We start from the raw sequence: 127,718 nt of genomic DNA on the forward strand, positions 1-127,718 counted from the left end.
AACTAAAGGCTGAGCAAGTGCAGAATGGTGGTAGAATGTGCATTTGGACATTTAAAGGCACGCTGGCGCAGTTTACTGACTCGCTTAGACCTCAGCAAAACCAATATTCCCACTGTTATTACTGCTTGCTGTGTGCTCCACAATATCTGTGAGAGTAAGGGGGAAACGTTTATGACGGGGTGGGAGGTTGAGGCAAATCGCCTGGCTGCTGGTTACGCGCAGCCAGACACCAGGGCGGTTAGAAGAGCACAGGAGGGCGCGGTACGCATCAGAGAAGCTTTGAAAACCAGTTTCATGACTGGCCAGGCTACGGTGTGAAAGTTCTCTTTGTTTCTCCTTGATGAAACCCCCGCCCCTTGGTTCACTCTACTTCCCTGCAAGCTAACCACCCTCCCCTCCTTCCTTTAATCATTGCTTGCAGAGGCAATAAAGTCATTGTTGCTTCACATTCATGCATTCTTTATTCATTCATCACACAAATAGGGGGATGACTACCAAGGTAGCCCAGGAGGGGTGGTGGAGGAGGGAAGGAAAATGCCACACAGCACTTTAAAAGTTTACAACTTTAAAATTTATTGAATGCCAGCCTTCTTTTTTTTGGGCAATCTTCTGTGGTGGAGTGGCTGGTTGGCCGGTGGCCCCCCACCGCGTTCTTGGGCGTGGAGGCTATGGAACTTGAGGAGGAGGGCGGTTGGTTACACAGGGGCTGTAGTGGCAGTCTGTGCTCCAGCTGCCTTTGCTGCAGTTCAACCATACACTGGAGCATACTGGTTTGGTCCTCCAGCAGCCTCAGCATTGAATCCTGCCTCCTCTCATCACGCTGCCGCCTCATTTGAGCTTCAGCCCTGTCTTCAGCCCGCCACTTACTCTCTTCAGCCTGCCACTTACTCTCTTCAGCCCGCCACCTCTCCTCCCGGTCATTTTGTGCTTTCCTGCACTCTGACACTATTTGCCTCCACGCATTCGTCTGTGCTCTGCCAGTGTGGGAGGACAGCATCGGCTCAGAGAACATTTCATCACGAGTGCGTTTTTTTTTCTTTCTAATCTTCACTAGCCTCTGGGAAGGAGAAGATCCTGTGATCATTGAAACACATGCAGCTGGTGGAGAAAAAAAAAAGGGACAGCGGTATTTAAAAAGACACATTTTATAAAACAGTGGCTACAGTCTTTCAGGGTAAACCTTGCTGTTAACATTACATACATAGCACATGTGCTTTCGTTACAAGGTCGCATTTTGCCTCCCCCCACCGCGTGGCTACCAGCGGGGAACATTTCTGTTCAGCCGCAGGCAAACAGCCCAGCAGGAACAGGCTCCTCTGAATGTCCCCTGAAGAAAAGCACCCTATTTCAACCAGGAGACCATGAATGATATCTCACTCTCCTGAGGATAACACAGAGAGATAAAGAACGGATGTTGTTTGAACGCCAGCAAACATACACTGCAATGCTTTGTTGTACAATTATTCCCGAGTACGTGTTACTGGCCTGGAGTGGTAAAGTGTCCTACCATGAAGGACGCAATAAGGCTGCCCGCCCCAGAAACCTTTTGCAAAGGCTTTGGGAGTACATCCAGGAGAGCCGGGAATGCCAGGGCAAATTAATCCTTTCACATGCTTGCTTTTAAACCGTGTATAATATTTTAAAAGGTACACTCACCGGAGGTCCCTTCTCCGCCTGCCGGGTCCAGGAGGCAGCCTTCGGTGTGTTCGGGGGGTACTGGCTCCAGGTCCAGGGTGGGAAACAGTTCCTGGCTGTCGGGAAAACCGGTTTCTCCGCTTGCTTGCTGTGAGCTATCTTCTTCGTCCCCAAAACCTGCTTCCGTGTTGCCTCCATCTCCATTGAAGGAGTCAAACAACACGGCTGGGGTAGTGGTGGCTGAACCCCCTAAAATGGCATGCAGCTCATCATAGAAGCGGCATGTTTGGGGCTCTGACCCGGAGCGGCCGTTCGCCCCTCTGGTTTTCTGGTAGGCTTGCCTCAGCTCCTTAAGTTTCACACGGCACTGCTTCGGATCCCTGTTATGGCCTCTGTCCTTCATGCCCTGGGAGATCTTGACAAAGGTTTTGGCATTTTGAAAACTCGAACGGAGTTTTGAGAGCACGGATTCCTCTCCCCACACAGCGATCAGATCCCGTACCTCCCGTTCAGTCCATGCTGGAGCTCTTTTGCGATTCTGGGACTCCATCACGGTCACCTCTGCTGATGAGCTCTGCATGGTCATCTGCACCTTGCCACGCTGGCCAAACAGGAAATGAGTTCAAAAGTTCACAGTTCTTTTCCTGTCTACCTGGCCAGTGCATCTGAGTTGAGAGTGCTGGCCAGAGCGGTCACAATGGAGCACTCTGGGATAGCTCCCGGAGGCCAATACCATCAAATTGTGTCCACAGTACCCCAAATTCGACCCGGCAAGGCCGATTTAAGCGCTAATCCACTTGTCGGGGTGGAGTAAGGAAATCGATTTTAAGAGCCCTTGAAGTTGAACTAAAGGGCTTCATCATGTGGACGGGTGCAGGTTTACATCAATTTAACGCTGCTAAATTCGACCTAAAGTCCTAGTGTACACCAGGGCTACGGTGCCACAAGTACTCCTTTTCTTTTTGATGATAAAACTTCCTACTTTCCATTCGTGATTACCAGAGCTTGCACTAGCTGCATTTGAACAACAGATGGCACCAAATCATTTCAGGAAATCAGCCAGAGATGTAATAGGTATAGTCTAGGTTTGTTTGTTACAAAACGTAGCATCACGCAGGAAAAACAAAATGCAGCTATGCAAGCTAAAGGAAGGAAGAGTCCCCCTGGAAATAGTCTGTGTTCAGGAGCCTAGAATTTCATCTTTAGCAGGGTCTGTTTGTGCTAGGAATTACCTCATTTATCTGCTCAAAGTCTGACACCGTATACCTGGTTTCACACACTTTTTTTTTTTTTTTTTTTTTTTTTTTTTTGGCCAAACCACAGGCTGTTGTTGGTCAATGAGGCAAGCTTTGGAGCCGACAGAGAGCTCTTCTGAAAAAGCTTGTCTCTCTCTCACCAACAGAAGTTTGGTCCAATAAAAAACATTACCTCACCCACCATGTCTCAAAAAATCACAAGAACTGGTTTAAACACTACAAGCATTTCTCTGTAACTATGAGGGGTAGGAACTTACTTTTCTCTTAAATGAAAGCTGAGATTCTGAGGTAATCACATGACGCCAAGAACTGTGACTTTAAAGGGCAGGAGGAAACCCCCCAAATATGGTGAGTCTCAGAATAAACTAGGGGAGCTGAAGCCACTGTTTACTTTTCCAGAAAAGGCTCCCCTGCGCTCACACACAAACACTGCTGCTTCATCGTTCTCCTTCACAAGGCAATTTCCATGCCCCTCTCACCAGCCTGCCTTGGAGCTCGGCAGCCCGAGCCAGCGTCGAACTATTCGCAGCCCAAGTGCAAGGCAAGGCGGTTTGTCATCTACCCCAGGAAGGATTTTTTCCCCAGTCACTCTGGGCAGGTGCCGAAGGGAGAGCCTGGGGCAGGGCTGAGCTTCTACTGAAATGAGCAGGGGAATTTTTGAGGACGTTACCGGTGACGTTTCTGTTTTGCGTTCCCCTGAAGGGCGGGGGGAAGGGCGTTTCCCTCAGTAAACATGGCTCGTATCGATACAGCGTAGGGCAGGGTGCTTGTTTTGCCCTCAGTAAAGATGGCAGAGAGACGTCTTGCCCATAACAAAGATGGTCGCCACGTGTCGTTTTCTCGGAGGGGTAGCGGGTGGCCCCTGCCTCACAAAGTGGACGGCGGTTGAGTGATTGGGAGGAGTCAGGCGCCCCGCGCGGAGCTTGCGTCGCAGACGGATGACGTGTTTGTCCCGCCGTGATGAGGGCAGCAGGGGTTTCCCCGCTGGTGTTGTTGTCCCTGGGGTGCGGAACTATGGGAGGCAATAGCGCAGGGTTCCCTGGCCGGCTCTGATGGCGGCGCCCGGAGCGGCCGACGGCCCCGTGCCGGTGCTGGACGAGTTCACGGCTCCGGCGGAGAAGAGCCGCTTCCTGGAGAAGAGTCGAGGCCGCATTCAGAGCCTGTTCGGGGTGCGGCTCGCCGTGCTGGGGGCGCCGGGAGGCTGGTGCCCCTCGGGACAGACCCCTGGCTCGGGCCCGGCCACTGACAGGATCTGGCTGCGGCTCTCTGGGGACAAGGAGACCGTGCGCAGCGCCAAGGTAACGAGGGGTGGGGTCGGCGCCTCAGGTACATCGGCCCCTTGGATGCTCCTAGCGAGGGGTCCGCCCGCGCTCCCGGAACTCCCCTCACCTGTCTTCCTCCCCTCCCCCCGGCTTCCCCTCTCTTAATCCACCCCCTCCCCCGACTCCTGACCGGGCCCCCTGCTGTTTTGGACCCCTTGTGAGAGCAAGGCTGGCTCACAGCCACGCTCTGGCTGGCGGGGAGACGGGCCCTGTACAGCGCTGAGCACGTTGTCAGCGTCAGAATGATGATGCTTTTGTTGAGTCTCTGCTGGCCACACAGGAAGGAGGGGGGTGGGGGGGACACTTCAGCACAGACTAGGCCCGGTTATGTTTTACACGTAGTTGCCTGAGCTTAGTTATTTTTGAAGTAGTCCCGGAGAGAAGATGGTGGTTGAGGTGTAATGTGGGCTGTGTACAGGGAGTGGGAGCGGGAGCATGAGGTTCAGACATTGGGGCATATTCCAATAATTGAGAACCTCTGCCACTCTTATGGAGGATAAAACTGATTCTTGACCTATGGCCTGGTCTACATTTGAAATGTAGGTCAACATAGCTATGTCTCTCAGGGGTGTGAAAAAATCCACACCCTGAACTCTGTAGTTATGCTGACCTAACCCCAAGTGTAGATGCAGCTAGGTTGAATGCTTCTATCCACCTAATGACCATTGTTCAAGCAGGTGGTGATCCTAAAAGCCACAAAAAATCTCTTCCATCCCTGTAAGTTGGATCTAAACTATGAGTAAGGCCAGGGATGAGCTGCCAAAATCTTAACAACTGGTTCCCTCCTCAGCCCATGAGGGGGTCGTTGCCCACCCCCGGCTCCTCCGGGACTTCTGCCCCATCCAACCCCACCGCGTTCCTTGATGCCCCCGTGGGACCCCTGCCCCATCCATCCCTCTCCTCTGTCCCCTGACTGCCCCCAGAACCGAGCAGGAGCGTCTCTTGGGCCACCATAGTGGGTGCCCACCCTGCCCCTAAGAGACAGAGGGACCTGCCGGGGGACGAGGTGGGGAGTCCCAGCGGTGCTTACCTGGGGCAGCTCCCAGGAAGCATCTAGCAGGTCCCTCTGGCTCCTAGGGGCGGGGTAGCGTAGCAGCCGCTCCCCTCACTGATCACATAACAAGTCGTGCCTTAGGCGCCAACTCAATGGGTGCTCTGGGGCTGGAGCACCCACGGGGAAAATTTCGTGGGTGCAGAGCCTCCACCGGCAGCTCCCGGCCCCAGCTCACCTCCACTCGCCTCCTCCCCTGAACATGTGGCCTCACTCTGCTTCTCTGCCCCCCACCCCACCCCACCCCAGCTTCCCGCGAATCAGCTGTTCACATGGGAAGCCTGGGAGGGCTGAGAAGCAGGCGGCTGCTTCGCACTCAGGCCCAGGGAGGTGGAGGTGAGCTGGGGAGGGGAGCAGTTCCCCTGCGTGCCCCCCCGCCTCGGGTTACCTGCTGCGGTGCGGGCAGCAGAGCGGGGCCACACGTTCAGGGGAGGAGGCAGAGCGGAGGTGAGCTGGGGCCGGGTACGGGGTGGGGAGCTGCCGGTGGCTGCTCTGCACTCACGAAATTTTCCCCTTGGGTGCTCCAGCCCCGGAGCACTCATGGAGTCTGCGACTAAGGCGCCACTTTTCACGGGGACAACCGGTTCTAAAACGGCTTCTAAATTTAACAACCGGGTAACCGGCTCCAACTCACCACTGGGTAAGGCCCTCAATTTACAGTTTTTATGATGTTTCCTGGGAATTTAAAAAACGTGTGTAATTCAGTACAAAAAATTAAGTTTTCTGGGTGAAATATTGGGGATAGGAGGATAGAAAAAAGGAACAGAATAAGAGTATTAAAAGTAAAAAGTTTAATGCTGTCACTTAGTTAACTGTACATTGACAGTGTATACATATATGCGCAGGTGTGTGGTGTCTTACTTTAACAGACAGATTCATGTTACATCTAGACTAATTTATTAACATAAACACATCTACCCAATGCAGTGTATTGGATTTTCTTAACATAATCAGTATTTTCATGTACTTACGTTGTCCAAAATTCAGATGAAAATCAGTAAATAATAATAATTTAATAATAGCTTTTATAAAACCTGGGAATTTTTCAGTAAAAACTAAAAATGAAGTTAACTATTGAGTTATGCTGACACATAGCTATGGCGCCTTAGCTATGCTACTATAGTTCCAGTAGTATAGACGTGGCCTTAGTGTATGTTTGTATTGACGTAACATAAACAGCTATGGATCAGCCCTACCTTACCTCAGATAGCTTTAGATTGAGTATTTATGCATGAAGGGAGGAGGCGGAAGATACGGAAATAAAATACATCCGTATAAAAAGAACTCCAACTCAAACACTGACCTGTCCTAACAAGTTGGTGTGTTCAGATTGCCAGTGTATTGTTTTTTGTGCCATTGTTTATAAGCGTGAGAAATAAGGAATCAAACATTATAAGGCTCTGTCAACACGAAAGTGAAGCCCTGCTGTCACACAATTGTGACAAATGGCTGTGTCCTAAGCATTTTATCAGTTTTATCATTTATCAGTTTCTTCTAGACTGTGCAGGCAGGAAAAAACAAAGCAAGAACCATATTCTAATCATGTTAAGAAATGTCTTAGTCAGCATGGTTTTTTACCATGCATGCAACTTGATTTCTCCTTGAGAGCTATCTTACAGTCAGGCTGCAACCATAATAATTTGGTTTCTTCTTGGGGGCTGTGTGAATGGTAAAAAATATGTTGACTAAAACATGTTTTCTTAATGTGATTAGAATATAGTTCTTGTTTTGTTTTCCTGCCTGCACAGTCTAGAAAAATCTGTTATGAAGTGGTTATGCTCCAGCCATGTTATACAGTTGTTTTAAACATGTCTATTTTCATGGCATTTTTGTAGCCTAAGGCCCTGTTTATCATTGCATTGAATGGTGTTAACACAGTTCTTCCTAGAAGAATGCTAACAGTTTGACATTGCTAATACCTCTTCAGCATCAGAGCAGACAGAGCCTATGTGATTTCATCCGTTTAGTTTTTGGAATAGATGGCAACTTATCCAATTAAAAAGCAAAAAAATGAGTTATGCTAAGCCAGGAAAAGGCTAGCTAATCTTTCCTGTTCTTACATTCTCTGATATTTTGGAGTGTTGGGTGTGACCCTAACTGATGTGAAACAATCTCTAAGACAGGTTTCAGAGTAACAGCCGTGTTAGTCTGTATTCGCAAAAAGAAAAGGAGTACTTGTGGAACCTTAGAGACTAACCAATTTATTTGAGCATAAGCTTTCGTGAGCTACAGCTCACTTCATTGGATGCATACTGTGGAAAATACAGAAAATGTTTTTATGCACACAGACCATGAAAAAAAATGGGTGTTTATCACTACAAAAGGTTTTCTCTCCCCCCACCCCACTCTCCTGCTGGTAATAGCTTATCTAAAGTGATCACTCTCCTTACAATGTGTATGATAATCAAGGTGGGCCATTTCCAGCACAAATCCAGGTTTTCTCCCGCATCCTCACCCCACCCCACTCTCCTGTTGGTAATAGCTTTTTTTCATGGTCTGTGTATATAAAAACGTCTTCTGTATTTTCCACAGTATGCATCTGATGAAGTGAGCTGTAGCTCACCAAAGCTTATGCTCAAATAAATCTCCTAAGAGTGGTTTTGTAATCAAATTTCTTTGGCAAACTTTTTGGGGGTGCAACTACAATGTTGCAATTGGCATTACTCCAATAGTTAATGACATGAACCTGACAACTGTAGCCCATTTGAGGCATGTGAGGAGAATGGCAGATTGAGCATCATAATTTGTTTTGGAACCAGTCTGCAAAAAGTAATTCCTGTTGTGTTTTCTCCTCCTCGTATTAATAGAGATTCTTAGCACCTATTCCTAGGTCTAATTCAAATTATTTTAGCTTTACATTTTAGTTCTTAAAGTTTAATTCTTTAGCGGTGGAACTGCAGAATAATTTATTTCAATTAAGTCTATGAATGATTTATAGATTGAAAAAGCCACCAACTCTCAGAAGCTTAATGTTTTTACTATTATTTATATAACAGGAACCCTAACAGGATCAGCATCTCATTGTCCCATGTGTTTTCAGAAAAATTGAGTTTTGTTTGAACATTGTGGATGGATGAGCTAGTCATTCTGTAAAAACTGCTTTCAAGAAAAAAACAATTTGTTGTGCTTGTAAATGTGCTAGTCATAACACTAGAAATTTAACTGCTCTAGTTACTTATTCTGTAAATAAAACACATGCAGGGGAAAAGCCAACGGTCCTCTAATGTGCCTTCACTTTGAGCATGATAATTATCCACTACTTTATACCTCAAAAGTAGTGATAATCGGACCTCAGTGGTTCAGGAACCAAATTAGCCATCAACATTACCCAAATGAATTGGGTAGTGTGAATTCTTCCTTTCATTTACTATAGTATTATATATTCATATTTAAACAGTATGACAGGGAAATATTTAGTTTATATTATTCTCACAGCAAAATGACTGATCATGTATTATTATTTTATCAACTACAATTGGTTAATAACATAGTAAAAGTTAATAACATAGTAAAATCCTGATTGGTTAATAACTTAGGTTAATAATTAAATCACGCCGTGTTTTAATATGTGCTGCAAAGAGCCATTTGTGACTCTCAAACCTCGGTCTGAATATCATTGCTCCAAATAAATCCTTGGCTTCTCTATGGAAACTACCAAAAAAAGTGCCAGTTGAGGTTCTGGGTGTTATTTGGGAGGTCCCCTTTTAATTCTTTCTTTAACTGAGGCAACAAATTGTCAGCATTTTAACCACAAAGTTGCCTAGATCTGCTCTAGGCAGGGTTAGATGACACAGCGGTTAAAACTCTGTCATCTGGTGGACACTGATATGCCTGGACCCGACAATGAGAAGCATCACGGAGGAAGCCGTACAGGATGTGGCCAGAAAACGCATCACCAGGGCCCCCTCCAAGCAGGATGTCGCCACTTACCTCAGTGGCTCCCTGGAAACTGAATTCGGGAGAGCGGGTTCTCTCTCTGGTCCTGCACCCACAATGCCTCGAGATGCCTAGAAAAGAGGATCGGCTGCCGCTGGAAGTGGTGCAAGGAGCACCGGGAGCTGGGAATACTGGTGCCGTGCATAAAGACCCCGGATCCCATCATCGTCACCCCAACTGCCAGAACGATGCTGGAAAGGACCCTAAAAGATGCCATCCACTACCACTACACCAAGAACCTCAAGCGGAAGCCGTACCAGGGCAAGGTGTTCAAGGTGTCCAGCAAGTGGGACGCCAGCAACCACTTCATCCCCGGAGGCAGCTTCACCAGGTTTGCCAGCTGGCGGTTCATCCACCGGGCCTCAATTGCATTCCGCCCAACGGAGCCATCTGCCTTGGCAACCGGGACAAGTGCTGCAGGAAGTGCGGCTACGCCATCCAGAACCGGCTGGTGAAAGCCATCCCACCATCCCTGGGGAAGATCACAGTCAACTCCGCCATCCCTGAGACAGATAGCTGACTGTGACCTGACATTGTTGTGACTGACGCAGAAAAGAAGGTGGTCCTCATTGTAGACATCACGGTGCCATTTGAAAACAGGTCACCGGCCTTCCACGAGGCCTGAGCGCGAAAGGCGTTGAAGTACACCCTGCTGGCCTACAGCCTGAGAGCCCAGGGCTATGAGGTCCAGATCCACACCCTGGTCGTGGGAGCCCTGGGCGCATGGGACCCCCACAACAAGCTGGTACTGAGAGCGTGCGGAGTCGGTCGCCGCTACGCCTGGCTCATGAGACAGTTCGTGGTGTCCGACACCATCAGGTGGTCCAGAGACATCTACACGGAACACGTCACAGGACATTGCCAGTACCAGGTCGAGTAACTGAGAACACCGACCAGGGAAATAACCCACTTCCTTCCCTGATGAACTGAGGGACGCACCCCACCCATGTACTTATTCTCTACACCAATACTGACTTGGACTCTTAATACATTCCATGGGTGGCGTACCCGAACCCACTTATCCAGTGATGCTTTAAAAACTCCTACACCCCAATCTGGATCTGTGCTGGTTAATGGGATATGTATGTACCTCGTGAAACTTGTAACCAATACTTGCAATCCCCCATAACCCAGGCCTGACCCCAAATGTACAGTACCTTCCCTCTTAACTTGTGTAAATTTGATTTTAAACATTAACTTTAATAAAAAAATTTCTTTGAAAAACTTGACATGCTAGTATAGACGCAGCCACAGAGGTGATGGTATTGATTTTCAGTTATTATTAGCTGTAACTATTGAAAATTAATTTGTACCTCCTAGTTCATGGAGTCCATGTAAAGAATCTGCCATTTATATTTAAAAGAGAGAGCACTTTAGTTTGTTTTGGAAGAATTTGACCAGCTCATTATAGGCGGAAGTGTCCAGTGTTAAGAACTGTATTCATGACTGACTGATATGTTGCTGAGATTTATAGGTATAGTAACAGAAATACTTTTGGTTAAGGGAAGCTGAGCTGCAATGAAAACCCATTAAATGTTTTGCTCAATTCTGTGTAACAGATATTGCAAAAAATGATAGAGGAAGGACTCTTCTCAACCCAAATGCTGAATTTACCCATTGATCATGAACCTTATGAGTAGACTATACATAGATACTGTGCACACAAAGCGAATAATGCATAGAGTTTTAGCTCTGATACACTGCCTGACTACTAGGTAATGTAAGTGAATTTGTCTGCTCATTTTAGTTTCATGGTAAAACGAATCAGGGAATAAAATGTTAAGAGTTCAACTATGATAGTCTTCTGCAACAACTTGGATAGAGCAAAAATGTAGAATAAGACAATGATTATTAAATACTTGAAATTGTAAACCCAATCACAGTTGGCTAGTACAATCAGAAATGACTGACATTTTGCATACTATTTACAGTATCCATTAAATAACTGACCTGAAAATTGTTATTTATTTGATCAGATGACTTAAAAATTGGAAATGGATAATAGAACCTAGCCCAGATAGGTGATAACAAAAGTTACTTGTTTGATGGCATCCAGTGAAGTGAGCTGTAGCTCATGAAAGCTTATGCTCAAATAAATTTGTTAGTCTCTGAGGTGCCAAAAAGTACTCCTTTTCTTTTTGCGGATACAGACTAACACAGCTGCTACTCTGAAACATGTGTGGAATGAGTTAATGGTTATAATCGACACAGATGTTGACAGTCTCAGTGAGAAGCCAAGTATCTGAATGAGCCTTGTAGATTCCTCCAGGTCAAGATTTGAAAGGATATTGGCTGGGCAGTGTGCGTAACTGTGCATTGCCATTGCCTTACAAAAACAAAGAACTTCAGGCTCCAGGTCTGTCAATCACAAGCAGTAAAGTCACTTCAGAAAGCATTTTCACTACTTTATATGTGTCAAGGTTCCTCCCCAACTCTGAACTCTAGGGTACAGATGTGGGGACCTGCATGAAAACCTCCTAAGCTTACTTTTACCAGCTTAGGTTAAAACTTCCCCAAGGTACAAATTAATTTTATCCTTTGTCCTTGGAATATCCACTGCCATCACCAAACTCTAACTGGGTTTACTGGGAAACGTAGTTTGGACAAGTCTTTCCCCCCAAAATCCTCCCAACCCTTGCACGCCACTTCCTGGGGAAGATTTGGTAAAAATCCTCACCAATTTGCATAGGTGACCACAGACCCAAACCCTTGGATCTGAGAACAATGAAAAAGCATTCAGTTTTCTTACAAGAAGACTTTTAATAGAAATAGAAGTAAATAGAAGTAAAGAAATCACCTCTGTAAAATCAGGATGGTAGATACCTTACAGGGTAATTAGATTCAAAACATAGAGAATCCCTCTAGGCAAAACCTTAAGTTACAAAAAAGACACACAGACAGAAATAGTCATTCTATTCAGCACAATTCTTTTCTCAGCCATTTAAAGAAATCATAATCTAACGCATACCTAGCTAGATTACTTACTAAAAGTTCTAAGACTCCATTCCTGTTCTATCCCCGGCAAAAGCAGCATACCGATAGAGAGAGACCCTTTGTTTCTCTCCCTCCTCCCAGCTTTTGAAAGTATCTTGTCTCCTCATTGGTCATTTAGGTCAGGTGCCAGCAAGGTTACCTTTAGCTTCTTAACCCTTTACAGGTGAGAGGATTTTTCCTCTGGCCAGGAGGGATTTTAAAGGGGTTTATCCTTCCCTTTATATTTATGACAATATGACTTTTAAGAAACTTTCCAGATACTGAATGTCTCACTTTCATTACCATTTTATTAATATTTTTATGGGGGAGGGGACTCTTTTGTGCAGGCCAGAAAAACTACTTGCCTCCTTCAGCTTATGTTACAGCAGCAGTTTGTACTACTGTGTAGTCTTACAACATCCAACCCTTAAAACTGTGTTGATGAGAATCAAAGATGGCACAAGGCAGTTACACTGTTCATCACATAATACTTATTTTCTGTTCCATTCAAAAGACAGAGAACAAAATTGGTTGGGTGTTTGCTCTTTTTATTTGTTTCTTGTTTTGTTGTAAGAGTGTTGCAAACCAATAAATCACAAGTGGCCTTTAAAATTACCAATGCTGATGCTGCTGCAGACTGAATTGCCAATATATTTTGTTCCAGTTACATGATCTAGCTTTAAAGCTGGAGGTTGTTGATTTGGATCTTGGTGGAATACCATTATAATGTTAATGTGTAGAGTTAATACATGATGTTTCGAAGCCTGCAGGTATGCTAACTTCAGTAGTTTAAAAACTGGCTTCATGGCATGATAGAACGTTAACTGTAGAAACAGAAGGCTTTCCTTGGTGGCTTTTACATATTTAGAACAAGGTTGTCTAAATTCTTGTCCTGACTTTCCAAGCTACGCAAGAATTGTCAAATAAATGAAGCAGATGCGAAAAATCATTTATCTCCAGCAATAGATGCAACTGTGGTGTTTACTATGACTATCTGGATACTAAAACTAATTTTGTACATGAGCATTTTCACTTTTATTTTGAAAGCTGTGATAAGTTGAAAATTAGTCCTGCTTTTCTGAAGATGTCAGTGGACATGCTCACCTCCTATGGCTCTCTACTAAGCACTGTTTTACAGGTTATCATCTGTAACCACAGCTCTAATTATGGATGTTTAAGAAAATGGCTTGAACACCATTTCTCTAAAACTGATTCTCACTTTTCTTAGTGGTCTGCAATATTAAATGTTTTGAAAAATCAGGCAATTGTAGTTTGGGTGTTATACTGATAAAATAAAAACCAGCAGGATCTTATTAAAGGGGAAAAGGCAAAATGCCACATTTATTGTGAATACAGAAAAAATCGTAGTAAGCAGTTAGTTATAGCTATAACATGCCATTCAGTTTCATATTTATTCACACATTCATTCATACACACATACACACAGAGGTTCTGCAAGGTTGTTATCATAGTTACCAGCCTTAGAGTTGCTCATGCCAAGCCACTGGCCAGGTGGCCTGGACATGAGGAGGGAGCAGGGCCTTGTCAGACGCTCATCTCGTGCTCCTGGAAGTTGGTTTGCAGAATCAGACCCCAAAGTTCTCAGGTTCTAGAGTCCATTTTTATAGGAATTTCTTCCTATGCCAGTCTGTGGGAATTGCTTCATCATGCTGTTGCTGAATCAATCAGCAGATGGCACATTCCTGACGGCTCCGTGCTGCCAGATGTTATCTTGTTATTTGGTTCTCCCATTCTTGAGGCTGTTGGGTGGATTCCAATCTGTCCTCTGGGGGGTCCTCTGGTTATTTCCACTTGACGCCTTCTTCGGCCGATGGACACTGGATTCTTAGGCTGGCACCTCCTTGATCATTCGGTTATTATCCACACCAAGCATCCATCCACATACATCCTCTATCTCTATTTTAATCACAATTGTTAACAAAGCGAGATGAATACAACAAAAGGGCGGGGAGTCTCTGGGTACTGTTTCTGTTGTTAGAGTATTGCTTTGAGTCTCTCTCTGTGTGAGTAGTTGTTGTTACAAAGAATTGCTTTGAGAACAGACTCTGTCTCAGAATGTACTAACGCAATTAGCAGCTTGCAAGTTTCACACATAGAGGGGGAGAAACAGTGCCAAAAACCAAGAGACTTCTTAATTAGTAATACCCTGGAATTTAAACTATGGGGAATCAAACTCATTTGTGATTTTAATACAGAACTTCTTTAATATGATCCAACATGGGAGGTTAAAAGAGGTGGTCTGTGGAAAATGGAAGGGTAAGGCTTTTCTTATTAAATGGTTTTGAGAACCACTGCTGTGAAATAAGATAAATGTCTATCTTTAGTGCTAATTATTAGCATGAAATATAGCTCAAGACTAGGTAGGGATCCACAAAGGCCAAGATCAATATAGTAGAGGCCTGGGTTGTGCACTGCTGAAAAAAGGAAAGATAACTATGTACTAGAAAGAAACAAATACATAGAAATTATATTTAAACACCTCTGTGGAAGATAGAGAATTAATTAGACATGTCACCACTTTGATTCATACCCTTATTGTCTGAAGAGAAAAGAGAAATGCAAAAATTTACTGTATTGCTTCATTCTTTAAAACCGACATTGCAAAACACCCAGCTACGTTGGGAAGGTTAATGCAAGGTACTTTTTTTTTTAAGCAATACAAAAATAAAGTTTTGTCAGTCCATTGTGAGACTTGCTTTATTGCCACTGTAAGATTTAAAACTAACTTCAATGGCTGTCATTTGCAGAGGTGTTGTAGCCATGTTGGTCCCAGGCTATGAGAGACACAAGGGTGGGTGAGGTAATATCTTTTATTGGACCAACTTCTGTTAGTGAAAGAGACAAGCTTTTGAGAGCTCTTTGTAGCTCTTCCCTCCCCCATTGCCTCTTTAATGGATGTCATTCATTTTTCTGAAACAGAATTATATCCAGAAAAACCTGTGAAAAAACCATTAAAGTTTTGTGTTCAGCACTCTGTGCTTAGATTCCTCTGCCCTGTCTCCTCTTGCCCATTCTACCACCCTATGCCTGACTTTTCCCTGTCCTTCCCCTGTCACCATCTCCCTCCCTCAGCTTCTGCCTTGTCCCTTTATCTTAACTGTTTCCCTTTTCCTCTCCCTGGTCTTCATCCTGATATCTGCTCCTGTCTCTTTTTTTCTCCATCCCATCCCATCCCCCCCACCCCCATTCTTCAATCCCTCTGTATTCAAGTCAAGCTGCTCTCCTCCTTCACCTTGCTGTCTGAGTGAGAGCATTGAGAGATGTTCTGATTGCTCTTGGTTCCATTGTCTGCCATAGCAATAGCCCCTGGCAGAGGGGAGGAGTATTTACAGGGAAAATCCTGCTCTGCCCCTACAGCCCTGGAATGGAGCATTCAGTTGCTGTGTAGGACAAGCACAAATCTTTTCAGGTCTGTATATAGGAACTGAGGATGAAGCCTGCTCAGTGCACATGGACTTCAGAGAACTTAGCTGCCAGTTCTAACAGGTTTCTACTGAGCATGTGCAAACTGGGTTTTGGGGGGGGGGTTTGTGTTTTGAAATGTATAGCTTGGCCAGATTTGGGTGAATTTTCATGAACATTACATCCCTGATATCAAAACAATCCTCTCTCCAAATTTTAAGTCCCTACTCCAAAACATGGAGGCACTAGATCATCTCAGTGAAATAATTATAGGATTTTTTTTTAAATAGCCAAAATATAATTTTCCCTAACCTCATTCTCAGAGATGGCTGAACCACGTTAGCTGAAACTTTCCAAAAAAAATTAATCTAGAGACAGACAGCTGGTATGGAAAACTTCAGCCCAAATTATTAGTTTGGCAAAGTTATAAGCAACTGAAAACAAAGCTTTGGAAAGTGTTTGCCTATCTATAGTGTTACTAGTTGTGCCACCTATATTGTGATGACAACAGAAACATGTCTGTAAAGGAACAAACATACTTGGAAAAACTTTTCTTGTTTTCCCTGTTTAGATATAGAAATTATTTGATTCTGGAATTCTGTCATTCAATCACTCTTCCATTTCCTACCAGAATCTGTCCTTTTAGAATCTTATTCTTTAAAACTGAATTATAAAAAGTGTGGATGATTTTTTGTGTGTGTATGGCTTTCTTTGAGTATAACTACCTGTTTTAAATATGTGGCTGACTAATGGAGTTGCAGTTTAAAATAATATAATGAATACTTTATGCAGGTAATGAAGAATCTATAATTGTTGGCATCTGGATACCAGGATGGGGTGTATTTGGTTGGTTTCTTAAAGGAAATAACTACCTTTATTAGGATTGGTACTGAAACTAGCTTTATGTTAAAAATGTTTTTGTAGCTTGATGTATGCATTCTGATGTTTAAATACTGATCTTGAGTGAATAATTAACCAGTGCTAGGATTAAATATAACTGTAACAAATTCCTAATATTACTAGTTATACCTATTACAATATTTTTAAATCAATTGTTAATTTTCTTCAATTTTGGTGTTGGAACACGATAATCTTTTAAACAGAGATAAATTTGTAGGCTAAACCTCACCCCTCCGGTAAAAACATGCATCATTTCAGCATCAATTTTCTGCAGAATATCTTTGTAGCTGCCACTGGGACATATTAGTTGTATCAGACCACCTTGCAGGACTGCATGTCACAGATGTACTTGATTTATTATTCATAACTATAGGGAAATTTCCATAAGAACAACCCTTGAAAATAGTCTTGTGCAAACCATTTTGTTTTTTTGTTCCAGCATTTTCTTTGTGAACCAGAATTACCTTATGACATTGTTTGAGTCAACTTCAGAAGAGCACGTCTCTTCTCTGACTAATATTGGTAAAATACATCCTTATATTGTCGTTTTTTTTTTTAAGAGAATCATTAAATGACCATGTCAACTTCAGCTCAATGGTAGTTCAGGAGTGCTCAGCAACTCTGAAAATCAGGCCATTAATTTTATCAGATATAATAGTTTTGTCCTGGCTTACAAAACATAAGAAATCAATGTTTCAAATGAGTTAGCTGATAGCACAGCCAAGCATAATAAATCAAAACTGTTTCTATTCTTACAATGTATACATTCAGCAATCTGTATCCCAAAAGAAAATAAAAACTAATTACGTACTGTATGAATATTGGGAATAACTATTTTAACTTGGCATAGATTTCAGGGTTTTGAGGCAGGTCTAGAAACGTTGATAGCCGCACTTTCTATGCATGTAAATGCTTCTATGCAAAGCTTATCACTTTGACAAACCTTAGACCAGTGATACCCAAATTTTTAAGGGTCGCGCACCTCCTTACCCCTGTCCATCCCCTCCCCCCCTGCAGCCAGGGCTGGGAGCAGGGCTATAGCTCCAGAGGGCAGACAGGATAAGGGGGCCAAGGCCGCTGCTGAGGGGTTGGTCTGGGTCCAGGAGTGGGGCTGAGGATGGAGCCGTGGCCGGGGCTGGCCTGGGCCCCTCTATGTCCCCTTTCCCCCCCCCCAAACATTCCTCCTGGGGGGCACACCCCACAGTTTGGGAACTATAGTCTCCTGGGAAACCAATAACAGACATTTGAAATGCAATGTTTACACTTATCTTGGATATCTTCCTCTAGTTAATAACTTCATACATCATAATAAACTGGCTTCACTGTCTATTATAGTGGCTTATCATTGGCCTAAACAAAAATTATTGACTTGTATAGACACTTCTGATTTGTAAAAAGTTGTTCATTATGCTCTCTCTCTCTTCTCTCCTCCTCCCCCCTGCCCCCACCCCTTTATAGGAGTATATTAAGGGACTCTGTGAACCTGAACTAGAAGAAAAGGAACATTATCCAAAGGACATGCACTGCATTTTTGTTGGAGCACAGAGCCTGTTTCTTAACTGTCTTATTCAGGATACCTGTGCTGATATAACAGTGCAGGAAATAGGATTACTTAGTATTAAGGGTGGTGCAGAGGCTGTTGTGATGGCTAGAAGTCATATTCAGCAGTTTGTGACGCTCTTTGAAAACAATGAAGGCTTGTTAAGTGACAAGGAATCAAACATAAAAAAGCAGTTTAAACAATTTGTGGAAGCACATGCAGATAAATATACAATGGACTTGTTGATCTTGCCTAGCTCACTTAAAAGAGAACTTCTGAATCTTACACAAAGTGATTGTTGTGAAACAGATGGCAATATTATAGATCTTACTGCAGATTCTGAAAGCCCACCAGAGTTTTCACAGGACAAAACCCCAAAACTAACTGTAATGAGTGGAGATGGAAAAACAATTGGGGAGGAAGCAAGAAAAAAAGCTGGAACCCCTGTAACAGAGCTTACAAAACAAATGGACACGGTGTTTTCCAATGCACCAGGAAGGTGTTTTGTTCCTATAAATGGTGTGACTCCACTTGAGGCATCCGTTTCCAAAGAGAGACAGTCATGTAAAAGGAGGTGTTCTGATGCTGAGGAAAGGCTTCCTAAGAAACAGTTTTCATTAGAAAGTGATCAGGAGGTCAGGCCTACACCATGCAGTAAAGATCCAGATAGGGGTGCAGTTATTGATCTGATTTCTGCTAGCTGCAGTGAGTCGGATGATCCACGCTTCTCTATTACAGACTGTGATGAAATTAGTGAGGAAATGGAATACAAGATTCTTGTAAACTTTTTCAGGACCATGGGATATTCCCAAAAAATTGTAGAGAAAGTTATTAGTGAACTGGGACAATCAATGGAACCATTAATGCTCCTGGAAGCAATAGAAAAGGAAAGTACAAAGCTTCAGAAGGAAAAGGAACAGTCAGCGCAGATATCTCGAACCGTAAGTGTGCATTCAGGTGGTAATGCAGATCTTTCACCGACTCTGAAAGATAGAGCTTCTATCAGTAAAAATCAACTTAAACCCAGTCATACTTTAAAGGAGACAAAAAATGTAAAACAAAAAAGATCGAATTCACCACGTGCACAGCTCCGGGCAGAAGACAAAATGCATGTGACAGACTATAAAAATAAAACTGCTCTTCCTTCCACTAAAAAGTCAACAGAGCATTGTAAACAAGTACATTTGAATTCTTCTGATCAGAGTCATAGTTCCAGGACAAATGATGTAGAAACTGATGGTCTCATACCGTCTTTTAACACTGCACAAGAATTAAAGAAATATGGAGCACTAAAAGATGTTGACTTTGTAGCAAGAGGGAGCTCAGACCAAGAGCATGCATCAGTTCAGACTGAAACTGTAGTTCAGCAAAAATCTGCAGGGCCCTCGAATACGCAAAATAATCAACCTGTTCATGTGGAGAGACTAGGACATTGCAATCCTTCCCAGTGTAGACTCCTCCACCAACCGTCTTTTGATATCCCAAAACCTACTGAACGTCCTCTTCCAACTTCTGTGTTTCCGTCCCAACTGCATGCTCCAAATCTAGAGAGGAGGACAGTGGGACCATACAGTCATCATACAGATGCCTCAGTTACTGGGGTTCAAAGGTTTATGGATTCTCTGAAAAAGCCGTACAATCTGGAGTTGAAAAATGAACCTGGGAGAGCATATTTAAAACACATCATTATAGATGGAAGCAACGTTGCAATTTCGTAAGTATTGCTAGTTTGCGCTACTTCTCTTTTTATTAAGTGTCAATGAATTTCAGAGTGAAACTGGGAAGAGCGAGCACAGCCTGGGTATAAAAGCTTTTCTTGTCAAAAATTATTGTTAACTGGCCTCCATATGACCAGCTATTAATTTACTACTCCAACACAGTTCCCCACCAATCTTGTAGTAATGGGCTAATTTGGTAGGGTGTATAGTGGTGACTTCTGTCCATTGAAAGCTAGATGAGCAACATGAACCTCATTTAATTGCCTATTTAAACTGTAGAAGAAATCATAGTTTAATACCTGTATTCTCCAGTTTCTGTTATAAACATACATGGTGTTACTGTTTAATGGTTGCCATGTTCCACTTGGGTGCTTTAGAAATTCTTCTAGATACATACCTGGGAGATGATTCTCAAATACTGTGCTGATGTGGGTGGTATAAGAATAGCAGTCCCATTTCTGTCATGGGTGAAGCAATTCCCAGAGAAGAATGTGTGGGCTTGGGGAGAACTTATGCTAAATAGAGCTACCTTCTATTTACTAAAGCTTAATGTTTTTAGTATTTGATAAAATAGGTGCAAGTTTTTAACTATAATTTTTAATATATGTAAGTCAATTGAAAAATTAAGTAGTACATACTAATAGTTGAGAGACTATATTTAGCCTAATTGTCCCAATTCTAAGTTCATATATTTTAAATGTTATTCTGTGATACCCTTAAAGATTTGACTTCTACATCTTGGCAAGAACTGAGGAGAGTCCTGAAAACATACAACAGGTGTCCCGTGATTTAATTTCTTCAATTTCATATTTGTGCACAAACACATTAATAGACATGATTGTAAACGATCAAATGCACACTTCATATTTTTACATAAGAATATATATATTAATATGATATGGAATTCTTTTTAACATTGTTTTGTAATATAGAAAACTAAAATCAGATAGGGCAAGGGAGAGAAGAGATCCTTTCTGAAGGTAATTCAGTTTGCATTTATTAAATCAACAGGGTTTTTTATTAAGCAACTGTCAAACACAGTCTAATATGTGCACTTTTTAAATCAACTGCTTTAAATTATCAGTATGCAATCTTTGAAGCGCATCCCCACTTAAATTCAGAAAGAGAACTCGGCAGTGAGCTCTAACCTAATATTATAGCATAATAAAATTGTATGATCGAAACTTGCAAATAAAGAGTAACCTGACATTTAGTGTTCTGGCAGACAACTAATGAGCATCTTCTTAACAGATGAAAACAAAAATAATTACAGTAAGAATGTAATGTTTGAACAGCGAGAATATTTTATAAATTATCAATGAAGTTAAGGATAAGTATCACGTTAAAATCTAATTATTAAAAAAAATTGAGTAAAAAAGGGTTGGCTTTTTACATTTGCCTGAAATTGTCTTGCCAATTTTTGCCTTTTTTTAGTAACATTTTCCTGTCTCTAAAAGTATTTATAGTGCATTGGTACCTCCATGTGACCAAGGATCAGGGCCCCACTTTGCTAGACACTGTGCAAGCATGCAATAAAAGTAGTCTCTGCCCCCAAAAAAGTTGACAAACTAAGGGGGGTTGTGTATTTTGTTTGACATCTACTGGGTGCTGTGTGAAAGACTAACAAACAGAGAAAACAGTGAAAGAGACAGTACACAAAGAAAACTTACTGAAAATAGACTTTTACCTTTCAGTTATACTAATTTTAGGTGTTCGCAATTTTTACCTATACTTGTTAAGAGTGAGACTGAGGGCTGGTCTACACTAAAGCTGTAAGTCAGCCTAAGTTACGCTACTTCCGTTATGTAAGTTACGTAACTGAAGTCGACATAACTTAGGTCAATTTACATCAGTGCCTGTACCACAGTGTGTTGACAGGAGATGCTCTTCAGCTAACTTACCTTCCGCCTCTCACGGAGGTGGAGTACAGACGTTGACAGGACAGCGCTGTCCCAGCAACTTAGCTTGTCTTCGATTACAGCAGTTCTGATTTAGCTGTAAGTATAGACGAGCCCTGAATATAGACTTCTGAATTGACCTCTCCTTTAGTTGATCTCCTGCACCTCAAACTATGGAGTTTGCAAGCAAATGAGTAGTAGAGTGAATACTTGCTTTAGAATTCTTCACAACAATGGAATGTGAAAGTGTGATATCTAGGAACATTTCATTTCTTTTTTGGGAGAAGTGCTGTTTTCCAGGAATAGACCAATTGAGCTTCCTGTTGCTCCACTGGCTAATGCTAAGATAAGAAGTAAACCTGTAGTGCTTTGAGTTCCTCTGCAATGAGAACAGAGAAACTGTTTAATATGAAAATAAGTGTGCCTCATCTTAAAACTCACAAGCAAAAAGTACAAGTTGATTACTTACAGCAAAAATAAAACCAAACCAACCAAACAAAACCCTCTCTGGATTAATTTACTCCTTATAGCTAGACTTCATGTCCTCCTTTAAAACAGACCAGGTATTTTAAATATATTGCTTTAAAAGCAGGAAATACTAACTGAAGTGATATGAAGTGATATTATAGCCATAAAACTTCAGGTGGTGATTGAGGTCAGTGTTTGAATGGGACACTTCAGAGAGTAGGCCAGAGTGCTGCGTATCATATGCTGCAGGAAATGCTCTCAGCTGGATAAGAAATACAGCAGGTCTTATTCACTTGTAGCCATTAGATCCAAGATGCTGTTGAATAGAATTATTTTAAATCTGCATCCTAAACAAATGAACTTTAGTTTAATATTTCTCAAAATATGTAGATTTTCCCTGCAGTATCAATTTACAGCATTCTTTATTTCCTGCCCTAAACATTTAGTGTTTCTTTGTACTGTTACAAAGCTGGAATATAGTTTCCTATCAGTATCTGTAAATATGTATGTATTTGTACATGCATACATGAATTATTGTTTTAAAAAAAAAGACTGCAAATTTTTGGCTAGATGAGGATAGAAAAATGGACTCTTAACTACTACATCTTGTATATCTAGAAGCAGCCATGGATTTAACCACCCAACCCATAATTCACTAAATTGTGAATCTTTTTAACAAACAGTGGACAAATTCCCTTATTTGTTAGGGAGGACATAACTTCCACAAATTCCTCCAGCTCCTTACCCAACATCATCACCGTCCAAGCCTCAGTTTCATTCCGACTCTAGAAGAGGCTGATAGATATCAACGTCTGGATCCAGTGAAAAGGATGAAGGACTTGAAAAGAGGCTTGCTCAGTCATAGAAAATGTGAGGGTGCAGAGGATGTTATGAATGCTTCTATACAACAGAATAATATTTAGCACAAAACTATCTTTGGTAAAACAAAGTACTTATGACTTTATATACATTCTTATGGAACTCTTAACTGTGGATTATTTTGTAGTGCATCATGCTTCTGATTTTGAAATCTCCTCTCATTTACCTTTATACTAGCTTATAAAAAGTCAAAATTTATTGTAGTGTATTATAAACTGAATATTTCAAGTTTAGATATTTGAGGTTATGCAGATTGTCACCTTATTTTCTGCTGTTCAGATGCAGATCATGGTTGTTTCTGAAGTCTCTTGTTAAACTGCACAATTTAGTCTAGGTATTCCCACTTCCAATCATATCTTCAGAGTGTACTTACCTACTGTAAAGGTAGCTTTTCCCTTATTTTTCTGGGAATAGGAGATTTGAACTTTATTTCACTCCTTCAAGGCTTTAAGAAAGATACCTTTCTTGCATTGGATATTTTAGCAACAGCTTGGCCTAGATCCTTCATATCCCTTTTGAGCTGGACGTTTTTGTTTTGTTGAATGTGAATAAACATTCATGTACTAAAGTTCCATTATTCAGGAAGAACTTTATGCCATAGATGTTAAAGAGCCAAGAAAGAAATTCAAAATTAAAAAAAAAAAAATCTGCATCTCTAGATGTTGAGTTGAAATTTCATGATGTTAAATCAGTTATGGCTTTCGGCAGAAATTTGATCAACAGATGCTGGTCTCATCAGATGTTCCTTGGACTCCTACAGATCATCCTAAAGCCTGATAGCTTCTCAGAAGAGAGATTAATAAAAAGCAATTTGTCTTAAAACAGCAGCACCTGTTAGTACTGTAGTTAGGGGTATGTGTCAGATTCCCAAAAAAGTATGTTACTTTAGGAGTTCATATTGTAGCTCTTAACTGTATTTCAGTTTGGAGTGACATCTAGAATACAAAACATTAATAAAGAGTGACTGATTCTTTAGCCCTCAGTAGGATTAAAATAGGTTACTAACATAAATATTATGGACTAATTTGTTCGGCGTCTGAGAGATGTTACTTTGGGGGGTGCAATATTTTCTAGTTAGGACATCCTATTAGTCTATTGACAGTATTTTAAAAATAGTTTAAAAAATGGTCTAACTAGTGATTAAAAAACAGTAAAGTACAGGTACGTTCCCAAAAGTGTAAGTTCTTTCAAGGTGGCTCAGACGTCACAGTACTAAGTGCGTTACAAAAACTCTCAGATCTTTTTCCTTCACCCTTTTATTCCATCTACTTTGTGACAGATTTCTTTTTTTCTTTTTCCCCTAGTTCTAGCCTGATGACTTCTTTTTCAGGCCACTTATATTTTCCAATAGTTGAGCAGGCCTGGGAGTGTTTCCAGAACTGGCTGCTATCCTCATATCTCATCTCTTGGAACCTTACCCGGTGCCAGAGATTCAGTGCTTTCTGGTATATCTCTGAGTATTCTTGAGGTTTCTTATTGTACCTTATCTCAAAAAGGTATTTGTGGCCTCCAGCACCATAATGTCTGAGCACCTACTTCACTGACAAGCTTTAAATTCACAGGTGTAAAGTATTCATGCTGGAAGTAGTTGCACACTCTTGCAGTCAGAGAACAAATCTTACTTTCACTGGCCAAATACAACTAATGCATTTTGAAGAGCAAAGATCGAATAATGCTCTCGTGGACCTCTTTGTAATCAGTCCAGAAAGATTATTTTCAAAAAAGGGGGAAGGAGTCAGAAAAGCAAGTTTTTGAGTAAATGAATCTGAGGAAATCAGCCTCTTTTTTGCTTGTGGCATATCATGAATGGTCAATGAAGTGAGTTAACCATTTGTTCCAAATAAATAATTTACCCAGTCTATTGTTAGATAATGTAGGAAGCTTTCAAATACAGTGTGTTACCTTCCTTAAAGTATGATGGTTATTAACTAAAGGAGATAATTTGGTAGCTATTATTCTAACTTCAGTTTAAGGACCCATAGGTATATCCTCTGAAGCAGTGGTTCCCAAACTTGTTCCGCCGCTCGTGCAGGAAAAGCCCCTGGCGGGCCGGGCCGGTTTGTTTACCTGCCGCGTCCGCAGGTTCGGCCGATTGCGGCTCCCAGTGGCCGCGGTTCGCTGCTCCAGGCCAATGGGAGCTGCTGGAAGTGGCAGCCAGTACGTCCCTCGGCTCGCACCGCTTCCAGCAGCTCCCATTGGCCTGGAGCAGCGAACCGTGGCCACTGGGAGCCGCGATCTGCCGAACCTGCGGACGCGGCAGGTAAACAAACTGGCCCGGCCCGCCAGGGGCTTTCCCTGCACAAGCGGCTGAACAAGTTTGGGAACCACTGCTCTGAAGAATTAATTTGGATACCAGTCTTGAAAAAGCCAGCATTATAAGGGTTAACTGAAGTACCTGATTAACACTTCCTGTCACTTGACTGTTGCAGTCCTGGTAGCTCTTACGGGGAAATTCTGTATGACCCACAACTGTATGACATTACTTGAATAAAAGTACAGTGCTTTTATTACAGTAAATAGCTTTACAAATGAACTGTTTCCTCATTGTTCAGATTTTGTTCTTTAGCAAATAGTCAGGCAAACTGCAAGTCATAATTATGAGTCATAATTTATCTTAACCTTTTTAGACTGATTTCCCAAACTTGCATTAATGGAAAAGAAATGCAAATCGATGGGGTTATGTAGAAAGTAACAAGTCCACCACATCCTCTTTAATCTCTGCTTTTTAGAGAAGGAGCATTTTTCTGGAGAAAGAGAATAGGGTTTTATGTAATAGTATGAACTCAAAATTCTCTCAGAAGATATAATACATTGTTCTTCCTAGCACTTATGAAGTTATTGGACACGTCAAAAAATAAATGGCTGAATGCATTATGCTTGGTGTAAAAACTCTGAAATGACCACTCAACTAACAGACAGTGAATTAAAAAGAAAATATCTTAAAACGTTCTTAAGCCATTGCCTAAAGTTTCGGTTCCATAACTACCCTTACCCTTAGGGCTTGTTTTTGTTACATTGTTAGAGGTAAAACTCAGGTTATACCTTGAGCTAACCCAACTCCCATCCACACAAACAGCTCTCTAACTTGAGCTAAGCGATCCTTTAAGCTCAAGCTAGCTGGCTGGTCGAGGGAGCGGTATAGGTTGAAGCCTGTGTGCTTTCTGATGCTCAGGTTTAGACTATGTCTACACTAGAGAGCTTACAATGGCACAGCCGTACCAAAGCAGTTGTGCCATTGTAAGTTCTCTCGTCTGGCCACTCTATGCCGATGGGAGAGAGCTCTTCCCTTCAACATAATTAAACCACCCCCAATGAGCGGCAATAGCTATGTCGGCGGAAGAAGCTCTTCCGCCAACATAGCACTGTGCACACTACCACTTATGCCAGCGAAACTCACTCAGGGGTGTGTGTTTTCACCCTCCTGAGTGACCTAAGTTTTGCCGACATAAGTGGTAGTGTAGACATGGCCTTAGTAATGCTGTGGGGATGCAGCAGCTGTAGTTACAATTTATCAGCTATTAATCAAATCACTCTGTGCTACTTATCTGATTGCTCTGAGCAACTTTTGTTTTTGTTTTGCGTGTTTTGCAGTATGGTTGCTTTCACTAGAGCTAGACTAGCTCAAGTAAAGTAACAAGATAACGGTTGCAGTGAAGACAAACCCCTACAGAATGTCTACACTGTATCTGGGAGCAAGCCTCCCAACTGTGGTGGACAGACTTGTGGTGGTGGGGCTTGTGCTAGCGTGCAAAAAATAGCTATGTAGACATTGTGGCTCAGGTTCTCAAGCATAAATCAAAGCAACACAGCTATTTTTAGTGCACTAGTCTGAGCCTCATCACTACAAGTCTGTGGATCCCGGGTGGGAAGCTCGCTCCCAGTTGCAATGTAGACTAGCAGTTCTCAAACTGTGGGTCGGAACCCCATTGTAATGGGGTCGCCAGGGCTGGCGTTAGACTTGCTGGGGCCCAGGGCCAAAGCCAAAGCTCGCGCCACACTGCCTGGGACCAAAACTTAAGGGCTTCAGCCCTGGGTGACAGGGCTTGGGTTTTGGCTTTGGCCTCCTGCCCAGGGCGATGGGTCTTGGGTGGGCTCAGGCTTCGGTCTCCCCTCCTGGGGTTATGTAGTCACTTTTGTTCTCAGAAAGGGGTCACGGTACAGTGAAGTTTGAGAACTCCTGTTAACATACCCTGTAGTGTGCTCTCCCTAAACCTATTCACAATGACACCTGCCTCCTTGTTCAGTCAGCTGAAAACTTTGATTACAAACCATGAGGGCGAGGAAAGTTAACTAGAAGTAACAGAAACATCAAGTGGTTTAAATGTTTACTGAGTAACCACCTGATCTTTTGTCAAGGTTGTGCTCTTGATTTGTTTATTGCAGCGTTGTTGTGTATGGGAAAGGCCTGAGGTTTTTTGGTTTTCTTTAAATCTACATCTTACTATGTACTTTTAAAGTGGGGTTTTTGAGACTGTCATTTGCACCTCTGCCAAATCATGCCTCCTCCATATGTCATTTTGGCTTCTACCCTAAGATGCACCCACACCCCTTCTCCCCCAATCCAACACACCTCTTTGGCAGGGAAAATCTCTGTCCATGCCTGCTAAACTGAAACTAAGTGGGCATCAGGCTCTAGACACACCTTTTGCCTTTTGTACCCTCCTGGGAGGTTGAAGACCTTTATTCTTTTAGGTTATGTCTATATGGGGGAAAAGAGGTGTGTGTCTGACATGTTAATGTGCTAAAATCCTGGTTTAGGCAAGCTGTAGTTTTAACGTTTGTTACTGGGTTCGGGTGAACCCTATGGGAGTGTTACTTCAATCAGCCTACAGTTTACCTTCACCAGCTAATTTGTGTTTAAAACATACCTTTTTTTCTTAGTGAAGAGAAGGCCTTTCAGGTAGACTGTGGGAAACATCCATGCAACAGTAGCTCCCTTAAAACAATATTTATTAAAATAAGAGAAAAATCAGAGCAGCATAAAAAATAACATCTCATCTGTATTCTTTGGAAAAGCCCAGCCAAGCTGGCTTCTCTTAGCTTAGTTATAGAAAAGAAAAAACCTTACATGTTCTAGAAAGCAAGTGCTATCTCTGACATTGTGCTGCTGCTGTGTTACGCTGCTTATTATCTTCTCTACCTTGCCTTGCTACGGCCCCACCCCAGTTGTAAATACAGACCAAGTTGGGGAACAGCTGCATTCCACAGGAGGTGAGCAACTGAGAATAAGGGCTTGGCTACATTTGCAAGTTAGAGCGCATTAAAGCAGCCCCAGGCACTCTAACTCCCTATGCGTCCACACTGGCAAGGGACATAGAGCGCTCTGACTCCACAGTGCTGCAAGAGCTGCTAATGTGGCCACGCCAGTGCGTTTACAGCTGACAGTGTAAACACAGGGCAGTGTTTTCCCTGTTGTGGTCTCTGAAGGGCATGGCTACGCTTGCAGATATAGAGCGCTTTGAGTTAAACCAGCCTGCATAGAGCGCAGTAGGGAAAGCGCTGCAGTCTGTCCACACTGACAGCTACAAGCGAACTGGCGTGGCCACATTAGCATCTCTTGCATAGGCCACAGAAAGCAGTGCACTGTGGTAGCTGTCCCAGCATGCAAGTGGCTGCAACGTGCTTTTCAAATGGGGGTGGGGTGGAGTGTGACAGGGAGTGTGTTGCGTGTATGTGGGGGGGGAGAGAGTGCGTTTGGGGGGGCTGAGAGCATGTCAGTATGCTGTCTTGTAAGTTCAGAAAGCAGCAGACCCCCCACTCCTCCCCGGTTCGTTTGTTCGTTCTCTCTCTCTCTCTCTCTCTCTCTCTCTCTCACGCAGCATTCCACAGTAATGGTTGCTTTGTCTCGGAGAAGATAAGCATGCCGGCTGTCAGAAACGGAGTTTTCAAAGGGCATATCCACATTCCTGCAGCGATTCCAAAACAATGAGAAGAGTTGCCACTTGACTTAAGGGGATTATGAGACTTTCCGGAGGCTGATCAGAGCTCAGTAATGAAACACCTTGTTCACACTGACGCCTGGGCATTTCAGCCAAGGCGCACCAAGCATTAATCTTCTCACCGAGGTGGAGTACCAGGAGTGCTCTAGCCGTGGAGTCAGAGTGCGATACATGCCTTGCCAGCGTGGACGGGTAGTGAGCTAGGGCGCCCAGAACTGGTTTAATGCGCTCTAACTCGCAAGTGTCGCCAAGCCCAAAGGCTGGTTTAACTCCCAGCGTGCTACATCTGCAAGTGTAGCCATGCCCTAAGATGATCCATTAACAGTTACTTGCTGTCTTTTAAAGGCCTACCTAGCTCAAGGACCACATTTCACAGTTCAGTTTGTTTAGCAGTGCCCCATTTACCCAGGCTTCATTATTTCATTATTATTATTTATTACAGTAGTGCCTAAGGCCCAACTAAGAGTGGGGACATGAAGGGAGAGAGACAGGAGCATTGTGCTAGGCATTATACAAATCCAATACTCAACTGTCCCTGCCTCGAAGAGCAGTCTCAACAGCCAAGACAGATGCAAGGTGGGGAAAGGGGTAGAACACAAGCCGTTTAAATTCTTTATCAGTTTTCTCTTGCCATGAATTATAAATTGATAACCTTAGACCCTCTGCCCCAATCCTACCTTATTTATACATAATAAAGCAACAAAAATGCACCTCTCCTCTTTTTGCCCATGCAGATCACCTTTAAGAAAGACGCACTCTTTATCACTGCACATTTTGCCTGCCCGCCAGGTCCATGAGTCTTGTGGGTCAAGCGCTGCTGCTCTAAGACTTCTGCCTGGATAGTTTGATTGCATGAGAGAGATTGTAAGTCTGTTGTTCAAATGCAGGTGGCAAAATCACTCATTTGTGTCACATTTTTTTTTTTTTAAAGCCTTGCAATAAGAGAGACTGCAGAAAAGGCATAACTTACAGTTTTAGGAGTCACTGCCAGTTCTGCTGCTTTCTCTGTGTCCTCCAAATTATACACTCTTCTAAACAAAAATTGCCCTCTTACAAAAATACAGTCATAATGTGAACTAATATGTTCTTTGATGGCAGTTTTTTCTGCTAAACAAGCATCAGTAGCAAAGATCTGGATGTCAAAAGCCATCTAAACCTATTCAAGTGCTAAAATTATCAAGCATAGGTGTTTGTTTCTTTTTAAAAAAAAAAAAAAAAGGTTGCACATTAAGGTGTAGAAGGTAAGGGTTTTCTGTGAGGGTTAACTCTTTATGACAATTACATTACTTTATTTAAATATTGATGTTCGTTGTATGAAGCACACACAGTACTATTTCTATCAGGAAAAAGTGCTGCACAAACATGTTCTGTTACATAAATGGGGCCACATTGTTTCTCGTTTACAGTTCAAATATAATTAGTGGTCTGTCTCTCCTTCCCCTCCCCCTCCAGCCCCACTCAGAGAATCTGATCTCAGATTGAAGTAGGTGGCATCAAAAATATAAAGCAAGGAAGAAATTTAGAAAAAGGAGGTGTTAAATATTACTGGAGATTAAAGTGTGGTATAGACATTTAAATTAGGATGTCTGCTAGCAGATCGTATCTTAGAAGTTGGTTATTTAGTTGATCTAAAGTAGCTGTTCGAGAAATAAGTGTGGACTTCAAAACATTTAGGGTATGTCCATGCTGCAGCTGGGAGGTGTGTTTACAGTACACACAAGCATACCCAAGGTAGCTTTGATCTAGCTAGCTTGCCAAAAATAGCAATGAAGCCATGGAAGTGCACAGTGTTGCCAACTCCACCTAGCAGGAAGTCCCCAGACAAACCCTGAAAAGTCACTAGATGTAGCTGTTTAAGCACTCAAAAGGAGTCAAGAATACACACATACACACACAGGCGAATACAGTCACAAAATCATTCACAAGCAGCTCAATAGTGTTGTTAAAATCCATTCCATGCTCTTTTTACTACATTGTGTTGCACACCAGAAGCAACTACAACAGTACACTGTCATCATCAGGAGGGCGCCCTCTGCTCATTGAGAAGGAAACTGCAACCCTCTGCTCATTGGGAAGAGTGCTCTGTACACTGCAGTCCTGGTTAGGTGGGGTTGGTTAATTTCAGCTGAGCCTCCCTTTCTTGCCAGCCTGGATTAGAGTCGACAGGTTAATGAAAGGGAGAGACCAGAACCAGGGGGAAGAGGGCATTCCTCTGACCTGAGCTCAGTGCTGCCGGGAGCCAAGAAAGTAGACTTAAAAACAAAAATCCGCACGCTGGACCCCTTCCCCCTGCTTCCAGGGTTTCATTTCTGAAAACAGCTAGGCAGCTAATCCCAGGCCAAGCCAGGGAAAGAAGTAAAGGGGAACCTAAATCACGCTAGCTCCACCTTTGATCCTGTAGTAAGGGCTTTATCACTGGAGGCACAGTGCCTCTCCTTCCCCCGCGCGATTGGGGCACATGTCCCTGTCTCATCCCACCCCACCTTCCATCCTTGCAGCTCTCCTCACTGGCTAACCTTCCTCCTCCACCCAGTATACTGCTTCATTAGTCATATTTCTCTGCATCACAAGGTGTACTACCTATTACAGAGCAGCAAGAAAGAACACATTTGGGTAACAATAAGCCCTGGCAAATGTGCTGCTTTGTCCAAAATGTGCCTGGCTTTAGCAAAGTATTTAATTAGCGTCCACAAACTTCTTTTCCTCACCTGCAGATTATAGTGATCTCAGCCCAAGAAGCCCTGGAATGTGATTTCTTCTGAGAACATGCTCAATTGAAACATAATGTTGTTAACTTGGTGTGCAACAGAATGTAGTAAGAACAGCATGGAATGGATTTTATTAACACTGTTGAGCTGCTTGTGAATGATTTTGTGACTATACATATTGATGACTTCTTTCTGTGAATGTCACTGTAATTGGCAGTGAATTTGTCACTGGTCACTTTGACACTTGTTTTCTCACTAGGGAAACTAAAAAGTCACTAAATCTAGTGACATATTAGCTAAGTTGGCACTAGCTACTTGTGTGAAGCTCCTCTGGGACTTTCAGTATATATTCGGGCAGCTACTCCATGTCATTGCCCATGCTGCCATGGCTTCGCTGGTATTTTTAGTTAGATAACTAGATCAAAGCTAGCTCAGGTGTGCCTACCTGTGCTGCATCACACCTCCCAATTGCAGTGTAGACATATCCTAAAGTACTGAATAATGCAGGCCTACTGCCTTATTTCTGAGCTCCCTGATCTGAACTGCATATATGATCTACAGTGTGTTTAGTTCTTGCATTATGCAGATCACTTTACATTCTCTTGGTATCTACCTGATCTGAAAACATGAAATGTGTGCTGAAACCTGCTGCCCTCCTTTCTATTCAGATTTCAGAGTAACAGCCGTGTTAGTCTGTATTCGCAAAAAGAAAAGGAGTACTTGTGGCACCTTAGAGACTAACCAATTTATTTGAGCATAAGCTTTTGTGAGCTACAGCTCACTTCATCGGATGCATACTGTGGAAAATACAGAAGATGTTTTTATACACACAAACCATGAAAAAATGGGTGTTTATCACTACAAAAGATTTTTTCTCCCCCCACCCTACTCTCCTGCTGGTAATAGCTTATCTAAAGTGATCACTCTCCTTACAAAGTGTATGATAATCAAGGTGGGCCATTTCCAGCACAAATCCAGGGTTTAACAAGAACGTCTGAGGAACGGGGGGGGGGGGGGGGGGAGGGAATAATAAACAAGGGGAAATAGGTTACTTTTTATAATGACTCAACCATTCCCAGTCTCTATTCAAGCCTAAGTTAATTGTATCCAATTTGCAAATTAATTCCAATTCAGCAGTCTCTCGTTGGAGTCTGTTTTCGAAGTTATTTTGTTGAAGGATAGTCACTTTGAGATCAGAAATCGAGTGACCAGAGAGATTGAAGTGTTCTCCGACTGGTTTATGAATGTTATAATTCTTGACATCTGATTTGTGTCCATTTATTCTTTTACGTAGAGACTGTCCAGTTTGCCCAATGTACATGGCAGAGCGGCATTGCTGGCACATATCACATTGGTGGATGTGCAGGTGAACGAGCCTTTGATAGTGTGGCTGATGTTATTAGGCCCTGTGATGGTGTCCCCTGAATAGATATGTGGGCACAGTTGGCAACGGGCTTTGTTGCAAGGATAGGTTCCTGGGTTAGTGGTTCTGTTGTGTGGTATGTGGTTGCTGGTGAGTATTCGCTTCAGGTTGGGGGGTGGGGAGAAAACCTGGATTTGTGCTGGAAATGGCCCACCTTGATTATCATACACATTGTAAGGAGAGTGATCACTTTAGATAAGCTATTACCAGCAGGAGAGTAGGGTGGGGGGAGAAAAAACCTTTTGTAGTGATAAACACCCATTTTTTCATGGTTTGTGTGTATAAAAACATCTTCTGTATTTTCCACAGTATGCATCCGATGAAGTGAGCTGTAGCTCACAAAAGCTTATGCTCAAATAAATTGGTTAGTCTCTAAGGTGCCACAAGTACTCCTTTTCTTTTTTCTATTCAGAGTGATGTTTCGTTAAGTTGCTTCAGTCAGTTTAAATTCTGTTGAACCTGTTATAATCTAACCTGCTGTGTCTACTCTGTGTGTGGCTGTTCCTATAAATCTGACTTCTGGTCTGTAGAAGGATATGAAACCAAGTGATTTGTAAAATTTAAACTGGTGTTAGTCTTGTTTAATCTATTTCACAAACTTTCAGTGAGATTTTGTTTTGTTATGTAAGGAGATCTCTCTCTACCTGCTGCTAATTAAGTCTTCCCTTTGCTCAATTCTCTTACCTAGGTCAATTCTTGAAATTGGGTGGACTGCTAATTGGCCCATGCAGCTTTTTCATTTGGGAAGTTGGATACTGGAAATCATGGTTTCTAGAATAAAAACTTAAATTCTGTTCAATATTTGCCAATTTAATTGCACTGGATACTGTTCCATTCATTTTTGCTGAACTGCATTAGTTTATTTTGCATATAAAAGCATTATTATTCCTATCTATATACATCCCATCCCTAGTTGGAATTTTTTGAACACCTGAGTCTAATCATTTTCAAAAGTAACTTTTTAGTAGGAAATAAAAATTGAAGTATTGGGCTATTACGCTTGTGGCTCAATATTTACTTTAATGCCACTTTTATAATCCACACTTTAATTGCTGTGTGTTATCACTATCCCTTGTTAAAGTCTGTAATAAATAATATTCCTCAGGAATATAATCATACAGTTATTAAATATTTTAAACATTTGTAGTTGAAGGATTTACCCACTGACTTGGGAATCAAATTCTTACCCGCCTATTTTCATTTCTAACTTCCATCAAGCCTTTCTGTGTAACAAGACATCTTAACTTCTGGTAAATTGACCTGGATCTTCCACATTAGGCTAGTTCCATGCTTTCTTGGTTTGCTCTCCTTTATGAGAGCCACTCGGCGGGGTCACAAAAATAGAAAGGCGTTACCACTTTATTCCTGTTGTAGTTTATCTGAAGTGCAAAAAATTCAGGAAGCTTCACCTCAGAGGTATTACATCATCCATTGATCTTGCTAAAAATTACTAGCCCAATATAATGGGTCGGAAAGGAGCGAAGGGCCTTCTGTTTCCCAAACTCAATATCCACTATTCAAAGGAATCTAACAAGGCATGTCCTCACATCCGGCCCACTTGGTGAAATATGTTTTGGTGCCAACTGGAGAGAAGGTGGGACTGGTGTTTTGCAGCACAATACTTATTTTCATTATAATTCATTGTATATGGATCATTTTAATCTGTAATTGATAGCTAATCATAAAACTAGAATATGCTTCAACTTCGGAAGTTCTCAGCTGGTAGGCTCTTCAGAAGGTCCCGGTCCCTGCCCATGACTGATGGCTGTAGTTCTGCCCACAAAACTTGAAGTGGGCTAATCTGTGTATCTGCCTTGCTTTGAGAGGGAGGAGTCTGGTAATATGGCTGAAGAGACACTTCTCCCTTTTTTGCGTTTAAACTCTCTTCCTTGTATGGAGCACCTTGTATGTAACTAGAGCAATAAGCATCCCCTACCTTTATTTTTTAATGGTATTGTACTTATAGTGCAAGATATCACTTCACCGCAACACTTTGAATTTCTTCAACATTCATAGTTGTACAACTCAACATGAACTAATCTCACTTCTTTTTTATAGTCATGGTCTACAGAAGTTCTTCTCCTGTCGAGGAATTGCAATAGCTGTTGATTACTTTTGGAAACGTGGCCACAGAAATATTACTGTGTTTGTTCCACAGTGGAGAACAAAACGTGATCCTAACATCAAAGGTGAGGCGAATAATGTCCTGCTTTCTTTTCTTTTGGATTCAATCTAATTAACTCTCTTTCCAAGTTCAGCTCTTGATATTTGGGACCTGTCACAAAAGTGTAATTGATAAATAACCTAATTTTGAATTGCTAAGTAACTGACATTTCTATTAAGTTTTTTACATTTCTCTGAATTTTATTGAATCACTTGACAATATCCAGTTAGGTGTTATATACTTTATTTTGTAATATGGTATAGAAATTAGCTGCTCATAAATATCAAAATATCTCTTGAATTATTGCAATTCAAAAGTAGTCAGTTATCACTGTTCAGCATCTTAACGTTTGGGTATTTAGAGAAACCTTTCCAGGTTTGCTCAACAGTGTTGCAGACCATTCTTTGAAGAGCTGATATTTATTTCACTATCATGAAGACACTGAGGATGCATCTTTATCAGAAAAAATGTATTCTTACCTTGAGTTAGCTAACATAAGGTAAACCCTTAGGCAGTTTGTAGGCTCATATGAGTTAGCAGGTTGAATTAAACCTTAGGTGCTCCCATAGTTTTTAACTTGACCTAACTTGTGTGAAAACTACAAACTGCCTTGTCCTCACTAGGTTTTTAAGTCATGGTAGCTAACGTGAGTTAACACATCTTTTTCTTAGTAAGGACAAGGCCTTAATACTTACAAGTCCTTAAACTCACAGCTTTACCTTTCCTCCATTAGTCTCAGCCTTTTAAAATCATTCTCACCTCTTCAATAACTTTAAATTTTTTAAGTTATTTATAAGACTGAGCTAGTTCATCCTTGAGACAGTTCTATGAAGTAAAGAAGCAGTAGCTTCACTTTAATTAGGAAAATTAAAACATGCAGTTAATGGGACTTTTGGGTGCTCACCATCACTGAAAATCAAGCTACCTGTTTAGGTGCCTAACTTTAAGCACTCTAGTTTTAAATGTTTTTAGTCTAACTGACCTGCCATGGATGGAGATGGGTTTTAGAGGCAGGTTAGAATTTAGGAATTTATGGGCCACTTGCTCCATCCACGTCAGACTTACCAGCAGTAGTCCATTTCTAAGATGCAGTGTGCCATCCGTGCAGATCAGTAGGTACTGTTCTCAGAGAAGATAAGCTGTTTTGCATGTTATGTAGACTAGATGTAAATTCTGTAAATAAACACTTTAAAGAAGAAAGCCTTGCCTTTAAAACAGAATGTTTGTTTTACCCTTTTAACAGAGCAGCATTTCTTAACACAGCTCCAGGATGTTGGAATATTGTCTCTAACTCCTGCAAGGATGGTATTGGGAGCAAGAATTGCTGCTCATGATGACAGGTATGAAAGATGGGAGTTAAACCCTTTTAAAAGATACACAATAACTGTCATACCTCATGACTGATATTGTGAGGTAAACATTAACCTGGAGAGCCAAGCACCAATTTCATGTCTAAGAGGTGTTCCATATATTTGTGTGCAACTGTGGTGTATCTGTCCTATCAAGGATCATTATTTAAATGATCTTCACTCCCTTGTACACATTCTGCTTTCAGAATGTCATTAAGGCCAGTATTTTTAATGGCATTATATGTAGCCAAAATCTTAGCAACTTTAAACTGTCGTCATTCATCCTTGGATGACCTGGGTATTTTGTATAATTTGGTAGCTTCCCTCATTAAAACTTGTCATGGATTTTAGTCCTCACTGAGGAAAAGTGTCTTTGACAAGTTTTGTATAAATCACTTGCTGAGGTTTACTAACTTATAACCCATTGAGTTGTGGAGATTGAACACACACGTGTGTCTGGATCTGTGCCCATTGAAATAACATATAAACTACTAAAGAGGGAGGAGTTTTTGCCTGACCCTTTTTCTACCTTCCAGCCTCTAAGATGGCGTGGAAGAGACAAGAGATTGTTACCTTGTGCTTGAGTTGCATAGGTTGCAAATGTTCAAATGTTGACTCTGTAAAACTTGCTGCACTCGAGGTGATGGTAGCCCTAGTGTGCCGTATGGCAGTAAACGATACACAAAGGCAGTTAATGTCAAACTTGCATCCCGGTTTTATTTAGAAACACATCAACAAAATACCATGTTTATTTTAAACACCACCTCCAACCTTGAAGTTCTGGGGAAGTCTTTCAACCAGATGTGTCTCGCTCATTGCAAGTGGGGAGTTTCTTTCCACAGTCAGTTAGCTTTCTTAATCATTGAATGATTTCTACTAAAGTTTCCCAATGCCAGGCTGCTAGTTAGAAGAGCATGCTAGAAACGTTTCTTTTATCAGCTAACCCTTTAAAATTTGGCAAAGACAAGCAGCTGCAGCTCTGAGCTAGCCATCTGGAAGTTAGCTTTTTTGCTGCATCTCCGTCTGTCCCAGCTGATAAGCAATCCACCTTTTTGTTTTACTACTGACTAAGGAGATGGTATGTTCTTGTACATAGACCATGCCTGATGTCATTGAATATGCAGTCTAACCATCATGTACTCATTGAACGTGAAAATAAAATTAAATGCACCAGTACATTTTAGTAGTTCTTAAAAATAAATAACCAAAAACCTCTCCATTAACACAATGTTATGTCAGAAAATTAAAAGGTACAAAAAGTAGGCAATCCATAGTTGTTCCCACTGTAGTTCTTTTGGGCTCAGTGTTATATCATCTCACATACTTTTAAATTTATGCCTTAAAATAGAACAGCATTTATTGTAATACAAAATGCTGTATACTTTCAATGGAAAGACTTCTGATTGCTGCTGGAAATCAGAGTATCACATTGTGTTTACATTGAATCTGTGTTCAAGGTACATGTAAGCAAAACTCTCTGAGAATAATTTATTCTTTTTAAACTCTGTACATCCTAAATGGTTCATAACTGGTGTTTTTAAATAGCAAAAAATGGGATAGTTTATTTCCAGAGGAATAAACAACTTGTGTACTTTCAAGGTAGTCCCTGTATTTCTTGTATTAATATATCAATAATGAAAACTTGCATTAATTTTAATCATATAATTTTGAAAAGGATATATTACTCATTGATAAAAGAGCTGATGAAACGGGCAAGCATAGAGGTAGTAATGCAATGGGGCTGAAGTATTATCCTGCTGCACAAGGGGACACAGCAGATTAGCCAAAAGAGAATGTCTGGCAATGGACTTAGGTTGAATTGTGTAATGAACTTTCAACTTTACTGATTTATTTTAGACATGCAGCTTTATTTACCTCTACATACACTTTTTGTAAACCTGTAATTCAACATACTCAGTTAGCATTTCTATGATAACCACTAGCGCCAAAAACTTAACTTAAAAACTTGCCTGAGTAAGCAGTGCTGCTTGCAGTCAGCTGAGGCTTGAGATTCATTTTTTGGTTGGTTGAGGTCAACCAGTCCAACTTTATAAAAACTTTAAAACAAGTGTTTTCATTAGTAGATCTACACTGTCTAATTAGGGAAGGCTCCTCTTATATGACTGTGATGCTTGTTTTCTAGCTGATGTGAATGGCTTTGGCTAGAACTAAACTGAAAAAATATTTTAACTGTCTTTGAAATAATTGTTGTAGATTTTTGCTGCATCTTGCTGATAAAACTGGAGGCATTATTGTTACCAATGATAATTTCAGAGAATTTGTGACGGAATCATATTCTTGGAGAGAGATTATTCAAAAAAGGTAATTTTACGGATTTATACAAACCCTAAAAGAGAGTCCTATTCTTATGCTCTAGATGCCCTTAATATAATTTTTAAAATAATGCTGTGACATAAACTTTAGCAATACCATACAACATAACCCCTCACCTGACATCCTGCTCCAACAACTCACCCCCATTTTCAAATGTCTGGGGGGCAAAAAGGCACATCTGAAAGTAATCTTTATTTGGGCTGTTTTAGACTGAGGTGGGAACAAAATTTAAAGCTGTGCCTCCCCCCCTCTCTTCCCAAACATCCTGTCAGTAGCCCCTCCCATTGAAGATGCATGGTTACATAAGCTTGAGAACCTTTGCTAATCTCAGCTATGATACTTTGGCACAGGGAGCGAGGCAGTTTGTCAGATAGGTAAGTAGGTCCTAAGCATTTAAGGCTTTGCTGGTCAACGCTTGGTTTCTGCATGTAATTTCACAGAGCACTGACCTCAGATTCTTGTAGTGAGATACTCCATTTATCAGCTGGGTCATTGCATGCTGCAGAATCTTCAGTTTATGGGTGGTTTTAAGGAGTAACCCTTTGTAGGGTCCACTGCAGTATTTTAATCATGAAGTGACAAAGGCATATTGCAAATACCCATTTTGGTGCTTCTGAGTTGTACCTTTCTCATTTTAATGAAAAAATACAATGACCAATGCCATCTGGGTGGGTATTTATTAATTCCAACACTTCATTGATGATTTTTCCCATAGACTTTTTGCAGTGGCTTTCTATTCTGAACGTCTTGTTGATTTTTGTCAAACTGTCCCAATTAATGACATGGAGAAAAGCCATATTGCAGGTACAATACACCTGCATATTTACCTGTAAACAACCTCCTTCAACAATTAACTTTTAGTTTTTTAAAGTTATGTAAACAAAGTCTAAAATCTAAATGTAAATCTTAAAAATTGGGTGTCTCATATTAAATTTAAATGACATATCAGTTATTCCATTTTCATTCAGGGTCTAATCCCAAGTCGATGGAAAGAATCCAACTGGCTTCAGTAGACTTTGAAACGGGCCTTATTCTCTAGTCAGAAGACAAAATACTAAGTAGTTTTTATTAAAAGATTTAAATAGGAAGAAGGTGCTTAAATGGTACAGAAATAATCTCTTCCACTATTGTATTTCAAGTTTGTATTTAGTATATATAAACACAGGAACTTCTGATTACTTTAATGTTAAGGATTTGCAGTCAACTAACTTAAATAAAAAAATCTTCACACAAGACTGGTCAGCATCTAGTGCCTGTCCCCTGGAGACACCCTGTTATGTTTTGGTCACAGATCCCAATCAGTTGTGTGGCTTGCAGTGATGCAGGAGTCTTGAGCTAATCATTTTGAATATACGGACAAGGAAGTATAATATAAATAATAAAATCTTATGTAGTCCTTTCTCTCTCACTTGTTTTGCAGTGGCCCAGACCTTCCAGTTTAAGAACCCACTGTAGTCAGGAATAGTGGCGGGATTTTCGTTTCCATATAATCACCCATTAATTCATGATTTTGGAAGGGAATGTCATTTTTAGCTATAGCAGAATAAAAGTTCATTGATCAGACTGTACTGATTCTAGCTGTGAAATTAGGTGGTTAATTCTACATATTGGGAGTGGGAGGTTGAAAAAACTAATAGTATTGGTAGAGCTATTTCATTATTATTTACTGTTGCAGGTTGCTCCAATACACATTTGTTGGGGACATATTCATGGTTCCTGATGATCCTTTGGGAAGAAATGGACCTAGATTAGAGGACTTCCTTCGGAGTGAAGGCTGTTTTAGGTATAGCAGTCTCTTCATTCTGCTTTGAGAGCAAAGGCTTACAAGGGGCAATAAATGCTTTAACTGAAACCTGAAGTAATTTACTTAAATAAACAAAGTCACAGTGTACAGTATGAAAAATATATTAAGAGCATGAGTTCTAAAGATGTAATAGCTTTACAGGAAAAAATGTGTTCTTTTTTGTTACTTTAGTCTGTTCAGAAAGTGGTGGTGACGTTACATGCATCTAACCAGGATCTCACAATAAGCAAGGCAATGCCTCAGTAACTTCCTCTGAGGTTTGATTGTGGTGGCATTCACATAAATGTGGTGGTCCACATAGCATGTTGGTATTACACAAACCTATGATGCATAACTAGTGACTCTGTTTCATAAGAAATAGAATGAGTTCATCTAAATATATCCTTGATTACCCCTTACTGATGATCAGCATTTGGATGATAGGAGCACTATAGAAAAACCTAAGATAAATAGACATATTAACGGTATATTCTGCACATGGGAGACTCACAACTTTTTTCATATTTTCATTTTCCAAGCTACCCTCAGGTTACTACATCATACTATTAACAGTGCCTGCCAAGACGTCTGGAACTAAATGACTTTTTAATCTATTTCATTTTTAATCTTAATTTGTTTTAAAATGTGTAGATTTAAATTTACTACCATAATTTAGAAATATATTTAAAAATCAGATCTTCCTTTTATTCCTACAAAGACAGGAGTTCAAACTTTTGGTTTTTCCATTGCACCACATAATAACTTTCCTAGTCTCTAAATCAGTGAAATGAATGCAGCTTCTTGAACAGATAAGTAGTGGCAGTATTGTCAGCATCTGGAATAGAAAGAGCCCTGATCTGGGGGTTCTTGACACTTAACCTTAAAGTTTTAATGAAAATACTTTAGTATTTTCATTTCATGATGATGATAAACACGTAACTCTTTAAAAAGTGACTATTTCATTAGAGATATCAAGATAAAAATAGTTGTTGGCTGATTTTCAGCCATCATGTATGACAGTTTATGTAATGAACTGGTTGACTTAATAGTTTTTTTATCCATCTCTACTATAACTAAGTAATACTGAAGTTAGTACATGGCATTTTGTAAAAATGTAAAACTGATTACTTGAATGTTTTGCTAATTGAGCATTTGAATGTTGAGCACTCTCTACCTGTCTAAAACGTGCATCATAGCCAGTCATATCTAATGCTAATCTCTGTTACTATCTCTTAGGCTTCAGATTTGAAGTCCCTTAGGTAGATTGTAGTACTTACTGTTTTGTATCACTTTTGCGTCACTTTGATGGAATCAAGTGAACTGCATCTTTATTCCAAAACAATCTGAAGAATACTAGAATGTAGGGGTTCAGAGGCTCTATTTTGCCTACACTTTTTATACTCAATACCACTTTTTCCTTAATTTACCAGAAATTTCGCTTTTGTTCTATAGAGATTTTCCACCAGCACAAATAACTCTACCGACTGGGGGACTGCATTCTTCTGGGACCTCACACTTCATGCCAATACCCAAGTCATGCAGTAATAATAGACAACCTATGAACCAAGTACATGGTAGTCCTCCATCTGCCAGGCTTCCATTTGAACCAAACTTGCCTAACGTACAGACTGGTCTTACAATTCCACCACAAAGATCTACGACAGAAACAATACAACTAAGGGAAGCATTGATAAAAATATTTCCTGATTCTGAGCAAAGACAGAAGATTGATCGAATACTAGCTGAACATCCATTCATGAGAGACCTTAATGCACTGTCTGCCATGGTGCTTGACTGAGTATGATACGGGGGTCTTACATTGCAACTGATCCACCTAAACTTTGAATGTCAGTGTGAAGAAACATGTTGCTCAGTGTCATGTCACTTTATGAATATTCAAAAAATAATACTTTTATTTGTATAAAAAGATATGAACTATTTTTTGTGCATATTCCTACGGCTTTCAAACATCAACCTTTTTTGGTAAATTAAGTTATGCTGCTATTACAGATTTGTAGTAACATTTTCTGTGAAAGGAAACAAAACTTTGATTCTGCCTCCTTGGAATTGTTTATTAAAGTAGTAGCAGTTCACTTTAGAATAGTGTTTTTGCACTTATTTCTTAATTATACTTAAGTGGAGAAAAGGTCATGTTTGACACATGCTAGATTAGAATATTTATTTTAAAATATAAGATGAAAATGGCACCTTTAAAACGGTTTACCATTGCGTGATGTACTTGCCAGATGTATGTACATACTTTCATTAGCATTAAGTACACACCTTTAGGTAATTGTTTTTGCCACTGGGTTGGAATTGCTTCTACTATTATAGAATATTACATTTTCTCTGTATTGTAGAAGTAATGCCACTAGGTGGCATCTTGTAACCATTAGTTTGTAATGACCAAGAAAAAGGTTTCTAACTTTAAATTCAAAAATGCCAATTCATACACTCAAAAGAGCATACAAACAAAGAGAACTAAATTGAGACAGTGCTACTGTGGCACCATTTAGGGAATAAATAGTGAGAGGGCTGTTGAACATAATTTAAACAATATAATCGTGTTACATAATTCACATAAAAACCTTATAGGGAAGTAGTCTACTATTGCAGGAGGCAATAAACATTAGTCTGTACTAATCCCAGCGGTGGGATTTTGGTCCTTGGGTAGCTCTAAAATAACTTCATTCTTAAACTGAAATTACTCACCCTGCTAATCCAGATTGGGTGTTAATACCTTACCACAAAGGACTGTTAAAACAGAAATGTGCATCCTCAAGCCACTATAACAGAAATTCCTAATGCTTTTAAAAGAATCACCACTGTTTGAAGGTGTCAAATAACTGATTTTTTTATTTTTTATTTTTTTTTAATGGTCAGAAAGGGTCTCTTTGACCCCCCCAAAAAAAAAAAAGCTTTACACTATTTTGTCCAATGCTTGTCATGTAAAACTTGCTATTTATAAGTTACCTGTTCAGTTCTAGTTGCTAGTACTGTGATCTCAATTTAGTTACTGAAAATGAAGCTGTATTCTTCTGTCCTATACATAATTACCAGTCATCTTAACTCCTTCGTGACTTTTCTTACGAACTGTATTAATTGCTGGGTTGTTGGTGACTAGAACTTCCCACAGCTAAGAGAGTCTGTTCATAAAATCTTGGCCCTCAAGTATCTGAGGCTGATTTGCATTGATGTGCTGCTCCCAGAGGAGCTGCACAAGGTGCATAACACTGGAGCCCCACCAGGTGGTGTCAAAGGGGACACTGAGCCTCAAAGCATTGTTGGAACCAGTAGCTCTAATTACTCACCACAGCAGCAGCTTGGTTTAAGCTGAAGAAAAGGAGTTTGCTTACATAACTTTTTTCTTGGCTTTTTAAAATTTACATGAATCAACTGAAGGAAAATTGTGCAATGATTTATTAAAAATTATACCTTTTGGCAGTCTAGAGGGAGGTAGTGTTGCCAAATCTTGTGATTTTTTTTTTTTTTTTAATTTTTTATGAGTGATATGGAAACTCCAGCCCTCTGACTGGTTGCCTGCCCCACTTGCCCAGCTCCTGGGCCAGAATAATCAATCAGAGCTTCTGCAGGCAGAGCTCTCTTTTCCCTCCCCATAGCAACCCAAAACCATTCTTGAGAGAGGTGGGGCTGGAATGGAGAGTTAAAGAGCCCACCAAAAAAAAAACCCACTCCGGATGAGGCTGCTCCCTCCTGTGAGCAGCGAGGACAGAGTGACTCCTCCCCTCTCTCTCACTACAGCACCTGGCCTGGGAAAGGTGTGGGGAGGGGTGAAGAATTGTTGGAGCTGCACCCCCAGCCTGGAAGGGGGAGAGAAGAATGAAGAATCCTAGGAGGAGCAGAAGTGAAGCTGGAGTGCCAGAACTGCTGGGGGAGCTGAACTAATGAGTGTTGGCACTGAGGAAGGCTGAACTAATGCGGGGTTTGGGGGACAGATTTAACCACCGGCCAGGACATGGACAGATGTTGTGGTGAGAGATTATTCAGCAGGGGCCAGAATCACCTTACCCAATACATTTGGGAGAGTGGGTAACATTAAATGTCTCTCACGTGGGGGGAATGGGTGTGGGAGTTCAAAATTCAACAGATGGACTCTCTCTCTCTCCCCCCCCATATCTATCTATCTATATATATATAATATATAAGCATGATTTTTGATCTCTTGAGGCTGGCAATACTGTAAGCCTGTGTGAGCAAAGTGGTGGATGATTTTTGAGACTGTACAACCCTTTATACCATTTCTAGTCCATTGATGGTATTTTTACTGAAATGGAAAGATTCAGAAAGCATCCCGCCTGAACCTAGCCAGGGTTTTCTTGTTGACCTTGATAAATCCCAGCCATAAAATGTACATACCACCTGCTTACAGCTACAGGATTAGCTGATGTGCTCATATGCTCCAAGAATACAGATCTAAGAATTATAAATATGTAGATAAAGTCACAGTCCTTAGTAGCTCCAAGCAAAGTCTACTGAGCAAGTCAGGATAAAACATTCCTAAAAGTGAGTAAATTCAGAAGCGTAATGAGAAACATTTTTAAATAACATTTTTATGTGCAAATTCTCAAAAAATCTCGCTATGGCTGCCATGTGAATTGTAACTCATTCCACTTGAATATATATAGTAGTCTTGGTCTAATGTGTGGTAACTAATGCTGAAGGGGTGTGCAATTTGGCCATGTTATGGTTCCCATAGCAACCATAGTGAAATTCTTGCCTGTATTGCACGTAAAATCTCAGCCCTAACAGGTCAGTGTAGACCGCATTTCATTTCTTCTTCATAATGAGGCCCATGGATCCTTGACAGTGGGGCTGTCCTCTATGCAGCCTTGGAGGAAGACCGCAGGTGTCAGTCAGAGGCAGAGGTGGTGTGACTCCACCTCAGAAACCTCCTGCTTAGGTCTGGCTCTCCAGCTACTCCCTGCTGCAGAGCAAATTTAAGAAGAAAAAGCTTAACATTTCTAGGCCATGAGGATCTGCCTTTAGTGTCGGAGAGGATTACCTAGTCACAGGGATGCCCTATGCTCCCGCACAAGGAGCGCAGGATGGCAGAGAAGGTGAAGAAGAGAGGGAAAGCCAGACACCATGGCTCCTGCACCTCCCCCTCTGACTGAGGGCCTGCATGGAGATCTGTCTATGCTGTTCTGTGGAGACTCAGGCCCCTCTCGAGTGCTCAGGAAGAGGCAGGGTTTCCTGTAGCCTCCCTCCCAGGACTTCCCTAGGAAGTGCTCTCAGGAAGCAGTGGCAGCTCCTCAGCAGCGAAATCCCCTCAGGCCTGGCAGAGGGAGAAGCAGTGGCCTTGGGATTAGTCCAAGTGGCAGTTCCCCCATTCCCCTCATGTGGCGGGACAGGGGAACACAGGTTGAAACCCAAAATCAAAGGTCCAAGGAATCTTCCTGTTCCCAACCAGCCATTGGAGCCTGCACTTGCAGCCATGAGTGCCGTGAAGCAGTTGCCCAGCCCTTCTCCCTGCTGCAGAGATGGAGCTACTGACAGGGATCCGGAGACACCAACGAGAGCCTGGTAAGAGGCCCTCAGGCCCACCCCCTCCATCTGTTCCACACTGAGTCTTAGTGCAGCACCTGAGCCAAGGACTCCCTTTGAACCACCCCAGTTGGAGCCTAAAGCTCCTTGGGTGGGGTCAGCCTATGTCCAGGCCATATCCACGAATCTCCCTTGAACAAAACATGGGATGCTGCAAACCTCCCCTCCCCCCCTTCTGGACCTACTCTAGCACAGCCTTCCCAAGCCACTCCCCCTTTTCTCAGAGCAAGAAAGCTGCTCTAAAGAGCAACCACAAGGTCCACCCCTCCCTACCCCCACACTGCAGTATTGCCAAGTCTTGCAAATTAATGGCAAGTTACAGGATTTTGGAGCCTGCAGGAGAAGCCCTGGGAAGCCGCAAGCGGGGTGCATAGCCCCCTGCTCAGCCACCGGTCAGGGGTACATGGCCCCAGCTGCAGAGGAATAGGGGGGTGTGCAGCCCCTGCTCCAGAGCTGGCTGTAGCTGTGGGACAGGGGTGCATGGCTCCGGCCACAGCTGGGGGGGGCGGCCCCCTCTGCAGCCCCTGCCACGGAACATGGTGCACAGCCCGAGCTTCAGCACCCGGCTGGGCTGCAGCCCTCTCCACAAGCCTCAGAGCAGAGGCTGCAGGGCCCTGGTTCCATCCCCAGTTGCAGGGCAGGGGTGCACGGTCCCGCCTCCTGCCCCAGCTTCAGGCCCTGACAGCTGAAGCGGAAGAAGTCACGGAGGTCCGGTAAAGTCACAGAATCTGTGACTACAGTGACCTCTGGCTAAATCGTAGCCTTACTAATAGGAAATGGATGACAGCTCCCCTGTTTCAGGGGTGAGGAGAAGGTAAGTGGAGTCTCCATCTGAGCAGTCGGGCAGAGAAGTGCATTTTGTGTGCATTCCACCTGAAATTATCTCACACACATTGGTGGAGGAGTAGAGGGGAGTTCAAAAGACAGACTATAAAGCATTATACAATTTTTTTTTTTTTTTTTTTTTTAGTCTCATGATTTTGGGGGTTCTGACTGATGATTTTGATCTCGAAGTTAGCAATACTGGGACTCTCAGTCTGAAATTTCTCTCTCTCCACCAGAGGAGGATCGAGGGGAGGCATAAGAAAGACTCAGTTGTTCAAATCCCTCTAGCGACCCTAACCTAAAGCACTGAAGGAAGAGAGAGTCCCCCTGATTTCCTTCATCTTTTGAAGAGTCTTACTGAGGGGATTCTCCAAGGAGGTGTTCTAAAGGCTTGTCTACACTGTACCTCTCTTCACATTAGCTGGGGTGTAAGCTAATGTGCACCAATGTGTCACACGCTAACTGGCCCTGCTGGTGCCCACTAAAAGTTCCCTAATGCATGTTAATGTAGACCCATTTCAAACAGCATTATATTAATATGCACTAGGGAACTTTTAGCACGTCAGCAGGGTCCACACAGACCAGTTAGTGCATGTCACGCTGCTGCATGTTACAGTTTACTCCCCAGCTAGTGACGACGAAGGCACTAGGTAGACAAGCCCTAAAATGAAATCTTTCCCTCAAACCGCATACGTCTGCAAAGTGCAGTAAGTCCTCAGCTCCTGGTTTCCCTGCTGCTCTGCATGGAGTGCAGCACAGGGGATAATCATCAGTGCTGGGTTCCTCTGCTTATCCTCACACATGACAAATCAATGCAGAAAAGACCATGCCATAGAGGTGCTGTTTCTTCTAGGTGTGCATGCACAACCAGACAGAGGGAATTTTCCAAAAATACACAGAGGATAGACTTTGAGGCAAGAGTTTACTGAGAGTTGTAAACGGCTCTGAGGTTTGCAGATTCCCTAGACAAGCTATAGCTACATATCCCTCCTCATGCAGCCCGTGAGGATGTAATAGTGGGATAAGGGTATCCTAACTCACCTTAAAAACTGAGGGTTTTTGTCCTCGGCTGTGGCAGCAGGTCATCATGGCCTAATCATTCCCAGCTGTTGCTGTGGGTCATCAGGCCCTAATGTCCTGGTTGTTGCTTCCAGCTCTTGTTGAAGGTTCCCAAGCCTCACTACCACTCTACCTCCTTCCCCCAGCAGATAACTATGTAGTGATGAGAGGGACAGCACCTCAGATGTGCAAGAAATGGCAGGCATTGAAGGGCTTCTTGGCCTGTTATTTCTTTCCACCCCATGCTCCCTCCCCACTCCTCTATTCTATAAGGTCAGAATATTCCTCAGTGTGGACCAGTCAAAATTTATCCCAGTATCACTATGGAAGATGGAAGGGCTGATTTCCTTCATGGTTAGGAACTCGTCATTCTAACTGGGAGAGATTTTCACCTGTGCATGAGTTTCTATTGCTTGAGCTGAAGGACAGGTCTCTTAGCCAAGGCTATAGCAGGCTCAGCAATTTCTAGGAGGCCTAGCCACCACTAGAGGGACAGAGCGCCACTCCGAGCAAGCAGAGGTTACATACTCCTCATGGGCAGAGAAGCATGTCCCTGAGCTTCAGAGACTTTCCCAGTTGAATTGCCTGAATTCCCTGTACGGGCCACCACTTGTAACACCAACCCATGCAGGGTCATTGGCAGTAGGGATCAAACATGGGACCTCCTCGCTATATAGCCTTTGACAAGTAGCCAGTTCCAAGCAAGCATATCTCAGCCCGATCCTTCACACATGAAAATAAATATGGCGGTCATCAGGCCAAAAAGAACAAACAAAGAAGAATTGTTATCTGACACCCTATTGCCCCACATGCCTTCACAAGTAATGCTAACGGATGGCCAAACTGCAGCTCGCGGAGTTTGTGGCTCTTTTACAATTAAAGTGCAGCTCACGGAGCCCCCCGCCCACCCAAAACCCACCATTCTCCACCTACCAGATGAGGGGGAGCTCAGGGCTTCTGCCCTGTGGGAGGGTAGTGGGGCTAGTGGCTTCTGCCTAGCAGAGAGGGGGATCTTGGGGCTTCAGCCCCACAGGGCACCCCTGCCAGGGCTTCAGCCTCGAGAACCCCTCACCAAAGGGCTGAAGCCCTGAGCCTTGGCAGGTGCCTCCTGAGGGGCTGAAGCCCTGAGATCTTCCTCCCCTGAGGGCAGAAGCCCCTAGCCTCACCACGCCACTATAGGGCTGAAGCCCGGAGCTCTGGCTGGTGTGCTCCAGCTCTCGAACTTTTGAAGATTGTCGTATGCAGCTCGGAGGGTCAGTAAGTTTGGCCACCCCTGAATACTAACTTGGGTGGATGGCATTTCAAGGATGGTCCCTCTTAATTTCTTTAAAAAACATTTTTTTTTAATTGCATGGCCTAATGGCCTCTCCCTGACGAAGAAGATGAGTCATGACAAGTGCTTTCTTTGTGCTTTATTCTCCAGCATCAAAGGAACTTCAAAAATTCCATTTCCAGGTGGCTGAGATATTGTATCTCAGAAGCATACAAGTCAAAAAATGTAACTCTGTCTTGCAATATTAGAGCTCACTCCCTCAGAGCTGTGGCAGCTTCATGGACAGAAATATCACATTCCTCATACAAGGACATGAGTAAAGTAATCAGCTGGCCATTTATTCATACCACCTTCAGATTCTACAAGCTGGACATCCAGTCATCATCTGATGAAGCCTTCAGTAGGTGGGTGCTCCTCCCTGTAATATCCCTGTAAAATTAGGAAAGGGTTATATTCTTTTGCATCTGTACATAACTGTGTATACAGTACGCTCCCATTTATCTGAACAGCCTGGGGGACATCTGAAACTTTCAGATAATTGGGTGTTTGGATAAACAGTAGTGCTATTTTGAACTGCATTTTCACCTGGGGGGTCTTACTGTGGATCTGGATAGCTACGGATTTTGGATAAAGCAAATTCAGGTACCTGTAATTATACTGCAGTTCCACCACCCCAAGTGGACACTGCTATGAAAATCCCAATGTCATGCACCTGTGGAACTCATTATGAATAAAAATAGAAAAAAATTATCTGTGCCTTACCTGAAAATGTCCTTTCTTGGAGTAATGAGGTCCATGGATCCAACCCACACCAAAAGGGCTGTTAATTGGAAAAATATATGGTATTATTATTTGGTACTCAGTTTGTTACTCTTCAAATTCCTTGCTCTGCTGTAGGATTGTTTTATTTAGTCTTAATGTTTTATTTTCCTTGCCAATATAGAGTGGTTAATTTTCCTAGGTATGGAAAATGTCTTAACTGGCAGTTTCTCAGAGGTGGAGCCACACCTCCCTGCCCCCGATTGACAGATGTTGTCTGTCTCCAAGGCTCCATAGAGCAGTGAGACAGTGTCATGGAACTGTGGTCCTCATTACTCCTAGAAAGGAAATTTTGGGGGGGAGGCATGGATAAATTTCCCTGTTCCCTTTCTGATGAAGGAAAAAGACTCCAGTGTTCAAGTATCAGGGTAGCAGCCGTGTTAGTCTGTATCCGCAAAAAGAACAGGAGTACTTGTGGCACCTTAGAGGCTAACAAATTTATTAGAGCATAAGCTTTCATGAGCTACAGCTCACTTCATCGGATGTGAGTAGTAAGTAGTAAGACTCTCATTCAGTTAAGCTGCTCTGTAGTCTTGCACAAAACGTATTTAACTTGGAACTGGTGGCGTGGCATGGCAGGCTACTATATCTGTGACCTTCTCTCTCTTGCTGTAAAGTTGGGGAGAGGAACACACTCCCATTTCTCAACTACTATTTAAAATCTCATTGGTTTTCTTATTTCCATTAACTTCAATGAGCCTATGACAATCTGTATCGGTTAAGGATCCTCCCCCTAGTGTCCAATGTCCTAGTGCCATAGAATGTAGCATGTAGAGTTCTCAGAAGTTAAATTGAGCCTGCTTTCTAATATAGACACAGTCTGGGATTGTAGAGAGTAATCAGAGTTAGCTGTCAAGGTAAGTGAAGGGTGTGCATTTTTAAGAAATAAACTCCTGAAGAGAGTCTTATCATTTAAATTACTTAACATCGGTTGCATCCGATGAAGTGAGCTGAATTCAAGTGCCAGAATTCAACATCTAGAATAAAACAGTTCTGGGTTCAGTTTCTTTGGCACAACAAATGGCCAGATCTTCAGTTGCTGTAAAATGGTTTAATTCTGTTAAAGTCAAGGTGCTTTGTTTCTGTAGCTTCAGTAATAGCTATTGCACTTTAAATTCACACCCTACATTAATTCGAAACAACTTTCAAGTGCAGACAAGCCCAAAGTAGTTTTCTAGCTCACTTGACATCAAATCCAATGCACTCTTTCCCTAACTGGCAACACTCATTCTGATAACTTAATGCAGGCAATAGCCAATACTGTTGGTGAACATCTGTGTGTGTCTGATCTCGTCTCTTGCAGAATCTGTCAATCTTAAAACACACTGCATACACATGCCCACTTTCATGTGCATACTGGCTTCCTTAACTTCCATCTTTGGAGTGCTGATGAGAAGAGTCCAGCGCCTTTATATGTATACATTGTGGTCTTTGTCCTTTTGTCCCAATTTCATACTTGCCAACATTTGAAAGCCAAAACATGGACATCAACATCTCAACTGTATTAGAAAACTTTTGGGGAAGAAGGTAAGGTTCTCTGCTGCACCTCAAGAGGGAGGTGAGTAAGGCTTTAAGCCATCTTTGTGCTCTTCTGATTCTGGGCTGTTTGGGTCAAAGTGGCCCCTAGTATAACTTAACCCTGCAGGGGCTTTTCACGGTCTCCACAGAACTACATTTCATTCCCCACCTCCAGCACACTCCATATGCCAGAGCTGGGAACAGAGTCCTTTGGAATACAGTCTCTGGCTGCATTCCTCACTTCCTCTGCTAAGGATTTCTCTCCTAAGTCAGTGCTTTGAGTGGGAAACAATAGGGACAGTCCTGTCTAAATAGTGGATGATAGTGAGTATTATATATTCTGCTTCACCATGTTTAGGGTCTTATAGCATGCCCGTCTCCATGGTAGCTGAATGCCTTGGCGTTTTGTATCCTGTCTTTTTTGTTCTTGCTGAGAAGTTCAAATTTGTGTAATATTGTGTGTAACAGACAAGAAAACATGGTACCTGTTCTGAAGAGTTTACGATCCAAGGGTTAGATTATGTAGTACCCAGCATAAGCAATGGGGTCACAATCTGGCTCTAAATCTCTGCCTCTCATTCAGAGCCTTACTCAGGCTGTTGGAATCTGTCTCTAGCTAGTTTTTGGAAGAGTGCTTCTGAGTGGTAATGGCATAAGTTTCTGAACAGATCTTATGGGGAAGGACATTGACTCATACAGTGCTTTTATTGACTCTGACGTGGTCTCCTTCTCGTTCACAAGCTCACGGGCTGCATTTTATATGAACGCCTCTCTCTCACTGATGCTTTTCTGCACTGTGTCCTATTTCTAGGTGAAGGCCTGATTATCTTCTGAATGGTTCTCCCCCGTGGAAGACTTGTAGTTCCCTCTACTGTGATGTATGCAGTATGACATGCTCTTTTAATAAAAAAGCTATTTGATTCTGCAAGATTTTAAGACCTCCTAATGTGCTGTCAACTGAGTAAGTTGTCATATTCTATTACTAGAGGGGTTCTGATTTGTGGAAGAATCTGCTTATAAAACTATGCACATATCTGATATGTTCCCATTTCCACCTGCTGGCAGAGGGCATAAACCCAGCAGGCCTGTACCTGTACAGCAGAGCTCTCAAGGATATTTAACCTATTATTCAGTGCAATCTCAACCAGACCTCCAGGTCTGTGTGTGCATAATTTTGTGCATATGCATTTTGGTATGCTAATATCTGTGCGCACAGTTGAAAGACTGTAATGCCTGGGCATAGTTGATAAGCTGTTCACGCACAAATGGGTTTTGTGCATGCAAATTCTTTTACATACATGTGCATACTTATGCTCAAAACATGTGGTTACATCTTACTCCTGAAACAGTGCGGCTATGTAGACTACATTCCTCGTGACTTCTCAGGGAAACCAACCAGTTTTACTACCTTAATTACAACTGATTAAACCCCATAACATTTCATTATATCTAAAATGATTGCATCATCACTACAAAAATAAGACACTGTCTCCCCCTTTAAAAAAAAAAAAAACACATTCCAAAGAATGAGGAACAGTCAGTATAAAATTGAGACAGTTTAACTCTGTAAAATATTGCTAATTCTTTGATTAAGACTTGTATTGAATTTCTGAATATAAAACATTTTAAAACCCCAAATTCTAAGCAAGTATGTTCTAAGAGCAAGCTCTTTTAGAGCCAAGAGGGCCCAAAATTTTCTGAAAACAGACTCCATTTCAGTACATGTGACATTTTACAGCTTCTCAGGAGCAAATAACTGGCACATTTTGAAAGAAAAGCAATTATTTATACACGTGAGTCGCATCATACGTGCATTTAACTTATGCGAATTCAACTATACGTGCTCAGCAAAAAAAAAAAAGAAAAATAACAAGATACCTGTAAATAGTTTGGGCGATTCCACCCACCATTCCACTTAATTAACATATGCCCCAGAGTGAGCGTGAGATGGGAGATGTGAATCTGCTGTGCCCTCAGTCGGTCTCAGTTCCTGCGTGCCTCTCATAGTGGGAGCATCTCGTCATGCTGAGTGTGATTCTAGTGTTTAAAGATACGTATTTTTCATACAACATGACCCCTAAACACAAGCCAACTACTTCATCTGGTGCTCAACCAAAGAAACAGCGATCTGTTCCAACGCTGGAGGAAAAACTGGATGTGTTGGACTTATTGAGAGATGGTATGTCAGTCTCCAACGTGGTGTATAAATATGGCTGCAACTAATCTAGCATCCGTGCCATCAAGATTTGAGAGAAATTCGTCAAGCTGTGGCATCAAGTGCTGCAGTAACTGCTACGGTGACGAGCCAGGTGCGTGATAAGACTTTAGTGAAGACTGAAAAGGCATTAAACTTACGTCTGAAAGACATGAACTGTAAATGTGTGCCTATCGATGGCAACACATTGCGAGAAAAGGCTCTTAGCCTCTATGCACTGTTCAAACCTCCCGCCGAAGAGGGACAGCCTTCTGATGAGAAGGAATGCAAAGCCAGCCAAGGTTGGCTTAACAGTTTTAGGAACTGCTTCTGCCTCAAAAACGTGCAGACTACTGGTGACGTTGCATCTGCCAATGAAGAATGATTTAATTTCTGAATACAATCCCTCTATGGAACGAAGCCTCAAAATCACACGTAGTATTATGGACAATTTGAGACGGTATCAAGAAATGTTTGAGCAGCTCAAGAGACAACAGCGACAGTTGCCGATCACCATGTTTTTCAAGGAAAAACAACCAGCAGCAGATGAGCCTACGCAATCAACTTCTCGAGCTGAACCAGAGCCAACCACTTAGTCTACGACTCACTCTCTGTCACCCAAGCTCTCTATCGCCTTCGTCTCCTGGATCGACATCAAGCCCTGATGACCCCCTGTAATTACCTCTGTGTAATTACCCCCTGTAATTAAAAATACAGTACTGTAAAATTATATTTTGCATATGTACTCTTTATTAAATACTGTACATTACTGTATACATTATACATGTATACATATTACTGTACAGGGTTGTATACACAAAACCATGTACAGTATACTGTACTTTATGAGTGATTTAAGGGATTTTCAAGGGTAATTTTGACTATATGCGATTTTAGCCTTACGCGCTGACTTTAGAACCTAACCCCCGCGTAAGATGTGACTCCACTGTATCATGATCAAAATCTGGAAACTATGTTCTAATGACTGCATTGTAACTGTGCCAATTTACACCATTTGAGCATCTGGCCTTATTTCTTTTTCTCAACCACAAATGATAGAATAGGTGAGCCAGTCCTTTGAGTATCAGACTACTGTGACCTGTTGTTCCACTGTCTAGTTTATAAATGGAAGTACATTATTCAAGGTGATGGGTCTTTTTATCCCTGGCATTGCAAATTTTAATCATCATTAGGGCCCTACCAAATTCACAGCCATGAAAAACATGTTGTAGACCGTGAAATCTGGTCTCCCCCTGTGAAATCTGGCCTTTGTGTGTTTTTACCCTATACTATACAGATTTCACAGGGGAGACCAGCATTTCTCAAATTGGGGGGCCGGACCCAAAAGGGAGTTGTGGGCAGGGGGATCACAAGGTTATTTTAGGGAGGTCACGGTATTGCCACCCTTACTTCTGAGCTGCCTTCAGAACTGGGCAGCCGGAGAGTGGAGACTGTTGGCCAGGTGCCCAGCTCTTGAAGGCAACACCCTGCCAGCAGCAGTGCAGAAGTAAGGGTGGCAATACCATACCATGCCACCCTTACTTCTGCACTGCTGCCTTCAGAGGTGGGTGGCCAGAGAGTGGCAGCTGCTGACTGAGGGCCCAGTTCTGCAGGCAGTAGCACAGAAGTAAGGGTGGCAATACCATACCATGCCAGCTTTTCTTCTGTGCTGCCGTTTGGCAGCGGCTCTGCCTTCAGAGCAGGGCTCCCGGCTGGCAGCCGCCGCTCTCCAGCTGGTTAGCTCTGAAGGCAGCACTGCTGCCAACAGCAGCACAGAAGTAGGGGTAGCGGTACCACAATCCCCCCTACAATAACCTTGCCACCTCTCCAGAACTCCTTTTTGGTCAGGACCCCTCCAATTACAACACCATGAAATTTCAGATATAAATAGCTAAAATCATGAAATATACGATTTTAAAAATCCTATGACCATGAAATTGACCAAAATGAACCTTGAATTTGGTAGGGCCCTACTGATAATGAAATATGTTGTAAGAGAAAACACGGTCCAGCAAGGTTACCAGCAAGAAAATAAAATGAGGTTTTCATCCGAATAAAAACAAAAACAGACTAGTCGGCACGGTGGCAGCATGTTCTAATAGATGAAGAACCAGTTGTCACTTGTAAAGCCAAAATCCATACACTCCAGGTCAAAAGAAAAAAAAAGAGCATGTTATTAAAATGATTAGCTGACAGAAAACAGTCCATAGTACCTTTAAAACATCCCCTACTAGGAAATATGTATGTTGATGGCACTAAAGTAACTGCAGGGGGAGCCAGTAGCCAGTTCTTTCAAAAGGAGATGAAACAATTTCTCAGCCATTACGAAAAAAGGAGTGTGCTTATATGGGGATGTGTGATCATAGCAAACATTTGCACAGTTACTCAGACTTAACACAGAAGTTTGTTTCTTTGTCCCCTTGTTTCTTTGTGCTCCCCCATTGCACTGTCAGTATCCATTGGATGTCTCTTGCCCTTATAGTTAAATTGTAAACTGTTGAGGGCAGGGACCATCTTTTTGTTCTCTGTTGGTACAGTGATTAGCACAATGGGGTCTTGGTCCATGATCAGTGTGAAATTGCAAAGAGCCTGAAAAAACTGGAAGAGCATGAAGGTCAGATCCTAGCCTGGCAGGACTTTGAGGGGGAAGGAGGAGGAGGATATGCGGTGGAGGTTTATAAATCGGTTTCCACAGGAAATGTTTACAACAGAGGGCTTTGAATTAGAAGTGTTTCCCAAGCGGTGGGTCCCAGGAAGGGTCTAGGTGGGTCACGCATGCCCCAGAGGCACTCTCACCCCACAATTTCCCTAGGGAAGCAGCAGACAGTGATATCTGGGCAGTGGCAGCAGCAGCAGCGCAGAGGAAGCAGCAGGAGCCAGAATGAAGACAGTCAGTGAGTGCCCTGGTAGCAATTATGGTACGTGTACACACACACACACACACACACACACACACACACACACACACACACACACACACACACACACACACACACACACACACGTTTTTATTAAAATATATAACCTACAAAGATGGCCTTGCTTATAATAACCTTTCTCCAAAAACACTTTAAAAGAAAGCAAAGGTGTGTCCCATCCAGTTCCTTTCAAAGTAAGGTACTTTCTCCATAAATGAATTGCCTAGATAACATTTTATATCATCTAGAGACACAGTTCTACAATCTAATATCAGAATAAGAAAAGCAGTTCAATGTTTTCTTTAGCATTGCTATAAGCATCAAAGAATAAACTAGCATATTTAGTAAGAGATAGGTCCCCATCTTACTCCAGCTGAAGTCAATAATAAAACAGGGTGGAGGAAAAGAAAAAGATGGTCATAACCTTCTACCACTGATTATACTGGGTCCTGATTCCTCACAAAGTTCCTCTCTGCAGAGGAGCATGAGGAAGTACTAGTATTGATGAAGCTCCATAATGAATTAAAAGAAAAACAGTTCATGTTTCCTTTAGGAAAAGCCAATTAGAAATGAGGTAAATGATGGCATTTCTTTGTACTTTGTTCCTCTGAAAAAAAAGACTCTCTAGACATGCCATGAGGTTCAATAGCAATTATTTCCCTATCAAATCAGCTCCATTTATGACAGAAAAGATATTTTATTTTCCCCTCCCTAATTATCAACCCTGCAAACTCACCTTGGGATCTAAGATTCAAGGTGGGCTACAAAAAGAAAAGGAGTACCTGTGGCACCATAGAGACTAACCAATTTATTTGAGCATAAGCTTTCGTGAGCTACAGCTCACTTCATCGGATGCATACTGTGGAAAGCACAGAAGATCTTTTTATACACACAAACCATGAAAAAATGGGTGTTTACCACTACAAAAGGTTTTCCACTTAGATTTTTCCATCCAAGCTCTTTTTTGATCCATTCCTATTTTTCCCCTTCAGTGTTTTTTTTTTAAAATGTCATAATCAAGGCTCTGACTCACCAAAGCCCTTTAGCAGGTACATAAGTGCTTTGCTGAATCAGGGCCAAAGAAAGCAAAAATACATCACAACCATCAGGGACACACTGAACACTCGCACAAGGATATTAGAATAGGAATGTGGAATCATTGGGACTTGCTTCTTCAGCCCTTTAGACATGTGCATAGACCCATTAAAGTTAATTGAGTAAAGTCTGCAGGCTGGGCTCCTGCTGAGCTGTATGACAATCAAATACTATATTGTGTACTAAACATCTTTAAGGAGTCTCTATTTAGAAGTCTGTGCCATGGTTCATGGATAGCTATTTCAATTGTATTTGAATTACTTCCAGAGACTGCTTTCTCTTACCTAGGTTTTTACTTATTTTCTGACCCATTCTAAAAAGAAAACAGTTTCAGTGTATAGATTTCAGCTTGATCTGAGTGAGTTGGCTCGAGCATGGACACTTTATATTGATCCTCCAGGCAGACATGCAGTCTTCCTCAATGAACTCTTAGGCTTACTCAACAGATAAGCCAGCTGGGGAGGGTTCAGCAGCTAAAACAAATGCCCTTCCCCAGACCATATGCTCTCCCCTTGACCATATGCCCTCTGTGACAGTTCTGGATTAACCCAGTGTGTGTGATGGCAGATGGCATCTTTGCAGACCATTGGAATAACTAATGGAACCTCTGGTATTTAAAAAAAAAAAAAAACAACAGACTCTGCTAGTCAGCAAAAGGATGAGTTAGCCGGGAGTTTTTCCATATCTTTTTTCTATATTGTCACAGTGCTTTGATTTCTTCGCCAGAAGCAGTAGAAATCTATAGACAGGAGAAACATCTGGCATAGGCTTAGAAGATTTGTTTTAAATGATTTTTAAAATAACATAAAAACCCAGGTAAGGACACATCCCAGATATAACTGATGAGGTAAGTGGAACAAATTGCCTGACCATAATCTAGTAATCTTGCAAAATCTGGCATAAGAGACGTGGCACCTCCAAACTTCACAGTGTGTTACACTAGTTCACAGATTGGCTCTCTGTAGTTTTTTGTCCATTAATAATTTCATTTAATGAATTATAAGAACTGATGTGTTCCATATTCTGATTGTAAGTTTGTCAGTCACAGCGACTTAATTAATTGACTCAATAACTTTAAAGAGGCTAGTATCTCTGCATAATCACTTTGTATATGACTCTCCACAGGACAAGGAAGATTTAACAAGATACTTGTGTAATCTGGGAGTAATGCCACCATATTGTAAATTTTCGTTCAGTGGAGGCTGAGCTAATCAATACAGAGGCAGCTGCTCAGAAGTCTCTGTGGTTAAACAGACCAGTCATCTTTTCATCACTATTTAAATACAGAGGAATTCCTAAGGAGACAAACACTTGTAGAAGGTTTCAGCGTAGCAGCCGTGTTAGTCTGTATTCGCAAAAAGAAAAGGAGTACTTGTGGCACCTTAGAGACTAACAAATTTATTTACTCCTTTTCTTTTTACTTGTAAGAGGCTTACCTCACAACTGTCAGTGCACACAGATTAATGGCATGGCAATTACACCAAAAATGTTGTGATCGTTATTTCACTTTTAAGTAAGGCTTTCATTGCCTGCTGTATATGTTTTCTTAAAACCACAAACAGTTTCTTTTTTGAAAAATAGCTTGTGTACATAAGTTTTAAGTAAATACTTATAGGGCAATATTCATAACAGGAGTTTTGGTGGAGGATAAACTAAGGCCTGGGAACAACTGAGAAAGCAAAAACCATGAAATATTTTGGAAGTATGTCAGGAGCTCTTTTGGGCCATTAGGCTTTGATTTCATACCAACATACAATCAAACCTTCACATGTTATGGGGCAAATCAGCTCGGCTGCAGCAGGCAGGCATCCAAATATCCATTTGGTGTATCATGCACATAGCCATTGTGCTGCAGGAGAATGTCAGTCGTTTCAGAATGATTTTTAATAATTTCTAGCAAAACAATTATGCCTTTTGCCAAGTTACTACAACAGATACTACTTTATCAACACATGAACATTCATGCGATCGCTACTTCATTATAGCAGTTATTGGCAAGATAAGAACCCTATCGTGTTCCCAAGTGTAATTAATACCTTAGACATGCAGGCAAACTCAGTGATTATCAGCATGGGAATTACACAGACATAAATTTACCTGGTTCAATGTTTCATTGCTTTCAATTTCTTTAAAAGAAGGGTTTGCTGCAATGTCCTCAGTCACCATTCTCCTTGCTCCATAAGCAGATTGTTGTGGAATAGTTTGTAGCCACCTTCCATCCCAGAGGTACCTGAAGTTCAGTGGTGGTGAAGGGATACAGAATAAAATTTTTAAAAGCCATGACTTAGGAGCCTGAGTCCCATTTTCAAAGGGGATTTAGGCACTTAGGCCCAGATCATTAAAGGTATTTAGGCTCCTAATGTCTGTTGGTTTCAATGGGAGTTAGGTGCCTAAATACATTTGAGAAGCTGGGCCCTAGGAGCCTCATTGCTAGTCAGTGGGAGTTAGATGCCTACAGATGCAGATAGATGTCTACAGGATATTCAGAAGTGCCTGGATGCTTACCACCTACTGAAGTCCTTTCTGTTCTAAAATCAGTTTTATTCTGGAATAGTGTCCTCACCTGGGGAGTTACACCAGCAGAGTTGTCATGGAACAATTATAAAAATAGTTATGTCAGTTAATTTCCCCATGTAGACAAGTCTTTAGTTTTAACTATCTTGCTGCTCTGTATAAAATATCAAGGTATAAAATTTTAGTAATATTTTATTGAAGATGCAATATAGATATGTATGTCATATTGTATGTCATAATGCCGGAGGGGATTTTGGTGCTTATAAATGAGGAGTAATTTCTCTTTTTTTCAGAATCTGAGTTCAAAGTTTTGGTTTTTCAATGTAGCTTTTTATTGAAGTCTTGTCAATACATCAGAATCAGATATAAAATATACTGTGAGTAAACATTCTTAGAATAATCACACCTGTACATTGACTTGAGATTTCAACCTTTCCTCCTTTGAGCTGGAGGTGGTGTGGGATATCATTCCGGGAGGATCATCAAGGCCCTTCAGTCTGTGATAGGCAGAAAGCCCCCCAGAGCTCTCTAGTGCATGGGGGAGCATGGACACTGCTACACCACATATAGAAGTGCAGCATAGTTACCTCCCCACAACTCTGTTGGTAGGCACAGGAGGTAGTGGTCTACTCCTGGTGGGGAACAACTTGCATGCAGTTCTGTCCTCCTTCAAGTGCAAGGGCTGCAAATCTTGTTGATGATTCAAGGACTGAGGAAGGTTTCTTGCTCCCTCCCCTTCTTTCCCCCTATACCTGCATAACAGCAGGTCATGATCTATCTAGCTCTATATACATTTGAAAGTTAATATCTGCATACCATAATAGTTGTACACCATACTCCGGTGACACAGGGGACCTGGAAAATCTCTGATACTTCACAAAGGCTGAGTTGGGTCTGTCCAATTTCAGTTTAAATTGTCCTTTTGTCTCTGTCTCCTGTGCTGCGACACCTAAGGATGTTCTGTCATGTCACTTAAAAAAGGAGACCATGCAGCTTTTCATTTCTTCAGTTTGTTTTGAAACAAATACATGTGGCGCTCCATTTCCACCTGTTGCCACTCTTAACCACTTTCTATAAGAAGGCAGAAGTGCTAACCTCCATGTCCTGACTGTAGTGTGTTTCTCCGCCAAAAGCTTTGTATATTCTTCTGTGTTCTGGCATCTGTTATTTCTGGATTATATTTTGCTCATTATTTCCAGCAGGGAGATCTCAATACCTTTCATTTTGGGTGACAGTTGCTGTTTCTGGCAATATGTCTATATATTTTGGGACAGTACTATATAATTTGGTCCAAGCTCCCTTCTCCATTGCAGTTTCTCCAATAATGTAATTTCCATAGCCCCTTATCTGGAAGCAGGGGAACAGAATCTATGTACAAGTGATATGGTGTTCCCATCAAATTATAGGCAGTAGCACGACATCCTGTATTATCTGATTACATTCTTCTTATATTTAGAAGTCAAATGCTTTCCCCCATTCTTTAAGGCTTATTTTGTTCACTTTGTTCTACCTGTTTTTCCTTTCCATGGAGAATCCTGGAATAAAACTGTCTTCAATTCAGTTATGTCTTGAGTTATTTGTACGTCATTTTTTTTCTGTTGAAACACTACACGGCTGGAAACACTTACAAAAGGAAATTACAAAAATCCCTTCTATTCCTGATGTTCCTCAGTGGTATAAACTCTTAAATAAAGTAGTGTATAATATTTCCTGATAAGCTACTTTCTCAATTATTAGGCTTTCTAGTAGTTGAGGTAACTATTGTTAACTTGTTTATTATTCCAAGGTTTTTTTTTAATCAGATCCAGTACTGTATTGTAGTCATACTTAAAGATGCTTCTTAAAGCAGTTTTCTTCTGTATAGTAAAGATTCAAAGCTGTATTAAATCAATGTTCAATTGTAAAGTTTTGAAAGAACAACCATAACATTTTGTTCAGAGTTAGGGCCATTTCAGAGTTACAAACAACCTCTATTCCTGAGGTGTTGGTAACTCTGAGGTTCTACTGTAACTGAACTGCTCAGTAATAGTGACAAAAATGTAATTAAATTTAACATCCTTGTAGGGGGAAAAATATCAAAGAAACCCACAAGAGTACCATTTAACTTCAAAAAGGGTAATTACACAAAAATGAGGAAGCTAGTTAAATGGAAATTAAAAGGAACAGTACAAAGGTGGAATGCCTGTAAACTGCAATCAAACTATTTAAAATCATAACAGAGGCTCAGATTAAATGTATACCCCAAATAATAATAATAGTAATAATAATAATGAATAACAACAATAGTAAATAATATAATTAATAATTTTAAAAAACCATAGGATCAAAAAATGTGACCATGGCTAAACAGCAGAGAAAAAGAGGCAGTAAAGGCATCCTTTAAAAATTGGAAGTCAAATGCCAGTGAGGAAAATAGAAAGGAGCATAAACTCTGGCAAGTCAAGTGAAAACGTATAATAAGGCAGGTCAAGAAACAATGTAAAGAGAAACTAGCTAAAGACACAAAAGCTAACAGCAAAATTATTTTGAAGAACACTAGAGGTAGGAAGCCTGCCAAACAGTCAGTGCGGGGCCACTGTACAACACAGGTGCTAAAGGAGCACTCAGGGAAGACAAAGCCATTGCAGAGAAGCTAAATTAATTCTTTGCATCTGCCTTCACTGCAGAGGATGTGGGAGATATCCTCTCACCTGAGCCATTCTTTTTAGGTGACAAATCTGAGGAATTGTCCCACATCGAGGTGACAAGGTGGGCGAGGTAATGTCCTTTGCTCTGGAAGTCCCTAAGCCTCCAACTGCCAGAAGCTGGGACTGGATGATAGGAAATGGATCACTCAAAATTGCCCTGTTCTATTCATTCCCTCTAAAGCATCTGGCACTAGCCCTGGTCAGAAGACAGGATAAGGGGCTAGATGGACCATTAGTCTGACCCAATATAGCTGTTCTTACGTGCTCTTATGCAGAGCCTCCAGTCTTTCTTTTTCTTTCTCAAGGAAGGCAGTTCTTCCCCATCATTTTTTTCTTTACATTGCTAGCCATTCCAAGCAATTTCCCTGCAAGTACGATGTTTGCTGCATCCCACAGAGTACCATAACTGGTAACTCCTGTATCATTTAATATTACATATTCCAGCATTTTAAATCTGTGACACTTGTGTTCTGATGTAGAGAATAATTTCATATTCCATGCTTTCCTTGTTTTTCCCATGTGTACAGTTTATACAGGAGCTCACATTGGGGCCTGATCTGAAAAAATAATATTGTCTACCAGTTTTATAGACTCTATACAAAGGTTTACAATTGACAAACATAAACATTCTATTCTGGAATATGAACACTGGCTCTTCCAGTATATTTTCTAGTCTTTTTTTCCAGAATGTGATTATTTCCACTTATCAACCTATTGCATTTCAGAGACTGATTTTGGATATTGCTTATTATATTTTCCTTCTTTCCACATATTAATGTTTTATCAGACTTTCTGCTTAGCTCTAAGTCTGACTTCCCTCAACATAAATAAGATACACTTCACTTATGGAATAAGGTCTAAAAGAATACTATTAATAAATTATTTACGTGTTTCATTAGGGTACAAAGATTTATTAAGATAGTTCCTCGTCCGTTTATATTTCCAGATACAGGTATATCTCTACTCTCTTTGTCAGATAAGGATGGCATAATTTAGAATGAAAAGTTTTCTATTTGAAATAGCATCTTCTCTTTGCTTTTTCCTTTGATAGGATACAAAGTATACCTCTTCAGTCCAAACTTTATTTTAATTTAGCTGATTCATCAACTGTGAGATGAGTCTTTTGTATGCCTACAGATTCAGGAGGTAGCTTCTTAAGATGATTAAGGACCTTATTTTTCTTTAGCAGGTTATTATGGCCATTAACATTCCAGGAGACTATTTTATAAGTACTGGTGGTCCCCTTTACGTAGGAGAGTAGATAAAATAGAATTTCACACACACACAGACACAGTACTTGCCTAAGGTATGTGCTATGGAAGAGAAATAATCTTCCTCATATGCTGCATTTAACTTAGATTTGGCATTTTTAGAATTGCCAAAGCACGTAAATCAGAGATCTCTCTCCCTCTGTGTGTGTGTGTGTGTGTGTGTGTGTAAACCCTTCAGCATTCCAGCCCTTCAACAGCAGTAAATCCTGCCAATGAAAACTAGCTAGCTACCTAAGTAGAACAAATCAACAGGAAATCTCATGAAAAAAATTCCACCAAAAAGCTAGATTCCCCTATCTTCCGAACCATACACACTTTGTGGGTATAAATTTCCCGTATTATATGCTTGGGTAGTCAACAAGGTGAATCTGAGAAAGAGAAGATTTTTAAAGGGAAAACAATTAGCAAATTGTATGCAATTGGTATTCCACATATGAAGTTCTGCTTTCAGTTTGTACTTTTTCGGGACATTCTTTACTGGCCTGGTATGCTGCATTTGTTAATTAACTCCATCTGCTGAAAGACTGGTCTGGCACTTTAATACTATGAAGAGTTCCTTTATTTAAGAGTCATGCTATATGGTAAGCTTAGAGATTCTACTTGCCTTGCAAGAGCTACTGTAGAGTAGTAACAAAAGTAACAGGGTCAATATGGATTTGTATTACAGATGTCCAATTTTTGCTGATGTTGATGCACTGTAGAAAATCCTGGCCTAAGAATGTGATCTTGTCTCTAGGTATAAGTTTTGCATAGTACAATCCACCAAGCATATTCCCATACAAGATGGGACATTTAAGTGGGTAATCTTAGCTGGATGATTATGGTAAATCAATTACAGTACTGGAAAGTGAATATTATAAAGAAGATGACATTTAGAGTGTGCTGAAATGAACTGGAAGAGTAAATGGACCTTGAATATTGGACCTTCTGAGTTGCAAGTGATTAAAGTAAGCTACGCATACCCTTAGTTGGCAACATGTTGGGGAATTTTGTTTAAATGTGAAACAAATATAAAACCGGGAAAATGTTATTGTATTTATTATTTATGTAGTTTAGGGCCTTATATCGCACCGCTGAAGTCAATGGGATATTGACTTCAAAGATCAAACACTTAAAGAATGAAGGAAAGAAAGGGCTGTAATGTCCATGGAAAGTGATCACATTGGTGTTGGATACATATCTGGTCAGTTGGTTTTGTGTTTGTGTAGCACTAACAGCATGCCAGGCACTCATTCTAGAACAGAAACCATGCTCTTCCGCATTAGTTTAATCATTCTCATTGTGTACTAAAGTTAGCAATTCTGTATATCTTTGTAATTTACTTTTTTATTATATGTAGTGCATGGGAATTGAGTAGCATCCCTTTAAATAATTCGTGAGCCCTTGAGTGGCCATCCCTGTGTTCTAGGCTTGAGAAGACACCAGACGTGCCAAAGCAGCAGTGTGTATATGTAGCTAGGCCATGCATGCTGTAAATAGTAAACATGGATATTTTAATCCCATTCTGCCTGTGTGGTTTCTTCCTGTTATGCATGTTGTGTAAAGAGCAAGACATATCATCCGTATGCCTTTAATAAAAGATTGAAGATTTGGGAAGTTGGTTTGGACTGGAGTGATGAGGGAAATTCAGCCTTAGTGGAAGCAGGTGCAGCTGCAACTTCATTCATCTCAGTGGAGATACTAGCTTATAATAGGCCTGAATTTGTCCATGTTTCATTGTGTTCATTAGTAGCCTGGCTTATCCATGATATAGACTACAGCTAACAAGTTGACTTATGTATAGTGTCTACTGACAGTACTTTTAATTTTCTTCTTATTTTTAAGTGCACACCACTTGCTATCGAAAAACATTTGACTTGTTTCCTAAACAGTATGGCTCAAAACCAAGGAGGGGGTTCATGCCTGAGAATCTCAGATGGAGGGACACATCTCCCTCCAGTCCAGAGTTAGGCACCTAACTCCTTTTGAAGTGTGAGACTTAGGCCACACCCCTCTTCATCTCACTCACATTCTGACTCACTCACTCATATTCTGTAGTGGCTAGCATAGGTGGCTTCCTGCTCAGTGTGCTGGTTTCTGTGAATCCCTAACTATCCCATGCATTGTACAGGGAACCTGGGCACCCAACTCAGGATTGTGAATTCCACTAGGTGATAGGGTACCTAAATGTTCACCTTGTGAATCTATCCCTAAGTGCCTTTCTGCATCTGTAAGTGCCTAAGTACCTTTACAAAATCTGTCCCCTAGTAAGGTTGTTACATTATCACATTTTACCTGCTCTATTGAAAGTGTCTTGCCATATGCAAATTTGTCTTGACAAAAGTTAAAAAGATTGCACAATTTGTCTAGCTTACTGTCTGAAGTTTTAAAGGACACTTAACTAACAGTCTGCATTGCTTGGCATTGATTCAAATATAGTAACAAATGAAAAGCAGTCTGAGAGCTAGAGTTTAGCGCTCTAAGTAGAAAGACCTTCTTTCACAGAGGTCTGTTTAATCAACCATCTATTATTTAACTTCAATTTTTGAAATAATTTTTAGGGAGCTGTAAAGATACATGACCAAAATGTTCTTTTGATCATCTGGGGAATGCCAGCATCCAAAGCAAAACGTCAGGTCAGAACTGAGTGTGACACAGTCATCCTAGTCCACTACCTTTTTCAAAGGAGACTAGAGGAGCCTGACCTCTGTGCTCAAGTTGATAAGTAAAATCCTAAATCAGGTCCAGAGAGATGCAGTAACTTCATTTGCAAAACTTCATCTCTAGCACAGACATTGTGGAGAGGAAGCTGCAAAGAATCCTAGTGTATCTAGGCTGGACCTGTGACCACGGTTGAGAAGGTAGTTGAAAACCTGATTCCAGCTAAACCAGTTTCTACAACAGGGCCAAACTATGTAGAACCACATTTAAGAGTCCTATTATAGACTAGGTAGGGATGGTTTAAAGATCTACACTGTCTCTGCTGGTTTGACCCCATGTATGTGTGTTAGCCAGATATACTCAGAAGCCTTTTTAGCTGGAACCAGGTGTAACCTAGAATCATAGTATCATAGGGTTAGAACAAGAGACCACAAGGGACAGCTAGCCTAACCCACTGCCAAGATGCAAGATTTGTTGTGTCTAAACCATCCAAGACAGATGGCTATCCAGTATAAGAGCACAGTTTCCAAACTTGGGTAAAGCACCAACGTTGATGTAGGGGCCTACAAAGGAGATGATCACTTATAACATGGCACCAAATAATTGTGTCTGGCCCATTGTGTGGATAACTGTGTGAAACAGTGCTGGGATTGAGTGTGTCTCTTGTCTTTGTATTTGGTTTTTGTTATTTGTTAATGCTAATAAAATGTAGGATCTGTTAAGACATGGCCAGGATAATTTCATACCTCTCAGAGGTAGCTAGGATATATGGACTAGTCACTCATCGTTTGTCTGTGTAGGAAAGGCTGATGTTTGTGTGAGCATGGTAAACTTTCTAGATTTTAATGTTATAATCATACAATCTTAAAAATCAGAGATTCAAAAAGCCTTCTTCTAGTACATCCCCTCCCACTGCATACAATTTTAATTACTGAGCCCTGGATTCAGTACAGCTTCTAATTGTATTCTAGACTCATTTCATCCTCCCTGCCTTGGAGGACAATCAGCAATACAAATGTTGGGCTAGGTTGTTTTATGGGTATATTAGTACGTCTTGTTATATTGCACAATACTAACAAGATTTTTTTAAGCTAATTGTGATATATATTGGTGTAGAAGAAGTGAATACATTTATCTTGCATGACTGTATATATGTCTGCTTCCTCAGTTTCAGGTATTACTTGTGCCTCATTTTACAGAGCTAAAAAGAAATCAGAGTGATTATAACTATTAGATATCAGTGCTTCTCAAAGAACCCAATTCACTGGTTTTCCAGCTTTTATTCTGCTGACAACTTTGCAGGAGAAATATTGACCCACTTCCTCTCCCAATCCCTCACTTTGTGGCTCTCAAAACATTGTGTTCTGTGGACCACCAGAAAAGACTCCACAGGCCCTGGTTAGAGAACTGTTGCTGTGAAGGAAGGGAGATCTAACTAAATTATCCTGCAGTTACATCAAAGAATTCCCTCATTAATAAATCAATAAATGTCATATTTAAACAGATGAAACACTAACAACAAGCATTCTGCTTTTAAATTGGGTGTAAAGAATGTTATATATAGTGTACCTTGCAAACACCTTAACACCAATTTGTAACATTCTGAACATTCTTCATTTTTTGAGGCCACAATTTCCCATGCTTAGGTCCAAAGGCCGAGTGAAGTACATTCATCCTGATTATGTGAGAGTGGAGGGGGAAGGTGGGAAATACAGTTTCTTCTTTTGTTTTTTGCTAACTAATAACTGAGAAATAACTGAACAAAAAACATTTCAAACTTAGAATGTGGCTAGTCCTCCAGGAGGAACAATCTTTTAGCTAGGGATCTGATCCTACAAACGCTTACTACCAGGCACAGTGCTTACTGCTGTTAGTCCCATTGACATCTTAGCCAACTTTAGTTCAGCTAAGAATAACTGCTGGAAAGGTTCAAGCAACAGATATTTACTTTAAAATTTAAAGTCAGTCGGTCTAACCTGGTTGGTGCTTCTATGTCTGTTTTACCTTAGTTTTAAAAAGCATAGTAGTAAGCACTATAACCACTCGTAAGAGTCTGGGAGAAGATCTCTTCTGAACCTGACCAGTATACTAAGATTTTAACAGGATCTAATGAGGTCATTCCCACGTTGACATGCAGGTGGCAGAGAGGACTGTACATTCTCCCTGCTGCTACTCTCAAGCCACTGGGACAATGTATATTAGGGAGAATGAATCATTTGTGTAAACATGACAGAATGTGACCTACAGTGTTTAGCATTTAAAAGGTAACAGTATAGTAGGTTATACTTTTTTTTGTAAATTCACTGTAATGGAAGAACAAAGATGCAGTATGTGTCTGCTAACTGTTTGCTTCTGTTAGCACTGATCATTGTTAATTACATTTGCACTCAGGATAACACGTATTGGAATACAGTAATAGCTACAGGAGCAGAATAACATTTTAATAGCTATACAAGATCCATTACAAGCACATCATGAAAACGAATGCCTTTGAGTCAAACTTCTCTTTTAAGGACTCTAGCTAGATAGCTCTCTGTGTTTGTAACTTGTTATACGTACAGATATGCAAGAAAAGTTTTGTAAGCCCAATAGAGAAGTGATTGGTTTTAACAAAACTAGAAATTGTAGGTACTCTGCTTGCAAACATTTTTAACTGATGTAAATTAGCTATTGAAGCACTCCGTCAGCTAGACCCACAGACTCAACACATTTTAAAATACATTTGTTATAATTCACTGGATGGAAACTTTGTGTAACGGTGAACCTTAACTGGTCTAAAGTTTGGTCCATTTTCCTTTGTGGCATATTTAATATGTGAGCTTGAGAAGGCAGAAAGGTAGAGAGCAAGTCAGGACTCTGACTAGAGACACTTGCTTTGCTTCTTAATTAGTAAACCGGCCTAAGTCATCTAGTACACGTGATAGTCAGAAAGTTGCACTGCTCTGTGTAGATGGTGGGATGGATGGGGGAAGCATTCCATTTCTCTGCTTCCTGTGGCAAACAGGTATATCCTCCTACCAGCCACTGGGGATAGAGCACTGTGATAGCCTTCTATGAAAAGGCTGGTTCCGGCTGAACAATCCAGGTCACTAGCAGTGCTGTCCAGCTGAAATAGGAAGTATTTCAGTGCTTACCTGCACCTGTCCAGTTCAGTGGACACACACAATCCGGTCCTTTAAAAATACACACAACCTTCTTCTCTCATGTTGATTTAAATTAGTGAGATTGATTAGCTAGGTCTTCTCCACATTCAGAAGAGCTCATCTTGTTTGGTTGCCCCTCTTTTTTTTCCGTTGCTCTGTGGAGCATCCTGCAGACCTCTGCTTCTCCCACTTCCTTTAGCAGGTGAGCTTATACTATCCGTTTACAGCTCCTTCAGCATTTAAAAGGGCAACAAAGTGATGTCAACATGACCCACTCTGCCCAGTCTTTTTTTTTTAAGAAGAAAAAGTCACTGATCTCTCTGTTTATGCTGTGAAAGTGGAAGACAAAAGTCAAGTTTCACAGACTCTGCTCTAGTAAATAACAAGTGACAATAAATGCCTTGTTTATCCCAACAGGACCAGATGAGAATGTCAGTAGCTGTTGCTGAATTGTCATCAGCATTCCATTTTTATGTAACAGATCTTGGCTCTCTCTTGCAAGTGTGTTGTGCAATCTGTGGGGCTGGGTTTTGGCTTTTGGAACAATAAATTTACATAACATGGTTTCTAATCCAACCTCCCCTTCCCGGCTTGAAAGATTATCTTCATGAGGAATTTTCCATAATAAAACTTCCAGATTCCTGTGCAATGGTTTACTAAAATAACAGTATCCTAACTCTTAAAGAGATAATACAAGTGCACGGCTGGTTTTGTTTGTAAATGGGGCTCCTATTGTTCGCTTTTAAATGGTACACCATTTTGTTGTTTTCATATCCCATTTGTGGGATGAAATAAACTTTTTCATACCATGCTGACTACTGGGATCGTATCAATTAGCATGGCATGGAGGAAACCAGATCATGCCAGCTAAGATTGGTGATCATCCCAGTCCTCAGAGGCTTGTACAAATACACTGGATTGGGAGAGACTCACTTTTCCTTCATGCAATGCTTATGAAAGTATAGGTCCCAAACCGGCAGCCACTAGGGACCCCCATTTCAGTACTGGAGGCCATTGATAGTAGCATGATATGTTCTGCTACAGTTCCGCTCTGTGCTGACAGGGCTCTGTGGTGATACCTTGAGGGCGCTGGGGAACTGAGATTTATTGCAACTTTGGCATATACATTCTTCCTGCTTTAACAAGAAACCTTCATCCACTATTCTCTAACTCTTTCACAGCACACACCACCCAGCTCCTGACTTCAACTTTTACAGAAGTGAATACACCTTACTTCCTCCCCCCACTACCGCCCCAGTAGCATGCTATATGGGAAGGGGAGGGATAGCTCAGTGGTTTGAGCATTGGCCTGCTAAACCCACGATTGTGAGTTCAATCCTTGAGGGGGCTATTTATGGATCTGGGGCAAAAATTGGGAATTGGTCCTGCTTTGAGCAGGGGGTTGGACTAGATGACCTACTGAGGTCCCTTCCAACCCTGATATTCTATGAAACATTTAAGCAGGTAAAGAGTGAGGGTCCCGCTCCTGCTCTGCAGTATGGCCAGTTTGCTACATACAATCTAGGCAAAGCAGTCTTTGGGCTACTGTAAACAGCCACAGGAGGCTCCCCCTAGCATCAGATAAGCTTCTGGTGGCATAGAGTTAGTGTAATTGCTTCTGTGCTGCCCTTTTCTCCCCTAATTGCCAGAGTAGAGGGCATGGCTCTAGGGAAAGGGTGTGTGGCTGAAGCTTCCTTGGAAGCTAGAGATGGGAAAGATTATCATACCTGAATTGGCCACTCCGTCTCTTATCCACTATGGAAAAATTCTCACAACTAGTCCCTAGTTTGGGGGGGGGCCACGATTTTTAGGCAGCTGAGGGTTGAAGTGCAGAAAGTGCAAAGCAGCACCCCCATTCCCACACCCCCCCACACACACACTTCTGTCACTGTGTTTTTGGGGATCAGCCCCTCTGAGAATCATTTTGATACTGATGAGTTAACATTTACAGAAGTCTGTGTGATATTTTTGGGATTTGACTAGCTGCCATCGCTTCAGAAAACAGCTGTTCAGCATGACTTGCATGAAGCTCAAAGAAATCTGCAGCCATAAGTGATGTCTGCAGCAATAAGCAATCATTTTTACTTCCTTTCGCAGAGTTCCATGCTTTTAAAAGTTGTATATCCTCAAATTCAAAGGGGCTTCAGTTTTTTTTTAAAAATGAAAAACATTGCTTGGAAAAAAAATCTTTTTAATGGATAGTGAAAGATGCCAGAATGCTAGTCATGGACTGAAGCCCTCTGTTTAGCTACAGAACAGAGACAGGATGGGCAGTAGCAATGCAGGCTTCCTACACTCCCCCGCCAATGTGTGTCAGCATGTGGATATGTGCTATTAAGTGCATTGCTTTCCACAATCAGAGTGCATACCGACAATGCCAACAAAAACAGGTGGTATACAAGAAACATCCCCCTCTATATGAAATCTTCCTTCCCAAGCCCTCTCCTCTCCCCGCATCCTTTCTCTGCTGTTCTTGACATCACCATCACCCTCCCTGTCAGTCCAAGGCACAAACCAGAGGTCATCTTTAACTCCTTCCTCTCCCTTGCCCCATACATCTGGGCTATGTTCAAATCCTATCATTTCTTCCTCCACAGCATTTATAAGGTCTGCCCTCTTCTTTCTGTCCCTATAAACTCTCATTCAGACTCCCATTGCCTCCCATCTTGACTATTGTAACCTTCTCCTCTGCAACCTCCCTGACATCCATATTTCTCCATTCCAGCCCTTCAAAAATACAGCTCACAAGGCCATCTTCCTTACCCTTCACTTGGATCATGAAGCATCCATCTCCTTTGGATCCCTTCTCTGGCTTCCCATTCTCCACCACATTGAGTTCATACTTCTTGTCCTCATTTTCAAGGTCTTGCAGATCTCTACCTCTTCCTATTTATCTTTCCCTGTGCCTTTTTTGCATCACTCAAGTCTCCTCAGCTCTATCAACGATGCCACCTTGACACATGGTTAGTCTGCTCACCCCCAGAACTATCTCCACAATATCATCCTCACCAGCTCCTATACATTGGGTGACCTTCTGAAGTTGTACTACAGGGTCTCTACTCTCTCTGCATTCAGATCCCTCCGGAAGACCCATTTCTACAAGGACACATGTAAGAAAATTATTTCCTATTGCTGTTCGATCTGGTACTTTGCTGAGCAACATTTGGATGCCACTTTGATGACGTTGGTTGTGCCTTGACAACATAACAGGGCGGAATATGAGAAGATTGTCATCACCTACCCCAGCTTTGTGGGAGGCAGGCAGGGGGGCGGCGCTTACCTCACGTGGCGCAGCTCCCAAAGGACCGGCACACCTCCCCACCCCAGCAGCATCTCCTAGGTGGGGGGGGGGCCAGAGGGTTTCCACGCGCTGCTGCCTGCAAGCGCCACTGCCCACAGGCTCACTTGATATTTATTTTTGGTTACACAGATCTAATTATTATCTCTTGTCACCTGCTCCCTTGATCCAGAAAACTAGGTATGCAGCAAAACATAGCACATTCACACCTCTGGTCTCTAATTCCCAACTGGAGGCCTCATATGCACCGAGTATTATGACATCATCCAATTGTATCCCTCAAGCCCCTATTACCAGTTGCACTGCAGAAGTTGCTGCCCTGATCCTGAAAGAATGGCACCCAAATTCACCGCAGGGAACCCTGATAGTGTAAGCCTCTTTTATAAGACTGCCACAAACCGGAATTTTCTTGAGAAACTCCTGTCAACAGGAAGAAAGAGTGGCCCAGCATTAGCCAGCCTCAGCACTATGTAGATCCTTAATGCTCTTACTGGGCAAGTCCCTGCCCTCCCAAACTCTTACAGGACTATAGACTATCCTTCCCTTCCTTGATCCATTGACATTATCAGAGTCAAAATGACTGATCACTCACAATGCAGTTCCTGGCCAATGGGAGCTGCGGAGTCGACACTCGGGGCTGGGGCAGCACGCGGAGACACACACCGCCCCAGGGGCCACAGGGACATGTCGGCTGCTTCTGGGAGCGGCGCAGGACGGAGGGAGGGTGGCAGAGCAAGCAGGGATCTGCCTTAGTCCTGCTGCTGGCATGTCTCTGCGTTCCCCGTGGGGGGAGGGGGCAGTGGGTCTCCGTGCACTGCCCCCCACCAGGGGCGCACAGAGATGTGCCAGCAGCCGGCCGCTTGCGGGAGCAGCATGGGGCCACCAGTCACAGCACGCAGGTAGCCTGAGCCCTGCCACTGGCCGGAACTCGGGGGCAGGTTGTCAGATGAGATTTGTCCTGCATTTTGGGGGGCCCCCTGTCGTTGGGGGCCCCGTGCCACAGCTCAATTTTTTTAATGGAAAATCTGCTCCTGGTGGCAAGCAAAGTGAGAGGATGCCAATATCCTGAACAAACATCTCATTGAGGACCCAACCAAAGAACCTAGTGGCTTTTCCCTCCCATGGTCCACTTTTGAACTGTATCTGCACATCACATAGCAGGCATCTACCTCCTCCATACATGGGGACTGAGATGCAATCGTATTTGCGACTCTAGAAACTGACTTCAAACTGGCAAAGAGTCCTGTGGCACCTTATAGACTAACAGACGTATTGGAGCATAAGCTTTCATGCATCCGATGAAGTGGGTATTCATCCACAAAAGCTTATGCTCCAATACGTCTGTTAGTCTATAAGGTGCCACAGGACTCTTAGTCTGGATCTGTAAAAGCGGCAAACATGGCTACCCCTCTGATGCTTGACTTCAAACTGTGGAACATCTTGTCAGCCAGTGTTCCAAATGATCATATCCTGGTAGTATCTCTGCCATCCACTCTGCAACATCTGAAGCAATCAGTTGTATCACCAACGTAGACTTGAACATCTAACTTTGCTGTTTTAAGTCATAAGAAAGAAGGCACCTTACAAGAAATTAGCTGTCTAACAATGATAATGCTGAGAGGCAGATACCTGGAGGGTAGCGATAGGGTCCAGAGTGACCTAGACAAATTGGAGGATTGGGCCAAAAGAAATCTGATGAGGTTCAACAAGGACAAGTGTGGAGTCCTGCCCTTAGGACAGAAGAATCCAATGCACTCCTACAGGCTGGGGACTGACTGGCTAAGTGGCAGTTCTGCAGAAAAGGACCTGGGGATTACAGTGGATCAGAAGCTGGATATGAGTCAGCAGTGTGCCCTTGTTGCCAAAAAGGCTAACAACACATTGGGCTGCATTAGTAGGGGCATTGTCAGCAGATCGAGGGAAGTGATTATTCCCCTCTATTTAGCACTGGTGAGGCCACATCTGGAGTATTGTGTCCAGTTTTAGGCCCCCCCACTACAGAAAGGATATAGACAAATTGGAGAGAGTCCAGTGGAGGACAACGAAAATGATTAGGGAGCTGGGGCATATAACTTATGAGGAGAGGCTGTGGGAACAGGGCTTATTTAGTCTGCAGAAAAGAAGAGTGAGGGGGGGATTTGATAGCTGCTTTCAACTACCTGAAAGGGGGTTCCAAAGAGGATGGAGCTAGGCTGTTCTCAGTTGTGGCAGATGACAGAACAAGGAGTAATGGTCTCAAGTTGCAGTGGGGAAGGTCTAGGTTGGATATTAGGAAAAACTATTTCACTAAGAGGGTGGTGAAGCACTGGAATGGGTTACCTAGGGAGGTGGTGGAATCTCCTTCCTTAGAGGGTTTTTAAGGCCCGGCTTGACAAAGCCCTGGCTGGGATGATTTAGTTGGAGTTGGTCCTGCTTTGAGCAGGGAGTTGGACTAGATGACCTCCTGAGGTCTCTTCCAACCCTAATCTTCTATGATTCTATGAGAGACTACAGGAGACATATTTAAAAAGATTTATACACTATCTCAACACCACTGTATTACCAAAATGTGCCCAAACATTACCCTGACTACTTTACTTGCATGTAGTTCACCTTTTCCCTTACCCTTCACTGTTCTGTCTTTTTACACTACAAGCTCTTCAGAATAGAGACACAGATGAAGTGAGCTGTAGCTCATGAAAGCTTATGCTCAAATAAAATTTGTTAGTCGCTAAGGTGCCACAAGTACTCCTTTTCTTTTTGTGAATACAGACTAACATGGCTGCTACTCTGAAACCTGACTTCCAGTGTTTGTACAGCACATAGCACATTGCAGGCAATAGCAGAAACAAAACCAAAAAATTATGATAACACAGACAGGAAAGCTCATGGGTTCCCCAAGTTTAGAAATCATAATTTTCAGTATGTCAAGCAGATATATCTTCAGGCATTTCTTAGCTATCACCTTTACCATGGTAGTTAGTCCACTAGATTAAAGCACTTGTCCCTCTTTCTAGCACCTGAGTGATTTTCTTAAATTCTGTCACTTTAAATGTTTAATTTGACATGTTTCTCAGATTTACAGGGATGAAACTATTTACCTGATTCATTCTGTTTACCAAAGCCTGGTTAAGTGAATCACCTTTGGTTTCAATTTAAATTACCAGAACGTAATGTTTTAATATGAACTGAGGAAAGTTTTCTGAATCAAATTCTTTCAACCTCCTTTTGGTTCAACCAAACTAGTGTAAAACTGGAAGCCACGGCTCACAGGAATTCTACAGATCAATGTCTTGGAATGTCTGCAATTTAAGCTTCCTAAAAATTCATAAATGTATTGTATGAAAACATTGAGAAATAGGATCAGCAATTCAAGATAATACTCAGAGCACTCTGGATTTGATCAAGCTAACTCTATCCACTACCCTTCAAAGTATCTCCAGTTGTTTAATTGGAAACAGATTCTAAAACATCAGCTGAATATTAGTTATGCAATATAGCTAGAGGTTATTGATGGTAATGGTTAAATCAGCTTTGAGAAATCCACAAATCAAGGACTTATAATATCTCAGAGGCAGAACATATACCATTACATTTGACTTGGCTAATCTCCCCAGGTCTTCATCTATAAGCAAGTGGATGGAAGTGGGCCAACAATTTAATAAGTAAAAAGAGACATGGATAATAGGGTTGAATCAGAGGCGTCTAAATATGTCACTTATACGGCAGTGTGCAAATCCAGTTTGATCCTAGATTAGTTCAGGATTTTTGGTAGGTCAAACTGCACCCTCCTAGCAGGACCAGATCCTGCACTCCAGGCTCAGGTAAAATGCCCATTCACGTCTAAATCTTAAGAGAACAAGAAGTATGGGATCAGGCCCAGAGTAAAAAATAAATAAATAAATCCAGGAGGTGCTGCCGTACACCTACCAGTTCAGCAATTACGAAGTGAATGCAGAGTTGGCAGGGCCATGTAAATACAAGGTAACTTAAATTCTGACTTTTCTATTTCCATAGACTCTGTGATTAATAATGAAACCTAAAAATAAATATTAAATGTGTTGGGCTCTGGATAAACACAGGATGGGCAAGGTCAACCATCCTTGAGTATATCACTTTTATCAAAACTAATTGTCCCTTAAGTATTGGTAGGCAAGTAGCCATTTGATACCACTGGTTTTCCTGCCTGCATGTAAACAGCCTTAGTTCATTTCCCCACCCCCCATCCCCCATACAGACACACAGTAAACATTCCAATATTTAATCCTTTGTGTTTAGAGAGCAGACCCCTTTACACCAGACAAATATAAAATGTATAATAGTCATGAATTATTACATAGTCAATCCATGTCCCATCACAGTATGTATGGGACCCTTTGGCTAAAAGATATTTTACACAAACAAAATTACAAAACAAAACAAAAACAACTTGTCTGGTTGGATTATTTAGTTACACTGCAATCAGGGATAATTCTGTGGGAGCAGAAGAGCTATATGATTGTATATATAATGGAGAAAGAGTTTGTTGCAAAAAAAATAAATTTGCAGCTTCAGAAATAGCCCTGACGATCACAGTTAGTTCTATTATATTACTGAGAAGCTAATGTATTATGAACAAATGCCAAGATATTTCTGTGTAACACAGAAGAGATTAAATGGAAATTTCTATTCTGGGGATCTGTGTTGTAGTGTTCATGTAATAAACAAATGCCTAGATAACAAGGAGTGCATAGATAGCCCTGCTAATTATGAATAATTATGTATATGGTTATAATCAGAGCATTGTGCTTATCTGTAGGATGAAAAGTACATATAAATCAACAGAAAAGTAAAGATGCACTTTCAAAAGGAACTTGCAGAAATAATATATTTTTTAAAAAATTCAACTCTCCCCCATCCCTACTATATGGTGTTAAACTCCCTTGCTAACAAAACAGAGGGAGTCACTGTCTGATAGAGCTAGCTAGACCACAAGATGTCCCAAGATGCAGGCTCAGTCAAATGTGACATACACTACTATCCCACCATAAAAAATGTATTACAGTGAGATTTTTTTCCTGGTGTTTCCGATAAGTTGCTTGTAGCAAAAAAAAAAAAAAAAAAAAAAAAAAAGTTTTCTTCTCCCAAGTACAGGTCTCAATGGACTAAGTCCCTCAGCTTTACTCAGACAAAATTCAGTTTGGTTTTGATGAGAGTTTTGCCTCCGAGTTTTTTCAGATCTATAGTTGAAAATACTACCTAATGAATGCTAGTATAGTATGATGTAATGGCAAATACACGAAGATAATACCACAGTTTTAAAAATTCCTCGATTTTAAAGAATGAAAGTTCTCATGGAACTTTTTCCTAATCCTACATTCAAAAAGCTCTCCTTGATTTTGCTGATGGCTTTTAATTGTTTTCATTAACTATGAGCCCAACTTTTTCATTTTTGTTTTCATTTTCATTTTTGTTTTCATTAACTATGAGCCCAACTCTGCAACTTTTCTGGATGTCAATGGGACCAGCTCATGTGAGTGAGAGCTATTCACAATAAGTAAGGGTTGCACAACTGGGTCCTACATAGCATGATGTTGTACATTATATCAGATTCTGGCTGTGGACAGTTCATACATGTCAATCCAAAGGACCATGGCCAAAAAGAATAGCATGGGAACAGGAAGTATTCTAACTGCATCGGAGAGGCAACTTCATGAGGTTTTGGCATTTGCAAGGCATGAAATTCAAGATACACAGCATAACTAAGAGCAGAATTTGGTCTGTTCCCCCTCCCCCATTTTCCCTTTGTCCCCCACTTTATATTTAATGGGATTTTCCATTAAAGATAAGTGTTTAGCATTCATAGATTGAGGCCAAAAGGAACCATTGTGATAATCAAGTCTGACCTCCTGTCTAACATCTTATCTCTTGGTGGGGGAGGGGGAATTACCTTCCCTATCATGTTAGAAAAACAATGATAACTTAAATAATAATGTCATGTTGCTTCCACTGTTTTGCAATCATGAGTCAGGCTGTGTATCCCACATGTAGTTCACCATATAAAAACTAAATTAATACAGGCCCAGCATGGAATGTAGGTGGAGTTCCATAAAATTATATGCACGCAGTGGTTTCTTTGGGTTTGAGTATATAATGACATGCCTGTGAATTTGTATAGGGGCCAAACATTGGTCGTCCTGTAGTCAGTGGGAGTTTTGCACAAGAGGATCAGAATTTGGCTCAAAAATTCTTACTATGTGGTTGAATAATGTGAATATTTATTGCCAGATAAAAGTGACTTCAACTGCATTCCATAGTGACATGAAGTTGTAATTTCTTTGTTTTCCATATAGGCTTCTCAGACTGATTTCCCCAAAGAGTCTTCATACTTGCGTTTCCTATTTAAAGGTGTCGGTATTAATTAAAATAATTATAATACTTTGGATTCCATTTGTGCTGCTATGATGAAAAGAATGTTAATACATCTCTATTTTAAAGGATTTATAAATCTGCCACTCTGGATTGGCCATTTGTTCATCTTACAGAAAATAAATCTGGAAAAATCTCCATCATGATCATGTGCTAGGAGAGTGGTGGGGCAGGAGATAACTGATTTCCATAGCAGGTTGTGGCATTTTAATAGCCAAGTGTCCCCAGGGTTTCCAGAACTGGTTAAGTCATTCTTCAGCTTCTGTGTCCAACAATCACTTTGAAATCAATGAACATATAAGCGAAAATTATAAGTTTGGTTATCTGTGCCTAGGCCATACTACATTAGCATGGACCTCTTGCTTTGGACTTTTCCTCTAGGCATCTAAGCACTGAAGCATACAGTTGCAGGACATTTTGTCCCCAGTATTCTACATACTGGGGTCAGGATTTACAGTTTCTAACTCTAGACCCTAAACATAGTAAGGGGATGAAGATATTGCCATAATGAAACATCAGCAACAAAACGCTGCGTGACAAGACTTGTTTCATAACAGCAGGACTGTAGGGGATGATACCATTCACTGAATTCAAGTATGTGTCTGAGGTAGTGTAGCAGATTGCTGACTCACAGGTGCGGCGCCTCCTGCTGGTCATTTGGGAATTAGCTCTTTTCCAGCCTCAGTGTGCCCTCTGCTGGCCGGTGTCTCGCCTGCCTCAGGCTCCCGTATCCCTCCCAGACCCCGGTGCCCTTTACCTCAGGGTTCTGCACCGGCAGTACCCCCGTACTCAGTCTCCCTTCCCAGGGGAACCCCCAACCCTCTACACCCACCTTGCCTCAGTGACTACTGCCACTCATCATCTAGCCCCCGTTCACTGGGGCAAACTGCAGTCTGTAATGGCCACTCATCAGTGGCAAGGGGTTAGGACCAGCTGCCTCTGCCTATTCCCAGGCTGCACCCCTGCAGCCCCAGTACCTCTTTTAGGCCTTTACCAAGGCCTGCAGCCTGGCGAGTTACTAGGCCAGAGCTCCCTAGCTCCTCTTGCCCTTCCCCAGCACTGCCCTGCTTCAGGTACACTGCTCCCAGGCAGTCCTTCCCACTCCCAAGCTAGAGTGAGACTCCTCCAGCTCCTGGCTCACAGCTCTTTTATAGGGCCAGCTGTGGCCTGATTGGGCGTGGCCCCAGCTGCAGCTGCTTCTCCAGTCAGCCTAGCCTTTTTCCACCAGAGCGGGGTAACTACCCCGCTACAAGTAGGATTTCATATTTTGTAGTCTTTCAGTTATGCAGCTGATCCTAAATCTAACACATTCCTATAAATTGCCTGCATAACTTTCCCAACACTCATACTCTCCATAATCCCCACATCTCCAAAATTTCCTTGGCTGCATCCCCACGTGACTGTATACACAACTGTTATGAGAAAGAGTTGGAAAAGGGAGGCAATGGTGAGGAATGTTACATTTTTCTATCTTTTCTTCCTTGGCCTGTATTGCCTGCCTATAGCAATGTGCCTCCACTTTTAAGTCATGGGTAAGATCCTGACTCCATTGAAGTCAATGGGCATTTTGCCATTGATTTCATTGGAGTCAGGATTTCACCCCTTACTGTTATGAAGGGATAAATATAGGATGAGCCTGCCTGTTGCCCATCATAGGACTTAACAGGGGCTGGCAGGGCTGACAATCCCACAATAAATCTTGAGAAGAAAGGAAGCAAAAACTTTCTCTGACTGTCTGTCTCTGGCAGGGCCCATGACTCTGGAAATGGTCACACACTCAATGTATTCTATAGCTCCTCTGAGACTTTAGTTTGTTCTCCAATTTATGCCAAGTATGCCATCTGTGGTATCCGTCTGTGAGTTAGGTGCTGTATGTACATGCCCCGAGGAGCTTCTGATCTAACTATACATGAAATCCCCTCTGATTGTAATGACATTTAGGAGGGGAGTGGAGGAGGAAAACCAAGAGTGACAGAATAAAAGGGTAAGGCTAAAAACTACTTTCATTTCATTTTTAGTGGCTTATTTAGGGAGGGTGAGGAAATGGGGTGTTATTTGTAGGAGGCGGCTGAGAAGATTTATTTTTAAGCAGCACTTCTGGGATTTGTTTGTATGGGAGCTACACTGAAAGATTTGTTTCTAGGTATGGTTTTCTATACATAAAAACATGTAACAATAACATTCAGTTTATCTCATAACCATCACTTTTTCTGGTGTCCTCAAACTATTATCCCAGTACATCTATAAGAAACTGGTCTTTTTTAGGTTTCAGAGTAACAGCCGTGTTAGTCTGTATTTGCAAAAAGAAAAGGAGTACTTGTGGCACCTTAGAGACTAACCAATTTATTTGAGCATGAGCTTTCGTGTGCATCCGATGAAGTGAGCTGTAGCTTACGAAAGCTCATGCTCAAATAAATTGGTTAGTCTCTAAGGTGCCACAAGTACTCCTTTTGGTCTTTTTTAGACACTGACAGTATCTGGCATTTAACTGGATCATGGAAATTCTCCAGGGACCCTGCAACAGCAATATATTCTTTTAGCTACCTGGTTATCATAACAAAATGACTGAGTTTAATTACTCCTGTCATCAAGGCAGCTACTGTAGGTGTCAAGCCAAGATGGACCATCTGGGATAGCTTTATAGATAAGTTCCAGTGACTTGCTAGAGATTTAATCTGCTTTAAGATGACATGCTTTGCCTGCAATGTGAGCAAGTGTAGCTGGAGCATTTGTGTCTGAACCTGCAGTTTCCTTTCCAGTTAAATGGACTTTGTTGTTATGTGTTCAAACTGTTTGTAACATTGATGCCTCCCATGCACCAATTGCGTTATTAGGACTGGGGCGTTCACCCACTGTATGCAGAAATTATTCTGGTTTATAGGAAGCTATAATTTCTATCTCAAGATGATTGTCCACCATAAACCCATTCCCATAGATGTGTCTCCTGTCATCTGTCTGCTACTTGTATTGCTCAGCATCGTTCCCATCCCAGTCCTCATTCCCATATAAATTGATGTGGGTGCTCAGATTGTTTCTAAATAAAGCTAAGGACATTGGTCATTGTTGCCACTCACTTATATGCAAAGCATGAACCTCTCACGTGCTAATTGCTTTGGCTAATCAACAATACTGTTGTTCCATAGACTACATGTAAACAAAATATTTCTATCTCAGTTTATGTATAAAACTAACTACAAGACATGTTAGTCAGTTAATGGTTCAAGCCCCCACTACATTAGATACTGAATTTCAGTCTATGAGCCACTGAGGTAGCAATGATGCAGATCACAAAGCCCAGGACAAACTGTATGAGGGCTGGGAGATGAAGCATTTCAGTCAAAAGGATCTAACTGAGGGAGAGCAGGCAAATCCAGAGTCTGACCAGCTTTAGGAAATACTGCAAAATCTTCTTCTTGGAAAAGGCCTTTCCACCATTAGAGTGATGCTGATATCTCATTGGCCCAAAAAGCGCTAGCCAAACAAAACAAAAGAGAGAGAGAGAGATCCTGAAATAATCTACCAAAAAAATTAATTAATAAAAATCCTACCCCAAGCAGAGTTGTGATCCTTAAAATGGAGAAGTGCCACATACTTCATGGATCAGGTTTCAGAGTAGCAGCCGTGTTAGTCTGTATCCGCAAAAAGAAAAGGAGGACTTGTGGCACCTTAGAGACTAACAAATTTATTTGAGCATAAGCTTTCGTGAGCTACAGCTCACTTCACCAGGGGCTTTGCTATTCCTATTGATTGTATGTTGACAGTGCTCAGATATATATGGTGGTGAGCAGCTGTTTAGAAGCCTATGATAGACAGTCAAATCCTGAGGTCCTAGCTCAGTTACTACTCTTTCCTTTTGCAGGCAAAACTCGAAGGACCTCAGGATCTGACCCACTGAAGTTTGCAGCACAAACTATGTAGAAATCTAAGGCCCTTACAGTTACACCAGGATTAATTTAGCACTTTTTGTTTACGATTATGATTATGATTAGATTCTGTTTGATCTGCAATCCTGGCTTTCATTTAGTTATGATGGTATTTGCCTTTTGTACTTAATTTATGTTGGAGTGTAAGGCTAAATGCACAGATCTGCCCTTTCATTTCTGACAGGTCCTTCACTTCCCTTTCCTGGTTCCCATCTAGTAATGAAAACATTTCTAGATATTTTTTCTCAATGACAGCTGGAAAATGTGCTCTCCAAGAACTAGCCACACACAAGTAAGGCTATGACCCCAACAGAGCATCACACAAAAGGAATGCAGAAGACTGCAACTGCAGAAATTACTTCAGGCATTGACTCAATAGAGGGCATCCTAGGGTGCTGTTCTTCTGCGTGGTGTTATGACTTTATAAGTTGTTCCACAGAAGTACCATCCTGCAGCAGCTGGAGGGTGACTGGGCACAAGAAAGTTCTTTACCCCAGTAAGGTGGAAAGGAAAGAGATGGAGATGGATGGTGGTGGAAAGGAAGAAAGATTTAGAAACCAAGAAGTGAGGAAACAATAATGAGGAAATCCTAAGGGAGCTAAGGTGCGGAGACAGCAAGAAAGGAAAGGAGGAAAGGAATAGAGGAAAAGGCAGCAAAGAGGGATAGAGAAGATAGCAGGTGGGAGAAAGAGAGACTGATTGTGAAAATCCTGGAAAGGGCAAAGAGCTAGGAGATTCCTTTTGTTGGCTTAGAGAAAGAGACCAAAAACTTCCAATATACCTAGGGCTGATCCAGTGAAACACAGTTTCTTATTCATTCTGCTGGGCACAATGCGTTTAAAAAATAGCCCGATCTTAATGCACCCTTAGGCTTGCTGTTTCTAGAACTGATTTTTGAATGTCTGTGAATGCGCAGCACCAATGAAAACCTGGGTCCCAGGTGTCTTGAAGTGGACATAACAAAGTTAGAGGTACTCCATAGTTAATGGAGCCACTCAGATATGTTGGCCTTAAAACATAGCTCTCATTTCCAGAAAGCCACCTACATAAATATAGACAAATCCAAACCCAACAGAAAATATAAATATCATGTGACATGATTCACAAAAACAAAGCACAGATGTCAGCTTGTTAGTGACAATTTTCATTTAACTAGCTCTTGAGTTTCCATAGTTATGAGCACCATTACTAAGAAAATCAGAAATGGCATCATACCTTCCCTTCCCCCTTATTTACTGTATATTTTCAGTTCAGTTTAAGTGCAGTGCAGTAAATTTCCATATATGAAAGTGCAGGTATTTTTAGGTTGTGGATGGTAATTCCTGTCAAAAGGATTATGTTGAAGCTTTTGTTCAGTAGTACTTGCAGACCTAAAATATAGTCAGTATCCTTCTGCTTTGATGTAAATGCTGATTATCTGACTCTGTTCCAAATGCAGCATCCTTTAATGAAAGTGATAAAACCTTCCCTGGTAGGTAGTGCTGGTAGGTAGACTGGGCCATCTCTTTGTCAGAAATTCCCGTAGTTTTTGTTGAATTGGACACGCTGAACAAGCAGCTTGAAATTGTTCTCTTGTAACTGCAGTGAGAGTGCTTGTAATAAGCGCAACCACTACATCCTCATCCTCTGGTGGGCCATCTGGTGAAGGCAAAGGCAGGCGAGAAAGGCAATCAGCGACCACATTTTGGTTTCCAGGCTTATATTCCAGTTCATAATTGAAAGAGAGTAGTCTTGCAGACCATTGAGCAATACGGTATCCTGCTCTTCCCAGTCCTTTCGTGGTGAGCAACGTCGTCAAAGGGCTGTGGTCTCTGTGCAACTTGAACGTGCAGCCCTACAGGTAAGTTCTCCATTTTTCAGTAGCCCAGACACAAGCAAGTGCTTCTTTTTTGACTGTAGAATATTTTTTCTCAGCATTACTTAGTGTCCTTGAAGCAAATGCAACTGTCCTCTCTGTGTTGTCCTCATGCAGTTGTGTGAGAACAGCCCCAAGTCCATAATCAGAAGCATCAGTAGTTACAATTGTGGGCAATGCAGGAGTGAATAGTGCAAGTACTGGACTATGTACAATCAAGTCTTTCACCGTTTCGAAACTAGCTTGTACATCCATTGTCCACACTAAGGTTGAACTTCTCCATAGTAATTCCCGTAATGGTTCAATGACAGAAGCATAACTGGGAATGAATTTTGCATACCAGGAGGTAAGACCCAAGAGGGAATGTAAGGTTTGCAAATCTGTTGGAGGAGGATCATTTGAAATTGCCAGGATATGATCTGGATAAGGTTTTAGTCCAACCTGTGAAATTGTATGCCCCAGAAAGAAGAGTTCAGTTTGTCTAAATTTGCATTTGGACCTATTGAGCTGGAGGCCTGCTTTGCTGATGCAGTTTAGTACAGACTGCAGGTTATTGTCATGCTCCTCAGAAGTATTTCCAAACACGATAAAATCATCCAGATAGCACTGAACTCCATGTCGATTCTTCAGAATCAATGACATCATTTTTTGAAAGGCACTTGGGGCAGATGCGAGACCATATGGAACACGTTTAAAATGAAATAGTCCCTCATGTGTAATAAATGCTGTGAGATCTCTGCTATCTTCATGCAACATAACCTGGTGGTATGCGCTCTGCAAATCAAGAGTAGAAAACATCTTTGCTCCACGGAGTTCTGCAAATACTTCTTCTATGTGAGGAAGAGGATGGCTGTCAATCACAATAGCTTTATTTGGCTCCTTTAAGTCCACACAAAGGCGAATCCCTCCACCCTTCTTCTGCATCACTACTATAGGTGAAACCCATTCCAAGGAGTCGATCTCTTCAATAATGTCCTTTTGAACAAGTTTTCTAAGTTTCTCTGAAACAGCTTCCCTGACTGAAAATGGTAAGCGCTGTAACTTCTGTCATGCAGACATCACATTATTCCACATTTTAACTTTATGCAGAAACCCATAAGCACAGCCGAGTTTCTCCTTAACCTGGTGTTGGGTCCCAGCTGAAACTGGTGTGTGTACCGCAAGAGTGCTTTGCTGAGGAAGATCAATTCGTCCATTAATTACCCTGAGATTTAAAGCAGCCAATAAATCTCTGCCAATGATAGGAGTGCCTTTGTGGACAATGTAGAACTCTGCAGTTACACAGCAATCACCAAAAGTAACTATTACTGGCAGGCAGCCATGTATTGGAATATTCGAATAGCACACCAAGTGAAGTTTGGGTTCAGTAAGAGGCACATCTTTAAAGTAATGCAGATAGATGGAATCAGGTAGTATAGATACTGCTGAGCCAGTGTCCAACATTAGCTGAATAGAGTGTGGTTTGCCTGAGGGTATGGCGGAAACGTTTACAGTGCACTTTATCTGTTCTGGAATATGTGCAGTAGTGATTTTATCCACGCTCAGCCCAGTAACATCTGGTATTGTAACTGCATGCACCTGTTGATTGCACTGGCTACTGCGACATACTTTAGCAAAATGTCCAATCTTTTTGCAATGATTGCACTGAGCTACTTTTGCCGGACATCCTGTGTAGCTTGCAAGGTGTTGTGGGGATCCACAGCAAAAACTTGCTTTTACTGTATTTTGAATTTGCTGATTTGGTGGTTTTTCATTAGTTTTCCTCTTGCAATTGTGTGTCTGCAGTGGTAGTGAACTTTTCTGCAAAGGAGTCACAGCCTGGACTGTGCCTCCTGTATCCATACTCATTATTTTGGCTTCAGCTGTAGCTGACTCAATCTGAGTAGTAATGCTTATTGCTTTTTCTAATGTAAGTTGTGGTTCTAGAAGTAAGCGTTCTCTTACATGAAGCATGGTTGTTTTCTCAATGAACTGGTCTCTAATCATCTCATCTGCCATATTCCCAAAGTCACAAGTTACAATCAGACTCCTCAAGGAAGCAATATACTGCATTGTAGTTTCCCCTGGTTTCTGCTCACGCTGGCGAAATCTGTAGTGATTAGCTACTACATTCTCTTTTGGCACAAAATAATTCTTTAATGCAGTGACTGCAGTCTCATATTTATCATCTGCAAGGGGAAAAGTGTAAAATATATGCTGCCCTTCTGCTCCAAGGCAGTGGATTAGCAGAGCACGCTTTCTTACTTCAGAAATCTCTGTAGCACTGATTGTAAGCAGATAAGTCTCAAACATATGAATCCAAGTAGTAAAAGCAATTGGAGGCTCACCTGGGCTTTGCAGAAAGGGTGCAGGTGGGTTCAGAGGCAGAAGATCCATCCTCGTCACCAAAATGTTGCATCACCCAGGCAAGGTACTAACAAGCTTCAACAGGACTTTATTTTCAAAGTGGAAACCTCTTTACCGAGCTGCTGCTGCACCCTCTGTAGCTTTCTCCCAGCCTCTCAACTCCTCCCGCTCCTTCCAGGTTCCTGTCCTTTCAGACTCCCAACAGCCAGTACTCCCTATTCTAATAATTACAGGCAACATCTAAACACCACAGGTGGGGTGGGGGGAGGAGTGTCTTTACAGAAGTGAAAAGAAAAGTTTAAATACAAAGAAACCTAATATATTATTTGAATTCTCAAAATAGTTATATTTTATAACCTGTTAGGCCATGTCTTGCATTCTTGGACACTGAAAACTCCAACTAAAATAAACTGGAAGTTTAGGAGCATAAAGAACACTGGGCCAGGCACAACCTTAGGAAGTGTGAGCTACAATCCTGTTATACTATGAACCCAGGAGAAGTGTATGGGCTTAATGGTGATGCATGTCAGTTATGAGCCCTTCCCTAAAGTCCTCACAGGCAAACTTCCACTAATTTTTATTAAGTCTGGGACTTAAACAGACTCTCATATGAAAGATGGCATTAGCTGTGGCTCACCAAACTGTTAAACACTTTGCCAGCAGAGACAGACTGAAGATGGCTTCTGTCATTCAGTAATTTTGTTGGTGGATTTTTAAGTTGAGCTATTTATCTTTGCAAAGCTGCAGAAAATTCCTATTAAATAATAGCATCTGTGTGAGTTTTACCTGCAGAAGGACTGCAAGATTGTTAGTTGATTGTATTACTGCAAAGTAGCAGCTAACTTATCCTGATACAGGGACAAAATGGTGGGCTATGTAAGCCAAGTTTTCAAATGTAAATTCAACTTCTTACTTAAATTCATACATCTTTCTCTTACCAAAAATCTGATTTGTGTTCCAAAGAAACAAACCTATAACAAGAACTTTCTTTAAAAAATTGAAAAACATATGGAACCATATGATTAGAAGAAGAAATGTATTATTGCTTTCATAAATGTCTGGTATTATTCAATATTTTCATTAATGACTTAGATAATAGAGTGGAGGGTGCTTATAACATTTGTGGATGACACCAAGCTGGGAGGAGTTGTAAGCACTTTGGAGGACAGGAATAGAATTTAAAACAACCTTGACAAAATGGAAAATTGGTTTGAAATCACCAAGATGAAATTCAGTAAAGACCAGTGCAGAGTACCACAGTAGGAAAAATCAAATTCACAACTACAAAATGGGGAATAATTGGCTAGGCAGTAGTAGTGCTGAAAAGGATCTCGGGGTTGTAGTAGATCACAAATGGAACATGAGTCAACAGTGGGATACAGTTGCAGAAAAGACTAATATAATTTTGGGATGCATTAACAGGAGTGTCATATGTAAGACATGGCAGGTATCTGTCCTGCTCTATTCAGCACTAGTGAAGTCTCAGCTAGAGTACTGTGTCCAGTTCTGGGTGCCACACTTTAGGAAAGATGTGGATACATTGGAGAGAGTGCAGTGGAGAGCAACAAAAATAATAGAAGGTTTAGAAAACCTGACCAATGAGGAAAAGTTAAAAAAAACAGGCATGCTTAGTCTTCAGAAAAGACTGAGTGGGGGACCTGATAAGTATTCAAATATGTTAAGGGCTTTTATCAATTGTTCTCCATGTCCACTGAAGGTAGAACAAGAAGTATTGGGTTTAATATGCAGCAAGAGAACTTGAGGTTGGATATTAGGAAAAACTTTCTAACTATAAGAATAGTTAAGTTCTGGAATAGGCTTGCAAAGGAGGTTATGGAATCCCCATCATTGGAGGTCTTTAAAAACAGATTGAACAAACACCTGTCAGAGATGGCCTAGGTTTACTTGGTCCTGCTTCGGTGCGGGGCTGGCTTGATGACTTCTCAAAGTCCCTTTTAGCCCCACATTTCATTAAGAAAACCAGGACTTAAATTAGAATGAAACACCCTGCATTATTAGAAAATATAAAATAAAATAATCCAGAGTATCTTTCTGGCTAAAGTCCTTGTTGTCATCTTAAAGAAATTTTGGTCTAGGTTATTAATGCACTCTTTCACTAACTATTGGCAGCCCTGGGGAGACATTTGTTAATATTTTATTCCATGTAAACATCTGGATCTAATTTAGTCAAGGAATATTGTGAGAGCAAACTGGCATCTCTCCAGTCCACTGCAATAGGTGTCTGGTGCTTTGAGTGCTCTGTTTGCATTACTCTTTTGAGATAAATTCACTGTCAATTCAGTTAACTGAGTTTCGATAAATACCTCATCCCCACCCCGTAAATTAAGTATCTTAAGGAAAACAAGGAGAGGAAATTGATGTTCACCTGCATAATGCTACTACAGTGGAATTAAGGGGTTTATGGTGGATACATATAAAAATGCTCCAGGAAAATGTTGCCCAGATAGAGGACTGGATCCTGCTGTAATCCCAATCAATGAGAGTTTTCACTAAGGATTGACCCCTCCCCTTATTGTTTGCTATTTTGCCGTAAATATAATAGGTTGTTTTGCTAGCCATTTATTAAACTTTCAGTTGACTTTCCAGGTTTGTGTAGGTATTTTGGTCCTTTAGGTCCAAATCCTGCAAAGTGCTGAAGACAATGGAAGATGAGAATTCTCTGCACCTCTCAGGATTAGATTTTACAGAAAATATTCTTTTATATATAAACTACTTTTGAGTGAACTTTGATAATATTTACACACATCCGCTGCAAATGTTAATAACCCTGAAGGACACTGGTTAGTTAGTGGACAAATTCAAAGTTGTGGTTATTATAAGGTAGTTGTAATTTCAAAACAATATGCTCTGTTCGTGAAAAGAAAATTACATGGCCAGCTCATGTTCCTTCTGTGATTTATGGACAACTTGGGGAGTTGAATCCATGTGCAGTTAATAAAGACTTCTTTTGCATGGTGTAGGTGTAACACAACATATGTACACCAGTTTGTATTAACCTACTCTGGCTGTGGGTGTGGACATATGCTGCCATTAAATGTATGTGCTAATTCCATAGCTCTTTATATCCCAGAATTCCTTTATATCCCAGAAGCTAAAAATATCAGTTTTTCCATATGTAAAATTGAGACTGGTAAGTATGATTGTCTCAAATGCGTAATGAGGATTCATTTTGTAAAGCTCTCTGAATAAGTAAAGAGTTGTGTAATGATAAAATATTGTTACATTAAGCTCCCACTGCTCCCTGATGAAGTAGGTAGGTAGGTATTTTACAGATGGTTAAATTCAGATGTAGAACAGATTTGGGACAAAACCTGCCCACCCTTCTCCTGTTCCCCCATGTGAGTGCAAAGCCTGGTAAAAAAGATCAGTGTCTCTACCTAGGAACTCTGCTTTCTTTGTGTACCTTAAAGCACTGCTCCTCTTCAGCTCTCTCTAGGGGTATGTCTACACTACGGAATAAGGTCGAATTTATAGAAGTCGGTTTTTTAGAAATCGGTTTTATATATTCGAGTGTGTGTGTCCCCACAGAAGTGCATTAAGTGCATTAACTCGGCAGAGTGCTTCCACAGTACCGAGGCTAGAGTCGACTTCTGGAGCGTTGCACTGTGGGTAGCTATCCCACAGTTCCCGCAGTCTCCGCTGCCCATTGGAATTCTGGGTTGAGATCCCAATGCCTGATGGGGCTGAAACATTGTCGCGGGTGGTTCTGGGTACATATCGTCAGTCCCCCCCTTCCCTCCCTCCCTCCGTGAAAGCAAGGGCAGACAATTGTTTCGCGCCTTTTTTCCTGAGTTACCTGTGCGGACGCCATACCACCGCAAGCATGGAGCCCGGTCAGGTAACCGTCACCGTATGTCTCCTGGGTGCTGGCAGACGTGGCACGGCATTGCTACACAGTAGCAGCAACCCACTGCCTTGTGGCAGCAGACGGTACAATACGACTGGTAGCCGTCCTCGTCATGTCCGAGGTACTCCTGGTCGCCTGTGTGATCAGGAGCGCCTGGGCAGACATGGGCGCAGGGACTAAATTTTTAGTGACTTGACCAGGTCATTTTTTTTAGTCCGGCAGTCAGTCCTATTGAACCGTCTTATGGTGAGCAGGCAGGCAATATGTCCTTCTGCACCGTCTGCTGCCAGCCAAAGATGTAAAAGATAGATGGAGTGGATCAAAACAAGAAATAGACCAGATTTGTTTGTACTCATTTGCCTCCTCCCCTGTCTAGGGGAATCATTCCTCTAGGTCACACTGCAGTCACTCACAGAGAAGGTGCAGCGAGGTAGATCTAGCCATGTATCAATCAGAGGCCAGGCTAACCTCCTTGTTCCAATAAGAACAATAACTTAGGTGCACCATTTCTTATTGGAACCCTCCGTGAAGTCAACCCTGTAAGCCGTGTCCTCAGTCGCCCCTCCCTGCGTCAGAGCAACGGCAAACAATTGTGCATCTGAGTTGAGAGTGCTGTCCAGAGCAGTCACAATGGAGCACTCTGATTGGGCTAAAACATTGTTGCGGGTGGTTCTGGGTACATATTGTCCGGCCCCCGTTCCCTCCCTCCCTCCGTGAAGGCAAGGGCAGACAATTGTTTCGCGCCTTTTTTCCTGAGTTACCTGTGCGGACGCCATACCACCGCAAGCATGGAGCCCGCTCAGGTAACCGTCACCATATGTCTCCTGGGTGCTGGCAGACGCGGTACGGCATTGCTACACAGTAGCAGCAACCCATTGCCTTCTGGCAGCAGACGGTACAGTACGACTGGTAGCCGTCCTCGTCATGTCCGAGGTGTTCCTGGTCGCCTGTGTGAGGTCGATCAGGAGCGCCTGGGCAGACATGGGCGCAGGGACTAAATTTTTAGTGACTTGACCAGGTCATTTTTTTTAGTCCGGCAGTCAGTCCTATTGAACCGTCTTATGGTGAGCAGGCAGGCAATATGGATTGCTAGCAGTCCTATTGCACCGTCTTCTGCCGAGCAGCCATGAGATGTGGATGGCATGCAGTCCTTCTGCACCGTCTGCTGCTAGCCAAAGATGTAAAAGATAGATGGAGTGGATCAAAACAAGAAATAGACCAGATTTGTTTTGTACTCATTTGCCTTCTCCCCTGTCTAGGGGACTCATTCCTCTAGGTCACACTGCAGTCACGCACAGAGAAGGTGCAGCGAGGTAGATCTAGCCATGTATCAATCAGAGGCCAGGCTAACCTCCTTGTTCCAATAAGAACAATAACTTAGGTGCACCATTTCTTATTGGAACCCTCCGTGAACTCTACCCTTGTAAGCCGTGTCCTCAGTCGCCCCTCCCTGCGTCAGAGCAACGGCAAACAATCGTGCATCTGAGTTGAGAGTGCTGTCCAGAGCAGCCCAATGGAGCACTCTGATTGGGCTAAAACATTGTCGCGGGTGGTTCTGGGTACATATTGTCCGGCCCCCGTTCCCTCCCTCCCTCCGTGAAGGCAAGGGCAGACAATTGTTTCGCGCCTTTTTTCCTGAGTTACCTGTGCGGACGCCATACCACCGCAAGCATGGAGCCCGCTCAGGTAACCGTCACCGTATGTCTCCTGGGTGCTGGCAGACGCGGTACGGCATTGCTACACAGTAGCAGCAACCCATTGCCTTCTGGCAGCAGACGGTGCAGTATGACTGGTACCCGTCCTCGTCATGTCCGAGGTGCTCCTGGCCACGTCGGCTGGGAGCGCCTGGGCAGACATGGGCGCAGGGACTAAATTTTTGGTGACTTGACCAGGTCATTCTCTGTAGTCCTGCAGTCAGTCGTATTGAACCGTCTAATGGTGAGCAGGCAGGCAATACGGATTGCTAGCAGTCGTATTGTACCATCTTCTGCCGGGCAGGCAAGAGATGACGATGGCTAGCAATCGTATTGTACCATCTTCTGCCGGGCAGGCAAGAGATGACGATGGCTAGCAATCGTATTGTACCATCTTCTGCCGGGCAGGCAAGAGATGACGATGGCTAGCAATCGTACTGTGCCATCTTCTGCCAGGCAGGCAAGAGATGAGGATGGCTAGCAGTCGTACTGTGCCATCTTCTGCCGAGCAGCCATGAGATGTGGATGGCTTGCAGTCCTTCTGCACCGTCTGCTGCCAGCCAAAGATGTAAAAGATAGATGGAGTGGATCAAAACAAGAAATAGACCAGATTTGTTTTGTACTCATTTGCCTCCTGCCCTGTCTAGGGGACTCATTCCTCTAGGTCACACTGCAGTCACTCACAGAGAAGGTGCTGCGAGGTAGATCTAGCCATGTATCAATCAGAGGCCAGGCTAACCTCCTTGTTCCAATAAGAACAATAACTTAGGTGCACCATTTCTTATTGGAACCCTCCGTGAAGTCCTGCCTGAACTACTCCTTGATGTAAAGCCACCCCCTTTGTGGATTTTAGCCTCCTGAAGCCAACCCTGTAAGCCGTGTCGTCAGTCGCCCCTCCCTCCGTCAGAGCAACGGCAGACAATCATTCCGCGCCTTTTTTCTGTGCGGACGCCATACCAAGGCAAGCATGGAGTCCGCTCAGCTCACTTTGGCAATTAGGAGCACATTAAACACCACACGCATTATCCAGCAGTATATGCAGCACCAGAACCTGGCAAAGCGCTACCGGGCGAGGAGGCGACGTCAGCGCGGTCACGTGAGTGATCAGGACATGGACACAGATTTCTCTGAAAGCATGGGCCCTGCCAATGCATGCATAATGGTGCTAATGGGGCAGGTTCATGCTGTGGAACGCCGATTCTGGGCTCGGGAAACAAGCACAGACTGGTGGGACCGCATAGTGTTGCAGGTCTGGGACGATTCCCAGTGGCTGCGAAACTTTCGCATGCGTAAGGGCACTTTCATGGAACTTTGTGACTTGCTTTCCCCTGCCCTGAAGCGCATGAATACCAAGATGAGAGCAGCCCTCACAGTTGAGAAACGAGTGGCGATAGCCCTGTGGAAGCTTGCAACGCCAGACAGCTACCGGTCAGTTGGGAATCAATTTGGAGTGGGCAAATCTACTGTGGGGGCTGCTGTGATGCAAGTAGCCCACGCAATCAAAGATCTGCTGATATCAAGGGTAGTGACCTTGGGAAATGTGCAGGTCATAGTGGATGGCTTTGCTGCAATGGGATTCCCTAACTGTGGTGGGGCCATAGACGGAACCCATATCCCTATCTTGGCACCGGAGCACCAAGCCGGCGAGTACATAAACCGCAAGGGGTACTTTTCAATAGTGCTGCAAGCTCTGGTGGATCACAAGGGACGTTTCACCAACATCAACGTGGGATGGCCGGGAAAGGTACATGACGCTCGCATCTTCAGGAACTCTAGTCTGTTTCAAAAGCTGCAGGAAGGGACTTTATTCCCAGACCAGAAAATAACTGTTGGTGATGTTGAAATGCCTATATGTATCCTTGGGGACCCAGCCTACCCCTTAATGCCATGGCTCATGAAGCCGTACACAGGCAGCCTGGACAGCAGTCAGGAGCTGTTCAACTACAGGCTGAGCAAGTGCAGAATGGTGGTAGAATGTGCATTTGGACGTTTAAAGGCGCGCTGGCGCAGTTTACTGACTCGGTTAGACCTCAGCGAAACTAATATTCCCACTGTTATTACTGCTTGCTGTGTGCTCCACAATATCTGTGAGAGTAAGGGGGAGACGTTTATGGCGGGGTGGGAGGTTGAGGCAAATCGCCTGGCTGCTGGTTATGCGCAGCCAGACACCAGGGCGGTTAGAAGAGCACAGGAGGGTGCGGTACGCATCAGAGAGGCTTTGAAAACCAGTTTCATGACTGGCCAGGCTACGGTGTGAAAGTTCTGTTTGTTTCTCCTTGATGAAACCCCCCGCCCCTTGGTTCACTCTACTTCCTTGTAAGCTAACCACCCTCCCCTCCTCCCTTTGATCACCTCTTGCAGAGGCAATAAAGTCATTGTTGCTTCACATTCATGCATTCTTTATTCATTCATCACACAAATAGGGAGATGACTACCAAGGTAGCCCAGGAGGGGTGGTGGAGGAGGGAAGGAAAATGCCACACAGCACTTTAAAAGTTTACAACTTTAAAATTTATTGAATGACAGCCTTCTTTTTTTGGGGCAATCCTCTGTGGTGGAGTGGCTGGTTGGCCGGTGGCCCCCCCACCACGTTCTTGGGCGTCTGGGTGTGGAGGCTATGGAACTTGGGGAGGAGGGCGGTTGGTTACACAGGGGCTGTAGTGGCAGTCTGTGCTCCAGCTGCCTTTGCTGCAGCTCAACCATACACTGGAGCATACTGGTTTGGTCCTCCAGCAGCCTCAGCATTGAATCCTGCCTCCTCTCATCACGCTGTCGCCACATTCGAGCTTCAGCCCTCTCTTCAGCCCGCCACTTACTCTCTTCAGCCCGCCACTTACTCTCTTCAGCCCGCCACCTCTCCTCCTGGTCATTTTGTGCTTTCCTGCAGTCTGACATTATTTGCCTCCACGCATTCGTCTGTGCTCTGTCAGTGTGGGAGGACAGCATGAGCTCGGAGAACATTTCATCTCGAGTGCGTTTTTTTTTCTTTCTAATCTTCACTAGCCTCTGGGAAGGAGAAGATCCTGTGATCATTGAAACACATGCAGCTGGTGGAGAAAAGAAAAGGGACAGCGGTATTTAAAAAGACACATTTTATAAAACACTGGCTACACTCTTTCAGGGTAAACCTTGCTGTTAACATTACATACATAGCACATGTGCTTTCGTTACAAGGTCGCATTTTGCCTCCCCCCACCGCGTGGCTACCCCCTCAACCCTCCCCCCTCCCTGTGGCTAACAGCGGGGAACATTTCTGTTCAGCCGCAGGCAAACAGCCCAGCAGGAATGGGCTCCTCTGAGTGTCCCCTGAAGAAAAGCACCCTATTTCAACCAGGTGACCATGGATTATATCTCACTCTCCTGAGGATAACACATGAACGGATGTTGCTTGAACGCCAGCAAACATACACTGCAATGCTTTGTTGTACAATGATTCCCGAGTACGTGTTACTGGCCTGGAGTGGTATAGTGTCCTACCATGAAGGACGCAATAAGTCTGCCCTCCCCAGAAACCTTTTGCAAAGGCTTTGGGAGTATATCCAGGAGAGCCGCGAATGCCAGGGCAGAGTAATCCTTTCACATGCTTGCTTTTAAACCATGTATAGTATTTTAAAAGGTACACTCACCGGAGGTCCCTTCTCCGCCTGCTGGGTCCAGGAGGCAGCCTTGGGTGGGTTCAGGGGGTACTGGCTCCAGGTCCAGGGTGAGAAACAGTTCCTGGCTGTCGGGAAAACCGGTTTCTCCGCTTGCTTGCTGTGAGCTATCTACAACCTCCTCCTCATCATCATCTTCTTCGTCCCCAAAACCTGCTTCCGTATTGCCTCCATCTCCATTGAAGGAGTCAAACAACACGGCTGGGGTAGTGGTGGCTGAACCCCCTAAAATGGCATGCAGCTCATCATAGAAGCGGCATGTTTGGGGCTCTGACCCGGAGCGGCCGTTCGCCTCTCTGGTTTTCTGGTAGGCTTGCCTCAGCTCCTTCAGTTTCACGCGGCACTGCTTCGGGTCCCTGTTATGGCCTCTGTCCTTCATGCCCTGGGAGATCTTGACAAAGGTTTTGGCATTTCGAAAACTGGAACGGAGTTCTGATAGCACGGATTCCTCTCCCCATACAGCGATCAGATCCCGTACCTCCCGTTCGGTCCATGCTGGAGCTCTTTTGCGATTCTGAGACTCCATCATGGTCACCTCTGCTGATGAGCTCTGCATGGTCACCTGCAGCTTGCCACGCTGGCCAAACAGGAAATGAGATTCAAAAGTTCGCGGTCTTTTCCTGTCTACCTGGCCAGTGTATCTGAGTTGAGAGTGCTGTCCAGAGCGGTCAAAATGGAGCACTCTGGGATAGCTCCCGGAGGCCAATACCGTCGAATTGTGTCCACAGTACCCCAAATTCGACCCGGCAAGGCCGATTTAAGCGCTAATCCGCTTGTCAGGGGTGGAGTAAGGAAATCGATTTTAAGAGCCCTTTAAGTCGAAATAAAGGGCTTCATCGTGTGGACGGGTGCAGGTTTACATCGATTTAATGCTGCTAAATTCGACCTAAAGTCCTAGTGTAGACCAGGGCTAGGACAATATGAAGAAGTATAAAGAGAACAGGAACACCATGATGTAAAGGGCATATAAAGAACAGTATCTGCTACAATAGCAGCCAATGAATGAATAAATATCTCCCAGCTGCTCAATGGATTGGAAACAAGATTGTAGGAAGATTCTGTCCTCCACAACCTCCACATTTACTTGGACTTTCATAAGGGACCTCCAATGAGAAAGTGGGACTGTTGTAAATATGTAGCACAGTAACATTCTCTGGGGGAAGCTTAGAATCCATAAAGAGAAGTCAAGCAGTGGTGCCATAGGGACCTGGAAGAGGATCAAAGATCATTGTGTCCTTCTGGACCAGTGACAGAGTGGGCCAACAGCATTCTGCTATAGATAAGGCTGGATCACAGCTGAGTCCCCCAGTGGCTTTTTCTCTATAGCTCTTTTCCTTTCTCAAAACGTATTTTCTATCTTTTCATTTAAACCCTTGCTATGTGTTCATGTAAAAAATACTTTCATTTCTGAACAGATATGTCTGAATGTTTTGAATTTTTTAAATAAAAATTGGAGCAATATACACTTGTGAATGTGGAAAAAACTCTACACGTGATCCTGGAGCAATTCTGAATGCAGAACACCCCTTGAAGTTAAAGGGAATTCCTTGGAGCTACTGCTGAATCAGGCCAACTACTGGCATATTTGTTCCGATGCATCACTTTACTTGCACATTAAAAAATAGTTAGCATGTACGGAGAAACTGTATAAACATTTAGTAACTGGCAACAGAGACAATTATAAAAACACCCAGAATCCAGAGTAAACATTAGTCTAAAGGGCTCTGCATTAGCTGATACCTTTTTTAAATGTTTTAGAAAATTTCAAACGACAATTTGGATGTTAAGAACATGAATACAGGATTAACTCATGCAGCACCAAGTATGTGAGCATCAGTAACCATTGGCCTTGTGACGGCTGCTCTTTAGGGTTTTATTTATGCAAATAAGCAAGCTAGATTTTTGGAGCATAAAAATAATCACTTGTTGAATGTCCCTGTGCAAGTTTTGTTGATTTGATAGAAAACAAATCCATCAAAGGCCAATGGAAAGGTTGTTTTTGGCCAACTGCCTAGTTTGTAGTGGGCAAAAGTCCATGTGGTACCAGTAACCAAGCCCCAGTAGAGGCATGTGGGTATATGCGTGGACTGACTTTAAACCAAAATAAATTGCTTGTTTGAAACATACCTAAGCCTTTTTTGGCATCTAAATCACAGAGATTATGCCCATATACAACATTTAAAAATTAATAGGGTTCTCACACCTCTGAAGTTAACAAAATAAAGAAAAAAGGAACAGATTCTGCCCTATACACTGTACAACCCCATTGAATTTAAGTGATCAGATCTCAGAAGTGTTATCCATTATTTTTCAAATTATCTCAAAACATAGCGGAGTAAGTTTTAAAATGGGGGTGGGGGATGTTAAAACATGAGATCCTAGTTGACATTAATAGGAGTCTTGCCATCAAATTCCTGTATACTTCTTTGAAAGTTTACTCTTGTATCAGTTCTCACTTCTTCAGTTAGTTGTAAAAGAAAGTGATTCATACTTCAGCATGTGTAGTTGAAAACTATACATCGTTTCTGTGGTATTGGCTTTGGGCTATGTTTTCATTTTAATTGTTTTAATTAATTAATTTAATTGAGTCACTTTGTAGTACACTTCAGAGAGATATTAATAATATTGTGACTCTACTGAAATAATTCTAGAGGAAACATTTCCTTATTTTAAAGTGAAAAGAAGTTTTGTATACAGATTCTAATTCTTTCTGAAATGTCACTGAATTCCAGGCATTCTTTCCAAGGCATCCTAAAGTATTTTACATGAAATAGCTTATGTTTTAAGAACTTTCCTTTTGTACTGTAATAATGTAATGTAAGAGGTCTCCTCTGGAGGCTTGGTTGCTGGAATGGGTGAAGTCCGAAGTACAAGGACATGGTCCAGTGACACCTTGCTTGCAAAAACAAAGGGGACAGACAGCAAATTAGCAACTGATAGACCGGACTGCTTACCACTGCTACATGGAATAATCTAAGTGGGTGACTAACAGAGACTGCCTCTAGGGATACTGAAAGCTGTTCAGAAGAACTTGAGGATGGAATTATTTCTGGGAGGAAACTGGCAGGCCTATCTTAAAGCTGTTGGACCATATTCTGCTGTCAAGTTTCACCAGTGTGCACAGTAAACACCACTGAAAGTGATGGAATTACTCAAGATTTACTCTGATATGAATGAAAGCAGAATGTAGTCCATTGATGTACATCAAATCTCCTCTGTGAGTGAACTGGGAGAGTCCAGGCCGATGTATCACTTCTCCAGTTTCTCTAGAGAGGCTCAAGGCTCATCTAACCTGGGGATTCACCCTGGTTCAGGCCATTGGAGTAACTGCACCAGTCCAAGCCCCTAGTATGGGCAGGGTAAACTGCTATCAAGAGCAATTTGCACTAGTATAGCTTACCCTGGTTTAAGGCAGAGGTCAGCTACACCAGTGCAAATCATGGTTTACCATGGTGCTGTCTGTCTAAACAAGAACTTTGCAGCAGTGCTTCTACACCTGTGGCTGGCCACTGATGGTGGAAAACCTGATTTAGAATAATCAGACACTCATATGCAGGTGATAAAAAGGAACTTTGCTCCTCCTAGATGGATTCAGGAGCTAGCTGGGCTCATTCTCACTTCTGCTAGCTACTTGCACCACTCTCATTCCCAGCCTTTATGAGACTTCCTGATTCCAACAGTCCATCTCTCTCTGTGAATAAAAGAGCCAAACAGCCCCACCAGGAGATCCCTGAACACCCTACAGTTTCCAGTTGTGCATAATTTGTCCTTTACTTTCCCAATATCTGTTTTGGCAATGGATTAAGTGGGATCAGAGGTTTGGTGCTGAGGACATGTTATATATATAAATGTAAGAGTGTACAGGGGGCCCAATTTTCATCCATAGGCTCTTTTAACCGGACATCCAAATTCTACACTGGGATGTTTGGGGTCTTAGATCCCCATTTCACATGTAAGCGTCCATATTAGGAACTGGTGTGTGAAAACACAGCACAGAGCTGAATGCACATTTTTTGTATCAAAGGCTTGAATTCCTTGGATCAAATATAATTTGCCTTTTCCTTGAAGCCACGGGGCATTTGTGGGTGCTGTAGCCATCAACTTGAGGTGCTTTGGGGCATTCTACCAGTGTAGGACAGACACAGGTGGAATGCTATAGGGAGCACTGTTATAGTGTTCCCTTCACCACTTTGGAAAGGAGCAGCATGAGCTCCAACCCAGCAGGCCATGCCTCATGCACTGCCAAGCATGCTACCCCATTCCACAGACTAGCACTCAAGGCAGAGTCAGGTGTCTCTTTTACTTATCTTCTGTGCGCGCACACTAGAAGGGGAAAGAAGTACCTTGCACCATCTCCCCCCCTTGATGCACAAGAACAGCAGACTGTTGCCCTTTATCTTCATTAATATTTTCAAAGTGTTACAATAACATCAATGCTGTTGCTTAGATAAATGTGAATGTGATTTAAAAAATAAATAAAAACTTGCTCATAAAAATCAGATACAGCATCATTTTAAAATCCTGACAAGATCTCTCTACCTGACAGTTTAAATTTAGAACCTTGTGTTGTCATAAAAAAAATACGATTGCTTTTCATCTGTCTTCCCTCAGGCTTGTAGGAGTCAATCTCAGTGTAGCAGACTCTGCCATTGCTATTTCCCTTTTAAATCTGGGACAGCAAAGCTCTGGCACTTTTTCAGAGTCCTGGTGTCCTTGATCATATTTCTTCCTACAGCAAATAACGGTAAGGTTTGCACAGCAAGCGTCCTAGTTTTTAGCTCCCAATTCCATTAGAGAAGTTTAAAAAAAGTTTTGGCAGCTTCCTGTATACATAGGTATTAAATCATACATTGTGTGTTTGTAAGGCACCTGTGCAAGACTGAGGAGATAAAATGTAAATAGTCCTAAAATTCACCACATAGTACCATTTATAAAATCTCAGTGGAGCATGCCCCCTTCTCCCTCAAACTTCCACAGCTAATGGATCATATGCTAGACAGGTATGTCTAGGAACAGTGGAAACCTTTTCTGAGTTGTTTAAAGATCTAAAATGGAATAGAAACGATAAAGGATTTTACCCTGGGAACATATTTTCAACATTTTTGCCCAATGTTAAAGCATTTAGGGCCACATTGTCAAGTGTTCAGCACCTAGAGTTGGAGCCAGATTTTCAAAAGAGCTCAGCATCAGATATGCACCCGATGTGCTGATCTCTTTTGAAATTCTGGCAATTACTGAGGTGCATTAATGGGTGCTGAGGACTTCTGAAAACTCTGGCTTTTGAAGAAGAATGAAGCAGCATCTTCAGTACCTGCGGAGTAAAGTTCTCACTTTACGAAATATTCTCTTCATCTGCTACCCTCTTACAAACTTGGGAGTGACACTGAATTATGCTGGTCTGTAACCAGGAAGCTGAAAAACAAATATGTTGTGGGGTGGCTGTTGGGATTGTGGTTTGTTTGTTTTGTTATTGTAGTTGAATTGTGTTGACTTTGCCCTCATCAGCAAACGATTCACTAACAGCTGTTTTGAAATTAATGTGCCAAAGTTACATTTTTGTAAATAACTTTTTTTTTTAAATACCCCTTGTGTCTCTTACACATTGTGCTAACATGCTGTCTGCTCACAGGACCATGTCAAATCTGAACAGCAGCTTTGTTGGAACTGATCTCAATATGCACATCTAACGCTGACAGACTTGGGTCGTCAGCGGGCAGGATCAAACCAGGGCCCTTCACAGCTTAGTGCATGAGCCTCTATAGCATAAGCTAAGAGCCAACTTCCTGTTAGCTACGGCTGTAGAGCAGACTCATTTTCTCTCTCTTTTTAAGTGGTCTCAGTGCCACTAATGGGACAGAACACCACAACCAGAAAGTGTGTGGGTTACACACACAAGGCACTTTTTAATATATAATCCAGCATAGTCAGACCTAGAGTGGGACTAAAGAACCGAAAGAATCACGATGGTGCCTTTTCTGGATTTCATATACATCAAAATCTGCCCTCAAATAGGCACCACCACCCCCATTTTAAATGACTATCACAACTTTTGTTTTGCTTTCTTTATCAGGCAAACAGTTTCTGATGGTCTATTGTGTGGTTGTTTAAGAAAGATTTCACATTATTTGTAATTCAGCGCTACCATATATGTTTAATTTATGGGCCTGATTTTCAGCAACTAGAAAGGTGCACACAAAAATACATGTCTACTTTGCACATGCATACTGGATTTAGTAAGTGCTATAGAGGCTTATGCACTAAGCTCCGAAGGACCCTGGTTTGATCCTGCCCGCTGACGACCCAGGTCTGTCAGTGTTAGATGTGCATATTGAGATCAGTTCCAACAAAGCTGCTGTTCAGATTTGACATTGTCCTGTGAGCAGATAGCATGTTAGCACAATGTGTAAGAGACACAAGGGGTATTTTAAAAAAAAAGTTATTTACAAAAGTGTAACTTTGGCACATTAATTTCAAAACAGCTGTTAGTGAATCGTTTGCTGATGAGGGCAAAGTCAACACAATTCAACTACAATAACAAAACAAACAAACCACAATCCCAACAGCCACCCCACAACATATTTGTTTTTCAGCTTCCTGGTTACAGACCAGCATAATTCAGTGTCACTCCCAAGTTTGTAAGAGGGTAGCAGATGAAGAGAATATTTCGTAAAGTGAGAACTTTACTCCTCCAGTCATGTGTATTGAGGATTTGCATGTGCACATCCAGTAGGGCATGCACAAAGTAGGTGTGCTTATATTCACAAATGAATGCCCACCTACTTACTGAAAGTGAAGCCAAGAATTTCAGAATATATGTTATATTCGGACAGTGTTGTTATTCAAGATTGCTATAAGCACTTCCATTAAAAAATTCCTTTTTGATACTCTATATCATTCTTATTTAAACTAAACTTGCATTACAAGATCTTTTTTTTACACATTTTAAACACATTTCAAGAATTAAATTTTCTTTGCGGTTAATAATGCACTGTAAAAGCTCTATTTAGGGAATGGGTCTCCCTTCTCTAGGAATAATTTATGGAGCATCAGCGGAGGGCATGCAGAGAAGGACACTTGTTGCACCACTTACTCCTATGTTCTTGTGGCCAAGGTGTAGGCTCAAACATCACCCAGAATTTGTCTCATGTGGCTTATTGGTACTGCACTGCTCCAGAAAACAGCTAAAAGGATAGTTTTAAGAGATGCTGTTGAGATATGCCAAGAAGTTGGAGTACTTTCAAAACTGTCAAACAGGGAGTGTCTGCTCTCTCACACAGCACACTTCAAAAGATTAATTAAATCCCTAGTCTACGTCCCTATGAACCTAGGTAAACTCATGAGCTACTAAAGCAAAAGGAACAGGAGAACTTGTGGCACCTTAGCGACTAACAAATGTATTTGAGCATGAGCTTTCGTGGGCTCCAGCCTACTTCATTGGACACATGCAGTGGAAAATACAGTAGGACGATTTTATATACAGAGAGAACATGAAACAATGGGTGTTACCATACACACTGTAATGAGAGTGATCAGGTAAGGTGAGCTATTACCAGCAGGAGAGAAAAAAAACCTTTTATAGTGATAATCAAGGTGGGCCATTTCCAGCAGTTCCATAATTGCTCACCTTAACAGGTCACTCTCGTTATAGTGTGTATGGTAACACACTATATTCATGTTCTCTGTGTATATAAAATCGTCCTACTATATTTTCCACTGCATGCATCCGATGAAGTGGGCTGTAGCCCAGGAAAGCTTATATTCAAATAAATTTGTTAGTTGCTAAGGTGCCACAAGTACTCCTGTTCTTTTTGCAGATACAGACTAACACGGCTGCTACTCTGAAACCTGTCATAAAGCAAAAGGAAATCTGAGCAATAAAACAAGGAGAGAGAGGAGGAGGGATATTCATATGGATCCTGTTGCTAAGGAAACTTCAGTGCTGCCTTTGTGTCTACATGTTCAGACAGCCTCATTTTGATGCTGTGTAAGAGAACATGAGTTGTGGCAGTGAGGTGAAGATTTACTTTAATAAAAAATTAAATTTAAAATACCAATATTTTATAGGTATATGTTTACTTGTATTATTTGTGCTTAGAAATACTTATGTCTTGCTTTTGTCCCTTTTCTTGGAGATGGTTCTATAATGCAATATTTGTTACCATTTTCAGTTGAATCCTCCCCCTCCCCAACACTTCAATGATTTGCTTGTATAGGGACCTGATCCTGCTTGGGGACATTCAGTACAGTAAGTGCATCCTCTGGAGCTGACTGCTACTGTAATTCTTCACAGTTACACTAGGTCATCTGCTGCATCAGAGGCTATTCCACATGGTGCACTGGGCTGTGCGGGTTCACTACCAATTCTCTACAGACCTACTGCATCCTGCAGGGCAGGACAAGGGGGCATATTAGGAGTGAAGATGTTCAAGCAGAGATGCTCATGCTGGACTCTAAACAAGGTATGATGCAGCCATTTAGAGGGTTATCACATTGCAACTGAATTCACGTGACATGTTGTAAGACAGGAAGGAATGATCAATCTTTTGTATTACGTTAAGCCAAATATACAGTTTTAGATTCATTAAGAAGGAACAAACATTCTGTATTTGGCTCATGCTGATGAGAGTTAATGGGAGGCTCAGGAAAGTCAGAAAAGTCTCTCCATCCTGCCCTGACAGAGAAACAGGGACTCTGGTTTCTCCCGTCTCCTCAGGGGATCATCCTTCCTGGTCCACTTCCCAAATGACCTTCCCCCAAGCTGTGTGGAACCATCTACAGCCCTGTTTTCTAGCTAACTGCTCCCTAACCACTCATATCAGGTGCTGCTAGATTCAAGGGTGCTATACTTGATTTCCTGGAGCGCCTATAGTGACAATATGTATCAACAATATGTCAGGGGTGATGTTGAAGTAAATGTGCTTCTGTTGCACTCATAAGGGAAAGTAATGGTTAGATTTACCTGTGCCTCATCCCTTTTTAAGGATTGAAGGTCTGTTGAGGGGATACCTCTGATTGGAGCAGAGTTTTATGTTCTCTGAAAGAATGGAGCAGCAATAGGACTTGTGCAAGCTGTTTTGGTTTGGTTTTTTAAATACTAAATTTAATAAAACTCCAGTTTTAAAACTGGCCCTGGGCTGGGAGTATTACACTTCTAAAGTCACTCCTAGTAGTAGTTCTACATCTCAGATCTTGGTCATTCTCTCACAGATCTGGGGAATCCTAGAACTGGTTGAACCAAGTCTGCTGTTGCCACAAGGGAAGGGGGTGGTCCATCTGACTCTTGGGCCCAAATGTTTTTACAGCTAGTGTGGAAGTAGGGGACTCCAGAGTACCAGTACTGGCATGGTCCCTCAACCCCCCTATGGATTTATTAACAGTTAGCAAATTGCATAGGAGGAGACTAGACTGGGGACTAGTGACAGGTGCAGAACACACCACATGCAGTAGGACTGAACATCTCCTGCCAGCAAAGCCTTCAGACCATCTAAGTGTTTGGCTTTTTTTTTTTCTTTTGGCCCATAGTGGGGAACAGGCTGGGGTATCTTGAGATGTCTTGTATCTTGTAAAGTGAAAATAGAATTTCTGGGACTGGGACTTCTGGCCTTCGGGGATATGAGTCTCTCATCAAGTCTCAGTACCAGCTGGTTCATATTAACAAAAAATCTCAGCCACAAACACAAGCTATATATATTTACAGTTTTTCTTGAACTTGACCTCAGTGGAGTAATATTTCTGTCATTTTCACGATATTTCTTTGTGTTTGCACCAGCAGAGACCCCATTCAAAAGTTAAAAATGTACAGAGAGGAAATAGCCTACACGCTGACCCCCAGGCTCGTGGGTTTGTCTAGTGTCTTGCTAAAACCAGTCACCAGCTTCACCATTACTGATGTCAGGACCAAGTGTGAGATAATTATAGCCTCTCCAGCTGACTACTGGACCTCTTAATATGCCCAAAGTGACTAAGGCTCCAGGTAAGAAATTTTGCAGAACTCCAGCCTGCTATAGCTGATACTTTCCAAATTGAAGGACTGATGGTTTCTTCCCCTTTAAACTGTCTTCTAGTTTAAGCCCCTGTTTCACTGTGTCTAGCGCTCTCACTGCTACTGCAGGCCTCTATGGAATCAGTGACTCCTGCAAGATTTTTTTTTTAAACTGGAAAAAGGAAAGAACATGCACACACAAATTAGGTGGGGAGATTATTTTTAATAGGCCAAATCTTGCCCTCATGCACACCCGTGTAATTCCACTAATTTCAATGGGCTTGCAAGGATAGCACAGAGAAAGTTGACCTTTAGCATTTATATAATGATTTTGTAAACTGCTTTATAAATGAAAGGCCAAATCCTGAGGTCCTTATCCAAGTAGTTTTAGGTATTTCATGGGCAGGTGAAAGCAGAAACAGAAACAAAGAGCACCCATTATTTGGGAGTCCTGCAAATAAAAGTGTCTGTAGTATTAGCAGTGAGAATACAGGGAATAGAATTCCATTCTTCAGTGGAAGGACATCCACATGGTGTGCTAATGGACCTAGAGGATATAGAAATTTATTTCGAAACTATGTCCAAAGTGCATGCATATACGTTAAAAACACAGGTGCTCGTGCTCTGTCTCTCGTGCTCTGTCTCTCTCTCGCACACACACACATACACACACAGCCAAGGATTCACATAAAAAATGATAGAGATGTTATGCTAAAATTGATGTAAGATTACATAGCATTTGTTGGGACACATATTAATGACCTAGCATGAAGTCACACTTATGCTGACATTTATCAAAACATCTAGGGCTTTGAAATGTAAGTTGTGAGAGCGTCAAAATACAATCAATTTATAATTAGTGTTTATAATCTGAACGGTAACAAAATTGCAAGGTAGAATTGGAGTAGCTTTCTCTGCTGCTGCCTGTGATTTGCCTATTCTGGACTAGAATTTAGTGCCACGTACCAACCATGGTGCAATGTGGAGCCACAGTGCCCAGGAAGGAGCAGTGTCAGTACAATCTCTCCCTGTGCTACTCCACAATGTCAGTCCAGCTCCGTGGGGCAGTAGGGAAGAATGTAGCTGTGGCCCCACCTACTTTCAGCCACCTTGCTTCCTGAAGGCAACAGGAGAGAGCACAATGATTTCTATTGTTGCTGCCTTTATTCAGCATGCAAGGAGGGGTGGAAATTTCTTGCATCAACCCTAGGTTTGCTTGGCATTGCAAAGCACCGTTGCTAGGTCACTGTGCCAGCTCTTCAATTTTATTTTTAAAATTAAGAATATTCTTCATATTTAAGTTTGTCCAGCAAAGCAAGAGCAAGAGAAGCAGCCTCTACCATTTCAGTTCTACCTTCAGATTAGGATCATCCCACAGAACTACAGTCTCTTGGGGATGGGGTGGAGGGAATAAATCCGTATAGCTCTAGAGTGAACATTCTACCTTATAGAATTTTTCACAGCAGCAAAGACTTTCTCATGAAATAAATGATAGCCTATTCTGCCCCTCCTAAAATTGGGGCTCACCTGCAAAATCCTTTTACCAAAGCTAGGACAGAGTCACAACCTGGGTACCAGTAATGACTTAATTCCTGCTGCACACATCCAGATGTACCTCTTAGTGGTCCTAGCTATTTCATCAAAAATTATCTCTGTTTCCCTTTTGTTCAGTGGGGCTTCTCAGTAATGACTAGGATAGGAGAAACAAAAAGAGACAGATTATACAGTAACTGTGGGACTTAATTTAGAGCCACTGATGGCTTTGAGATATTATTCCCTTTGTTATCCCTGAGTTATACCCTAGAGAATTGAAGGTATGCACACAGTTAATAAACTCAATTACAGGTAGGAATCTCTTTCCAGTTGGGAGATTTGGAGACTTGAGCAATTAGTCTGCTCTTTAGGCTCAAATAGCTTAAGGCAGCATCCATAACCCAGACTTGTTATAACTTTCTCGGGAAAATACAAAATAATTAAAACAGTTTTTAATATGAGCTTTGGTAACAATATAATAAACAGAACCTTACACTGAGACTAAAAGGTGCCTGGAGAGATGCCTGAAAAATTGCATTTGTATGGATGGGCATAAAAAGAGTTAACTTCCAGTTCAGCGACAGGCAGATGGACAGACATGCACACACACAAAAACAACTGCAGGCAAACATATAAAATATAATCTAGGCCATGATTCCAAACCCATTAAAACCAACAGAAGCTTTTCCATAGACCCCAGTCAGCTTTGTATCAGGTCCTTCAAATGTATGTGTTCTGTGAACAAAGGAACTATGCCAGGAGTCAGAATCCTTCTCACAAACTGAGAATAAGGTGAAGAGTACCCACACAGCAGCTAATGCAACATCAGAGGCTCAGTAGCATCCACAGTCCCTACATGCTGCTCTGTGTGGGTCAGACCAGTGGATCTACTTGGGAAGGCATCTGCTTACTGGGCCCTGTCCTGTCCCTCGGTGCTCCTCCTGTGAGTCTGCAGTGGAGATGGCATAGAGTTGTGTTCCACAGCACAGATGAGGTGTGAATGCCTTCTACTTTACCTCTCCATGCCCTGCCACTCCCATAATTCCTCTATATCAGTAGCCCCTGATGAGATAGAGGCATTAGCCCTCCTTCCCTGCATGTATAAACATCTGCAAGAAGACTGTAATACATACAATATACAATAATGCATACAACATACTCAGGATTGCTTCTTCAGTAGTTAGGCACCAACTTACGCTTTCACTAGAGTGAAGAAACTTATCACAAAAAGAAAAGGAGTACTTGTGGCACCTTAGAGACTAACAAATTTATTTGACAGGTTTCAGAGTAACAGCGTGTTAGTCTGTATTCGCAAAAAGAAAAGGAGTACTTGTGGCACCTTAGAGACTAACCAAGCTTATGCTTATGCTCAAATAAATTTGTTAGTCTCTAAGGTGCCACAAGTACTCCTTTTCTTTCTGCGAATACAGACTAACACGGCTGCTACTCTGAAACCAGACTTATCACAACTGCTTCACAAGGTGAAGTTATTGCCATATACAACAGAAGGAGACAGCTGGACTTCTCCAAACCAGAGAGATATCTCCTGGCTAAAGTTAATCTCTCCTAATGAGGATCCTGTATACACCAAGCATGAAAATCACTCACAACAACCAACAGAGGATATAGGGAAGGGCTTCAACATCTGCTGCTCCATGCCTCGGGGCATGGAGAAAGTAAAAGGAAATGGTAGAGCCCTGAGGAGACAGAAACCGCATTTCACTGAAAAATGGAGGGGGTGAAGACAGCAAGTCACCTCTGGTAAGTAATGTTATATGCCTGATGTGGGGACCTTAATCATTGCGTGAAAAATGAAGTGTACACATGTGTTTAAGCTTGGGCTGATGCCTGAGGATTCTCTTATTTAAAAAACACATACCCTGTGGATGTGAAATGCTTTCTAAAACCAAACTAAGGGTCAGTGAGATGCATTCAGCACTGTAAATCACTGCCTTCTCAATGAATACAGCCACGTGAGCCAGTGTAAGTGTCAGATTTGTGGCATGTAGGCATAATTATAATGTTGTTTACCCAAGTAATGCTTTCGGCTGTAAAACTGGGTTTCACACACATTAGGCCCAAGCCTGTAAAGTGAGCCAATGATCAAAAAAGTGTGCAAATATGAACAAGTTCCCTTGAACAGTCAGGCTTACAAAAGGAGTCTAAGTCCCAGGTGTCCTTTAGTTTCTTGTAACCCAGAGAGCTAGCCAGCTGCCAGCTACAGTAAGTTACTTGAGGGAGATGAACAGACACAGTCTGCTGTTTCTCCCCTATCAAGTTTCGGTCATCTGCAGCTAGATTATGTGAACCCTCTGTCCACTGCCCTGTTTGTGGGAAATTTCACCACATTTCCCCCTCTACGTTCTCTTGCAAAGACCTGCCTCAGATGTGACATGAGGGGAGAGAAGTCTAGCAGAAGTAGAGTTTTGGGGGTCTCATGCAGGTGTACAAGGCTGTTCAGTAGGACGACCCCATGAATTACAATCACGATGAGCCAGATTTTCCCTAGTCCTTCTGCAGATGCACAAGAAGAAGAGGGCACAAGTAGACCACATTCTTCTTTGTACCTGACACAAGGACAAGGGAAAACTTGCAGTGCCTGCACTTGGGATTACAGGGACTACTCCATCCAAGCACTCCCAGCGGACACAAATTCCCCTGTAGGAGTCAGGCAGGAAGGCACCCTTCTCCCACAGCAGCCCTCAGCGCATGCTGCATCATCTAGAGAGGAAGCAGTGAGAGTACACACCTTGAGAAGGCGTCAGGCAGGGGATTCAGCTGGCCTGACAGGATCCCCACCTTTGGTAGTCAGGGAGGCAGTGTTAAAGGTGGATTCCAGCCACTCCCAGAAAATCATCTGGCCTTCACCTGTAAACTGGGGTATCCATGGCCCCCCCACATGTAGTATGTCATAGTCATTGGAACAGAGCAGGCTGCCAGGACAAGGACAATATTGTGAGGGGTTGGCTGAGAGTTTCTCAAAGATGTCCCTAACCTTCCAGCTACCTGTACCTCAGACACTGACCTCAGAGGTCCCTGCCTAACCTCCCCAAATCCTGTTCCTGACACCAGCTGTCAGGTGGGAGATTCCCTGAGTTGAGGAAGGGGTCCCAAGTCCCAGCCACATGTCTCTTCACAAACACCAACCCTCTCTCCTAGGGGTCAGAGTTAACCCTGTAACAAGTACCACATTTAGAACATTTAACCTAACCCAGGCAAAGTCAGGTGTAAACTCAGGAGAGGATTCCTAGAAGGGGTTACACAGAGTTCCTTGCCCCGGTACAGCATACAGCCTCCCCCCACACACACACCTTGATTAGCTAGGCACATAGACTCTCCACCCCACATCAGTTCAACCCCCCCTGGGTCAGTCTAACCTGTTCCTGTATTCTGACACTGGTATGCTCTGTGAGCTCAGAATGGTGGGTCCAGCTGTGTGGGCTCTGCTGTCCTGTCAGCTCCAAACTGTGCATCTGCGGGGGGTCCCCTTTGCTATCACCAGTGCAGCAGTGAGTTCTCCTTTCAACAGCTCCCAGATCAGATTCAGCACCCTTACATTTTGGTGTCTCTCTGCCCCAGTGTGGCATCTGTGATCTGGTCCTGCTGTAGCAGTTCAGGCCCTTTGTTCCCCTCCAAACTTCCTGCACTTACAGGCTAGTCCCTCTGTCCCATCGCCCTCCTCCTCCCCATCTGCTCATTGACTGCTCAACTGGCTGTAGCCAGTTCTGTGTCCTTGTTCTGGAGTGGCACCTCCCCCATCAGCCAATCAAGTTTTGTTGTTGGCGGGGGGGGGGGCGGGAGAGTTCTACCCACTCCCACAGAGCGATTGTGCCTCCAAGACAATCCTTCCCATGCTACCTCTAGAACTGTGAAGTTCTGCATCACCTATTAGTCAGGACTGTGACTAAATGCCACAGCTATCCCCAAGTAATGAAGCAGGGCTCCAATACCACAGTGATGAGCAAAGTATAAGCTCCTAGATAAATAGAAGTGAACACTTCCAAATTTTGCCTAACTCAATGAACTTTACTAAGTTACAAGCACAATGTAACATGTTTTCTACATGGTTTGTGCCACGTATAATATCATGGTCAGTATGTAGGAAACACTAACTGTCACATCTCAAAGTTTTGAGTGACTTATTCCCTTTAAGGTTTTAGGATCTGGAGCAGAAGCAGGCAAGCAGTCTATATTGTTGCTCAGACAGCTCCTCATCATGGCTTCCTGTTTTCTATACTGGTATCAGCCAATCAGTGGGCTATGGGGGGTTGCCACTCAGGCTCTGTAGTGCGGTACTTCCTGCCAAGCCTAGCTTTGCAGGGTCCTCCCAGGAATGCCTTGCCTAAGGTTCTAGTGGTGATGATGTGGTGGTGTCAGGGACCCTGAAGAACCCCCTGTGGTTGCAGGTTTTAGCTCTGCAGGTTCTTATGTTCCCACTTGGTATCAACTATGGGGATTACTCTCTTACTCTACTGTGCTTCATTGCCATGAAGCAGTCATGATGATAGGAATGATATTGCAGGGCTTGTCGTAAACAGTTAAGTCATGGGAAAAATTAGAAGGGGCCACAGCTGAAAGCAGGTTCCTCAATGGATCTGCCAACCAGAGAGATGAAGGAAGGTTTGCAATTCTGAAAAATGAATTAGGCTAAAACCTGCAGTTGGGTACTGCGTGAGTGCCCTTCAGGAGAAAGCTTTTCAGATGGTAGTCACTGCAAGAGGAGGCAAGAGCTTCAGCTCCAGTGGGGGAAGGAAAAGTATCCTCCAAAAGCCAGCTGCAGCAGATATGAAAGGTATAGTTAGAAGGTTCCATCCCAACCTACCTCCAGGAATATGTCGTAAGTTGGTTTTCTCTATACAGACAAGTTACTCCAGCCCTAGGGAGCTAGGAATTCCAGAAGCTATATGGTCCTTGAAGAGGGAGCGCTAGTTCCAATATTAAGAAGTGTTGGGGAGCTTATTCGCATGTCCTCTCTTCCCCTGTCCAAAACAGGTTTGTGTCATGCAGCTGGGAGCTTTTGGTGTGATTTTTCCACTTTGGTCTTCTGTGGCTGGCCAGTCATGGTTTGGTCAGCCTGCCATGGAATCAACATCCAAGGGTGTCCAGAGCTAGTACAGCCCAGAAGGCCAAGGGTGTTTACAGAAGGGTCAATTTGCAGATATACTGGTGGCTACTGTTTAAACAAATTAAAATGATTGTGTCTCCTAGGAAGATAAAGGACCAAATTCATCCGTGGTATAAATCCACCAAAGTTAATGGATGAATTTGTCCCCCAAACTATAATTATTTTAAAAAGTTAATCTAGTCTGTACATATAACCAGGGTGCCACTGTGGCAGCAGCTTCCTCTGCTGCTACCCCAGAGCACGTGGAGAGGCTAAACACAAGAGTAGCTCTGCGGCTGCAGGAAATGTTCAGATATTAGAGTTTGTTTCTTCTTTAAAAAAGAAAGGAAAAACTAGGAAATTTCATTAAAAAAGCTGCCTGAAGAGAGTATTGACCTTGCTTGTGTAAACACTAAAAAGTAAAGAATAGCAAGGTTGGGGTTGTGCATGCAACCTTAACTCTGCCCCATGTTTGTAAACATTGTACAATCTTAAGTTACATAACTGCATATGATTTCACAAATAATGCAGTATAGTATACTTTTTTCCTTGGAAGACCTGGTGTAAGATGGGCAGCAATGGATATTGTATGGCATGGCTTGAAGCACCTCCCTGTGGTATGCCTGTGGAATCCAATCTGCTTATCACTGCTGGGCCAGCCAGGGCAGGATTTAGTCCCTACATTATTAAAATGGATGTTTATTTTACTCTGCAGATGTTCAAATAATGTGCCTGCTTTAGCTCATTTAGAGAGAAATTCACTTTTAATCAGTATCACAGCTAACTCAGACAGAGCTTACAAAGGATTTCTGTTTAATGTCTGGGTGAATTTTGTTGCCATGTCACCCAGAAAATACTTTGGAAGATGATATCTTTACACAGCTGACAAGCTATAAATTCTCCCATGCAGCCCTATAACTGTATCATCTTCCTACAAGTTAATCATAACCCCCCCCCCAGATTTATTTCACATATAAAAGCTTAAGAGATTTTTGTATTTAATTGTGTGTTGACTTTATATATATATATATATATATATATATATAATTAACCTTTTATGAATGAAGTCTAATGGTTCAGTTAAAAAAAAAAAGACAATCCTATACTTTCCATGGAGAACGTTGAACACAGAAGTGTTCTGTTCACACACCCGAGAAAAGCTAATAAAGCATTACAGGAATCTAAAGAAGCAGTTTTAATAATTGTATTGTAAAAATTGTAGTGACACCACTGGCAAAGCTCAATATTACCATACCAAATGGAATGGCTAACAATTTCATCACATTACCTTCTTTGAATCATCCTGCTGCAAATCAGACCATGTTTCAAGATGCATCTCATGAGACCTAGGATAACCTTATTACAGTGACCTCACTGAATAAAAGAAAGCTTGTGATTCAAAGGTTTCCTGTACAAGCACGATCAGTCTAGGCAGGGGGGGTCAGAAGAAAACACTAGGTAGTACAGTTGTAAGTGATGTTACTGTTGCTTGAAAAAGACTAGCAATATAAAATAGGCATTCATAGCAAAGAACATTATAATGCCTCAGGCTCCCTTAGTACTCAGGTGGAACACAGAACATTGTCTTTTATAATTTTCCCACTGCTCTGGTAAATCAGCAGTCTCAGGGAGAATACACAATCAGACTTCTTTGTACCAGACAGGTTCTTCAAGGAGACTCATTTTCCAATTTGAGAGCTCAAGTTACTGTCTCTTAAGGTCCAATCCTGCAGTCTTTACTCAGGCAAAACTCCATTAAAATCAGGGTGGAGCATTCTGTGGTCGAGCCCTTAGTTTCAAAGTACTTCAGGATCACCTGATGAAAGGTTCTATATATGTGCAATTATTGGTGACAACGTATCTTTGAGATACAGAAGGAGAGAGCTATAGAGGTCTATAAATGCATTTCAAAGGGCAAGACTGTGAACAAAAAATCTACCCCTTTTCGCCAGGGTGGACTTTGCCATCAGAATACAGGGTTCAGAGAATACTTAACTTACTGCCAGAAGAAATAAGAAAGATCACTAACCCAGCTGCATTCATGCAAAGCCCACTCCTTCACCCAAAAACTTTCCCATGCTAATACCATCATTTTCACTGATTCATTAAGAAAACAAACCATCAAAGCTTCTAAGCAGTGGTGTAGAGGTAAAAAAGTGGGTAAACTAACCTTAATTAAACTCCATATTCCCCAAATGAGAAGTGAGTAAATTCTATTTACCCATGTTTACCCTTGACTACACTACTGCCTCGAGAGCCAGCTGCAGCATTTTGTTGTGGTACTTCACGGAAGGAAGAGAGAGAGCATTGTCATCTCTTAACTCACAAGAGGCACTCTCTTAATATTGTTATACTGGAAGGTCTTAAATGGCCCCCATCAATCACAGACCTGGATGAAATTTATTGGGCACAAGCACCTCTTATTCAGGCTAAATGAAGGAGCAGTTAAATGCCCCTTGGTGTAATGAGAGCTGCTGAAACAATAGGAACCACCATCTAAAGAACTGGCCAGCATGGCAGGGCATGAGGAGAAGCGAGGCCACGTGGGCCATGGGGTTTCCCTGAAGACTGATTGCACACACAGGGGCTGGGACATTGATTTGGTTGCAGCTGTGTGTACTAGATATGGGCTGCATTTAAACTATTCAGAAAGCTTTAGTTAGTACAGAACTCAGCAGTCCAACTTCCTTACCTGTGTCAGTTACAGATCATATATCACACCTGTTCTCCAAAGGCTGCACCAGCTTTCTATTTGTTTCTGGGCAGGAATTCAAGGTGTTGAGCTTAATTTAAAAATCCTTACATGGCTTGGATCATGGAGTGGCTACAACCTGAGAAACCTCTTTATCCCCATGCTCTGTCATAATAGAAAAAGCCCCCTACAGAATCTCTGCTAATACACCTAGATCGTCAAAGGTAGTTAGGCATCTAACGCCCATTGATTTCAATAGGAGTTAGGCACCTAAATACCTTTAATGATCTGGACCATAGTTCCTAGATTTGAGTATCTGGGTACTGGAGTTGGGGCATTCATAACAAAGGGAACCTGACTGTTTCAGGCTTCTCTCATAGGTCTACCAGCCCTATGTGATCTTCAGAGCATGGTACGAGGTTCATCCTATTCAGTCTAGGCTTCTGCCTGAATGTGTGTTTGGGGGCGGAGGGGAAGGGGCTGTAGGAGGATTACGGAATTATTTGGGAGAGGAGTCAGTTTTAGTGTGATAATGTTAATAAGTTGTTCTAAGATAGTATACCTATCCTCCACAATTTCACCCCATGTTTTGTATCTTCACTGACTTCTGACCATCATTTTTCTTGACCAAATCATTTGCATGGCAAAAGGTGGGATTCAAACTGCATTTGTATATGTACATGTATATTTGTGATTTTGTCATTTTCTAAATTATCATCTGTCATCATCGTGCAATGGAGTAACACACAGTGCCTGAAGGGTATGCTAGAAATTCAACAGCTATATGACCCGTACTGCATTGCTGACCACTCAGATTTATGTCTTTTTGGCTTGCTGCCTAATTCCTATAATATGCACATAATGTGCAACTGTTGGATTCACTCTTTGATGGGGTCATGGTCTACCTTGGGAAAAGCTGCACAAACAGGACCTGATACTCCTCTGATTTACATCAGGGTTACAGTGCTGTAACTCCATTGATTGCAGCTGTGTTTACACCCCTGATGTAAAGGAGTAACACACAAAAGCAAGAGAAGAATGATGCCTAGAATGCTTATGGGCGATCCTCACCTGTTATAAACAATTTGAAATTGCCAGGAGGTCTTCATGAATTTCCAAAAGTAGTAAAATCTGCCGCTGCTAATAAGTGTCAAGATCTCAATGTCTTATTTATCTCCCCTGCTTATTCTAACATATGTTGTTCTGGTACACAGTGATCATAGGAATTGCCATAAGATCACACTAGATTTCCCATGAAAAGAGCAGCAAACGAAGACCCCGATTAAGCAAAACACTTAAGCATGTAAGTAGCCCCATTGACTTCAATATGAGTTAAACATGTCTTTCAGTGCTTTTCCCCAATAGTGTAGCTACATGTTTGTGTTTTGCAGAACTGGAATGAGACTGCTAAACCCAGGGTTGTGAGTTCAATCCTTGAGGGGGCCATTTAGGGATCTGGGACAAAAATTGGGAATTGGTCCTGCTTTGAGCAGGGGGTTGGACTAGATGACCTCCTGAGGTCCCTTCCAACCCTGATATTCTATGATTCTATGATTCTACTTAACTGCTTAAAGGAAAGCATGTGCTTAAGTGCTTTGCTTAATCAAGGCTTAACTGAGCCTAAATACCAATGGTCAGTAATGCAATGTGGTGAACAGAGCTGTGGGGTTCCTTGTAATAACTCCATTCTACTGAGTAGAGGAAAATAGTGTTATCATAAGGTTTGGTAATACCATAAGATTCTCACAGCCATCTGTAAAATGGTAACATGCAGCAATTTCACAAGAAGAGGACAAATTTGAGGCAACATGTAGTGGCTGTTGACAAAGCAGTTGCACAGGAGAAAGTTCCCACAGAAGAAGTGTCACTGTCATTATTTTTCCCAGAATATTCATCAGCCAAATATTGCCAGACTCTTGTATTACAGGAAGGGGCAGACTAACTTGTCAGAGGTGTTTGCTGTCATAAAAATTGGTAAAAAGATCTATGTGCATTAACTGTTTAAAGAGCCTATTGATTTTCTTAAAAACATGCTATCTCTAATCCAGCTGTAATAGCTTTAGCCTTTAAAAAAATAAACTAAACCGAAATACTTCTAAACTCAAACTTTGATCCCCTGCTTGGCTGCATGCTATTTCTAAACTGTCGGACTAACCATTGGCAGATTTAATGACTGTTTTAAACTTGGGCCTAATTTCAAAAGATCACAATAAATCCACAGAATGACTAAACCAAAAGAACTTTTGAGAGGATAAATTGTACAGTATTACATTCTTCCTATTATTTTAAATTTATTTTACCAGAATGTTTGCAGTACCAGGTCCCCACCTAATTAGCAGTATACAGTTTAAATGCTAAGTGACTTTCAGTTTCTTATTTACTTTATTTTCACAGCATGATACAATAAAAATTAACCTCTCAGCACATGAATTTGTTAATATTTACCTCAAACAACATAAATGATCACACATTATACCTGGATGTCTTCTGCACTGTTGGAATGTGTACAAAGGAAGTCTAACATAATTACTGTTTGAATCTGTTTTTTAAAGGTACTATGAAAATAATGGCTATATACTTGTACAGTGAAATGTAATGCTACTTTGTACTAAATGTTATTTTCCAATACAATGTTATGATCGCATCTTTAAATAATCCTCTAAAAGATTTCCTTGGATTTCATTTCAAAACTAGTCTGACATTCATTTTTGGTTCTTTTATGAGATAGCATGGTGGAGTCTTTGTTATGTTCACACTACAGAACATATACAGTCACTCATCTAAAGATTTCTTCCTCCACCCATGTCTTTTTCTTTTTTTCAAGAGAAACTTTAAATTAATCATTGTAGAGAACATTGAAACAAAAAATGCAGTAAAAGCCTTGGCATCAGTCCTACTAAATACTGTTAATATCAGTTGAATTAAAAACAAGGGGCCAGATCCTCAGCAGCGTAAACTAAGCTAACTCCATTTAAGTCAATGGAGTTATGCTGATTTACACCAACTGAGGATCTGGCCAGAGAGATCCTGGGACAGATTCTGACCTCAGTTACACCAGTGTAATTAGAATAACTCTACTGGAGTTAATCTAGATTTACGTAGGTGTAAATCACATAAGAATCTGGCCTGCTGTCTCCTAAATAAGAAAAGAAAGTTGTTCACTGGCAATAGATACAAAAGTTACTCCTGAAGCATGTGATATGTCTGACAAGGGTGGGAGGTGGGGAGGGGGAAATGAGTGGACTGCCAACTGTATCTCCCTCCATAATTTCTTCTGCCAAAAGATAGAGCCCAATCCATCAGCAGCCCGCCAAGGCAACTGCTGTTGCTGGAGACAGATGCAGGCTGTTAGAGCCTTTCCTGGTATTCTGCTGTTGCCAGAGAGAAACATAGTACCTGCAGGGATCTCAGATTGTGTGTTACTGGTAGAGTGTGCTACTTTCAGCCTCTCCCTTGTTTCAGTGTAGAAGGGAGTCAGTCTCCCTCACTTGATCCTGCTACATTAGAACTTTGTGGCATGAGTCATTTCATTCATTACTAGTGCATTGTCTTAAGTTTTTCAACTGATTTACTACTTTGTTATTCTATTTATTAGGAATGTATATTATGGTATATGCCTAAAGGTCCTAGTTGGGATGTTAGCGGCATTGTGCTGGGCACTGTACAAATATAGAAGATACAATTCCTACCATGGAAAGGTTTACAATCTAAAGGATGCATTTCCCCCCTATCTTTATACTACATCTATAAATCCAACAAGGAGGCACACTGCTAATATTAGTATTCATGGAAGTTGTGTGCCCTAAGGAGACTACACACATAAGATTCCAGAACAGATTTGTGCAAGAATTCAGAACTATAACCATCATCTCTACAGATGTAATTTTGAGTGATGTTACCATGTTCCACTCCCAGGGCATCCCTTAAGGTTAGGGATGGGATCTTTCCATGCACCCATATCAGATCTATGACATCCAGGCATTCCACCACATGAGTCATAAGAGTCTGAGCCCTCCAACTGAGCCCCAGATACTCCAGTCCTTCTGGGATTATCAACAGACACAAATGAACTGTCTCCCCAGCATGGTAGGACTCTCATTCTTCAGAGGGCTTCTAGTAAGTTGTGGCCCCAACTAGGCTCACAGTTCATATAGAATAGTAGTCTTACAATAGTGGTTCAACACTAGGGCCAGCCAGCCTGCTCACCCACCCACATTTCCAGCAGGGGCTAAAATACAGCAGTCACCCCAGAAGCACTTGCTTCAGTCTGCCCTTCTCTACACACTGAGGAGTAAAAATCTCCTCTGGTCAATGCAACTATATTATGTTATCCCCTTTTAAGCTTTTCCCTCCAAGTCTGACATCTCTTACAGGTGTAGGGAGGCCGGGCTGATTGCATCCACATTAGCTCAGTAACTCCATATTGCCCAGTGTGGGGTTTGTAACCCCATCACACTGACTTTAGAATATTATATTATAAAATCTTCATTGGGTTAAAATAAGGGCTGAGCCTTGCTATAGTGCAAGGAAATACATTTTATTGGCTATTGAGTGCTAATGCTTAAATAAAGAAATTTAATAACAGGAATTTACTAGGGCTACTTCAGCCACATAATAGCAGACACCCATTTGCTTCCCTCCCTTGCTAAAAAAAAGCAAGACAATAGTTGCCTGTAGGGCATGACACACTTAAGCATTTCCACTGAGCTCCATGAACTCACAGTGAGTCAGATACCAGCATAAGGTTGAAAATGAACAGGATTGTTAGAAACCTTACCACATCCAAATTTTTTTCTAACAGTGTCAAAGTCACATAAAAAAAACCCCATGAGAACAACCTAATCCTGAAATTTCTACATAGTAAGACAGCTAGAACTCAAGATTCAAGGGCCAAGCATCAAAGAGGGAATGAACAGGGACTATGAGATGGTTGAGAAAAGGTGTACACTAATTACACATTGCTCCCAAAGAGCTAATCCAATATTGCATCTTGGGCCCTGATTCTGCAAACACATATGTACGTACTTAACTTCACAAACATAAGTAATTCCATTGACTTCAATGGGCCTATGCACATGCGTAACATTTACGCACGTGCATAAGTATTTGCAGGATCGAGGCATTAGAAGTAATTTCTTAGGAAACCCTGAAGAATGGTTCCTATGAGGTCCTAAAAATGCATATTACAAAATATACTTATATGTTTCTGATAAAAGGAATTATTGCCAAAGTAATCAGCAGTTATTAAAAGATCAGTGTGAACTTAATTTTTTTTAATTGATGAATTAGGAAAAACCAAACAAACCAGTTTTCTGACAGAACACTTTTTCAATAGTGTCTGATTTTTTTTAGTCAGTAAATAATATTTTGTGTGGCTCCCTTTTTGTTGTTTTGAACGGTGCTTTGGGCAGACCCATAGCAACACTAAACATTCTTGTATTTCCCTTTTCTCTTTGTACAATGCCTGTCTTCTGCCTATTCTCTCTCTGTTTCAGCTATGTTGTTGCTGTTACTGGTAAACATCCTCTTGCAGAGCTTGAGGAAGGGCACAAATCATAAACCAAACAGTTAAAATAATTATACACAAAGTACTGTCGAGTGCACAAAGTTAAAAATAAAACAGAAGAGAATTTTAAAATAATCACCAATCTCTTTTATTTATAGTAAATTTAGGGATTACTTATGACAATTGTAAGTATGAAACGTTCACATGAGAATGTGATTTTTCAAGTTGTGTCCTTTTAAATGATGATCGAAGACTTGCCACTGCAGATTTCCTCATCCAGCTACACTATAACTAGAAAGCAAATGCTTCCTGTGTGGCTGGTTGCTAGTTAGGCTCTGATCCTGCAAACATTTACACACATGCTTAACTTCATTTACCGTGAGTAATCCCACTGAAGTCAACTGGCACATCAGGATTATCAATCCCAAATAATCCAAAATGATGACTCAGACTGCAGAAATCACAAGATTGGCTTAAAAATCACGAGACATTTAAAATAATAAATGTGTGTGTGGGGGGGTATTTGTCTTTGTGCTTTTGAAACTTTACGATTCACATTTTCAAGCTTTTCTCTGTAACCTCTTTTTAAAATGAAAACTGAGATTCTCAAGTAATCATCTGTGTCAGAAAAGCACCTTAGATAAATGCCAAGATGAGTTGGCAACACTGCACATGTCTAAGTCTTTGCAGATTTGGGGTCTTAAAGCTTACATTTTTTCAGGAAATCTGTAAAAATGTGTAGAAAGTAGGTTTAGTCCAACAGCCCTTATATGGAGATCTTTAGCCTATCCCTAAATTCCTTTCTTGTGATATTTTATATTGTTTGCTCAGAATATCATGCTACTATGTAAATTAAACTACCACATCTAAGAAGTAACGATCAATGTTTACATGTGAAAAAGTAAGATGGCTCTTTTATTAACACATTTTTCACATTTAAACATATTATGATACTGTCAGCTTCTTTGCTTTCCAAGTTCCTAAATAACACAGATAGAAAATGCACTGAGGAGTGTGAATGAAACAAAGTAGTCTTACTAGCAATGAGAAACCAGTAACAAATTTACAATATTACTGTACCCCAAAACCCTAAGAACACTCTTGCATGTTTGCACTCACAGTTGCTATTGTCTTTCTTTCCATGATATTGTGAGACGTGAATTGCAAAAACCATATGTGGTTTAACCAATGGGTAATTTTCTAACAATATTTGCTATTTATGGGGAGGATGATCATTGGCTAAATCAAAACAAAAATAAAATGAAACAGATTGGGGCTTCTATTTATGGTAAATAATGTATCACTTTGCAGAAATAGCTTAAATATTCCATAGAGTCTAGTATTTTTTCTTGCAAAATGTTTAAAAACAACATATTCAGAATTACAGTAGATGTAATTAAGGCCAAGTAATTTAGTGTTATCACCCTCTTATTGCCTGTTTTGCATTGCATTCTTTGTCCATATTTTATAGAGTTGCTTTGTCCAACTCTATAAAATATGCTTCCAAAATTCAATATTTAAATTGTTTTATTCCATAGAAAAGATACTACAGCACCTCCAGTATACCCATCATGCCACTGACAGAATGGCTCTTTCTTCAATTGATGTATTGTATTACCTTCCACAATTCCACTTACTCATATCCTTCTCAAAGAAAGCATACATAAATTGTGTGTCATTCTGAACTTGATCTTTTAGGTGCTGAGTATTCTGGTCCCAATATAGCAAAGCACTTAGGATGGGATTTTCAGAAGTGCCTAAGGGAGTTAGGCACTCAATTCCTTTAGAGTCTTTTGAAAATCACACTCTTAAGCAAGTAATTAACTGTAAGCATGTGAGCAGTCCCATTAGCTTCAATGGTACTACTCATAAATTTAAAATTGAGCATGTGCCCATGTGCTTTGCTTGGTTGGGACTAGAGTGTGCAGAATCTGGCAGTATCAAACCTTGTATGAATGTTGAGAAAGGATAATGGACTTCTGCCCTACCAGCTGGATTTAGCTACAAAATCTGAGCATCGATCTCTCCACCCACTGGCTACCATACTTGTCAGCCTCAAACAGTGAGAAATCTCAAGGCAGACCTGCCAAGTTTTATTCACTGTTGAGAAAAGATTAATTCATTTGTGCTTAATTTATGCCAGTTTTGAAAGTATTTGACTCTTGTAATGAAGGTCTTACAGTGTGTTTCATTGAGACTTTCAAAATATCACTCCTCATTTTTTAAAATCACATGCATTTAAATTTTTACAGTGTGAATGAGCCTTGTTGAGTGTTTTAGCAATAACTAAATAAAAATTAATTGGAATGTTTTTGTTTTTTTAGCTAATTAAATACAAAATAATAATATCTGTAAGGAAGGGAATGTTGTCTAAAGATTAGAGAAAAAATGAGGGTCTATTCTCAGCATGACATTCTGCATGACCTTAGATAAATTAATTTGCTTCTCTGTGCCTTACTTTCCATTTGTAAAATGGAAATAATAAAATGTATCTAGTCTTAGGTTTACTGAACTGATTAATTATCATAAGGTGTTTTAAGGTGTTTGGAGATACTTAAACTAAAAGAACTATAAATACAAAACATCATATTTTTGGACAAGACTAAAAAACTATGATCTATGAAACTAGGTATAAGGTGTGTAATTTTCTTCATAACACAATAACTTTAACTCTGACCCAAAATAAATATTATTTTTATCAGTAAACATAATCTCTAAATATAAAAACAGAAACCCTTATGAAAATTATATTTACCCACGAATGATACATATATAGATCACCTTAAACTGCAAGTCCACATACATATTTAATATTAACAAAAATGGATTGTACTATACACTTTTCCTACTAAACAATATATATAAAATTACTCTCATGAAACAGCAATTACTAAAAAAATTACTAAAAATTCTTACTCACAGTCACAAAACATATTAACTGATATTCCCTTAAAAGTAAATATTTAGATAACATAATGCAAAAAAATAAAAGTAGTATAAAAAAATCAACAATCCATAGGTAAGGGATAAGGTTGCTGTGAAACAACGATGATTTTTCCTTCTTTCTTTAAAGGGGATCCTAATCAGCATTATAACAAGAGTATGATGTCAAACCTGGGCCCTGATCTTGCAAACATTATGCATATGCTTAAGCAATGGAACTATGGAAATTAGCATTAACTAGCATTAGCATTAATTAGCATTAACTATGGAAATGCTACCTCCTCCCAATAATAAGCCACATAGACCTCTGGAGCTGGGACTAGAATTCTGGTCCTTGATCTCCAGAAATACCAGCTTCTACCATTGGAACTAAAGGAAGATCTCTTTTAGTTATCACCTATAGAAGGCTCCTTACAATCTTTCTAAACTTCAGCCAGCCAATAGAGCACAATGTGTTTATACATACAGTGACTGACTCTACTCCAGGTCCAAATCAATGAAAAAAAAATCCCCAAAATCTTCGGACATCATGTTGATGCACAACTTGGCCCACAACTATCCACAACAAAAATAATAATTTTGCTTTATCGCAACCTATTTTCTTCAAGTATAGCTGATGTACATTTTCAAGGAGATTTAACTATATAGAAAACGTGGTTGGACAATAACAAGTCATTTTTGAGCTAGAGACAAAAAATGGTTCAGACAAAAGTCATATTTTCAGATCAGAGTAACTCAAAAAGTCTCATGAATTTCCTACAAACATTGCAGAAATACTCTCACCGTAGTCTTTAGATTAAATATGGTAATTTTTAGGCCAGAAGAATTTTCCATGCCAAAGTTATGAGGGTACTAAAATAGGCCTTATAATGGAAGCTGTTGCAACCTTAACTATGGATGGGTATCCAGTGTACCACACTGTTTACATGGAAATATTTCATGACCACCATATAAATACAAGATTTGGAGAGAGAATGGTGTGTGCAAAGCATTCATACTTCAGAGAAGTTTATTTTTCTATTATACATCTTTAAGCAGCCTTGTTTACACAAGGCAGGACTCAAAAATTGTGATATTGAAACTGATTGCAAAATCCTGCATCACTAAAAGCTACCTTCAACTTAACCCCAAATGTGAATGTATAAAGGTGAGGTTTAGCAGATCTGACATAATAGCCGCATACAAAAATAAGTGCTTTCTGGCCACTGAAAGGAACAAGTAGGCTATTGAAAACCATCTGGCTAACAAATTAAAATAGACAACAGAAAACTGTCCAGTCATTAAGTGGTAAGTCAAGAAACATCATTACAAATATACATATACAAACTGTATTAAAATAAAAAATATACATGGTTCTCCTCTTCCAAACTTCTGAAAGACTTCAGCCAACATGGAGAATTGGGTCCTGATCCGCCAAGGGGCTTAAACACATGTGACTTTAAGCATGTGAATAGTTACACTGACTTCATTAGGTTTACTCAGATGGTGAAAATTGTTATGCATGTGCTTAAGTGCTTTGCTCGACTGGGGCCTAAAGTGGATTATGTAAACTTGTAGTCACTAATGAGAAAGCTGGCATAAGATGAGAAACTGTGGCATTTTTTCCATAATCATGTGGGCCCTGATCCTGCCAGTGCTCATGCACATTTTTGACTTTGCTCATGTGAGTAGTTGTTTGAAGTCAAGAGAATTCTTATGTGAATTAAATTAAGCTTGTGCATACATGCAAAATTAGGCCCATAGAAAGGTACTGTTGAAGGGCCTGCTGCAGATGAAATCAGTAGCAATTTTACCATTGACTTAAATTAGAGAAAGACTAGACACTAAGACCCCTGTCCTGCAAGCATTTAAATACAAGCATAACTTTAGAAATATGATTAGTTCCATTGAGCCAAAAGGGACTACTCAGATGTGTAAAGTTACTCACACGCTTGTTTGCAGGATTGGGGCCTAAGGCAGCAAAATGGAGAAGAAAGGTGTGACTATGTTTAGATGCAGGTGGAGGTAATGCTAATACATGTACTATAAATTGTTTGGCTTGAGCTACTTTTTCTCTTCCTTTTTTTCTATTTTGTCATCAAGTTAAAAATCACATTTCTGTCTGAAAATGTATCTACTATTGTTACAAGTAACACCAGAGATTACTATAAATGAAAAAGCAGGAGAAAAAAATAATTCATGTATTAGACAGCACTCTGTTTAAAGACCATTTCACTGTTTCAGTGAATGAGTCAAGGGTCCTATGGAAAAATAGTATGTGATCATGTAATTACAGACTGTATCATGTTGCATATGCACAGAGCTGGCTGCATTAAGGTTGCATGGGCAATTTTAATTCTTGCATGTCCTAACTTTCAAGTGCTTGACTTTACAACCAAAATAATGTTCTTTTAACACAAATTGTTGGATGTAGTTCTATAAGAGTTGAAGATTTTTTTTTAAAGGAGTCACACATTCAGTAATGGACAGGTATTTCTTAAGTAGGGCCCTTTGTATTCCACAATGCCATGGATGCACTATCCCCATGACAACTTCCGTATGCAGTTATATGCAATTATAAAAATTTTTTTTTGCATATTTAAAACTACAATGTGGGAACACCAAAAAATTGGTTTAGATTATATGCTACTCTTTACTTACAGTTACATTTGTGTAGTTAAATTGGTTTAGAAACTGATGTAGTTAAGTCAGTGCAACTCTTGGTGTTATACTCT

At 41.7% G+C, this 127,718-nt stretch overlaps 3 protein-coding genes and 1 long non-coding RNA gene across 8 annotated transcripts; 1 reads left to right on the forward strand and 3 right to left on the reverse strand.

Moving 5' to 3' along the window:
• Positions 1-470: 470 nt before the first annotated feature.
• On the reverse strand, positions 471-3,720 carry LOC141996843 (uncharacterized). 2 transcript variants are annotated; one of them, XM_074969147.1, is made up of 3 exons: positions 3,149-3,720; positions 1,657-2,041; positions 471-1,098 (listed from the first exon to the last, which is right to left on the reverse strand). In XM_074969147.1, the coding sequence occupies exons 2-3, from the start codon at positions 2,036-2,038 to the stop codon at positions 566-568; spliced, it is 915 nt and encodes a 304-aa protein (XP_074825248.1). In that variant the 5' UTR covers positions 2,039-2,041; positions 3,149-3,720; the 3' UTR covers positions 471-565. The 2 variants fall into 2 exon arrangements, with proteins under 2 accessions (XP_074825248.1, XP_074825247.1); XM_074969146.1 differs by lacking the exon at positions 3,149-3,720 and having other exon boundaries at positions 1,657-2,572.
• A 110-nt stretch (positions 3,721-3,830) lies between these two features.
• Positions 3,831-42,814, forward strand: N4BP1 (NEDD4 binding protein 1). The gene is made up of 7 exons (XM_074968646.1): positions 3,831-4,189; positions 17,955-19,750; positions 35,128-35,258; positions 36,477-36,573; positions 38,797-38,904; positions 40,592-40,699; positions 42,152-42,814. The coding sequence occupies exons 1-7, from the start codon at positions 3,944-3,946 to the stop codon at positions 42,495-42,497; spliced, it is 2,832 nt and encodes a 943-aa protein (XP_074824747.1). The 5' UTR covers positions 3,831-3,943; the 3' UTR covers positions 42,498-42,814.
• A 6,757-nt stretch (positions 42,815-49,571) lies between these two features.
• Positions 49,572-115,243, reverse strand: LOC141996844 (uncharacterized). 4 transcript variants are annotated; one of them, XR_012641622.1, is made up of 4 exons: positions 115,152-115,243; positions 60,063-60,195; positions 50,184-50,241; positions 49,572-49,850 (listed from the first exon to the last, which is right to left on the reverse strand). It is a non-coding gene; the product is annotated as an uncharacterized LOC141996844 (long non-coding RNA). The 4 variants fall into 4 exon arrangements; XR_012641623.1 differs by lacking the exon at positions 115,152-115,243 and adding an exon at positions 112,137-112,444; XR_012641624.1 differs by lacking the exon at positions 115,152-115,243 and adding an exon at positions 112,316-112,405.
• LOC141996793 (uncharacterized) lies at positions 73,141-101,597 on the reverse strand. The gene is made up of 4 exons (XM_074969085.1): positions 101,588-101,597; positions 97,218-97,469; positions 96,179-96,638; positions 73,141-73,414 (listed from the first exon to the last, which is right to left on the reverse strand). Exons 1-4 carry the CDS (start codon positions 101,595-101,597, stop codon positions 73,141-73,143), a joined length of 996 nt encoding a protein of 331 aa, XP_074825186.1.
• Positions 115,244-127,718: the final 12,475 nt, after the last annotated feature.

Source organism: Natator depressus, chromosome 12 (assembly GCF_965152275.1).
Source record: "Natator depressus isolate rNatDep1 chromosome 12, rNatDep2.hap1, whole genome shotgun sequence".
NCBI classification, from domain to species: Eukaryota; Metazoa; Chordata; order Testudines; family Cheloniidae; genus Natator; species Natator depressus.

Bases quoted from the DNA above. Each gene is read 5' to 3' on its own strand.
- LOC141996843 (XM_074969146.1), bottom strand. From the start codon at position 2,221: ATGACCATGCAGAGCTCATCAGCAGAGGTGACCGTGATGGAGTCCCAG. The intron at 1,099-1,656 runs GTGAGTGTACCT...TTTCTCCACCAG, and splicing joins AGGCGGAGAAGGGACCTCCG to CTGCATGTGTTTCAATGATC.
- N4BP1 (XM_074968646.1), top strand. From the start codon at position 3,944: ATGGCGGCGCCCGGAGCGGCCGACGGCCCCGTGCCGGTGCTGGACGAG. The intron at 19,751-35,127 runs GTAAGTATTGCT...TCTTTTTTATAG, and splicing joins GGAAGCAACGTTGCAATTTC to TCATGGTCTACAGAAGTTCT. The intron at 36,574-38,796 runs GTATGAAAGATG...TAATTGTTGTAG, and splicing joins ATTGCTGCTCATGATGACAG to ATTTTTGCTGCATCTTGCTG.
- LOC141996793 (XM_074969085.1), bottom strand. The intron at 96,639-97,217 runs GTGAGTGTACCT...TTTCTCCACCAG, and splicing joins AGGCGGAGAAGGGACCTCCG to CTGCATGTGTTTCAATGATC. The intron at 73,415-96,178 runs GTGGGGGGGCCA...TATGTTGTCAAG, and splicing joins CCCAGACGCCCAAGAACGTG to GCACAACCAACGTCATCAAA.